We start from the raw sequence: 144,179 nt of genomic DNA on the forward strand, positions 1-144,179 counted from the left end.
TTCTCCACAGAGAGTGACCGGTTAGCATATGGCCTGAGCATTTTTTCTGACAGAGCGAAAGCCTCATCACCGACAAATATTAAAGGGAGAGAGGGTTCAGATGTTCCATGGAGTGGTCGTTCATTTGGGATGTCAAGTGTGTTCTCCTGAATCATTCTTCCGAAACTGGAGTGGGAAAAAATGCTGGAGTCAGAACTGCTCCCATAAGAACCAATATCTATGTAGGTGAACGAGTAGTTTGCATCAGCCACTGCCAGAAGAACAAAAGAAAAATATTTTTTATAATTAAAAAATGTTGTCCCACTACCGACTGGCCTCACAATTCTGATGTGCTTGCCGTCTATGGCACCAACACAGTTAGGGAAGTTGCAGCGCTCCCAAAACAACTCAGCTTTGGTGTTCCATTCCTCTTTGCTTGGTTTTCTCATGACCACATCTCTTAGGACCTCCCAGATGGCGATACAGGTGTCTCGCACAATTGTGCTCACCGTAGATTTTCCCAATTTGAACTCGTAGTGTAAGCTGGCAAATGAATTTCCAGTTGCTAGGTACCTGAAAAATAATATGAAATTACTTAGTTATTTTTATTTATTTTTTTATTACAGAAGGTCTCATACGCACTAGGTGGCGGAGCCTCAAGGACACACTTCAGAGACACCAGAGACTGCAGCGTGAAGCAAGGAGTGGGTCTGGTGCTGCCCCAAAGCGTCCCTATGCCTTCGCCAGATACATGGATTTTTTTAAGCCAGTTTTAGAATTGAGGAAGTAAGTTATCATACATGAATCGGTCACTCTACAATCTCTATCTAATTAACCTGTCCTACCCCTAACCTTTACTCCCCCTATCAGCTTTATACTTTTTCATTCATAACACAGATTCAATTTTTTTTTTTTTTGTATTTCAGCATGGAAGCAAGTTGGCAGGAGGAGGAGGAGGAGGAGCATGCTGCCAGTGTTGATGATGAAGAAGGAGTATCATTTGCTTGCACATATCAGGAAGAGTCATCTATGGAGCTCCAGGGTGAGCAGAGCGAGTTACATGAGTCCTCTGCTCATGAGCTGGACAATGAGGATAGCAACGTTTCAACACCTTCCATCAGAAGGCCAAGGCAAACCTCTACTTCCCGCAGGAAGAAAAGCAGCAGGGCAGTAGAACAGGTTGAAGAACAAGACCAGACCAAAAAATGACTACACATAGTGTCAGGGATTACTGAACAAATCGATGCCCAGCGATGCCCTCACACTTTGTTTGCCATTAGTTTGATGCCTCTTCTCAAAGAGGTATTGCCAGACCAGTACTTTAATATGAGGATTGCAGTGGAACATTGCATCCATTCATTCACTGTGCCACGCCATGTTTCTGTGCCAACACACGACTGTCCTAATACTCAAATAATTCCTCCCATTTCTTCTGCCTCAGACACCGTGCCAAACCCTTATCCCTCTAGTTTTGACAAACCCTCTAGTATGTATGAGACCCCAAGATCACGAATTCCATATCCCATTCCTTCACCAGTTGCCTCTGTAATTTCACCCCCAAGTAGAACCACAGATATTAGCAGACAAATTGATATGAGACCACTTGACTCAACATCTTACCATGTCCTGACACAAAACAGACCACCACAGCGATATGAGAAAATAACGTCCCTGCCAAAACAATTCCCTCCTGTAGCAAAACCAATGGAACAGCACAAACCGATAATTCCAAATCATTATCCATATCATAATCGATCTTTTGAATTTCCCTCAAACATGCCTAGACCCTATCGACACTATGGACCCCCAAGTGTACCACGGGATACCGAGATATCACCACCTGAGTCATGCAGGAAACATCCCTCAACACAAGATGAAGCCTTGCAGCAAACACCACCGAGCTGTTCAACAGCAACACTACAATGGCATGATGTAACCAAGCCTAATGAACATAGTTCGTCAAGTTATTTGAATTTGTAGATGACTATCTACCAATTCCGCTACCAACTTCATGTTATGCTTTTGTTAAATTATTTTTTGTCATTTTGATGGTTTGTTCAAAAATGCTATATTTTTTTTAAAGGCTCAGGGAAATAGAGATGGAGAGAAAAAAAAGATTAGGGGGAAAGTGGAGATGAAGATGCGAGGGAGGGAGGATGAGAGAGTGGGAGATGACAGTGAGGAGGAGGTGGAGAGGTAGAGTTTCAGTTACTAAAGTTTTGAAAGTTAGAATTAAAGTTCAGTGCAGGTAAAGACAGACAGTCAGAAGAATTTAGAGAGTCAGAGGAAGTTAGAGAGTCAGAGGAAGTTAGAGAGTCAGAACAAGTTAGAGAGTCAGAACAAGTTAGAGAGTCAGAACAAGTTAGAGAGTCAGAACAAGTCAGAGAGTCAGAGCAAGTCAGAGAGTCAGAGCAAGTAAGAGAGTCAGAGCAAGTAAGAGAGTCAGAGCAAGTAAGAGAGTCAGAGGAAGTTAGAGAGTCAGAGGAAGTTAGAGAGTCAGAGGAAGTTAGAGAGTCAGAGGAAGTTAGAGAGTCAGAGGAAGTAAGAGAGGGAGTTGGAGAGTCAGAGGAAGTTGGAGGAGTTAGATTTTTTTGACATTTCCTGCAAAATATGTAATTGCTAAATAATTACAAGTTTTTCTAAAAAAATTTAAAAATACTTTTTTGGAAGACACTTTTGTTGTGATATCTGTCTGCATTCTTTGCATTCATTACTAGAGCTTACTATGGTGTATAGCAAAAATTTGCACAAAGTATATCTAAGAAATTTACCTTAATGTAACAAGCAACCTTTCCGCTGGCCCCACACTATTCCGAAAGGTGATGTTCTGATACTCCAAACGTCTACCAAGCAGCTGAAGCAATTCGTCGAAACTAAGAATAAAACCACAATACCAATGTAAGTGACAGGATAAAGCACATACTCACAATCAAATAAAATGGTAAGAGGCAAGAGTTCTAGTAAAAGGAGAAAAGAGATAGCAAATGGGATTGGTGGTGAGTGGGATTGGTGGTCAGTGGGATGCATGCCCTTACATTGGTGGTGAGTGGGATTGGTGGTCAGTGGGATGCATTCCCTTACATTGGTGGTGAGTGGGATTGGTGGTCAGTGGGATGCATGCCCTTACATTGGTGGTCAGTGGGATTGGTGGTCAGTGGGATGCATGCCCTTACATTGGTGGTGAGTGGGATTGGTGGTCAGTGGGATGCATGCCCTTACATTGGTGGTCAGTGGGATTGGTGGTCAGTGGGATGCATGCCCTTACATTGGTGGTGAGTGGGATTGGTGGTCAGTGGAATGCCTGTCAGTGATAGAAAGGAGGGAGGAGGAGAAGGAAATGAGGTACAGTTACTAACCTATTTACTGACATCCGGGAATAGTTGAAGAACTTCTCCTCATGCTGCCTGAGATCATTATAGAGGACCCTGAACTGGCCTCTCTCTTCCCTATTTTGGATAATTGGATGGACCCAATATCTTCTTGTACTCATCAGTCTCTTCCTGCTCCTTTTCCTCCTGGCTTTGGTCATCATCACTGCAGCAGTAGCAGTAACAACTGCTGCCATGATTAACGGCATATGATGGAACATAATGGCCTAAAATCAAAATCCTCCCTCACCACACACAAAGAAACCACACTCCTCAACAACAATACTCTCCCCACAAAAGAAAAGCGGGAAGAGCACAGGAAATTAACACCCCTTTTTTTCTTGCCTTTTCGAATGGCCTGAGTCAGAGGAAGTTAGAGAGTCAGAGGAAGTTAGAGAGTCAGAGCAAGTAAGAGAGTCAGAGGAAGTTAGAGAGTCAGAGCAAGTAAGAGAGGGAGTTGGAGAGTCAGAGGAAGTTGGAGGAGTTAGATTTTTTTGACATTTCCTGCAAAATATGTAATTGCTAAATAATTACAAGTTTTTCTAAAAAAATTTAAAAATACTTTTTTGGAAGACACTTTTGTTGTGATATCTGTCTGCATTCTTTGCATTCATTACTAGAGCTTACTATGGTGTATAGCAAAAATTTGCACAAAGTATATCTAAGAAATTTACCTTAATGTAACAAGCAACCTTCCCACTGGCTCCACACTATTCCGAAAGGTGATGTTCTGATACTCCAAACTTCTACCAAGCAGCTGAAGCAATTCATCGAAACTAAGAATAAAACCACAATACCAATGTAACTGACAGGATAAAGCACATACTCACAATCAAATAAAATGGTAAGAGGCAAGAGTTCTAGTAAAAGGAGAAAAGAGATAGCAAATGGGATTGGTGGTGAGTGGGATTGGTGGTCAGTGGGATGCATGCCCTTACATTGGTGGTGAGTGGGATTGGTGGTCAGTGGGATGCATTCCCTTACATTGGTGGTGAGTGGGATTGGTGGTCAGTGGGATGCATGCCCTTACATTGGTGGTGAGTGGGATTGGTGGTCAGTGGGATGCATTCCCTTACATTGGTGGTGAGTGGGATTGGTGGTCAGTGGGATGCATGCCCTTACATTGGTGGTGAGTGGGATTGGTGGTCAGTGGGATGCATGCCCTTACATTGGTGGTGAGTGGGATTGGTGGTCAGTGGAATGCATGCCCTTACATTGGTGGTGAGTGGGATTGGTGGTCAGTGGGATGCATGCCCTTACTTTGGTGGTGAGTGGGATTGGTGGTCAGTGGGATGCATGCCCTTACATTGGTGGTGAGTGGGATTGGTGGTCAGTGGGATGCATGCCCTTACATTGGTGGTGAGTGGGATTGGTGGTCAGTGGAATGCATGCCCTTACATTGGTGGTGAGTGGGATTGGTGGTCAGTGGGATGCATGCCCTTACATTGGTGGTGAGTGGGATTGGTGGTCAGTGGGATGCATGCCATTACATTGGTGGTCAGTGGGATTGGTGGTCAGTGGGATGCATGCCCTTACATTGGTGGTGAGTGGGATTGGTGGTCAATGGGATTGGTGGTCAGTGGGATTGGTGGTCAGTGGGATTGGTGGTCAGTGGGATGCATGCCCTTACATTGGTGGTCAGTGGGATTGGTGGTCAATGGGATTGGTGGTCAGTGGGATGCATGCCCTTACATTGGTGGTCAGTGGGATTGGTGGTCAGTGGGATGCATGCCCTTACATTGGTGGTCAGTGGGATTGGTGGTCAGTGGGATGCCTGTCAGTGATAGAAAGGAGGAGAAGGAAATGAGGTACAGTTACTAACCTATTTACTGACATCCGGGAATAGTTGAAGAACTTCTCCTCATGCTGCCTGAGATCATTATAGAGGACCCTGAACTGGCCTCTCTCTTCCCTATTTTGGATAATTGGATGGACCCAATATCTTCTTGTACTCATCAGTCTCTTCCTGCTCCTTTTCCTCCTGGCTTTGGTCATCATCACTGCAGCAGTAGCAGTAACAACTGCTGCCATGATTAACGGCATATGATGGAACATAATGGCCTAAAATCAAAATCCTCCCTCACCACACACAAAGAAACCACACTCCTCAACAACAATACTCTCCCCACAAAAGAAAAGCGGGAAGAGCACAGGAAATTAACACCCCTTTTTTTCTTGCCTTTTCGATTGGCCTGAGTCAGAGGAAGTTAGAGAGTCAGAGGAAGTTAGAGAGTCAGAGCAAGTAAGAGAGTCAGAGGAAGTTAGAGAGTCAGAGCAAGTAAGAGAGGGAGTTGGAGAGTCAGAGGAAGTTGGAGGAGTTAGATTTTTTTGACATTTCCTGCAAAATATGTAATTGCTAAATAATTACAAGTTTTTCTAAAAAAAATTAAAAATACTTTTTTGGAAGACACTTTTGTTGTGATATCTGTCTGCATTCTTTGCATTCATTACTAGAGCTTACTATGGTGTATAGCAAAAATTTGCACAAAGTATATCTAAGAAATTTACCTTAATGTAACAAGCAACCTTTCCACTGGCTCCACACTATTCCGAAAGGTGATGTTCTGATACTCCAAACGTCTACCAAGCAGCTGAAGCAATTCATCGAAACTAAGAATAAAACCACAATACCAATGTAACTGACAGGATAAAGCACATACTCACAATCAAATAAAATGGTAAGAGGCAAGAGTTCTAGTAAAAGGAGAAAAGAGATAGCAAATGGGATTGGTGGTGAGTGGGATTGGTGGTCAGTGGGATGCATGCCCTTACATTGGTGGTGAGTGGGATTGGTGGTCAGTGGGATGCATTCCCTTACATTGGTGGTGAGTGGGATTGGTGGTCAGTGGGATGCATGCCCTTACATTGGTGGTGAGTGGGATTGGTGGTCAATGGGATTGGTGGTGAGTGGGATTGGTGGTCAGTGGGATGCATGCCCTTACATTGGTGGTGAGTGGGATTGGTGGTCAGTGGAATGCATGCCCTTACATTGGTGGTGAGTGGGATTGGTGGTCAGTGGGATGCATGCCCTTACTTTGGTGGTGAGTGGGATTGGTGGTCAGTGGGATGCATGCCCTTACATTGGTGGTGAGTGGGATTGGTGGTCAGTGGGATGCATGCCCTTACATTGGTGGTGAGTGGGATTGGTGGTCAGTGGAATGCATGCCCTTACATTGGTGGTGAGTGGGATTGGTGGTCAGTGGGATGCATGCCCTTACATTGGTGGTGAGTGGGATTGGTGGTCAGTGGGATGCATGCCATTACATTGGTGGTCAGTGGGATTGGTGGTCAGTGGGATGCATGCCCTTACATTGGTGGTGAGTGGGATTGGTGGTCAATGGGATTGGTGGTCAGTGGGATTGGTGGTCAGTGGGATTGGTGGTCAGTGGGATTGGTGGTCAGTGGGATGCATGCCCTTACATTGGTGGTCAGTGGGATTGGTGGTCAATGGGATTGGTGGTCAGTGGGATGCATGCCCTTACATTGGTGGTCAGTGGGATTGGTGGTCAGTGGGATGCATGCCCTTACATTGGTGGTCAGTGGGATTGGTGGTCAGTGGGATGCCTGTCAGTGATAGAAAGGAGGAGAAGGAAATGAGGTACAGTTACTAACCTATTTACTGACATCCGGGAATAGTTGAAGAACTTCTCCTCATGCTGCCTGAGATCATTATAGAGGACCCTGAACTGGCCTCTCTCTTCCCTATTTTGGATAATTGGATGGACCCAATATCTTCTTGTACTCATCAGTCTCTTCCTGCTCCTTTTCCTCCTGGCTTTGGTCATCATCACTGCAGCAGTAGCAGTAACAACTGCTGCCATGATTAACGGCATATGATGGAACATAATGGCCTAAAATCAAAATCCTCCCTCACCACACACAAAGAAACCACACTCCTCAACAACAATACTCTCCCCACAAAAGAAAAGCGGGAAGAGCACAGGAAATTAACACCCCTTTTTTTCTTGCCTTTTCGATTGGCCTGAGCACAAAACGCACCTGTACCTCATTTACATTCTAAGTGCATTGAATTCGCATTAAATTCACAATACAATCGCACTGGTAATAACCAAAAACGCAATGAAAAAATTACCGTCCCAATCGCATCACACAAGTGTGAACCGGCACTTAACCACTTAAGGATCCAGCCTCTTTCTGAGATTTGTTGTTTACAAGTTAAAAACAGAGTTTTTTGCTAGAAAATTACTTAGAACCCCCAAACATTATACATTTATTTTCTAACAACCTAGAGAATAAAATGGTGGTCGTTGCAATAGTTTCTGTCACATCGTATTTGTGCAGCGGTCTTACAAGCACAATTTTTTGGGAAAAATACACTTTTTTGAATTAAAAAATAAGACATCAGTAAACTTAGCCCATTTTTTTTATATTGCAAAAGATTATGTTACGCTGAGTAAATTGATACCCAACATGCCACACTTCAAAATTGCGCCCACTCGTGTAATGGCAACAAACTTTTACCCTTAAAAATCTCCATAGGCCACATTAAAAAAATTCTACAGGTTGCATGTTTTGCGTTACAGAGGAGGTCTAGGACTAGAATTATTGCTCTCACTCTACAGATCAAGGCAATACCTCACATGTGTGGTTTGAACATCATTTTCATATGTGGGCGCTACTCGCTTCTTCACGCAAGCTTGTCGGGACGGAGCACGTTTAAAACATTTTTTTTATTCATATTTTACTTTTTTATTTTTACACTGTTTAAAAAAAATAAAAAAATTGTGTCACTTTTATTCCTATCACAAACATCCCTTGTAATAGAAAAAAGCATGACAGGAACTGTTAAATATAAGATCTGGGGTCAAAAAGCCCTTGGATCCCATATTTACACTAAAATGCAATAATAAAAAAAAAAGGGTAATTTAAAAAAATGAAAAAAAAAAAAATGTCCCTTTAGGGCCGGTTCACACAGCGAGGCGCGGCGAGGCGTCTCCGACTTGCCTCGCCGCGACCTGCGGGGGACCTCAGCGGCGACTTGCAGAGGACTTCTGTATAGAAGTCAATGCAAGTCGCCCCCGAAGTCGCCCCGAAGTAGTACAGGAACCTTTTTTCTGAGTCGGAGCGACTCGAGTCGCTCCTCTCAGAACGGTTCCATTGTACAGAACGGGGGCGACTTGCGGGAGCGAGGCGAGGCGAGCCGTGTCGCCTTGCATCGCCTCGCTGTGTGAACCGGCCCTTAAGCTTCTGCCCTGCAATGATATGGAGATGGGTTGGGCCATCTTCCCCTCACTGGTCTCCATGTCAGTCCACAGGAAGGATCCGATCGCCTCCGCTGCTGCCAATGGCTCCGGTAAGCTGCGGAGGGCAGTGGTTAATGGAGAGAGGGGCACTCGATAAAAGTGATATTGCAGCGAATCCACCACAGAGACCACTTTTACCTTAAACCAGACTGCTCACTGAAGAAGAGGATCCTCCTTCAAAGTACCGACGTATGGCAACGGTGGGTGGTCCGGAAGTGGTTAAAACAAAGCGGCAATGACATCACTCATGCGTTCGCGTAGGAGGCAGTACCGCAGCACGGAGCAGTGGATCGGCATGGGTGCACTGTTGTTTAGAACACATATGCTGGTGACATCACCGGCTGCTGCTCACTAGAATGTCTCCTAACTATGCACGTTTAGGAGATAATTATTTAACCTACAGGTAAGCTTTATTATAAGCTTACCTATAGGTAAAAATAAAAATAGAGAGTTCAGCACTTTAAGTGGACTTATGAAACTGTCACATGAAAATAAGGGCTCATGCACACATGCAAAAGAACACAAAAAATCACAAGCTTCTTCAAGGTGCAATAAAAGCTTAAATGTCTGTAAAAGCAACTTTTTTTTGGAGCTGCAGTGTGCATGAGCCCTTATTGATGTAACAGTTCATTTGAAAAGCACTTGTTACTTTCAGTTGTTTCTTTTGTAGCAATTTTGTTTGCACAATATTTGTAGGTTCGTTTTTATACACATTGTTACACTTTATCACAGTATCAGAGCTAGCGCTGCTTCCACTTGTTTTACTTTAGATTTTGGGAGTTACTGCTTGCTACTTAGGCCTCATGCACACTGGATGTTATAAAAATGCCAGCAGCGTCAGCTGTAGAATACGTTTTTCAGTGTTTGCATTTTTTTTGCTTTTCTTTTAGTAAAACTGTGTTTACACACACAAATCGGCGTGCTGGCTCTCGTGCACGTGATTGCGTGTTGGTGCCTGTACCCAAAACAAGGGGTTAACTGTGTGTTCCCTCACTGTGTGGGGATGGGACTGACTAGGAGCTAGGAGAGATGACAGATCGCTGTTCCTACTTTATAGGAACACACGATCTGTCTTCTCTCCTCTCCTTCTCTCCGTGCTGGCACTCGTGCGTGGGCGGTGGCGATCATCGGGTCCCCCGCTGTGCAGTGGGCACATATGCCTCTGGCGGTGCTCACACACCCTCTGGTGGCTTTCCTGGGCAAAGCCGTATATATATATATATATATATATATATATATATATATATATATATATGGGATTTCGCCAAGGAGAGCCATTCTGTCACAGTATATCTGCGTGAGCCAGTTGGGAACCAGTTAAGGGGGAATGCTAGGAACTCCAAAGTAACTGGAAGCTTTGGTGAAACACCCTTACATCAGTGTTTCCCTTTACACCAGAGTCAACAGCATTTGCCTCCTCACCACCGCACTGCGCCAAGCAAAATCAGCAAAAAAGGAAAAAACACACCGCTACATTTTTTTTACTCAGCACTGCCATCCTGGAAATGCTAATGCCCTGTACACACGATGGGACATTGATCGGAGATTCCGAGAACAAAATCCACGGATTTATTCTGACGGATGTTGGCTGAAACTTGTCTTGCATACACACGGTCACACAAATCTTGTCGGAAATTCTGAACGTCAAAGAACACGGTGACGTACGACACGTACGACCAGCCAAGAAAAATGACGCTTAATCGCCAGTGGGGCTCTTTTGCTTGATTCCGAGCATGCGTTGAACTTTGTGCGTCAGAATTGTGTACACACGATCAGAATTTACGACAATGGATTTTGTTGTCTGAAAATTGGAGATCCAGATCTCAAATTTTGTGTCGGAAATTCCGATGGAAAATGTCCGATGAAGCCTACACACGGTCAAAATTTCCAAAAACAAGCTCCCATCGAACATTTTCTGTCGGAAAACAACACGTATAAGACGTACGACAAGCCAAGAAAAATTAAGTTCAATAGCCAGTGCGGCTCTTTTGCTTGATTCCAAGCAGGCGTGGAACTTTGTGCGTCGGAATTGTGTACATGCGATCGGAATTTACAACAATGGATTTTGTTGTCAGAGAATTTGAGATCCAGGTCTCAAATTTTGTGTGAAGGAAATTCCGATGGAAAATGTAGCCTAAACGCGGTTCGGAATTTCCAATAACAAGCTCCCATCGAACATTTTCTGTCTAAAAACAACACGTACAAGATTTATGACGAGTCGAGAAAAATGAAGTTCAATAGGCAGTGCGGGTCTTTTGCTTGATTCTGAGCATGTGTGGAACTTTGTGTGTCGGAAATTGTGTACACGCGATCGGAATTTACAACAACAGATTTTGTTGTCGGAAAAATTTGAGATCCAGATCTCAAATTTTGTGTGAAGGAAATTCCGATGGAGCCTATACACGGTTCAGAATTTCCGACAAGAGGCTCCTGTCGAACATTTGACCGTGTGTACGTGGCATAAGACTGGAATAATGAAAGAAAACCTCTATGAGTCCCCCATGGAGGATAGCACAGGCCCCTCCACTGTGTGCTGTGCTCCCCATGGATTGTATCTGGCAGACGTGGGCTCTACTATAGACAGGTGACAAGGTAATGGAAGCCTACACCTGAGACATGAATACAGCAGTCAGGCGCCATACAGTGCACACAGCTGATCCCCACAGCACGAGGAATAAACAAGCCTGCGCTCTGAGGACTCCGGAAGGCCTTCTTTCATTGGTGAAGGAGCTGGCAGAGCCGTTAGCACAGGCGCGTGCGCAGTACGGATTGGACGCTGGCTGGGCTTTACCAAGGTAACGGGCTCTGTTTACATCGTCCTGACAGCAGAGATCGAACCCTTGTTGCAGCACAAAGGAAGCCCGGGGAAAGGAGAGTCCGCAGCATGCCGGTCCGATTCAAGGTGCCTCGAGCTGCAGCTGTGTGTGTTTTTATAGGAGAGTGATGGAGATAGGAGAGAGAGAGAGAGAGAGAGAGAGGGTCCAGCAATGCACACTGTGACTTCTGGGGTTCCTTATTAGAATCTCGCTTTACTAATACAGGAGAAGTCCGTGTTTATCTTTTACCTGCAAACTGCCGTTTTTGTATAGGATAATAGAAATGGCAGCAGCAGAAATGGCAGTTAAAGGGTGCCATCCACATGCGATGTTGGATTGAGATGTCAGATGTGTAGCTGTGTGTTGTGTGTCACATTAATTTAATATCTGTACACAGATCAGGAAGAATGCTGTCCGAGTGTGACAAAGTGAAAGTGAAAATGTCTGTGATCTGTCCTTGTCTACCTGTGTGATTGTAGCATGTATGATGTACCATATCAGATCTCTAGAAAATCCGCACTTCATGGAACATAAGCGTTCCTGTGCTAAGGCTAGGTACACACTGCTGCGAATTCTATTGCGATCGCTCAAATTCGCAAGTCGTTTTAATAACATTGTTTTCCATGAGTGCCCTTCATATCAATGCGTTGCGAATCTAAGCTGCGTTAAAAAAAAGGGTCCTGTCTGAGTTTGATCCGTGTGCGTTGCGAATTCAGCTCTATAGACTGCAAAATTTGCAGTAGAATCGCAAGAACACATAAAGAATTTGCAATGCAAATTTGCAACGCAATCGGATCAAAATCGCCCTAAATTCACATTGCAGCAGTGAGAAACTAGAATAAAGTCTATCAAAAAATTAGGCTAGGTTCACACTTATGCGTTTTGCAGTGCGTTTTCGGATTTTCAGAAATGTACTACCCCACCTCCACTGTCAGACACCAGGACAGCGCTCCCCCGGTCTTTGAATTTGAAATCCCCGCAGCTTAGGCTGGGTTCACACTGGTGCAATGATAGACATCGCATGTGATTCGCACCGCACTGCTGTGCAGATCATACGCAATGTCTGTGCGATGCAAATTCAGCAATACAGATTGTATGGCTGAATTCTCATTGCATTGGCACCAAAATGGTGCGGGACCCTTTTTTTTGGTCCACACTGGAATCGGATCATATGGGCATTCACACCCATGCGATCTGATTCCTGCACCATTTGGCAGTTCGCACAGCGATTTGCGAACCGATCTGGGGTTGTCAATAACTGTGTGTTGACACCCACAGCTGTGAACTGCCTGACAGACATGCGATGCGGGAACCCGCACTTGCATCGCAATTGTGTGAACTGAGCCTAATCTCCTATCCGTACCTCTCAGCATGTACAGATAGGAGGTACGTGGTTGGCGCTGACCAATCAGAATCTGTCCTGTCAGCGCTGGAGGACGGGAGAGAAAGCCAGGAGGATTTAAAATTCCCAAACAAGTAAAACGACGTTCCAGTGCCTGGCAGGGGGCATGGTGAGGGGGTCAAGTGTAAGTTCACCTTACGGATTTTCTGTCCAGGTGAGCTTACCCTGTAACATTATTTTCTATGGGTCACATTCACTTCTGTGTGTTTTCAACTGGTGTGTGTTTTTGAAAGGGTTATGGACTTTTTTGCCCACAGCAGACTGTTTTTGGTACCATAAACTTCAATAAAAAATGTACATGCGTTTTTGGTGCGTTTCCTGCATGACAACAGCCATCTCCTCCTAGCAACATTAACACATCCCAAAAATGCAAAACGCATCAAAAACGTGTGGAAAAAAAAACACGAACCGCACTGCAAAAACGCGCCAACCACATCCTGCATAGGTGCGAACCAAGCCTTGAAGGATGACTAATCCCAAAAGCAAAAATCCAATAGAATACAGTTTACCAGTGCAGAATACAGTTTACCAGTGCTTGGATGTGGTGGCTGCATTTGTTTTCTCTAGGGTTGCACCGATACTAGTATTGGTAGCGGTGCCGATACCGAGTATTTGCACAAGTATCGGTACTCATGCAAATGCACTGATACCGCTATAACCCCCCCCCACGTTTGGGAGTCTGTAGCAGGAGGAGGATAGTCAAATGCAAATAAACAAAAAGAAGGGTGGCTGAACTCACGGGACTGCAATTTCCCATAAATACTACAGTACCAAGTGGCCTAGATTATGTGCAAGGGAGGGGTAAATAGAACCTCCCACCATGAACGGAAGTCTTCACAACATTCCAAACACAATTTCAGCACACTTGCTATCGACCTATTTATTGCCTCTAGGAAACTGTTTAAGGATAAGTGGCTGTTATAACATATGTTATGGTTTATATGATCACTACTTCTACTGTATGTTTCTCTGTTACCCATCTGTCCTTGTGGGCTTTGTCCCTGTGATAAATTAAAAATGTAAAAAAAAAAAAAATGCACAGATACCTGAAACAGATACTTTCAGGCTCGGCTATTTGAGCTGTCAGTGGGTCTCCACAGTCTTAAAGAGGAAGTAAACCCTGATGAGTTTACTTCCTCTTTCATTCCCTGCAAAGGTAAAGCATAATGGACTACTATGCATCGCATAGTAGCCCATTATGTGTCACTTACCTGACACAGGAGCCAGCGAAGTCGCCGCTGTCCCCTGTAGTCCGCCGCATCCATCTTGTTGGTGGGGTCTCGCAGCTCCGCCGCTGTCATTCGGAGAAGCCGCAATGACGTCACTCCCGCGCATGCGCACAGGAGCCAACACGCGCGGCAGCTCCGTCGCTGAGAATGCCGCGCTCAGTGCGCCTGCGCGCCGCTGTCTACGGCGCATGCGCCATAGACAGCGGTGCCCGTTTTCGGGCAAATATCTCCTAAACCATATAGGTTTAGGAGATATTGCTTGGACCTACAGGTAAGCCTTAATCTAGGCTTACCTGTAGGTCAAAGTGGTTTGTAAGGGTTTACAACCACTTTAAAGAAGTCTGGTAATTGGAGCTGTAAAAAAGAAAAAAAAAAAAAGAAAAAAAAGCAGCCGGTGTCTTGTGGAATAGTGTCCCCCGTCGGATAGTGTCCACCCTGTACTGCGCTTGCGCAGGAGGACAAGGAGATGCCGAAAGCCTCCGAAGATGAAAGTCTCCAAAGATGGTTCAGGCCCCACCATCCAAGTGGACATAGAGTTAGAATAAAAAATTGTGCCCGAAGCATGGCGAGGGGCCCTGTTACTAAGTGCACACCGTATGTCGACTTGCATGGTGGGGCTTGAACCTGGACTCAGGGCAGAAGGTACTATTAAGTGCACAGGCGCCATTCATCTTCAGAGACTTTCAGCGTCTCCTTGTCCTCCATATTGCGCAAGCACTGCGCCTGCGCAGTACAAGGCAGACACTATCCGACGGGGGGACAGGTCTCGGCAGAACACCGGCAATGTTTATTACCAACATTGCTCAGCCCTAAAACACTAAAATGAAAAGAAACATTGTTTCTTTTTGTATATTTCTGTTTCTTCAACTGAAGATGAAAGGGATGAACAAATATTCCTCTGTTTAACCCCTTAATAACCCTTAATTTACTCTAATCAGCTGCAATTAACGCCCTATTCTCCTCCATTTCATTATTATTTTCCTGCTTTTTTCTTTTGGTCACATCTATTTTATAAACGATAAAAAATTATAACTTTTTTTGTTAGCTTTGTTAGTGAATATTTTTACATATATACATTAACATATATTTACACATTTTACATTGAAAAAGTGCTAAATAAAAAAAAAAATAGATTTATTTCATTTGTAAATAACTTTTCAATGCTTTGTACCATTGCTGACAGCTGAAGTTAAAAAGTATTGGTACTTGTACTCATTGTATGAGGTGCATCGCTAGTTTTCTCTTTTCAGGCACAGGGCATGTTCCACAAGTACAGAAAATATCTAATATTAGCTCACAAAAGTGAGTACACCCCTCACATTTTTGTAAATATTTTATTATATCTTTTCATCACTGCTACAATGTAGTGAGTGTACAGCTTGTATAACACCATGGACACCATTATTTCCCAGCACTGCCTTGACCTTCATGGGCATGGAGTTCACCAGAGTTTCACAGGTTACCACTGGAGTCCTCTTCCACTCCTCCATGATGACATCACAGAGCTGGTGGATGTTAGAGATCTTGCGCTCTCCCACTATACTTTTTAGGATGCCCCACAGATGCTCAATAGGGTTTAGGTCTGGGGACATGCTTGGCCAGACCATCACCTTTACCCTCAGCTTCTTTAGCAAGGCAGTGGTCGTCTTGAAGGGGTGTTTGGGGTTCTTATCATGTTTGGATACTGCCCTGCGGCCCAGTCCCTGAAAGGAGGGGATCATGCTCTGCTTCAGTATGTCACAGTACATGATGGCATTCATGGTTCCCTCAAAGAACTGTTGCTCCCCAGTCCTGGCTGCACTCATGCAGCCCCAGACCATGACACTCCCACCACCATGCTTGACTGTAGGCAAGACACTTGTCTTTGTACTCCTCACATGGTTCCCTCCACACACTCTTGTTACCATCTGAACCAAATAAGTTTATCTTGGTCTCATCAGACTACAGGACATGGTTCCAGTAATCCATGTCCTTAGTCTGCTTGTCCTCAGCAAACTGTTTGCGGCCTTTCTTCTGCATCATCTTTAGAAGAGGCTTCCTTTTGGGATGACAGCCATACAGGCCAATTTAATGCAGTGTGCAGCGTATGGTCTGAGCACCGTCAGGCTGACCCCCCACCCCTTCAACCTCTGCAGCAATGCTGGCAGCACTCATAAGTCTTTTTCCCAAAGACAACTGGGATATCTGGATATGACGCTGAGCACGTGCACTCAACTTCTTTGGTTGACCATAATGAGGCCTGTTCTGAGTGGAACCTGCTCTGTTAAATTGCTGTATGGTTTTGGCCAGCGTGCTGCAGCTCAGTTTCAGGATCCTGCAAATCTTCTTATAGCCTAGGCCATCTTTATGTAGAGCAACAATTCTTTTTTTTAGATCCTCAGAGAGTTCTTTGCCATAAGGTGCCATGTTGAACTGCCAGTGACCAGTATGAGAGAGTGAGAGCGATAACACCAAATTTAACACACCCGCTCCACATTCACACCTGAGACCTTGTAACACTAATGAGTCACATGACACATGGGAGAAAAAATTGCTAATTGGGCCCAAATTGGACATTTTTACTTATTACACTATATTACCAAAAGTAATGGGACACCTGCCTTTACATGCACATGAAATTTAGTGGCATCCCGATCTTAGTCCGTAGGGTTTAATATTGAATTGGCCCACCCTTTGCATCTATAACAGCTTCATTTCTTCTTGGAAGGCTGTCCACAAGGTTTAAGAGTGTGTCTATGGGAATGTTTGGCCATTCTTCCAGAAGCTCATTTATGAGGTCAGGCACTGATGTAGGACAAGAAGTCCTGGCTCACAGTCTCCACTCTAATTCATCCCAAAGGTGTTCTATAGAGTTTAGGTTAAGACTCTGTGCAGGCCAGTCAAGTTCCTCCACCTCAAACTTGCTCATCTATGTCTTTATGGACCTTGCTTTGTGCACTGGTGCGCAGTCATGTTGGAACAGGAAGGGGCCCTCCCCAAGCTGTTCGCACAAAGTTGGTAGCATGACATTGTCCAAAATGTCCTTGTATGCTAACGCTTTAAGAGTTCCCTTCACTGGAATTAAGGGGCCAAGCCTAACCCCTAAAAAACAACCCAACACCATAATCCCCCCTCCATTATATGATTTGGACCAATGCAGGCATTACAGTACTTTTGACAATATAGTGTGGATTGAAATTCAACCGGTCACTTCTGAATCGGCTGAATTTCGATCCATGTATGGGAGGCTTTAAACCTAGAGCTGAACTTATGTAAACACTTTTAAGTTATTACAGCAACAATTTATTTTGTAGGAAGACGTCCCCACCAGGAGAAGACAGTGATTATTGCTAGCGGCTATAACAGCCGCTAGTGATAATCGCAAGAGAAACCTGGCAGGCTGGTCGTACCCAAGTTAATATGATCGACCAACTTGGCACATTTAGCCTGCCCATTAAAGAGGAAGTAAACTCTCCCACTCTGACGCTTATTTTCATTTAGTCCATTATAATAAGTAATTATCAAACTATAGCCACTATAATCCAGCCCAAATCACATATTACTTACGGTTTAAAGAAACTTTAAAAAACTTGTTTCCAGGGTTTAGGCAGCGCCATTTTAAGTATTGTTTTCTGAGTCCACAGTGGAGTGTATTTCCGTCCTTACATTGAGCACTTCCTGTACTGTTAACCAAGCCTCCTTCTCAATCCAATGTTTCTATGGCAACCCTTCTTCCCTGCTCATAGCTGACTTGTTTTATTTCATAGTATTTACTTGTGCCGATTATCTAGTGTTTGCCTATGTCAGTCTATCAGCTTCAGCTGATAAGACTGCAGTAATTCTGTCCAATGCCCAGGTTTACACTGCATGTGAGGTCACATGGTCACATGGTGTGTAGGAGGAAGCTCTGAGTGATTATGCAGTCTCGTGGGATTTCAGTGTTGTGCCGTAGGAAGTCCTGATAATAGATAGACAAGCACACAGAGTGTGCCGTAAATCATGTGAGATCTGGGCATGCTCAGTGATGTCATTCTAAAGAACAAAAAGGATTACAATACTAAGCAAGTAAGGAGATTTCTACAAGCAGTGTTCATTAGGGTTTTTTATGCTGATTTACATGGGACAAAGTTGCGGGGGAGAATTTACAACCACTTTAAAGGTTCGAATCTCGGCCAGTTCCTCCTGAACCAGCCGAGATTCGAACCGCGTGTGGCCGGCCTAAGTGTTAAAGTGGAACTAAACCCTTCAATCCCTTACAGCCAAGGAAGCTTCTATCTTAGCTTCTGTTTGATCTGCAATTGCCATGGTGCTGCACATGTGATCAGTTATTACTTTGGCAGTTATCACTGATGGCATTCCTTGAATGTACCTGTTTTGGGAAACCTTTAAATTGATGGGATTAGTTCCATTTTCAATTGTTTATCTCAACCCTCTAAATACCACTTTTGCTGGACAGCTTGGGCTGTAAAAGGAAGTTAAAAAATAACCGACAGGCAGGATAAACAGGTAATAAAATTATGTTACAGGTGGGACTGGAGTGTTAATGCTAGTGATAGACTGTATTATAAAGTATATGTAATTTGTTCCACTATAAATTATTGAGACAGTGAGCTTTGGTCAAAAAGAATTACCATATTTAAAGTGGTTGTAAACCCTCACATATACCCAGGACTATCCTTTGGCACACAAAGATACAACAAATCCTCCTCCAAGTTGTTCCTGTCTATCTGCAGTCTTCCCTCCTCTATATCTGTTCAAAGTGCTGAATTAATAAGCTTGTCTGAGAGTTCAGAAAAAAAGAGGCGGAGAGCTGTGCTGAGCAGAGAGCTGATTGGAGGGAAGGACACAGCTCACAGGAACAGAGCTGAGGCTGTCAATCAGCTGGAGGTCTGTCCCGTCACCTTTCTTCTCTTGGTGTCAGGATAACTTATCAGAAGTGATTCATGCTGATAGCAGAGGAACGAAGCAGCAGACAGAAATGACACTTAGTGCTTTTAACTGAGTCAAGTACACACTATAGAGGGATGTGCTTTGTTCATAATTCATGTCTGAGATTTACAACCACTTTAAGCTTTTCTCTGCTATTTTTTATTGAAATAAAAGCTGTATCTTAAATTTGAATTAATGTTCTATGTTGGCCCAGGCCTCATCAGAATATAACAGGAACTTCAAGGGGAACACATCCTATGATGCAAGTGAAGACGCCACCCAGATGTCCAGATGGGCCGGGCTTCCATCTGATGAGCTTGGTGAGAAAAAGTGCACTTGCATATGATTCTTTCTAAAAAATAATGAGCTGGCATAGATTGTAGATTGAAGGTGACCATGAACGTTCTAGATGTTCATTTCATAACTTAGAAGCATTGATGAATATGTCATTATCAAAACCAAAAGATCTTTGAACAGTCCTGTGGCTGACAGTATCACATCTGTGAGGACTGGGAAATGACATAATTTTCCCTTTATGCCTTTCCATGGTACTTGGACACTGTGAAGTTTGTCAAATCAAATAATAGAGAACAAATAACAGGAACACTGCATTAGAGAGTAGCGTTAGATCGACATTTACTAGAAATATTCCAGTACATTTAAACCACTTGACCCCCGGAAGATTTATCACCCTTTATGACCATGCCATTTTAAGCAATACGGCACTGCGTTACTTTAACTGACAATTGCGCGGTCCTGCAACACTATACATAAATGAAAATTATGTCCTTTTTTCACACAAATAGAGCTTTCTTTTGGTGGTATTTGATCACCGCTGCTGTTTTTTTTTTTTTGCGCTATCAACAAAAAAAGACCAAAATTTTTTAATTTAAAAAAAATATTTTTACTTTCTGCTATAAAACATATCCAATGAAAAAATAAAAACATTTAATTTTTTCATAAATTTAGGCCAACATGTATTCTGCTACATATTTTTGGTAAAAAAATTCTAATAAGTGTATATTGATTGGTTTGCGCAAAAAGTTATTGTGTCTACAAACCATGGTATTTATACTGGAATTTTTAATACTTTTTTTGTTACTAGTGGCAGCAGTGTTACTAGTGGAGTAGTAATCGACTTATAGTGGAACTGCAAAATTGTGGCAGACAATCGGACTTTAACTGACACTTTTGGGAACCAGTGACACTAATACAGGGATCAGTGCTAAAAATATGCGCCGACACTGTACTAATGACAATGGCTAGGAAGGGGTTAAACATCTAGGGTGATCAAAAGGTTAAATGTGTGCCTAACCAGTGTTTTTGTTGTCTGTATGTGCTGTTTTTACTAAGAGAAGTGATGAATTTTATTTCCTGCTTTGTTGGGAAAGAAAATCCATTACTTTTCCACTGACAGGACAGAGCTCTGCCTTGTTTACATAGGCAGAGCTCTGTCCTGCGTGTCTTGCCGACAAATGGCGCGTGGTCATTCAGCTAATTGTAATAAACCCTTATAGCGTGCTTATTTTATATACCGTATGTCTTGTTTTAAATAGCTGCCCTGACAACCCTAGCTATTTTCCAATAAACGACAGTGATTGATGTTGCTTTTGATTTTTTTTAAAATTAAAGTAAAGTGTATGGATAACGCAAGGAAAGGTTAAACCCCTATCAGGTTGCTTTTTGCTGTCTGTGTCCTACTGGAAAGATTTCTCTTCACTTTCTATCCTGTTGATGCAATGCGAGAGGAAATCTCCCTAAAGTGTTATGTCTTGATTCAAAGCGGAGTTCCACTGAAAAGTGGAATTTCTGCTCATTTCATTCCTCCCCCCCTCCGGTGCCACAGTTGGCACCTTTCAGGGGGGAGGGGAGTGCAGATACCTGTATAATACAGGTATCTGCACCCACTTCCGGGAATAGACTCCCGCGGGAGTCACGCCCCTTCCCGCACCCCCGCTGTCTCCTGGGAAACACACAGGTCCCAGGAGATAGCAGGGACCACTTACGACACGCAGCGCAACTCGTGCATGCGCACTAGGAAAACGGGAAGTGAAGTCACAACGCTTCACTTCCTGATTCCCTAAATGAGAATGGCGGCGGTAGCAGCCGAGAGCCGAGCGATTGCTCGGTTTTGGCTGCCAACATCGCTGGGCCCTGGGACAGGTAAGTGTCCATTTATTAAAAGTCAGCAGCTACAGTATTTGCATCTGCTGGCTTTTAATAATTTTAGGTGGACTCCCTCTTTAAGGCAGCCTATTCACTTTGAAAGGGCCTTTAACCACTTCAATACCAGGCACTTACACCCTCTTCCTGCCCAGGCCAATTTTCAGCTTTCAGCGCTGTTGCACTTTCAATGACAATTGTGCCGTCATGCAACACTACTCAAATTAAGATTTTTATCATTTCTTTGACACAAAAAGAGCTTTCATTTGGTGGTATTTAAAGGGGTTGTAAACCCTTGCATTTTTTCACCTCAATGCATTCTGTGCTTTGAGGTGAAAAACCTCTTGTAGTTCACCAGCCCCCCCCCCCCCCCCCGGCCCACCTTTTACTTACCTGAGCCTATAGCTGCACAATTAATCGTCAAGAATCATTATCGCAATCTTGAAGTATTTCACAATTCTTTCTATGCAAAGAATTCTCTCTGCTTTTCTGAAGCCACAGCCCATAAAAAAAGGAAGAGAAAAACTGGGCAGTCTGCCAAGAATCAAAACATTCTTTAACAGTTGCACTTAAGTATAAACATTGTAATAATTTGTCAATGGAATAGACTTTGTGTGTAAGCGAAAAAAGTTTAACCACTTGTAGACATGTCACTGGAGAAGTGGTTGAGGGGGTGTACATCTCACCTAGGTTGCTACACAGTGTGAGATGGTAAATCCAGGATGGATCAGTTTCTCAGCAGCGATATGCTGCTGAGTTATTTAATTTTGCCGGGCCTGGGTTTATATGGAATGGCAGGTAGGTTTGGTAGAGGGACCTGTCATTCCACATCCCCCGATCCAGTTCTGGGTTTGGGATCAGGTGAGCTTTGATCCTAATTAGCCTGGGAAGCTAAAGGCTCTGCAAGGTCTGCAGGTGATTGCTCTCAGCCAGGGAATGAACAATCTGTGTGTTGAAGGAAGCTGCAAGCACAGCCACTGCTGGAGCTAAAACTCACCCTGCGACATCCAGGCGAAAGACGCTGTGTTTGTAAGTGTCAGATAGGTGAGAAGAACCTGTTAGTAAGCGCCCAGCCGGGCTAGGACTTTTATTTTTGTTGTACTTAGAAAGCACGGTGTTGCTGTATATTTTGTTTGCTGGACTGTTTGTACCACGAATAAACGCCAAGATCTGCTTTATAAATTCCAAGTCTGCTGTGAACTGTGTCCAAACACACCCTACCCCGGGAAGATCCCTTACAATTGGTGGAGATAGCGGGCAACGCGGTTGCTAGGGGCAACGGTGTGGACAGACTTGGCTACAGCTGCTGATGTCCTGGGTGAAAGCTGCAACTACACTCCAAGAACAGTCCAGCAACATGGAGGAGATGCTGAAGCAGTTTATGCAAGTGAGTTTGCAACAACAGCAACGACATGAACAGTCCATGGCTGCACAACAGCAGATGCATAAGGAAGAGTTGCAAGCTTTGCGCCAAAGCCAACAACAACTTATCGAGCACCTGATAGTAAATCGAGAGGCGCCTGTGGTTGCTAATCCACCCACAATGGAGGGAGCCGCTCCAGAGATTTTTTTTGGGAGAAGGACTGTGCAGAAAGCGCTGCAAAAGATGACTGCTGAGGACGATGTTGAAGCCTATCTAACAGTATTTGAGCGCGTGGCTGAGCGAGAGAAGTTACCAGCCGCTGAGTGGGCAGAGGTAATTGCGCCCTATTTAACAGGTGAACCTCAAAAAGCCTACTATGACCTCAGTGAGCAAGAGGTTAAGGACTATACTCGGCTAAAAGAGGAGATACTTGCCCGACTAGGAGTTACTACTGCAGTCCGTGCCCGGAGGGTACGCAACTGGAGCTACAGTCTGGACAAATCAGCGAGGTCCCAGATGTATGACCTAATCCATTTGGCAAGAAAGTGGTTGGAGCCAGACACTTCTACTCCTGCACAAATCCTAGAGAAGGTCGTGATGGATCGCTACCTCCGAGCGCTTCCTACTGACTTGCAACGCTGGGTGGGACAAGGTGATCCTAAGAATGCAAACGAACTTGTCAACCTTGTGGAGAGGTTCCAGGCGACTGAGGACTACCTCCGTGATGTTCCTGCAGCATCTTCACCTCCCCGGAGCGCCAGATCTGTGCCGTCAGCTGGTAAGAGACTTCCATCTATTGGGGGAGTGTGGAGGGGTGCTGATGGGGGGAAAAGGGCTCAAGTGGTGTCTCAGGGACAAAAGACTGGTGATGGTCCAGGGTGGCTAAGGGGCTCTGAAAAGGACTCCTTGCCAAAGAGACCAGGCCCTATCCAGTGTTGGAGATGCCATGAGGCGGGACACGTGTCGGCCCATTGCCCTCTTACCTCTGAACCCATGGAATGTGACGCTAGCCGGCGTCAGTCGCTATTTGCGGAACCATCTTGTGCTGCAGTTCCTGGACTAGAGACTGAACCGCAAATCTGCAACATCACAATCAATGACTTTCCTGTTAAAGCGTTAATGGACTCAGGAAGCCTTGTAACCTTGGTGCATGCTAGCCTGGTGACTGGGGACTTAGAGTCTAAAAAGCATATGAGCGTTGTGTGTATACATGGTGATACAAAAGTGTACCCTATAGTGCTGGCTAAAGTCGGGACTGAACAAGGCACAGTACAATATGAAGTGGGTGTGGTTAAAAACCTCATGCATAATGTAATATTGGGGCGCGATTTTCCTTTATTCTGGGCTCTCTGGGAAAAAAGAAAAATCCCCAAAAGGAGTGAGGATATCTCTAAGGTGGTTGCTTGTCCACTGTGAATGATAAAAGTATGCAGGATGAAAATGATTGTTTTCCTTTACAGGTCCTGGCTGGGGAGGAGGAGGCTCCTCCCACTGAGCAAAATATACTAGACTTAGAGGTGTCTAGAGATAATTTTGGGGCTGCACAATTACAGGACCCCACTCTCAAAAATGCAAGAGAGCAGGTTGCTGTAATGAATGGGGTACCTCAGGAACCAGATGCTGAAAAAAGATTTCCACATTTTTCGGTGACTAATGATCTTTTCTATAGAGTCAATAAGATTAAGGATGAGATTGTGGAACAGCTTCTGGTACCTAAGCCGTACCGGCGTCAGGTGCTTGACATGGCACATAACCATGTTCTTGGGGGACACTTGGGGACTGACAAAACGCGAGAGAGGGTTCTCCAGAGGTTTTTTTGGCCGGCAATATATGATGACATTAAAAAATACTGCGAGTCGTGCCCCACATGTCAGGTTAGTGCCCCAGTGTCACATTTTCGCAGTCCTTTGGTTTCGCTCCCTATTATAGAGGTGCCTTTTGAGCGTATTGCCATGGATTTAGTGGGTCCCGTTGCAAAGTCAGCTAGAGGACACCAGTATATTTTGGTAGTCGTCGATTATGCGACCCGCTATCCTGAGGCTGTACCCTTAAGAAACACTGCATCTAAAACAATTGCACGTGAGTTGTTTTATATGTTCTCTAGGACTGGGATCCCCAAAGAAATCCTAACTGACCAAGGTACGCCATTTATGTCAAAACTGATGAAGGAATTATGTAAACTATTTAAAGTCTCACACATCCGTACCTCTGTATACCACCCCCAGACGGACGGATTGGTGGAGAGATTTAATAAAACTTTGAAACATATGTTGAAGAAAGTGGTGGCAAAAGATGGTCGTGACTGGGATCATTTATTACCCTACCTCATGTTTGCTATTAGGGAAGTGCCCCAAGCGTCCACAGGGTTCTCACCATTCGAGTTGGTCTATGGTCGTCACCCTAGGGGTCTACTGGACATTGCAAAAGAGACATGGGAGAGTGAGTCCACCCCATACAAGAGTGTTATTGAGCATGTAGCACAAATGCAGGACCGTATAGCCACGGTAATGCCCCTGGTAAGGGAACACCTCCAGAGAGCTCAAGAGGCCCAAAGTAGAATTTACAACCGGTCCGCAAGAATCAGGATATTCAACCCAGGCGATAGGGTTCTTGTACTAGTCCCCACTGTTGAGAGTAAATTCTTAGCGAAGTGGCAAGGTCCTTATGAAATTGTTGAAAAGATCAGTGAGGTGAACTACAAGGTGCACCAACCAGGTAGAAGGAAGCCTTTCCAAGTTTATCACATAAACTTGATCAAGCCCTGGAAAGACAGGGAATCCTTGGTGGCGACAAATACTGTTAATAATTTGTCACCACCAATCCCTCCAGTCAAGGTAGGTGATACTCTATCAGTGTCACAGAAACAGGAGGCTCAGGAATTTTTACAGAAAAACAAAAACAAGTTCTCTGACCTCCCAGGGCGTACACACCTCATCCATCATCACATTGAAACTGAGCCTAGAAGCAGAGTAAACCTTAAGCCCTATAGGATACCGGAGGCACGTAGGGAAGCCGTATCTGCCGAGGTAAAACGTATGCTTGCTCTGGGGGTAATTGAGGTGTCACAGAGTGAATGGTCCAGCCCAATTGTGCTAATCCCAAAGCCCAATGGAACTTGGAGGTTCTGTAACGATTTCAGAAAGTTGAATGAGATCTCCAAGTTCGATGCGTATCCTATGCCCAGGGTAGATGAGTTGATTGAGAAGTTGGGTAACGCCAGGTACATAACCACCCTCGATCTCACAAAGGGCTACTGGCAGATTCCACTTTCTGGTGAGGCTAAAGAGAAAACTGCATTCTCCACCCCTGATGGGCTATTCCAGTATGTAGTGATGCCATTCGGGTTACATGGAGCGCCTGCAACTTTCCAGAGGTTGATGGACTTGATTCTGCGACCACATCGTGATTACTCAGCTGCCTACCTCGATGATGTGGTCATTTTTAGCCCTGATTGGGAAAGTCACCTCTGTAAGGTACAGGCCGTGTTGGATGCCATAAGTGATGCGGGGTTGACCATAAATGCCGAGAAGTGTGCTCTAGCCCTAGAAGAGGCCAAATATCTAGGCTACATTATTGGGAGAGGGTTGATTAAGCCACAGCTAAATAAAATTGAGGCAATACAGAATTGGCCTAGACCCCTGACAAGGAAACAGGTTAGAGCTTTCCTGGGTATTACGGGGTATTACCGTAGATTTGTGCCGAACTTTGCCTCAGTTGCTGCTCCACTAACTGACTTGACAAAGGGCGGAAAGACAGCAATGGTCACGTGGACCCCAGAGGCCGAGAAGGCTTTCCAAAGCCTTAAGTCTGCCTTGTGCCAACCACCTGTCTTAGTTACCCCCGATTTCAGGCGAGAATTTCTGGTCCAGACAGATGCCTCTAACACAGGCTTAGGTGCAGTACTCTCACAAGTAGTGAATGGTGAGGAGCATCCAGTGACGTACTTGAGTAGAAAACTAACCCCGGCCGAGAAAAATTATGCCATTGTGGAGCGAGAATGTTTGGCAGTGAAGTGGGCCCTAGAATCGTTAAAGTATTACTTGCTAGGAAGGAAATTCAAGTTGGTGACAGACCATGCCCCCCTAACATGGATGAAGTCAAACAAGGAAAGAAATGCAAGAGTGACTAGATGGTTTCTCTCCCTACAAAACTTTAATTTCACTGTGGAACACAGGCCAGGGAAATTACAGGCAAATGCTGACGCATTGTCAAGGGTAAGTTGTCTGTGGGGACAAAAGGCTCAGCCCTCCGGTCTGAAAAAGAGGGGGGGGATATGTAGACATGTCACTGGAGAAGTGGTTGAGGGGGTGTACATCTCACCTAGGTTGCTACACAGTGTGAGATGGTAAATCCAGGATGGATCAGTTTCTCAGCAGCGATATGCTGCTGAGTTGTTATTTAATTTTGCCGGGCCTGGGTTTATATGGAATGGCAGGTAGGTTTGGTAGAGGGACCTGTCATTCCACATCCCCCGATCCAGTTCTGGGTTTGGGATCAGGTGAGCTTTGATCCTAATTAGCCTGGGAAGCTAAAGGCTCTGCAAGGTCTGCAGGTGATTGCTCTCAGCCAGGGAATGAACAATCTGTGTGTTGAAGGAAGCTGCAAGCACAGCCACTGCTGGAGCTAAAACTCACCCTGCGACATCCAGGTGAAAGACGCTGTGTTTGTAAGTGTCAGATAGGTGAGAAGAACCTGTTAGTAAGCGCCCAGCCGGGCTAGGACTTTTATTTTTGTTGTACTTAGAAAGCACGGTGTTGCTGTATATTTTGTTTGCTGGACTGTTTGTACCACGAATAAACGCCAAGATCTGCTTTATAAATTCCAAGTCTGCTGTGAACTGTGTCCAAACACACCCTACCCCGGGAAGATCCCTTACACACTTAAACACTAAACCTTTTTCTGACATTTGTCGGTTTAAAATAATTTTAAATATATATTCTTTTAGTAGACACCCTAGAGAATAAAATGGTGGTTGTTGCAATACTTTATGTCACACTGTATTTGCACAGCGGCGTTTCAAATGCAATTTAAAAAAAAAATGACTTTAATGAATTAAAAAAAAAAAAAAAGAAAAAAAATAAAGCTAACCAGTAAAGTTAGCCCATCTTTTTGTATAATGTGAACGATTTTACGTCGCGAGAATCGTGATCTTTTTATTCTAAGCAAAAAAATTGTGATTCTCATTTTGCCCAGAATTGTGAAGCTCTACCTGAGCCTGATCATTCCCAATTGTTCCTGCACTGGGGACGAGCAACACCGACTCCAGCCGGTGTTTTGGGTCCTGATTGAATAGATTGATATCTGCACAGCGATTGGCTCAAGCTGCTGTCAATCAAATCCAATCCAATCACAATCAGTCACAATTTGTTGGAAAAAGAAGAACTTAAAATGTAAATCCACCCTACCACTAAAATCCCTGCATCTACAGGCATCCACAATCTAACACTAACCCTGTAAAGAAGAATACACACCTTTTTTGAAGCTGATGCAGTCTCCAGCGGCAGAAGCTCTGCAGAGGACATGGCCGACAACGGCTGTGAAATTAATGAATGGAGAGTGACGTCACCAATAGACTTACTATGGGTCTTACGTTGTCGGCTGGCTCCTCTGCACCCACCTACCCAGAGAAGCCGCAGCTGATAGCTTAGCATTGGATCGGGTTGGATCAGCTTCAGAAAAGGTATGTATACTGATTTAATCTTTACAGGGCTAGATAGGCTAGTATTAGATTGTGGATGTCTGTAAATGCAGGGATTTTAGTGTTTATGAGTATGAGTGCCTATGGCTCTTAAAGGGACCAATGTATCTTTACGGTGGTTTGGGCAGCGGTGCCATTCTGCCGCCGTATATGTATTTGAGGCGGTTGGGAATCGGGAAGTGGTTAAAGCAAAATGTTTTTTTTTTCTAATTTTTAAAAAAAAAATTAAATACTGTCATTAGTGTAGTACAGCATCATCATATAACTGGTGTGGCGATGATCAGGGACATTGACTGGTGACAGCATGTTTTTACATACTATGAACAGAGTAATACAGTGTACTACTCTGGGGAGGTGATCAGGATTTTTTTTTTTTTACACACAATGATTGCTTATAACAGAGAATTGCACTGTTATAAGCAACCACTTCTTCTGAATGAAATCCATTCATTCAGTGTTTACTATTGTGATTAGCTTTGATTGGCCATGGCTAATCATATGGTACAGGTGGACTGTGTTTGGCCCCATCTGTATCATGCAATCACTGTGACCAATCACAGGGATCAACACAATAGTACAAAATGATTGTCATGAATGGAAGCTATCCATTGTGTACAATTGTCATGTGATCTGCTGTGATAGAGTATAGCGATCACAGCAGCAGGCTGGTACACTGATCTGTCATCTGGTGGACACAGTAAGCATCAGATAACGCTACAGCGTCACCCCTGGGGCATGAACGAGGTATGTTTTGGGGAGGACATCATAAGATGCCCACCCATAATGGCGAATGTCCCAGCCAGCCAGCATTTTACTATAGGAACTATAGGCCACGCTATGGAAATTCAAATATTTACAGGCCTGTGAAAAGTACACCAAATTAATTTTGAACATATCTGAACAGGCAAACTTTATATCTTCATTCAAACAGTGCCCACGTATAAAGAGGATATACTTAAACTAATGTCACATAAAATCGACATGGTGTATTAATTCTCATCATTTAAATTAAGAAAAATGTGGAGCTGTCACATAGAAAGAAAGTAAGTAGATCCCTACAATTACCACCTCTTCCATAAATCCATTGTTCTAGATTAGGTGCCAATAATTAGAACCTTATTAGACATCTAGGGTCTGGTGTTCTCTTTGGTATTTGTATGTGTTATGTCATCATGCCCAGATCAATTGGCTATGGGTCTGTCAAGGGATTTATTAAGACTAGTATATTAGCAATAAATCATTCTATTGTAAAGAAAACAATCTACAAGTAGTGCAGTCAAATGACTGATAATTTGTCCAGGACTGGTAGGGCCAGCAAAAAAAGCCCAGCAAAAAAAACAAAACACAAACATCTTGAAACTGAAAAAAATGTACATGAAGGAGAGCTCAAAAATGTCTCAGAGTTGAAAAAAGGCTGCTTTCACACTGAAAGCGCTGGCCATTAGCGCTAAAGCGCCGCTCGTTTTAGTGGCACTTTAGTGCTGTTTAAGCAGCACTTTTTGCGCAGCTTTTAGTCTCCCGTTTTGCATCGCTTTTAAGGTGCTGCCCATTCATTCCAATGGGCAGAACGTTTTGGGAGTGCTAAATACAGCGCTCCCAACCCGCCCAAAACGTGCTGCTTGCAGGACTTTTCAGAACGTCAAGCAAGCGCACCGCCCCAGTGTGAAAAGACACACTAGAGTGAATGGGCGCTTAGCAGAGGCTATTTCTAGCGCTAAAGCACTTGAAAACCACCCAGTGTGAAAGGGGTTTCAGACTGTGGGGTAGTTATGCAAATTACCTACAAGAAGTCATCTCTGCTTAAGGGGGCAGTACCAGCTTCTGAGACTGAGGTGATACGATCGAAAAGGCAATTTTTCATAATCTTCTGATTAAAGTTTTATATATATATGTATATATTAAACAGGCACTGTTTAAATGAAACATCTAATGTTTATCTTGTTCAAGTATGTTCAAAAGGTCAACAATTTCCATGGAGTGTACATATTTTTTTTTTTTACATGGCTGTACAACTTTTTAGCCAGCAAGAAGGCTGTTAGGAAATTCCCTTGTGATCAGTAAAAAAAACATCAGGTGTTCTGAGAAGCAGGAAAATTTATTTCTGATGTGGCCCACAACAGGGAGACATGCTTACAGCACGAAAGCTGAAGAAAAAGTCCCCACAAAAGAAAGTGTTCCGCCCTCACATATCCCACAAGAATAACATCTCTGTGCTTCTATTGGTTGAAAGAACATAAATAACGTGTCATGGCACAGGCTTGCACTTTATAAGCTATACATATTCCCGTACATTCTTAGGCTATCATATTTAGTTAAATCTAATCATCCTACTTACTATGGAGTTAATTAGGACAAAACAATACAATGAGTTAATACAATAATGTGCTCAGAAGTAAGCTTTTTAACAAATCAGTCTCAGGACTATTGTTTTTCTAATAGTCACACAATAAACATTTAAAACTTTTCTAACATTCCCTCCTCTTTGTGTGACTATTTTATCTCCACACATTTCGATGAAAGTCCCTGTGTTATACACTTTCGGACTGTATGTCATTAAGTTGAGCTTCAATGTCCACATAGGTCTCCTCAGAGGTAGAGAGGGTTTGATACATTGTTCTTGAGACTGCAGTTTCAATGAGTTTTTGTGAAAGTCCTCGAATACAGGGAATGCAGCAGCATCCGCAAGTGACCAAAACGGCCAAAGCCACAGCGATTGAGATCAAACATGATATGATAAATCCAGTCCATTTACCGAACCATCCTTCAAGCCAAGTTGTGAATGGATCATTAATACCTGAGTTTTCCGCCAATTCATTCGATAGCGCAGTCAGTCCTTCCAAGGCTCTGGTCACGGTCCCTCCAGGAGCTGTATTGTAGGGATAAATGTACAACACATGCTACCAAACATTTTGCATACCCTCCTCTTTCAGCTAAGACCATATCTAAAGCCATTCGGTTCTGCCAGGCCATTAGAGATGTGGGGGCCAACTGTTCTGCTAGGCCCTTCACAGCATCCCTAGTATAATTTACAAATCGTTGTTGGTTATAATATATATAATTAATCCAGTCAACATTTTTATCTATAGTCACCCACCAGAGAAGAGACTCAAACCCAGCTGTCACCTGATTCCTGGCTTTAAACTCGTCCGGCACCCCGCGAGGAACCCCAACCTCATCTATGTAGATCTGAGAGTCAAATGACCCCAAGGGAGAGGTGTCCCTATGATACTGTCGGTGACTCTTAGTCCACGGGTATTCTGACAGGATTCTCAGGGGCATAGCCAGCTGGACCATAGCGCAATCCCCTTGGGCATTGGCCGGTAGTCTAGCTCGCAGTTTCTTATCCCCAAACATCCACCAGACATCAGCTCTCTGAATGTCATGTCCAACCCAGTCACCGTTGTCCGTGTTAATCCTCTCCACACAGTAGTCATCAGGTAGTGACCCAAGATCCACCGCGCTACGGTTCCCTGGGAGTGCAAAACAAGTAAAGTTGCCCGGATAAGCGGTAACCGCTGGGGGTATCTGAGGTCTCTGTACTGGGGGAAACAACAAACTCAATGTGTGACCAGTAGAATTTGTTTCAGGTTTATAGCTCTTATTATACAATTGCAACATACATTTTAAACCTTCTGGATCTGTATTGTGATCTAGAGGAAAAGGAACTGTTGCTAAATGTGGTCTGGCTCCGGCACAAACTAAACAGTTTTCCTTTTTCAGAGTTCTAACCGTGTACCTCAACCATTCTAACCACTCATTTTTTTTCTTGGTAGCCCGTCTCCAAAGCTATGGCATCTTCTATTGTTAGGTTAGTGAATCTTATAGTTTTACTCAGAACTTCTATTTTAGTATGGCCTTCTTCTTTCCCTTCTGAGTCTACTTTTTCCTGTTGTTTAATTTTATTAGGAGGTAATACCTCAAGGAAAAATGTTCCTGAGGGGTCAGTTCCTGACACCCATGCTCCCATGGAATACAACCGCTGATCTTCCTTCCTCGGCTCCTTTTAATGTTATTAATAGTTGGTTACAGTTCTTACTATTTGTGCAGGGGGAGTTGGCCGCTTTTGTGATTATGAGTCTCTCCTTTATACCACTCTTTTTAGCCCCTGGTTGATTATACCCCCAATCTTGATGCGCTGTAGTCAACAGGGCCTGATCCCATGCTTGACATCCTGCCTTATTCCAGAGCCAGCAGATATATTTATCTGCCCATAGAAGTCCTCTAGCCCCAGTTGTATCCCCACAATCTGCAATCTGACAGAAGTCTACCAGTATAGTGCTAGTTATTCCCTCTATAAAGGTTAGATTTAATGCTTTTCCTGTTCTTTCCCAATCCAAAAGTTCCTCTACTCTTCCATAGCGCCTACCCCCTCTTATGGATGCCTCTCCTAGAGTCACCAGTTACCCAAGGATAATTACTGTCCCTTTCATCCTAACCAGCTACAGAGTTCCAGCGGATAGGATAGGGGAGTTGGAAGGGGAGGGAGACTTCACCGGTTTGAGACAAGTCCCACCTTGTGTGAGACCTCCCTTTGTAGCCGGACTTTCTGGACCTCTTGTAGCCAACTGGCCCTACTCTGCCTGTAAAACGTTTTTACAATGGGACTGGTGAATCCAGGTAGACCTCTCTACAATCCTTATCACAGTAGGGGTAGTTAAAAGGACTTTGAAAGGACCATCCCACCTTGGGGAGTACCACTGCTTTTTTCTTATTACTTTTTATTGAGACCCCAATCTCCCACATACACCTTTTCATCTTCTTTTGGGGGTGTGATATACATACTGGTCACAGCTACTAGTAGGCAATACATCCAATTATTTTTACCTATTTCTTCCATAACTTTTCTCAGTTTGCTTTTTAGAATGCCATTATGTCTTTCTACCAATCCAGCTGATTGGGGATGATAGGCACAATGGTATTTCCCTTTAATTCTCATCACTTCTATCAAATGTTGTATATTTTTTAATTACAAAATGGGGTCCATTATCACTGTAAATCCTTTCAGGGATTCCAAATCTAGGAATAATATCTCTTAGTAATGCTTTGGCTACAGTCTGTGCATCTGCACTTCCTGTCGGGAATATCTCCACCCACCCATTTGGTCAGGGTGCCTGGGTACCAAACAATATTTCTTCTTTTCACATTTGTCTAATTCAATAAAATCCATGCAAATGTGTTGGAATGGATATTGTGGTGTAGGGAACTCCCCTTTCTGTGGTCTTATACCTCCCTGAGCATTGTGTCTTGCACATATAAGACATTGAGAGCAAAAAGTTTTTGAGTAGTTTGTGAATCCATAGGCTGTACATACTTTATTTAACATCTCAGTCATCCCCCTGTTTGACACATGCGTTACTCCATGTGTCAATACTGCTGCATACCTAAATAAAGATTTTGGTAATACCGGTTTCCCTTCAGGTGATGTGTAAATATCATCAATTATTGTGCAACCCTTTGTTTTCCCCAGGGGGGGCATTTTGCTGCATATCAGTAAGGACTGTATGATCTATCACTATGATTTCTCGTCATTATTTTATGTGCAGCTTCATCTGCCCTTTTATTTCCCTTTGAGATGGGGTCCGTATATTTTGTGTGTGCTTGACATTTACAGATTGCAAGCTTTTTTGGTAACTGTATTGCATCTAGGAGTTCTAAAATGAAGTCCGTATGTGAAATTGGTTTACCACTGGAGGTGACCATCCCCCTGTTTTTCCATTGTTGTGCAAAAACATGCACTGTTGAAAAGGCATATTGACTGTCAGTGTATATGGTTACAGATTTCCTTCTGACAGTATACATGCTCTTGTCAGTGCTACAAGTTCTGCAACTTGTGCTGAATAATGTTTTGGTAGTGGCCCCGCTTCCAAAATCTCATCCTGTGTCACTACTGCATATCCTGTTGCATTTGTGCCATCTGGATTTTTCTTACTAGAACCATCAACAAAAAGTGTCATGTCAGGGTTAGATAATGGTACATCTTTCAGATCACTTCGTGGCAGTACCTTTTCAGCGATGGCAACAGTGCAGTCATATTTATACCCGTCAGTAGGAAGTAGTAGTAACGTGGATGGGTTTAATGTAGTACACCTCTGTATTGTTAAGTGAGGTTGTGTCAAGAGTATTGTCATACAGGAAAGGTGTCGTGCTGGGCTCAAATGTGATATTCTTTTGCTGTAACAGGATAACAAACACTGCATGTGGTACCTTTTCAGTTAGTAAAGTTGAATAAAGACACCAGTCCATCCGGTTCAGCCTGAGTGAGTGTCTAGCCTCTACCCCTGTACACCCACATCGTTCTCCACCCCCAAGGATCCAACGTCCCCATTCATATACCAGGGCCAAACCGGGACAGAAGCCAATCAACCCACCTGCATGTCCCCGGAGTGCGGGAGGAAACCAGAGCACCCGGAGGAAATCCACACAGGCACAGGGAGTACATGCAAACTCCAGGCAGGCAGCATCATGATTAGGATTCGAACCAGTGACCCCTTCACTGCTAGGCGAGAGTGCTAACCACTACACCGCTGATGCTACCAGTGCTTGTACACAGGGTGGAAGTACTCTCGTTGCACTGTCTATTTCTGTAGAGTAATCCTTCCTCTATGAGACCCCTCTAGTTCTGCCTCAGCAGTGTACTCTTCTGCATCCTCCTCCCTTTCATCACCTTGCATAAGAACCTTTAATTTCACATTCTTTTTTGCTTTTGCTTTCAAATACTTCTCAGAATGCTTAGCATATTGTAAAACATCTAAAACTGATGCAGTTCGGTAAGTAACCATGTTTTAAACAATGTAATCCTTATGATCCTGTTTCAATCCATTTAAAAAAAACAATCTTTAGCTGTTGCTAATATGCACTATTCACATCCTCAGCTTCGGGGAGCCCGGAGAGCACTCTAAAAATCTCTCGTAATTTATTTAGGTAGTCACTGACACTTTCTTTGTCTTCTTGTACTGTCATATTTATTTATTTTTTATTTTTTGCCAATCAGTCCGTTGTACCCATCTAAGCTGGCATCTGTTCAGTAGGGCAGTCAACCTGTTTCCTAAGTCTGGGCTTTCTGGAGGCAATGGATCCCCCCATCCATGTGCATTTGCTGGGGCGCAGGGGTCCCAATCCCCCTTTACCGAAGCCCAATCTGACCCTAATACTCTCCTCAGGGCTCTCTCTACTTCCACCCCATTCAATTTATAACTGTTCCGTAATCCCTCTATGTTTTCAATGAATTCAGCTGGACCTAATTTTGGATGTTTTATGTGTTCTGTAGCCTTTTGTATATCACTGTCAGTCCATGGTCGAAAAACAGTCATAGTCAAGGGATATGGCTGGCCCAGTGCATCATTCTGTCCTCCCCTTGGGTTTGGGACCTCTATCAAGGGGCATTCCTCACCATCCTCCACACCATACCTAATAGGAGGTTTACTTAGTCTCTTGGCTCCTGCTGGGGCACCTAGTACATGAGTTATGGCGTCAGTTAATGTTTCAAGGATCGATCTGTTCATCTCCAAGACTGAACTACTGTCTGGAGAGATTGAGGAAGTGGGGTTTTGTTCAGAGGCGGTTCCTTTGATGGGTGGATGTCACAGGGAAGGTGTTACTCTGGGCAGTTACTTGCACCTGAGGGGGAGGACCATCATAGGGAGGTGGTCTCTGGGTACAGCAGATGAGATCATCCTCTTTGTCCACTAGGGGCAATTGGGCTTGGCATTTTTCCTTTGTCCTTTTTCCTTCTACCCTAATTTTAGCATGCTGAAGCCAATACGCCGCCATTTTTAACCCATACTTTTTTTGAACTTTGCCTTTTGACTTTATAAATGTACCCAAATATAAACAGCATTGCATCATTAACACTTCACAGTTAAAAGTCTATGAATTCTAAAAATAACTCCAATCCAATATAAATATTTACTTTAAGACTATTTTTCAAACTCTTTTTCCCACCAAAAGTCCTAATATTTTCACAGATGCACAAATTAACCTCTGTCAGGCAATCTGCATTTTCTTGTTTCTGAGAAACAGCTTCTTGCAATGAAAACATCCTCAGCCTTTTTTTTTTTTTTTTTTTCATTTCTTTTCACATTCATCAAGCCACCTGATAATTCTACAACATTCATTCTATTTACTCCAAAATGCCATCTACCTTTTTTCTTTTATGCTAAGTTTCAATATATACAATATAACCCTTCTGTATTGTCATAGCTAATCAAGGGTTAACTTTACCACTTCTTAAAGAAAACATCCTTCCATGAGGGGAGGGGGAGGGGGAGTGCAGTGCTTAGGGGAAGAATGTTTTCTTATCTGCTTAGAAATATGCAGCACAAAAACCATGTCAATACAAGAGAAAAAAAAAACATCAACAAAGATAAAGTAAACACACACAGAAGAAAATTAGCCTTGCGATCTTTAAAAGATCACTTAACTAAACAGCGCTTTAAATAGTCAGGCAATAAACCTCTGACATTCGGTATACCTCAAATCTTTTTGTTATCTGTCCGGACAGCGGGCGACGTAATTTTTTACCTTAGACAACGTCCCCAAGTGTCTCTGTCTACGAGCACTGGATCATCTAGATATTATACGATCAATACCAATTAATTTCACACTGGGGCTGTGCCGCGTCAATGGTAAATCTCTGCTAGTTTTAGCCGAGCTTTACCGTTGCTTTAGCAGCGCTTTTAGGTGCTAACGGGGCGTTTTTACCTTGCTAGCGGCCGAAGAAAGTGTTAAAACTGCCCCTGTTGAGAGGCTTTCTAAATGCTTTTCGGGCACCGTTTTGGAAACGCTGACCATGCATTTCAATGAGCTGGGGCGTGTAAGGATCGCTGTATACAGCGCTCCCAAGCTACCACAAAGATGCTGCTTGCAGGACTTTTTGTAACGTCCTGCAATCGCACCGTCGCACTTGGGCTTTCACACTGGGGTGGGATGGGAGGCGGTTTTCAGGAGCTTAAAATGCGCTATTTTTAGCGCTAAAACTCCTGAAAAATGCCTTCAGTGTGAAAGTAGCCTAAATAAGCTTAAAAGTTATCACTCACTAACCTCTGAAGTTGCAGCCACCGCTGAGCAAAAATATATATATTTTTTTATTTGCTGTATTTCATTGTTCCCTAATGGTTTGTTCTCTTAATTTTGAAGGGATCACTAAAGAGCCAAGCTTTTCTTCAAAACGAAAAGTTCCATATTACCACCCACAGATTTCAAAATCATTTCAATGGAAGGAAAAGGACTATGCAGCAGACGGTATGAAGATAGATCGAGGTATTGGAAAGGACTTCGTAGATAAAGAGAAAATCGTTACTCCAGATGCGCCAAGGTCAAAGACGAAAGCTAGGTCCAAGTCAGCAGTGCCTAGAATAGAGACTGATAATGGGCACTCAGCAGCTCCCAGAATGCAGGCAGCTGAAGGCCACTCAAAGGTGGTAGAAACACGGCCTGCCAAGGGTAGTACACCTGCAACAGAAATAAAAAATAACCAAGATGACTCTAAAAATGTGCCAGTGCCGAAGATATCAATTCATAGCAAAGAAGCCAATGGGGTAAGCAACGGACTGTACCTTGTTGGTACCACACAGATTATGCATATAAAAGCACTAAATAATGATGAACATAATAAATCCACAAGCAAAAAAAGTGTAGAATAAAACATAATGGGGTTGATTTACTAAACCTGGAGCGTGCAAAATCTGGTGCAGCTTTTTCAGACAAAAAAAAAATGGAAGCTGATTGGTTTCTGTGCAGAGCTGCACCAGATTTTACATACTCCAGTTTTAGTAAATCAACTCCAATATTTTACTTTGACAGCCTCTTTTGCCTTCTGTTATAAAATAAATGTGTACTGTCCCAGGGTTTGATGTGCACTATTGTCTTATGTCTGTTGTAATAACAGAGATCATAGCTGTTGAAAATATGGGCCTATACTTTTCAGCATGCTTATAGTGATTCCAGAGTACAGTGGTAACTTTATTCAGTTCTGATTATTTTACATAGATAGATTATTGCACCATTGCATTGGGATCATTTGTATCTTTTAGGCCTTGTTCACACATACTGCGTTTTATTGCACTGCAGGTCACCGCAAGGACACAGTGGAGTTGATTTACTTGTAAGGGGAAAATCTGGTGCATAGAAACCAATTAGCTTCTAGTTTTTATTTTTTTATTTTTGTCAAAGCTTAAAGAGGTTGTAAACCCTGGGGGGAAAAGAAAAGAAATAACCCGTAAGACAAAGGCATGATGAGTCTTACATTAACCTGTAACACAAAGGCATAATGAGCTAGTATGTATCGCATACTAGCTCATAATGAAATACCTTAGAACAAAGCCCTCCTGCTGCGCTCGCACACCGCTGAGACAGGTGACATATTCCCCGGTGTTTCTTCCAGGTTTGATGGCTTTGGCGCTGTGATTGACCGGAGCCACGATGATGTCACTCCCGCACATGCATGTGGTAGCCACCATTAATTGGCACGGGCTCTGAAGTTTTGGCACGGTAAGCCGGACCTTCAGAGTGCATGCGCTGATGACGCAAGTGTAGGAGGTGTTCACAGTACCTGCAGGTAAGCCTTATTATAAGCTTACCTGTAGGTACAAGTAAAACATAAGAGTTTACTTCCTCTTTAACTGAACAAGCTGAAGTTAGAAGCTGATTGGCTAACATGTAGAGCTGCACGAGATTTTGTAGTTTCCAGTTTTAGTAAATCAACACCAATTTGTTTCCAATGTTTCCTGTCCACACCACAATGCTGGTGTCATGTGCAGTGCAGTGCACATCAACACATCGCAAGTTTATTGAGGGAAAAAAAGCTTTTTAATGTTCTTTCCCTTATGTAGACCATACATTATGCCATTTTATTTCTTTTAACCACAGGGGGAAGGAAAGAAAATAGCTTGATTCACCCATCAACACAGTCAGTGTTGATGGGGGAATCCCTCCTGCAGCGCTACTGTGTTCTGCTGGCGGGGAGCCTTCCCTGTCGGCATTACACAATGATTAGTGTTGCCGGCTATAGCTGCTGACACAAATCGTTTTGGGGAAAACCCAACAGGCTGGTTGTACACAAGTCGATTGATAGATCGACATTGTGTACAACCAGGGTGCCCATATATGGATCAAAATTCGTCCAATTCGTCCGTCTCTGCTCACTGAGCAGGGAAGGGCCTGTCAGAGAGCCGCTGATTCCTATGGAAAGATTGGACGAAAACGGACAGCATGTCAGTCTTCATCAGATCTCATCCGATCCGATCGCCATGCGTCTGATTTTAGCGGATCGGATGGCAGATGGGTGTCAGCAGACACATCTCCACTGACATCTGTCTCCCATAGGAGTCAATGGATGGCCCGCTCGGATCCACCTTTAAAACGGACAGGCAGATCCAAGCGGGCTTGTCGCGTGAAAGGAGCCTAACTGCAAAGGTGCATTTTTACTGACATTTGTTTTCTGCAGAGACTGTGGGTCTGCATGAATCATTTCCTGATATGTCACAACATACAGCAACTATCCTTAAAGTGTACTAAACCCAGGACCCTGCATTCATTATATCTGCATTCACTATACTGGGTCTCCCACAGTACACAGAACATGGAAATGTAATTATTTAAGTAAATATAAACTGCTAAATACCTTTTCTCATCAGCAGTATATAGCAGTCTTGTGAGTTCTATCAGTGTCTAGTTAAAGCTTGTAGGAGGAGTTCTCATTCTACTCTGACTGTTCTTTGAGGCTGCAAGACCCCTGACCCTCTGTCTGGACAGTGCTGATTGCCTGGCCCTGTGCTGATCACATGCACCCTCCCAAGAAAATAAAACTCTCTAGCAATATATACCAAACTGAGCATGTGCATAGCAACTCCAAAAAAAAAAAGGGTTTGGGACTTTAAATGAGGTAGATCTAGCATGGCTAAAAGATGAGTCAATGTGTAACAAGACATGTTTTAGTCATTAAAAAACATGACATGGCAATATGAGTACATAGTAAATAAGCATAGCAATCACATATTATTGACTAGATATTCATAAAAACAATCATAGCAGCTTGGAGATGACATATTGAGGTATCAGAGATTGATTTGGGACAGTGGAAGAAGGGGAGGATCAGAGAAGACAGGATCAAACAGCCTTTTTACACACTGCAGAGGATTAACCCCTTAGGTTCCACAGTGAGTATAGCATGCTTTACTGCACATACAGACTGATTTTACTGTTGTGGGTTTAGTAACTCTTTAATGCCCATCTCTTGGCTCAGCCCCCGCTCCCCAATGACTCCCACTCTCTCACTCTTGGTAGTCTTCTGATGATGCAGAGAGTCGTTTTAATGGTAATGCTAATGCTGCTCTCTACATTAATACACTTTGAATGATGGGGAAAAATAGATCCTGATTGGTGTTATCCAATGCTTAGCGGTGCAATCTGGTAGAATGTTGCCATCAATTTGCTGTAGGCTGTAGGCATGCTGTAGGCATGAGGATTCCACAGTGATTACTGTGGCACTGTAACCTTGTAGCAAGTCTGAGATGAAAGTAGTAGATCTGTGTCATGCATGTGTGCACCTAGCCAGGAACATACATGCTGTTGCTCAGCCACCCGGATTTAAATGATTGTGACACCAAGGGGAAATACTTTAGTCTAGGAAGTAAATACAGAACCTGGAAGATACATGAAAAAAGTTTACTGCAGGCTTTCAAGGTTAGGCCCCTTTCACACTGGGGCAGTGCGAGCGCCGGCGGTAAAATGGCACTATTTTTAGCGCCGCTTAACTGTTGTTTTAGCGGTGCCGGTAAAACCGCCCTGCTAGCGGCTGAGAAACGGTTAAAACCACCTCAAAGCGCTGCTGCAGCGGCGCTTTGCTGGTGGTATAGCCGCGCTGCCCCATTCATTTCAATGGGTAGGAGCGGTGAAGGAGCTGTGTATACACACGGCTCCTTCACTGCTCCAAAGATACTGCTAGCAGGACTTTTTTTTACCGTCCTGCCAGCGTACTGCCCCAGTGGGAAGGCCCTCAGGCTTTCACACTGGAGTGTGAGGAGCGGCTCTTTCAGGGTGATATTTTTAGCACTATAGCGCCTGCAAAGTGCCCCAGTGTGAAAGGGGCCTTATAGATAAAACAAGGGCATTGGCAGTGTTCTCTTTGAAAGGTAATAATTACCTGAAATTTGAACTGCTTTTCTTTAACGTGGACCATCAGACCTTTTTCAACTTTCCATATATTAAATCTGCTGATCTTGCTGTTTTTACTTTTGATAGTAAAACATTTTTTTTCTGCCAGTAAATACCTTCTACAGACCACTTCCTGTTTCTTGTCTGGTAAAAAGCCTCCCACATCATGCACAGCTCTCTCTCTGTCACTCTCTGAAAGTTTGCCAGGAAGGGAGGGGGGGGATGAGTCATAACAGGGCCAATGAAAGCTGCAGAGCTGGAGGTGTGTCTCTGTGTGTCTGTATAAATCCAGGAAGTGAACAGGTAGCTGTGTGAGCTGCCCCCAGTTAAAATGGATGCAGCCAGACTCAGTAGAGGGAGATTTCTGCAGCATATTTGTCAAGTACAGAATCCCAGTATATATATATATATATATATATATATAAATATAAATATAAATATATAAATAAATATATATATATATATATATATATATATATATATATATATATATATATATATATATATATATATATATATATATATATGGAAAGGGAAACTTCAGAATGGCAAAGATGTTTTTATTACAAATTATGTGAGCAGACTGCAGTTCCTGCTTAAGATAACCAACAACATGTAATTTGTCTAGGGTGCTAATACCTTTAAATATAAAGTGTCCACTAAGTAATTTTTTCAAGTAAACAATATGATACTAATAAACACTTTATTAAAAGGTTCACAGAGTTCTGCAGAAGAAAGCTGGCATGAATGTAGCCCCGTCACATCACCCTCTGAGGACATCTGAATATCAAAGGCAGTTTGAAAAAAAAGCCTTCACAGACAATTCTCCTTTGCTTGCTGCAGAGCAGGTATATGTATAAATCTCACACCTTGAACGTATTCATCTTTCACTTTATCCATTTATTAACAATTTATTAAGCATTTCTGGTCATGGAGAATGTTTGTTGTTCTGTGATGCTGTGATGATGACATAATATAAATCCCTGGTTTAGCTGAGAAGGAAGGGATTTCTTCACAAATTAGAATTCCAGGGACTGTCAGATTGCATGAAATCTGTAGAAATTCTGTCACTAAATCTAAAACGGCAATGCTTACCTCTCTGGCTGCCGGTAATGTCGATCTCCTCTGCTCTGCAGTACTAAGGGCAAAGTAGTGATGTAGGTATCAGCAGGAGGACCTACATGAAATTACCAATTTTGGAAGTGTCCCTTACTGCAGACTTATTTCTATTTTTTTTATAAGTAAAGCCGAACTTATGGATGCCACAAGTGCAGTTCGTTCTGCACTCCTGTGATCTGTTTTCAGCAGACAGCGTGCTGAAGTCCGCTGTCTGCTGATGTCACAGAGCCAGTCCAGGCTCAGGCAAGATCACGACAATGAAGAAGTTGGGATACGCCCACATGCCTGGACCCTGCCTCCTCCACAGCTCAGCGCTCCAGTGAGCAAGGAGGGGGTAGAGCAGAGAGTGGTGACTGACAGTCTCCAGCTCTCTGCACATTGAGCTGCGAGGACCGAGTGATCGTCGGTCTTAGATCACTTGCTTCTCAGTGTTAGAGACCACAAGGGACAGATGCAGTATCGGACCTAGGTAAGTATTATTGTGAAAAAAATCCCATACATTGCTTTTAAAATTTTGCTTAGACCTACCCCTACTTTCCGAGCATCCCTATTGGCTGCCCAGCTGGTCAATGGGGTGGAGTGGAACCATGCTTGCTTTTTACATAACTTCAGGTGCCTGTATGTCTGCATCTACTGGTCATTGTGGCATCCTGTTATCACTGAATGTAACATTTGCTTATGCATTTATGCATCCTATGCTTAATTTGAATGTCCTAGGTGTGTGACAGGTTTACTGGGAGTGACAAAAGCTTCTAATGATTGTTTTAGTTACAGAATTGCATTTTGCTCTGACACTAAGGCTCATTCACTGCATTTGTGTTGGGCTGCTTTGCCCAGTACCATACCAACGCAAAGACAAATTGCCATTGTCAGTTCACATCACAGTGCTGCAATTAATTAAAATACGGCATTCAGTACTTTTCTTCAGAACAGCGTGTTGTGACATGTTGGAGTTTATTTACTAAAACTGGAGCGTGCAGAATCTGGTGTAGCTGTGCATTGTAGCAAATCAGCTTCGAACATCAGCTTGTTCAATCAAGCTTTGACAAAAAATCTGGAAGCTGATCATCTTCTCCGCAGAGTTGCACTAGATTTTGCAATCTCCAGTTTTAGTAAATCAACCAATTGAATGGATCTTAATGAAATGTCACTTGTGACATATTTAAAGCGGAGTTCCACCCTCAAGTGGAAGTTTCGCTCATCGGAACCCTCCCCCCCTCCAGTGCCACAGTCGGCACCTTTCAGGGGGGAGGGGGGTGCAGATACCTGCATAATCACGCATGGGCAGTAGGGAACCGGGCAGTGAAGCCACAACCCTTCACTTCCCAATTCCCTGACAGAGGATGGCGGCGGGGGCAGCCGAGAGACAAGTGATTGCTCATCATCTGCTGCCGACATCGCTGGACCCTGGAACAGTTAAGTGTCCATTTATTAAAAGTCAGCAGCTACAGTATTTGTAGCTGCTGGCTTTTAATAATTTTTTTCAGGTGGCACAAGAAAATGAAAAAGTAATTTGCTGGGAATGGCACACTGTCACTGTTTCCTACCAGTAGCTGCTGGAGTGACAGTCCTAATTCATTATATGTAAACCCCCATCTTGTAAAACAACCCATTTACTTTAAAATAGAAATGAAAGGCAAAACATTTGTGTATACATATAAAAAACATTATAAATACCTTTTTCGCCTTTTTTATTAGTGATCACATAATCTTTGTTCTCAGCTGCATAAGGATCTTAGAGAGCTGGGGAAGGAGAAATAGCAACACACTGGTCTTCCCAATGAATGGCTGTGCAGAGGAGAGGGGGGGGATGTCAGCACCAGTCTGATCATTGGAGGAGAACAGGCTGAGTTCCCAGCACTGACCACGCTGTGCTCTCATGCCTAGCGTGGTATGTTTTAATACGAAAGCAGAGGTACTGGCAGGAACAGCAGGTATTGAATTCACACCTAAGAAGCAATAGAAAGAGAACAGGATATATTTTCATACAAGTACATTGTCCATCGGGCACATATTAGGATATTCTGGGTTGACATATTCTTTAACTAAAGCTATTTTTAAACAGTTGTGAATATTTTCTCTTTCAGGTAATACACAACAAGAATCAATCAGTGCCACCATTTAAATTAAATCTCAACACAGAGACAGAATATAAGAGTCAGTTTAAAGGATCTCCACCGGCTAAAGGTCCAAAGTTAAGAAAGGACTGGGAAGACAAACATTACACAGAATATGACAAAGATAATCATTCTCCTAAAAGAAAGGTATATTTTCCCCCAACCCTTAAAGGATAAGTTCACCTTTTAAAAAAATACTAAATGCACATTTTTTGCAGGTTACTGAATGACAGAAAGGATCAATGAAAAACCTAAAACGCTCATCAGCACCATGGTAGTTCATTGAGAAATACAAGCCGCAACGGTTGACGGTGGTTGTAGTTCTCCCATTCACAGTACTCTGTGAATGAGTTATGTGGCCGGGTGGGCAGAGTCCCACACGACTATGTTTTTTTTTTAATTGTGACAGCGGGTGTGGGGAGAAGGTCCCCGGCCTGCTGTCACAGGCGTGTCAAAAGCGTGGGGCCCCCCTAATCCATACCCAACCCTTCAGGTCTGGTATGGATTCTAAGGGGAAGCCACACCAAAATTTAAAAAGAAAAACGGTGTGTGGTCCCCCCAAGATTCATACCAGACCCTTATCTGAGCATGTAGCCTGGCAGGTCAAGAAAAGGGGGAGACAAGCATGTGCCCCCCCTCCTGAATTATACCAGGCCACAAGCTCTCAACATGGGGGGGATGCTGGGGAAGCAAAGAAAGGACTCTTCCCGAGAACCCTGGGCAATGGTTGTGGGGGTCTGCAGGCAGTGGGTTTATAGGAATCTGGAAGCCTCCTTTAATGTGAATGTGTATGGGGTACCCATTCACCAAAAAAGTGTAAAAAGTAAATAAAGACAGTATGAGTTTTTTTTTTTACAATTCCTTTATTAGAAAATAAAATGTCCCCCCGATGTAGATCCATCATCAATCATGCTGCCCGCTGCACCGCCAGACCCAAGAAAAGAAAAAAATGAAATCTCCGGCCTCGTCAAAGGCTCCCCGCCAACTGCCTGCTCCACCATCTGACGATCTCTTAAATGTCAGACAGAGGAGCAGGCAGTTGGCGGGGAGCCTTTGACAAGAGCGGAGATTTTTGTTTTTTTTTGGTCTGGTGGTGCAGCAAGCGGTGTGATTGAGGATGAAACTATATCGAGGGACATTGTTTTTTTTTCTTTTTATTTTTATTTTTTAATAAAGGAATTGTCAAAAACTTGTGTACTGTCTTCATTCACTTTGTACACTTTTTTGGTGAATGCTTAGGGTACTATGTACCCCACACTCATTCACATGGGGGGGGATCTGGGGGCCCCCTTCTTAAAGGGGGCTTCCAGATTCTGATAAGCCCCCCTGCCCGCAGACCTCCACAACCACCGCCCAGGGTTGTGGGGAAGAGGCCCTTGTGCCCATAAACATGGGGACAAGGTGCTTTGGGATGGAGGGGGCAGAGCCCCCATCCGAATACATCCGAATCTCTGAATAACCAAAAATTTGCCTGAATTTACATTTGGACCAAAACCATTTGCACATGTCTAGCTACTGTCCGAAGGTGCCCTTGTGCTCATTCAGTCAGAGTAGGCACCATAATACATAAGATATGCTACTGGCCAAGATTACCAGGTAAAAAACTGTGGGAGAAAAAGCCTGAACAAAACAAAACTAATGCAGCCACCACATTTAAGGATAGGTAAGCTGTGGGCTCTTACTTTTTTGGTTTTGGGTTTAAATACTGTTTTAACAACGTATTTAAAAATATTCTCGTTCAAGAAACCAGTATGTAGCGACCTGATAATTTTTCATTTAGGAAGTGCTTTTGCTGGTAAAAAATAAATAAATAAATAAAATATATCAGATTCCTGCACACAAGCAAGATCCTTACTTCATGCTGCGTATTAATGCAAATGTGTTTTTCTAGGATAAAAAGAAGACGGTTGGTGAGATGAAATCTGGTTCTGCCAAAGTGAACACATCTGACATAGAACAGAAAGAAACTGACCAACAAAATGTTCTAATAGAAAAAAATCTGAAGGAAAAAATTCTTAAACAACTTTACACTCCCACAAAATATTACAGGTAGGCAATCTTTTCATGCTACCTTATTGAACAGAATACTTACATGTATTACACAAGTTTTACTGGATGAAATGGTAGCATAACAAACAGATCGATTCACATATAACTGACATATGAAGCACAAAGTGAGTAAAATAAAAATATGAAATATATGATGCAGTCTTCCAATTGCAATATCACAGTGGTTGTTGTTTTACTTCATGTAACATAGTTGTATTACCTGTTGAACCTACTAGTATATACATTATTTTCCACTTTCTCTAACAGGCTAACAAAACTGTTTATTTTAAGTTTAACATTTTTATTTTTTATATTTTTTCATCATTTTTGCAGTTTTTCTGCACTTAAATCGTGCACTGGGGCTTATTTACTAAAGGCAAAAAGACTGTGCACTTTGCAACCTGCAGCTTCTGCAGACCTTAGTAAATGAACAGAAGCTCTGCTGACTTCCATCATCCAATCATGTGCAAGCAAAAGATGCTGTTTTTTTTCCTTGCACATGATTGGGCACTCCTTGCAAAGTGAAGCCTTACCTCATTTACTAAGCTCTGGAGCAACTTCACTTGCAGAGGGCAACTGCACTGTCTATTTGCCCTTAGTAAATCAATGCCAAAGTGTTATACCCCTGTGGACAGGATATCCTTGAATGGACATGTAGTTTCAAAATTACTTTAATCTCCCTGGCGGTATGATTCATTCTGGTTTTAGGTGCTGAAAGTGGTACAGTTATTTTGCATGGAAATTTGGCGTTTTATATTGTAGTCCTGTAATTCTTAGGAATAACTCTCTTAAATCTGTTCAAACCAGAGTCTAGCAGATATCCCGGGTATGATAAAGTTTATAATATAATAAATAATAATAAAAAACTTTCTGGTTGCTATGGACAATCTCCAAATTCCAGGCAGAAAAAACAGTATTTATAATATAAAAGTGCATGCAGGGCACTGCACAGACCACTAGGGACAAAGGGGGTGTGTATTTTTTTATATAGTACTGTAATCTGTAAGATTACAGTACTGTGTGTGTTTTGTGTGTTTTTACTTTTTTGAATTTGGCGCCGATCTCCGCTCCCGTGCGCCGTAACGTCGCAGGGAACGGAGCTCGGCGGCATTCGGTCACTGTGTGAATCGAGCGGAGGACAGCTCGATCACACAGCGCAGAGGACATCGCTGGATCCAGGGGACAAGGTAAGTAACTTCTCCGTGTCCTCCCTGTATCCAGCGATGCAATCCCAAGTCTGGCTCGGGGTTACCGCTTGTGATAGTAAAATCCCAACCCGAGCCAGACTCGGGATTACCGCTAGGGAGGTTAAGTAAAGGACAAAAAAATAAATAAAAAAACCTGCCAGAAAGAAACCTTTACTGCACCAATGCCACAAAAAAAGTCCAGTTACAATATGCCCAACTATACCTTGACATGCCTCACTGTTCTTTTTTTGTGGCATTGACGCAATAAAGGCTTCTTTCTGGCAACTCGACCATGCATCTAATTTTTGGTATAGTATCATCGTATTTTGCTCCTTGAAACAACCACACCATCTTTTTCCAGAGCAGCCTGTATTTTTCCTGAGGCTACCTGTGGGTTTTTCTTTGTATCCTGAACAATTCTTTTGGCAGTTGTGGCTGAAATCTTTCTTGGTCTACCTGACCTAGCTTGGTATCAAGAGATCCCTGCATTTCCCACTTCTTAATAAGTAATTGAACACTACTGACTGGCATATTTAAGGCTTTGGATATATATTTATATCCTTTTTCATCTTTATAAAATGTCATTACCTTGTTATACAGACCTTTTGTCCGTTCTTTTCTGCTCTCCATGGCTCAGTATTTAGCCTACTCAGTGCATCCATGTGAGAGCTATTTATACACAGACACTAATTGTAAATTGAAAAGCCACATATGTGGAAAATTAAACTTTAATTGCCATTTTAACCCGTGTGTGGCACACTGTGTGTCTGTACTAAGGCCATATATTCCAGGATATGTAAATCTTTGATCAGGGTCATTTGGGGGATTTCTGTGATCATTATGATTTAAAAAAGGAGCCAAACAACTATGTGATAATAAATGGTTTCATATGATCACTATCCTTAAATTAAAAAAATGTTTTTTTGGCATGATCAGTTTTATTTTCAAATCAATGCCAAAATGTAATGATTTCTGTGACTTTTGAGCACAACTGTATATCTGAAAGTCAATCAGTTTTAATGTACCGACGGCCTATCTCATTTCTTGAGGCCTGAAAATGACAGAACAGTACAAATATCCCCCAAGTTATCCCTTTTTGGAAAGTATACAGTCCAAGGTATTTAATAAGAGGCATGGCGAGTTTTTTGAAGTTTTTTTGTATCTTTTTTTGGAAAATGAAGATTTTTTTTTTTTTTACATACTGTGACTAGTGCAATGCAGCGTCATCATATAACTGGTGTGGTGGTGATCAGGGACTGGTAACAGTATGTAAAAAAATAAATAAAAAATAATAATAATTGCCATGGCAACACTGTACTACTCTGGGGAGGTGATCAGGATTTTTTTTTGCACACTATGATTGCTTATAACAGTGATTATCACTGTTATAAACAACCATTTTTACTGAATAAAATCCATTCCAGGGGCGGACTGACCATTCGGTCACTCGGTCACGGACCGAGGGCCCGGCCACTAGGGGGCCCCATCAGGGTTGTCAGCCATAATAAAAACCAGGGACAGTATGTAAAAAATCTGTGTTTTTTTTACTTCTGTCCCTGAAATGTCCCTTACCGACATACTTTTAATGTAAAAATCCCGAGATTGTAGTTGCCCCGCCTCTCCACTGCCTCCTCAGCCAATGGAAAAACAGTGTACCCGCCCCCGTCTTCAGCGCGGCTTATTTGAGATATGAGCAGGAGATGCCGACAGCTGGAGGAGAGAAGAAGAAGAAGGAGGGGACAGCCTGCAGCCTGATAGAAGGTAAGCTAACTGAGCTGCATGTATTATTATGAGTGGTTTACCCTTGTCAGCAAGGGGGAGGGGGGAGGCTGTGTTTGCTCAAGCAGGGCTCTTCCTGTCTCTGAAGTAGTTAGATCGTTTGTCTGAGGAGAAGTGAACTGCTTCTGGAGGATGTGCTGAATGTTTCCCCCCCCCCCATCTGTGCTACACCTCCCTACTCATTACCTGCCTACCAGTACACAGGCACAATCCCCTCCCATGCATTACTATTCCTGTGTCTGTGAGCTGCTGGGGTACTACAAGTCCCAGCATGCCAGGAGATGGAGGCAGCAGTGTGTTCCATCAGACTTTTTTGGGTAAAAAGTGCTGGTGTGTGTACTGTGTATATGTATACTGTATGTGTACTGTGCATGCATGTGTATACTGTGTGTGTGTGTATATGTGTATACATACTGTGCAGGCATGTGTCTGTGTCTATACTGTGCACTACTGTGTGTGTGTGTGTATCTACTGTGTGTCTATATATACTGTGTGTGTGTGCGCGTGTGTGCGTGTATATATAATACTGTGCACTAGTGTGTGTGTGTGTGTGTGTGTGTGTGTATACTGTGCAGGCATGTGTCTGTGTCTATACTGCGTGTGTGTGTATACTGTGCAGGCGTATGTGTGTGTGTGTGTGTGTGTGTGTGTGTGTGTGTGTGTCTGTAAGTATACTGTGTCTGTGTGTTACTGTGCATGCGTGTATGTATACTGTGCATGCATGTGTTTGTGTATATACTGTGCATCTGTGTGTACTGTGCATGCGTGTGTGTATACTGTATGATCCATGTGTGCTCACTGCCGCTCAACAGAATTTGATCCAACAATCCTGTGCCCGTGAAAAATGCCCTTGTTGCCATTCGGAGCCATCTGATTGGTGCACTGCTGAGCTCAACCTCGGATCAGGCAGCAAGGCAGGTCCGGGTGCACACCTGTGCAGTAATAACATGGTGCACAGCTTTTATTCATATGCCCCACTGCCCGATCTGAGGCCAACCACTGCAGTTCACTATTCCGCTGGCTCTACGACAGCACATGTGCAGTTCAGAGCCTGCAACATGTGGCTTTATTTTTTTTCTAAAGGCCTTGCCCGCCAGCTGCCTACCTCACCAAGCACCAAGGTGCAAAGGTGTGTGTGTGTGTGTGTGTGTGTGTGTGTGTGTGTAAGGGGATATTCATGGAAGGTGGCACTCTGGGGGCTCTGCCGTAGGGCATGTCAAAAGTGTCCAATCTGTCTGCCATAATGTCGCAGTCCCGCCGTCATTACTAGCAAAAAAAAAAAATTTATAATAAAAATGCCATAAATCTATCCCCTATTTTGTAGAAGCTATAACTTTTGCGCAAACCAATCAATATACGTTTATTGTGATTTTATTTTTTAACAAAAATATGTAGAAGAATACATATTGGCCTAAACTCTGGAAAAAAAAAATGTATGTGTGTGTGTGTGTGTGTGTGTATATATCTATCCATCTCTCTATCTATCTTACTTTTTTTTTATAGTAAAGTAAAAAATATTGCTTTTTAAAAAAAAGTGTCTGCCTTTTTTCGTTTATAGCGCAAAAACTAAAAATCCCACAAAAAAAAGCTCTATTTGTGGGAACAAAAGGACATCAATTTTGTTTGGGTACAACCTCGCACGACTGCGCAATTGTCAGCTAAAGTGACGCAGTGCCGAATCGCAAAAAGTGCTCTGATCAGGGAGGGGGTAAATACTTCCGGGGCTGAAGTGGTTAAGACTCTCCCATTGACCATGCCCATTGTTCGCCTGGTTCACTATGCATGCCACAGATCATCATCTCCCTGGTAGGGGTCCCAGTGCAGTATTTTGCCCAGGGGCCCATGATGTTAAGGTGGCACTGCCCATGAGAGGCTCGTGGTGCCTTTACTGGGTCACCAGCTCTAGGTCTCCTGCCACCCTGCATGTCGCCGAGCTTGGTGCCCCTCCTCTCTTGGCGGCCATCTGTAAGCCTGGGGGCCCCATAATCTCTTATTGCCCGGGGGCCCCATAAGTTGTCAGTCCGCCCCTGATTCATTCATTCAGTTTCTACTGTTGTGATTAGCCACAGCTACATGGTACAGATGGACTATGATTGGCCCTGTCTGTACCATGAGATCACTGTGACCAATCACACAGATCAACTCAATAGTATACAATGAATTGCATGAATGAAAGCCATCCATTGTGTACAATTGTCATGTGATCTGCTGTGATTGGTCACAGAGATCATATGACACTGCCATGTCTGGTGAACACAGTGGGTGACAGATTGCGCTGCAGCACAGCCTGTGTGGTGCATTCTGGGGGGTGGGTGAATGTCTAGTTCTGAGTGGACATCATATGACATTCACCCACCCCCCCAGAACTTGCCTCGCGCACGCCCCATGGGTCAAATACAGTTAAATGTGTTAAAAATTACATTTATTTATTGCATTACGAATTAAACTCTTTTATAAGATTTACCAAAAAAATAAAAAACAATACTCAGGGATAATGTACATATCCAAGTGATGACACAAATTGTTAAATGAAACCCAGATCTATTAATACTGTAAACTTCTATCATTTAATAATGCTTTATACAGAACACATTTAGGCTGCTTAATTAAAGAAGTGGAGACGTTTGTTCATCTGCATATGAATGGATACTTGAAGCGAGTCTCAATATCACAATTATTATAAAAAAGAAAAGGCAATACCTAGAATCTTGATAAATAATCATGCAGTAGTAATATGCACAACTCCTGTGCAGAACTAAGGGTGTACTGGTTAAAGGGAAACCAATTGGGTTTTCTTGACACAAAAGGAAACTGTGCACCTATATTTTTATTTATTTTTTTGAGTAAAAAGGAGTTATGAACCTTTCAGATCGATCTATTTCAGAGTTTGCACGGGCAGGGCTAGAGCCTTTTCAGTCCCTAAAGAGAGAGTGGGCTGTTTTCGTAATGACGGTATAAGCCATATTCAAGAGAGCATGATTTCAAAACATGGAACCTATTTACAGGCATACCCTGCTTTTAAGTACACAATGGGGTTTATTTACTAAAGCTGGAAAGTGCAAAATCAGGCTCACTTCTGCATAGAAACCAATGAGCTTCCATGTTTTATTACCAAAGCTTAATTGAACAATCTGGGGTTAGAAGCTCATTGGTTTCTATGCAGAAGTGAGCCTGATTTTGCACTTTCCAGCTTTAGTAAATAAACCCCATTGTGTACCTAAAAGTGGGGTATGCCTGTAAACAAGAAATGTCACCAGCAGATAGGAAAAAAATCCCCCAGGGGACCATATGCACATAAAATGCCTGTTTTATTTTTGTCAGTCTGAAATTATAAAGTTCCATGCTAAATAATAAATAATAAAGTGTTACACGAATGCAAAACTGTACAAATGTGCTAATAAAAACATGAAAAATACCTTAATACAGTAAATATTAACAACAATATTAAAACAATGTGATAACTTCTTAATAATAAATGGTAAAGTCCCAAGTGCATAATATGTGCTCAAATGTTCATTATAGATACATTTCCAGATTGATGCAGACTGGAATAGATGCTTGTGATGGCGCTCCAAACCTTATAATAAGTGCCAACACACTCGTGCTCCTCCCTTTGTAATTATTCCTCACCTCAGGTGACTGCACACTTAAGTTTGGTCAATGCACACACGTTGAACCACCCTTGGGCTCTGTGTTATGTAGACTGTGCAGGCTTCTGAACCATTCAGAAAATGTATCCTCAGTGCATATAAAAAAAAAAAAAAAAAAAACAATCTGGATGGTGTTTTATCGTTTAAAAAATAAAACTATTAAATCCCAATGAAAGCCGTAGGTCCATTGTATAGACACAGCAGTTTGTTCTAACGCTGCTGCTACTGTCTAAACCATCTTGTCTCCTCCCCAACGCGTGTCGACACAGGAAATCACATGTCTTCCTCAGGGGGAATGCTGACTGTTGTCCTCCCAAAGACCAAAATATGGACATTCCTATGAGGGAGTTACAGTCCGCACTGAGCAACTAACCCTCTCCATTCTGCAATGATGTGTCTCCTCATCTCTCACAGGGACTGTTCAGACAAGGACACTGTTCTTTCTGCAATCTCCTACATGCAGCATTCTCCTTGCATAGACAGCAATTGTTTACCTTCCAGAGTAGTGTAGACCAAGACTGGATATAAATCTCTGAAATATCCCTGTCTGACAGTGGATAATAAAGACATTTCATAAAAGTCAAAATTGTTAACGCACATTCTTGTTTCCGATAAAAAAACATGGCTGTAGCTTTTGTGGTGTTTCATTGGTTAACCGAATATTGTTTATTACTCGTGATCTGCAAGCACTTATTGTGGTTCCAAAAGGTGAAAAATTCTTGTGCTGGGTGAGAATGAGAGTGCTATCGTCATGTGTTGGTGGCAGCACAGTGAGATCTAGCCTGCAGTATTTCACATATTGGAGGCAGTGGCTGGGATCTGGCACCGTTCTCATCTCAAGTAGGAGTTATGTAGGCTCTGTATGCACTGCATGTCATGCTCCCTCTCCTCTTGCTCTGTTTGTCAAAACTTCATCTTATTTGTTCAGCCTTGTTGGATAGCGGTGGCAGGATGCGGGATGGCTCAGCAACCCTTCACAGATTTGAGCTATGTACACAGGGACCCCTGGGGGATTTAAAAAGCTTTTTTTAACTCCTGGCAATACTTCTTGAGCTAAGTTGTTAGCATAAAAATAACCTTTCTTAAAGTGGAACTTCACTCTCCCAATCAACATTATTTATTTTTTATCCTCAACCCTCTAGCATTAGTAATTAGATAAGAAAGTATATCTTATTTACTTGTATTAAACTTTTTTTTTAACATTTCTTCAGTTACTTCCTGGTTTCTTGCCTAGGCAAATGATGTCATACATCCCAGGAGTCTTCGGGAGGAGAGGAGGAGGGCTTTTCTCAGCTAAGCACACCTTCAAGCATGCTTGAGCTAAGGGCAGATGGATTCCAGGAAGAAAATACTACATGAATCATTTACCCTTACTCAAGATGGCCACGGCCAGTAATACTAGGGTGGTGTTTTTCAAAGTGATTTCTCAACAAAATAAAGGAAGAGTTGGGAGCCTGATTCCCAGTTAGGCTACCTCAAATTTGCTAATTGCTAAGATAGTAAACAGAATTTTAGATATTTTTTTTTTTTTTTTTTTTTTTTTACTATTTATATTATTTCTACTTTACAAATAAACATCTGATACAGGGTGCACCCATGACACTGGTCTTCCAGAACATTTTGTTTTTTTTAAGGGGAGAGCATAGAAGAAGCTGTTTGCTTTCAGACTGTCTCTTTAACTAGAACGTAATGCAGAGAAAAGGGAAGGGAGGATCCCTCATCTAAAAAGCTATGTGTGTAATCAGGGCTTGAGATTTCTTAACAAGTTTTTTTTTGGAAAATAATTGATATTAGCCTGGTTAAATGTGAAAAGCAGCCTAGAGAGCTTCTAAATGCAGTAATATAAATGACTATAAAAATCAGAAAATATTTTTTGCCTTGAACAATAAAATAAACAGATCATAAATGCAAGTATGGTATATCAGTGAAAAATGATCTTTATTTACTTCCTAGCGGAGTGCATTTAGAACTGAAATCTACTGTAGTATGTTAGCTTTTAGGTACAGGTCCAGGCCGTGTGGTGGCAGTTTGTGGGTTGCTAGTTTCATACTAATTCTACTTTCATAGCGATTACACAGCCTTTGATGGTTAATGTTAATATGCATCACAGCTTATCTGTTTATAGTCTCTTGAGTTTAAGGAGACTTCAGAGTGACATTAGCACTTCCAACTGAATGGCTATCCCCCGTCTCTTGGCTCTTGCTTAGATAAGGAATGTATGAAGTCCACCAAATGCCACACATTTCCAGCAAAACTAGAGTTTACTAGCAATTGAACTCACCAAGTATAGTAGCTGCTAAAGATACCAAATGCAGTATATAAAACATGTCATATCTAACAATCTATTACGTTATTGCTGTTTATTGTTACGGCCTAGTCCCACTTTGTATGTGTCTGGCTCTGAGATCTGCACAGCATCCAGTGAACAAATGTATTCAGCTGCATTCCAGCTCCTGGGAGATATATTGCTTAAGAACAGACACTTTGCCTTGTGTTTCATATCTTAGTGATCAGGTTGAGGGGCTACTATTTCAAAACCTTCAGATCAAGCAATGTAATGCAGAGGTCAGAGTTTGATAAGTTGGCAGACAAGCAGTACTTTATAATCAAGACCGATAACCGCTAATGAACCGTTAATTCAAATAAACTGTGAATATTAGGATACAAGGCTGGATGAGTGAAGATCCAGTGATACAAATAAAATACAAAGTCCATAAACCAGCCGATGGGTATCACGAATCCAAAACTAGATACCGATATAGAAAAGTAATTATAGAGTTGTTAGAGTTCTTGCATTTTAGAAATGTACAGGCATGGCCAAAAGTTTTTGAGAATGACACAAATATTAATTTTGACAAAGTCTGCTGCCTCTGTTTTTCTTTTATGGCAATTTGCTTATACTCCAGAATGTTACAAAGAGTGATCAGATGAATTGCAATTAATTGCAAAGTCCCTCTGCGATGAAAATTAAATTAATTACATAAAAAACATTTATACTGCATTTGTGAAGAAGGCTTCAGGGCGCCCAAGAAAGTCCAGCAAGCGCAAGGACCGTCTTCTAGAGTTGATTCAGCTGCGGGATCGCGGCACCACCAGTACAGAGTTTGCTCAGAAATAGCAGCAGGCAGGTGTGAGTGAATCTGCATGCACAGTGAGGTGAATACTTTTGGAGGATGGCTTGGTGTCAAGAAGGGCAGCAAAGAAGCCACTTCTCTCCAGGAAAAACACGAGGGACAGACTGGTATACTGCAAAAGGTACAGGGATTGGATTGTTGAGGACTGGGGTAAAGTCATTTTCTCTGATAAATTCCCCATTCCAATTGTTTAGGGCATCCAGAAAAAAACCTTATCCAGAAAAGAAAAAGTGAACGCTACCATCAGTCCTGTGTCATGCCAATAGTAAATCATCCTGAGACCATTCATGTGTGGGATAGCTTCTCAGCCAAGGGAGTGGGCTCACTCACAATTTTGCCTAAGAACACAGCCATGAATGAACAATGGTACAAAAACATCCTCCAAGAGCAACTTTTTCGAACCATCCAAGAACAGTTTGTTGAGGAAACAATCCTTTTTCCAGCATGATGGAGCACATTGCCATAAGGCAAAAGTGATAACTAAGTGGCTCTTGGAACAAAACATCGATTTTGGATCCATGGCCAGGAAACTCCCCAAACCCCACAAATTCAGAAAATTCCAAGCATTAATTATGTAAGAATGGGCTGGGATGTGGCCCAGAAGTTGATTGACAGCATGCCAGGGCGAATTGCAGAGGTCTTGAAAAAGAAGGGTCAATGATTCATTTCCCTCATATGCTGCTAAATGGTCGCATGAATTGAATCGCACATTAGATGAAGATGATTGGTCCAATATTTGGTTGGCCACCAAAACTTCTTCTAAAAATTGTTATGCAGTTGAAACCAACTTCAAAGTTATGGCACGTTGGTATTTGGTACCAGCAAGGATAGCAGAATTTGTCCCAGCATACCCAGAAAATTGTTTTCTTGGATGATCTTCACCAGGTACACATTTTCATATTTGGTGGCAATGTCCAGTAACCCAAGATTTCTGGGGAAAGATATTTGACCCATCTGTGGCCCTTCTAAATCTTAAACCAATTTCTCTCACTCGTACTCAATTTCAACTTCTCATTAATCTTACAACCGCAGCCACTATAGCAAAGGCATGGAAATCTCCCACCTTAACTGTGGCTGAAGCCAAACATAGGATGTTGAAGGCCCTCCTATTTGCCAAAATGACGGCAGTAGAAGATGATAATATTGGTAAATTCAACAAAATCTGGAAACCTTGGGTTAAACATCATTTACCCCACGACTTTGATTATTCATTGTTGTTGCCGCAATAATTCCTCCATTTTGTTTTATTATTACCTATAAGCTTTTCCTGGGCATGGGCTGCGCTACCACCATGGGAGACCCTCCTTTTTCTTTCTTTCCCCTTTCCCTCTTCTTCTTCCTATTTTTATCTATATGGATAAGGGAATCTTTATACTTACTCATATAGTTCCATATTTTGAGATTGACAAGCACTGTCTTTTTTTTTCTCTGATATTTTTCTTAATCTTATCTTTTTGATCTAATGTAATTGGCATTTGTAATTTATGATTTGAATACCTAGACCCCTTTTTTTTTTTTTTTTACAAAATATAATATAATTTTGGCATTAATATTCCTGGTTTATACAGTTGTGCCCCTACCCATCCACAGTTTGCGCCCATTAGGGTTGGATGGGTGGTCTGGAGGGATGTTTCATTAAATATGCCAACACTTTAAGAGTTCCAACTCTGACTCTTTAAAGCGGGGTTCCACTCTAAAGTGGAACTTCCGCTCATCGGAACCCTCCCCCCCTCCGGTGTCACAATTGGCATCTTTCAGGGGGGAGAGGGGTGCAGATACCTATAAAAGACAGGTATTTACACCCACTTCCGGGCATAGACTCCCACGGGAGTCTATGCCTCTTCCTGTCCCTGCGCGCTGTCTGCCACGGTCCGATAAGACTCATTCCGACAGATTCTCCGACCGTGTGTACAAGGGCTAACACCCTCTGCACAATGCATCTCCAAACCAGTGTGATTACCTACGGTATAAAGACCCAGCAGATTGCTGGTGAGAAACCAAAAGGGAAAGTGTATAATTAAAACCTTGTTATCAAAAAGTGGTGTGTTATAACCTCATCCAGTGTGAAGTGCACACTGTGATATATACCACACGAAATAATAAAAAAAATATATAAAAAAACTTCCTGCTAGGTGTGATGTTCTATATCGCTACTGCCAAAATAATCTTATAGGCGTGTTACACCTTCTGCAAAATGTGGTGCTAAAGTGCTAGTGCTATTGTGGTGGATTCAAACATGGAAAATACTTTTTAAATGTGTTATACCCTCTGGTGGATGTAGTCACCAAAATTATGTTCCCAACCTATAGTGTCCAGTAACCTGCAAAATGATAGAACCCAGAGGGGTTAGATGCCCTGTGGTATTAATATAGTTAATAATAGCTTTATAACATGAAAATAAATAAATAAATTAGATATGACAAAATTAAATCAATTGCAGTCTCTACATGTGCAAAACCAGAAAACAAACAAAGTGACTTGTGCTCAAAAAAGTGTTCAGTGCTTTCTGAAAAAATAGTACTGTTGTTTCAGTGACCTCTGGTGTTGATGATTCTTATCCGCACTCCTATTGCACATGCACTGACCAAATGGCCTCAACCCCCCCAGGGGTACTGGGGGGTTGAGGTTAATTATTTCATTTTTTTTCCAGAGCCAGCAATTATGCCACTCACCTCACTGTCTTGCAGCTCCGCTCGGGCTGAGGAACGGAGCTGCCGACGTCACTTCCGGGTTTTGTGAAGCAGCCCGAAGTGACCTGCCTGTCTTTGAATGACAATGCTCGCGCCTGTAGAAGCTAGTCGGCGTTCTACATTACGCCGCAAGGCGGGTTTTTAACCCACAAATGAAGCGCCGTGGATGCAATCTTGTGATTGCATCGGCGCCACAGTGCACTATGTTAAATTACTTTTTATTTATTTTTATGTCTGAAAGGGCCCGTTTTATTTTTTTTACTTTTATTTTTTCTTTTCTTTTTTTCTTTTTCTTTTTTTACACTACAAGAGGGGGGGGGGGGGGGGCGGCGCCCGGGCGCCCCCTATAGACGGGCAGCCACTGCTTAAGAGACACCGGGGTTGATTTACTAAAACATGAGAGTGCAAAATCTGGTGCAGCTCTCCATAGAGACCAATCAGCTTCCAGTTTTTTTGTCAAAGCTTTATTGAATAAGCTGAAGTTAGAAGCTGATTGGCTGCCATGCATAGCTGCACCAGATTTTGCCCTCTCCAGTCTTTGTAAATCAACCTCACCATGCCTAATTTGTGATAACATCATTTTCAGTTTATAATTACAGTGTTAAGACTGTAGAAAGAACATGTTTCAATGGTAGAGCATAATGCAAATCTAATTACAATACTAATAGTACAAGCCAGGATCAGCACCAATATGTGAGCGTCGGATCTTAATGCTATTCATGAAAATATCCTTGACAAAAAGTCAGAGATCAAAGAAAACTTATGATCATAATGAGCCAATATCTGCAACACAAATATACACAATGTACATGGGCCTTAGCAAATCTCATTCAATATTATTTGTTTTGCAGGAAAGCAAAAACAGAATATTCTGCAAATTATTTATCTCCTTCAGAATATAACTACAAAGATGGAGCTTGGATAAAAGCAAAACGTCAAGTAAATGATCAGGTAAGTGAAATGTATTTGTTTTGTTTTTTGTTTTTTTATTGCTCCACTTAGAGGCAAAGATGGGTTGGCATGAATTAAAAGAGAAGTATTACCAAATCTTTTTTGACTGTACTTCTTTTTAGGGCCACAGGAGTACATTTACTTTTGTTCCCCTGTGACCTAGGCAGAGTTGTGCCGGGCTTGGAAAGTATCTCAACAGTATTGTCAGGATCCACCAGGCTGCTGGGTTGACAGGTGTCTCAGCATAGGGCTGAGAGCCTGAGCCAGCTGCGCTCGCCTCCTCCCCAGCCTCATGCTGTAGTGAGTACTGGAGGAACAGAGCAGACGGCAGTGACTGATAGTCACTGCTCTCTGCTGGGAGCAAACTGAGAGCTGAGCGATCAGCAGTTAGGTGATCGCTCAGTTCTCAGTTTTAGAGCTGGCATGGGATAGCTGCAGTGCCACACAGATCCTTCAGCACGGTGGTATGTATGTTTTTTTTTCTTTTGTAGTCCCATATTTCTCATATAAGTTGTTTTTTATTGCACTGTGTGCAACGTATGCTAGGGAATGTTTATGAAATTTGTATCAGGGCAAAATATAGGCATTACCCATAAAACATCACATCTCCTCTATTTAGTTTTTACATGAATACACATACAGTATAATGCCAATATAATTGGATGCTATGTTTAACCTTTTTTCCTAAAAAACTTCGTATGGGGATAATTTATAAAGCAGCAGCATGGGTATACTGCTGCTATCATAGATTTCATTATATATGAAGGTAAAAAAGTCTGGCGATGTCCTCTCTTTGTTAGTCCCTTTTTATTAATAAGGCTTCCAGCAGTGATCAAATTGTGCTAACAGTGTTTTTTTTGTTAGATTCAGCCATGAAATATGGAGAATTCCCACACTGCACGGAAGATCCTAAAGGATAAATCATAAGGCATTTGCTAAGGCCAATTTACTAAACCCATATTTAGGGTTTATTAATGTGTTACATGCTCCAGCAGTGTCTTCTTAAAGAGGAGCTCCAGTAATTTTTGTGTTTATTAAAAGCAGCTACAAAAACCTGTAGCTGTTGACTTTTAATAATCAGACACTCATCTGTCCTATGATCTGGTGATGTGCTCATCCGACCCGTCCCTTCCCTTTGTCTTCTGTCTCAGGCGCCAGCATCCCAACTGTGGGCACCCGGCTGTGACAGCTTGCGGCTTCAAACACGGGTGCCCACAGCACATGCGTGAGCTGTGCTACGCCTTGTGAATGGTCCCACAATCTTCTGAGACCTGTGACATGTCCCAGATGACTGCGGAGAGGGAGGGGAGAACCTCCGGTCAGATCACCCAGGTGATCCGAATGGAAGTGAGAGCAGGTATCTGTCAAAACTAGGTATCCGCTCTTCCTTCCCCTAAAAAAGTGCCATTTGGGGAAGAGGAGGGGGGAAGGAGGCCTTAAAGCGGCACTTCCCCTTTTGGATGGAGCTCAACTTTAATTAACTTTAACTAAAGGCAAAACATATTTTTAGTTTTAGATAGAGTGGAGAGGGATTAGAACGATTGCCAATTTTTTTTGGTGTCTGTGAAGGTCCGGCACTGTAAGCCGGGCCTTTACAGCATGATGATTAAGGTGATTCACCATCTCTATTTGTTCTGTTTACCAATATCATTGAAAGCGAAAGTAAAAGAAAATCACAAATTTTGGGTTGTCCCCATAAAAGTAATAGAGAGGAAAGCTTCCAATAGGAACACTAGTTCTGGTGACCTGAGGGTCCCAAAGAAATTCTCTTAAAGTGCTAGTAAACTCTGTACTACCAACTTGTAAGTATAATACGGCTTATCTGTAGGTACTGTGAATATCTCTTAAACTTTCACAGTTTAGGAGATATTCAGAGTGCATGCAGCCAATGCCATCATCGGCACACATGCTGTAAAGGCCTGGCTTACAGTGCTGGACCTTCAGAGCCCATGCCGGAAACAATGACTCCCGCGCCTATGCGCCAGAGTGATGTCATCGTGGCTTCGGAGTTATAGCCCTCCCTTGCTCCATCCAAAATAAAAAAAATAAAAAAAGTTTTGCCTATCGTTCTACTTTAAAATCTTTTGGCTGGCAGTAAATGTGAGTTTCTATGGGGTGCCTATTGAGGAGGATGGAAAAAATTGTTATTCTTAGTGCAGAAACACTAGTAATTGATGAGTTAAAATACTGATTTATGAGGAAACAAAACCGTCTATGGCAAAATAACCGTTTTGTGAAAAAATAACTGAGAATTTTTATTTGAAAATTAAGAATGTACTTACAAAACACTTATGCTGTAACTTCATATGAAATTATAAGCAAGAACACAAAACTACGTATTTTTGATAAGTAGTAATCAAAGCTCAAGTCTATTTTTATTAATTTGAGCGTGGCATTGTGCTTTAATGACATTTCTTCCAAGAGCTGTTGATTATGTTTGTTGAACTTGAAAAGTACACAAGGTTTCTGACTTTTCAAGCTGTGATAGTGCTCATGGCTTGTTTGAAGTGATCTCTTTGAGTGATTTTTCATATGATAAAGAGGCCACTTTAGCGACATATAAGTATTATCACAGCTTGATGATGCAGAGCCATTGTGATCATTTCAGTTACAGCATTGTGGTTTCATCAATGGCTGTAAGAGAAGTATTATTTATTTATTTATTTCTGCATAATTGTAGTCCTGCCATGAGTTTTTACTGCAGTTTAATTATCCAGTATCAGTAACTAGAATGCTTGGCTAGGTGGCAGCAACGAGCTGTGCTTTGCTTTTTCCAGTTGATGCTAATGATATAGTTATAATAAATTATGATTTGTTCTGTGTTCCTTCCTTTAGGACTCTCCTCTCAGTGTAGGCTCCATGTGGGTCGCTGAGGTTGGTTTGTTCTCTCCTAAAACTACTTTACTTTTCCATAGTTACAGTAGATAAGCACTTTCAGTGCAGACTACTCTATAAGGGCAGTTTTTTTGCTTGTTTCATAGGTACATTAACACTGGAAACAATGGGTAGACCGGGTAGAAAGATTTTATTTTGCGTTGCAGGAGAGTATAAAAAGTGGGAATGTTAAATTCATATTTTAGAACAATCTCAGGGAAAGTTTTTTTTGGGGAGAAGTTTATATAATGGGGGAGATTTACTAAAACTGATGCATGCAGAATCTGGTGCAGCTGTGCATGGTAACCAATCAGCTTTTAACTTCCGCTTGTTCAATTAAAGTAGACATAAAGGCAAAAACTAACTCTAAACCAATTCTCAGCCACATTCTAAGCCTAATCTATCTAACCATGTAAAAAAAAGATCGCTATATTTACCTATTCTAAAGCTGCTCCGGTCCTGCATAAAGCGGCACCTTCTGTGTGCAGGAGAAAGCATGACAATGGCTGGGAAACATCTGGGAAGTGACTTCACTCATAGATTTACTAAGGGGCTGTCACCTGCCTGCTGTCCTCTCTTGCTTTACAACGTTATCCCAACCACATAGTTTTTGCGCATACTTTATTTGGGTACACACACTGCACCAAAATTGGGGTGCTTGTATTAGAGATGGAGTGATTATAAGCTTTTAACCATTTATATTTTTATGATGAGTTAAGCAAACTGTTTCTGTGCTGTTGAGCAGGTAAAGGAACTGCGAGAAAAGGCTGAATATTATAGACGCCGAGCTCAAGGAACTCATTTCTCCCGGGACCACCTTAATCAGATAATGTCTACTAACAATAAATTTTGGGATGTGTCTTCTACCGTGAGCAGCGAGGAGGATATAAGCAACAATATTAAAGCTTTAGATTTGGCTGGGTATGTCTGGCACTTTCCTTTGTAGTTTTACCCAAGTGTGTTGTGTACTGTGTAATGTGTATTGCACTTTGGGCATATATGTTCCGTCACTATAGTATACGTTTCCTTTCATACAAGTGGGAGGTCATGTGGATAGGCTGTATATAAAATGTAACTTACTTAGAGCCTTACATCCAGTGTCATAAATTTACTGTAATGATCTTTTCCAAAAACCGCCTTAAATCTTCCTTCACATTATATTATTATTTTTTTTTCTATTCATACTTACCTAGGTGGATGCTGCATCAAACCGATGCTGCATCTGTCCACCGCTCCCTCTTCACTGAGAACCGTGCCACCGAACACCGCCCATGGCTCGGTTCTCACTCCTTCCCGTGCGGAGAGCTGCTGCCTCTCAGTCAGCATCTCTCCTCTCTGCTCCTCCACGCTCATCGGAGAGTTGAGCTGTGAAGGGGTGGGGAGCTGCCGTCTCAACGGCTTGCTGAGACTGCCATCAGTCAAGGCAGCTGGCAGATCCAGACTTCGGAAGTTGGGATGACGCACTGTCTCCACTGATTCCAGTGACGTCAGTGGAGAGCAGACTTCAGACCGCTCTCCACTGAAAACGTAACAGGAGTGCAAAATGGATTGCACTCTTGTGACCCTTAGGAGAAGCCCAGCCTAAAAATATCAGCCCAGACTTCTCCTTTAATGCATTTTATATGCTATATATGATCCCCTGCACAGCAAAAATCAGAATAGGAGTGGGGAGCTCTGCAATGTAAGCCATTCAGTCTCAATATCATTGGGCACTGCTGCCATTATAACATACTTTCAGGCACTTAAGGTGGAAGAGGGAGCTGTTTAGGTAGCCTACAAGAGGGGGATCACAGGGTGATGTGTTAATGCTACACACCAAACTTAAAGCACACAGATAATTAATAATAGTTCAAATGGATCAGAAGGGAGATCTAGGGGCTGTCAGCGTGAGCAGCTCTTGAAAGCTCTGGATCTGGTTCTGAAGGCCATTTAATAGACCTGGGCTGGTCGTAGCAGGCACTCAATAGAAAACAACAGACAGGAGCGTGGGATCTGATTAGAAAGCTGAATATCTTTATTGGATAAAAGCAAATGCAGACTTGCATCACAGCAGCCAGGAATTAGCTTGGGACAGCTTGAAATCAAGGCACCACAGTCCTGGCAGAGAGGGTGATGTATAAACTCATCAATGCCGGCTGGAATTCACTAGATCAGAAAAGAAGGGAGGCGGTAACGCGTTTCAAGGATGTGTTAATACTTATTCTTGAATAGTGGTATTAATCTGGCTATGCAGTGTGGTAGAGGTATACACTGGCTAGGCTGAATTACAAATATTTAGATAGGTAAAATAGTTCACTAATGGTTTGTGACTTTCATCTACATGATTAGCTGCTTACTTGGATTCTGATTTAAAGTAGATGTAAAACCTAGCAGAATGATGTTTAGTTTGCTTAAAACAGAACTTCAGGAAGATTGTTCTCCTCCCCTCCCTACTATGTTTGTATTAGATGTTTTTTTCTTTTATCTGGCAGCGGGTACTTCATTTTGCCAGGTACCTGCTCCCACTGCCACTCAGATCAGCTAGGCGATCCGAGCTGATGTTTTCCCCCTCATCTTTTGCAACCTGCTGAGACACATCACAGGTCCCAGAAGGCTGCAGGACCATTCACAGAATGCATGCATAGCAGGAAATGGGCTGTGAAGCCTCAGGGAGTCACACCGGCTTCCCACAGTCAACTTTGGGGTGCCGGGGACCTGAAGACTGGTGAACAACTGACCTGGGTGAAAACAGCGCTGGATCCTTAAACAGGTAAGTGTCTTTTTATTTATTAAATCAGCAGCTACAGTATTGGAGTACCAAATATACACTGCATGCTTGTACTATACAAAATATAAACTTTATTCAGACAAAACTAAACAGAACAAAAATCGAATAAAATCCACATGACATCATGATGTACAGTAGGTATAGGAAATAATCACCCCCCCCCCCCCCACCTTTAAAATAATCACATTTTGTGGCTTTGCAGCTGAAATGGAGACTGGCTCATTTTTTGTTTTATCCAGCTGTATTTACACAGTGCAACTTAACATCCAAGTGAAAGATATAACACCAACAAGTCAGAAAAAAAATAATTAAAAAACAGAATCACTGAGTTGCAAAAAGGATCACCCCCTTGTATCAGTATTTTGTTGAACCACCTTTTGCTTTAATTGCAGCCTTTAGTCTGTTGGGATATGTTTCTACTAACTGTGCACATCTAGACTTTGCAATATTTGACCACTCTTCTTTGCAGAACTGCTCGTGTTCAGCTAAATTTAATGGTAACCGTTTGTGGACCGAAGTCTTCTAGTCATTACATAGATTTTCAGTGTGGTTTAGGTCTGATCTCTGACTAGGCCATGCAAGCACATTCACCTCTTTCTCCTTTAACCAATGTGTGGTAAATTTTGCTGTGTGCTTTGGGTAATTTTCACGTTGGAATCTAAGCCTTCTTCCCATTGACGACTTTCTGGCAGAGGGCAGCAGATTTTCCTCAAGAGCATGACAGTATTTTGTCCCATCCATTTCTCCTTCTAGCCTGACAAGTGCTCCAGTTCCTGCTGCAGAGAAACACCCCCATGACAGGATATTGCCACATCCATGCTTAACTGTAGAAATGGTGCTATTTATATGTTGAACTGTATTGGATTTCCGCCAGACATATCGTTTGTTGTTGAGGCCAAATAATTCAATTTTAGTCTCATCTGACCATAATACCTTTTTCAATGTGGCCTCTGAATCTTAAAGGTGTGCTTTGAGAAAGCTCAGTCATGACTGCATGTGGACTTACTTGAGAAGTGGCTTTTTTATTTTCAACCCTGCCATTCAAGCCACATTTGTGGAGAATTTGTGATATTGTTGTCACATGCACACAGTGACCACTCTTTGTCAGGGCTGCTGTTAGAAATTACAGGGCCCCATACAGCCTACCTGACAGGGTCCCCCCCCCCCCCCCAAAAAAAAATTATCAAATAAAATTTTTGCTAAAATGCGATGGTAGCAATGCCGTTTTGCAGCCATGGCAGAAATTATACCCTTGCTACTACTGCCTCCTGACATCTGTATTTTTTTTATAATTTTTTTAAATTGCTGAATGGTAATTTTTCTTTGTGAGACTGGCTGCAACTGTGAGCAACTCTTGGCTGCAACTGTGAGCCAAGTGTTTGGCTTGCAGTTGCAAAGTGGCCCCATTGAATTCAATGGGAAGTTTGATAGGTGGTGCTGCCTGTCAAACTCTGCAGCCTGTGTTAAAATGCCGCAGCTGTGTAGTAAAACATTGCAACTACATAATGTGTACAGCCCTGTCTGACGGTATTGTTAGGATTTGGATGTGCAGCTAGGGGTGGTGATAAATCCACGGCTCAGCCAACCATGTGAAAGAGTTCTTAGGCTGCATTTCCACTTTGTATTTCCTGACCGTGTGACAAAGGGTAAGGGAAACGCATGCTTTGCATGCATTTTAGAAATGCACTGCAATCTCGCATAGTGCTTGTGGTGCCGTTAATTGTTAATGGCACCCCAAAAACAGCTTGCATTTTGTCATGTGACAAACTTGCAAAGCTGCATGCCTGAAAATGTTCTAGAACTTTTATGGTGCGTTTGTCAAATATAGGGTGCCCATTCAAGTGAATGGGCTGCCCTATGTATAAACAATCTAAAAAACAAAACAAAAAAAAGTCAAAATAAATGCAGGAACATGTGTTCTCGCTATGCTAAGTGTGAATGGGGCCTCAGGAGTGGCATATAGAAATAGCTGGTGCATTGTGGCTGGTGGAGATATTTGTCAGCTGGAATTCTGAACTTTCTGCAGCTTCACCCCCCCCCCCCCCTTCCTCAGTCACCCCTTTCCATTAGAAGCACTATAACATTAAAACCCTACAGCCACAATTCACAGAGCACGGAGTAGAGGTCAGGAGAGCAGAGCTCAGGACTCATCAGGCAGAGAACTTCTTACCTTCAATCTTTCTTCTTTGCAAGATGACGCTGCTAATCACAGGGGGAGGGGAGGGGGAGTTTAAGGACCCACAGAACACGGGCAGTGTAATGATTTCAAGGTAGAAGCAGAGAGACAGTGTGCAGCTGTCCCTGCTGCACTAAAATCAGGATGCAGCCCGAGAATAAAGCCAGCATGGGACAGCTTGCTAAACAAAGGCACTGTAGGCAAGTAAGTAGAACATAGGGATAAAGCACAGGAGTCACAAGGCAGAACAGCCAGCTCTCCTCTCCTGCAGTTGTCCGGGCCCCCTTTTGGACTGATGAGGCTCGGGCCCCCTACTGGAGGGCTGGCTGTACTGCCTTATCAGCGGCCCTGCTCTTTGTCATAAATTCCTGCAGCTGAATCAGAGTTGCTGTAGGCCTCTTGGTAGCCTCATTGACATGTTTCCCCTTGGCTCTTTCATCCAGTTTGTAGCAACGTCCTGAACCAGGGAGGGTCTGTGTTGTACCAAATACCTTTGACTTCTTAATTATAGACTTCACTATCCTTCTAGACATTGATAAAGCTTTTGAAATGTTTTTGTATCCATTTCCTGACTTGTGCATGTCCACGACTTTATTATGGAGATCTTTTGACAGTGCCTTGCCACCCATAGTTGACTGTTTGCTTCAGTTGCACTACCAGGGAATGATATGCTCCAGGGAAGCTCTTTTCATGCTGAGCTAATAAAAATGACCACATCTGATCACAGTTGAAAGTCAAATGGCTTTGTGTGCCATTGAGAAGGTGATTAGCAACACCTGATTGAGTTTAAATGTATTTTTTAGGAAGGGATGATCCTTTTTGCAACTCAGTGATTCTGTTTTTGATTTTTTTTTCTGACATGGCGGTGTTATATCTTTCACTTGGATGTTATAAGTTACAGCTGGATAAAACAAAAACAGTGTTTGGCTTCATTTCAAGCTAAAAAGCAACAAAATGTGATTATTTTAAAGAGGGTTATTCTTTTCACTGTATATAAAATCAAAATCAAGACCAACAAATAAATTGAAATTATCCCTGGTAGCTTATGGCCTGGTGTATCATTACTTGCTTAATCAGTTGCTTCACATCATTATTACTATGGGAAGAGGAAACCTCTTATAGAAATACACTAGTGTTTTATACATCATTTGCATACACTGATTACATAGTGACAATACCAGGAGGATAGCTGTATTTAAGTATGTCACAGTTAGCTTCTTTAGAATACAATGAAACAAAATAGGCTGCAATGTAACTATAACATGTTAATTTGGAAGTACTTCAAAAACTGTGTTTATATAGCGTTTATTTTCACTTTAAGCTTTAATGACTGTTGAACTATTTATGGCCAATGACCTCTGTTCCATAATTGAAATAATATAGTATACCTATATGTACAGCTGCTTAAGAAATTACCTGTCTGATCATGAAATGTAAATTATGTATGTTACAGTTATTAAAAAGTATGTATACATTTATTTATATATATATATATTATATGGATAGAAAGAGCTGGCTAGTATTATGAAGAATTACTTACAGATGTTAATTTTGTGTCATTTTTTTTATTGGTTGTATAGTCTACATAGTTCTTCAAGGAATGAAAACAGACACCAGTCACCAACCAAAGTTAAAGCTGCCTCCAATACTGGTAATCTTGGGGTTTCAGATGTTTCCACCCACCCAGTTAGAAGAAAACTAGTTTGGGATGAATGTGAGGAGGACACAGAAGAGGTAACACCGCTGAGAGCAGAGGGTGACCCCGAAGAAGCTGCTGATGCAGAAGATGAAGACCAGCCCCAGGAAAACTCTAAAGAATGCCATGCAGATATTACCGAAACAAGGTAATCAAGTTACCCATGATAAACACTTTTTTATATACATGATGTAGCCATTATATAACATTTTTTTAGTATTACATTCTTTATTGTATATTGAGGGACACAAGAAGTCTCAAACCTTCGGTTATATTTCCGCATACAGGAGAAATGTATATTGTAAAACAAAATGTTACCAGCACAGGATAACCTCACCCACAACCAGAATGCCTCGGTTTTTTTCTGGTGTCCTCAGCTCTGGTATTTTCTGTTTGTTTGGGAGATTTATTTGCTATAAACAGCTGCTGGTTAATTCACAATGGATACAGAAATCCTGGGATTATAGGTTTACCTAGTTCAACTAGTATGCAAGTGTTCTCTGTGCGATGGCCCTGAATTTTTGGAAGTTTCTCCAGTCATCAATAGCTACTGGTAAATTCAGGCCAAATATTGGACATCCTGGAAGTTTACCCAATTAACCAATGAGCGTAGGTTTTCCCAATTCATCAAATATACTGATGTTTTGTGACAGTCCAGCAGTCAGCAATGACTACCCATCTTTGTTCCAGTTCACACAGGACTCTACTTTCAGGTCAGGCCATTATGTTCGGGAACTCGATTTATCAGTCGAGGGCTGAGTCAATTTTACTGTAACTGTAACTCGCTTTTGTAAATACCTAGCAAGCCTGTGCTGGGTTGTACTTTTCCCTGTTTGGTACCAAGGCTACGTATGTGGTATAAGCTACAAAAGCAACTGTAGCTGACTGGCCATTTTCTGAGGGATTTAAAGTTCTCCTTTTACTTCTAGGCTTGCATTATACTGTATGTACTTTTTATATTGGCCTCATGGACAAGGTGTCCAAGGTGTCCCTTTTTTCTGCTTAGGCCATACAAGGTAAAGGTTATTTTTTTTCCTCTAGCTGAACTTGGTGACGCAGCTGTAAAAAAGAGGCGAGCACACAGCACAGTGACATAGTGTTTAGCACTTCTGTCTAGCAGCACTGGAATCATTGACTTGAATCCCACTATGACTCTACCTGCACTGAGTTTGCATGTTCTTGTGCTTGCGTGGGTTTCCTTCAAGTATTCTGGTTTCCTCCCATGCTCCAAAGACATGCTGGTAGGTTATTATAAATAGTAAATAAATAACCTCCAGTAGATATCTGCTAATTTGTGGTTACTTTATGTGGTCAGCTTCAGTCCTTCCATGTGTTCCTTTCTATGAAGGCCAGTTATAGATGGGGGCAGGGGCCATTTTGTTGTTACTGATGTAATATTTGTGAGGGGACATGATGGACATCTTTGCTGCCATTGTGCTATGTGCTGGGTGTCCAGTGTGCCCCTGTGCCTTTAGAGAGGATTGGGCTACCTCCAGGCCCACCTGCCCCCTATATATCCATTAGAATGCATATGCTTCCACTGTGGAGACTCATAAATTTACAGGCGGTAATACAGCGTATCGTGAAGTGGCCTTGCAGATTACGCATGCATTTGCAAATGTGTGCTAACTAAACACCTGTTTTTAACACATACTGTTAAACAGTTAATTCAGGTGGTAAGCAGACTGGCTGGTGAGTTGAGCTGGGAATTTCTCTAGCTTTGTCTTGCTAACAATTTTTTGTTTCCAGTGTAAATTTCTCCTGTAAGCAGCAGGATAAACTAGGTTTAAGGCCCATTTCACACGGGCGGATAGAATTCAGCTTTTAGCTGCAGATAGATCAAGTTATCTACCGCAGCTAAACTCAGACGATGTTTTGCTATGGCCCCATTCACACACTGCATTTAGCAACGGTTTCATTACATGGTGTGGTTAGAAAAAAATAATTTGACTGTGTCCAGGACCGATTTATTGCAGCTATCGGCACATAACTGCAGGTAATCACGGTATACTATTTTGCCTGTGGATAGCGGCAACAAGGAAAGAAAAACAACAGAAAGCACATCAGAAATGGCAAGAATGTTCCAACGCAGTTAATCACAATGTACAACCGCAAGCAATCGCTGTGCCTGGAATCTTGGAATTTCAAACTAACAAAACGTGCTTTTAACAGTGGCAGCGGCAGAACAGCGTGTGTACAAGGGCCTTAGCCCTTGTACACACGGTCGGATATTCTAACAACCAAATCCGATCTTGTCCGTTGGATTTTGTCCGACGGATCTTGTCCGAAACTGTTGCATACACACGGTCAGACAAAGTTGTCGGAAAATCCGATCTTTCAGAACGTGATGACATAATTTCGTTACGATGGGACTACGTTCAGGCTAGTAGCCAATAGCTTTGATGTAGGAATTTGATCTGAGCATGCGTGGCACTTTGTCCGATCGGAATTCTGTACACATGATCAGAGTATGTCCGATCGGAGCAGTTTGTCGGAAAATATTTCCAGCAATTTGGAAAATTTGGTCCGACGGATATTCCGACGGATACAGTCCGATGCATACCACACACAGTCGGAATATCCGACAAAACGGTCCGATAGGACACATTCCGTCGGAATCTCCGACCGTGTGTACAAGGGCTTAGGCTTCCTGTGTTCTTTAATGGAATCAATGAAAAGTGTTAATAGGATTTAAATACAAACAGCCTATGATTTTATTTATTTTAGTTCTTTAGGTATTTATCTTATGTTTACTATGTTTTAATAAGAGGAATAAGAGGCAAATGTTCAATTAAAATTTCATGTAGAGTCTAGCTGTGCCTTACATTCCTGAAGAAGATATTTGTAAAAGCACACACTGTTAAAAATGTAAAACTAAACTTTAGGCAACAAATGGCCTAAAGACTTCCTCAAATATCACCATGCAAGATTCACATTAAAAAAGTTCTACCACATACCGTATTTATCAGGGTATAACACGCACCGGCGTATAACACGCACCGGCGTATAACACGCACCCCAAGTTTAGGAGGGCATTTTAAGGAAAAAAGTTTTAGAAGGGAAGTTTAAGGAAAAAAAAACTTACATTTAAATGCCCGTCACTGCAGCCTTATCAGTGTGCATCTGCAGCCTTGTCCATCATTGCAGAATGATCAGTGTCATTTGCAGCTTGCCCAGCATCATTTGCAGCTTGCCCAGCGCTGTTTGCAGCTTTGCAGTGTCATTTGCAACTTGACCAGCACCGTTTGCAGCCTTGCCCATGTTTAAATTTCCCGCCGCCGAGACAGACCGAGCGAGCGCCGCCGAAAAAGACAGAGCGCCGCCGAAAAATACCGAGCGCCGCCGAACAAGACAGAGCCGATTGCTCGGCTCTGCTCGTAGTCCCACCTCCCTGCTGTTTCTGGAGCGAGCGCTGCCGAAAAAGACTGAGCCGTCTGTACTGTGTATTCGGCTGGGCTCCTTTCGCAGTCCCGCCCAGTATGGGCGGGACTGCAAGCCGAGCCGAGCCGAGCCGAGTGCACAGTACAGTCGGCTCAGTCTTTTTCGGCAGCGCTCGCTCCAGAAACCGCAGGGAGGCGGGATTTTTCGGCGGCGCTCAGTATTTTAGACTCGCAGACAGTGGGGATCGGCGTATAACACGCACCCACGACTTTCCCCCGATTTTAAGGGGGGAAAAAGTGCGTGTTATACGCCGATAAATACGGTACATAAATGAATGTCCTAAAACTCCTTCCCATGTTGCTTTGCAGCAATTCACTTTTTTAAATACAAGTGGCTTTGTGAGATTTATGACTTGATGCTCTAATGTCCCAAGACAGTAGTTATCAAGCAGGAAACTATATTCATGTGTGCACTTCATTGTGGTATGCATGACATCATTAATGATGCTATGGGCAGTGATGGGGGCATTATTAGGGATCACAAAGGTGGTTGTGTCAGGTTTCAGGTAGGGCGTGAGAAGGCAGACACAAAACTCCAGACCTCCACTACCAGCCACGACTGTACACACCTTTACCTTAAAAGACACTGCATACAATAGTCAACTAGCTAACTAATCTGCCAGTTCTGTAGCAATGGGTAAAAGATGAGTCAGTAGACAGGAACCACATAAATGTGAATAGTTAGGAGATAAAACTCTAAATGTAATGTGGCAATTATATTCCTTATACAGTATATAACAAACTCTTTATGCCGCGTACACACAATCAGAATTTTGACCAGCAAAAGACCGATGAGAGCTTTTCATCAGAAAATGCGACCATGTGTATGTTCCATTGGAATTTAGCTGGCCGATATCCCACCAGCAAAAATTTGAGAGCATGTTCTCAATTTTTCCAACGGAAAAACTTTCTATTGGAAATTCCGATCGTGGGTATGCAATTCCGATGTGCAAAAACGCACGCATGCTCAGATTCAACTAGGAGATGGAAGCTATTGGCTACTAGGTGTTGAACTTCCTTTTTCTAGTCCCGTTGTATGTGTTGTACATCACCACGTTCTTGACGGTCGGAATTTGGTGTGACCGTGTGTATGCAAGACAGCTTGAGCAAAATCCCCTCTGAATTCCATCGGAAAAACCATCAGAGCTTTTTCCGACCAAAATTCAGATCGTGTGTACGCACAGATTCATACATAAAATTATAGTGGGAAAGGATAATGTGAATATTTCTGTATCTGCAATTCATTTTTAAGGCCTTTTACATCTTGTATGACTCTAAGCCCTTGTACACACGGTCGGAGATTCCGACTTCATGTGTCCCATCAGACCGTTTTGTCGGATATTCCGACTGTGTGTGGTCTGCATCGGACTGTTTCCGTCGGAATATCCGACGGACCAAGTTTTCCAACTTGCCGGTAAAATTTTCCAACAAAATGCTCCTATCGGACATACTCCGATCATGTGCAGCCTACTCCGACGGACAAAGTGCCACGCATGCTCAGATCAAATTCCTAGACCAAAGCTATTGGCTACTAGCCTCAACGTAGTCCCGTCGTAACGAAATAACGTCATCACGTTATGTACAATCGGATTTTCCGACAACTTAGTCCGACCGTGTGTATGCAGCATCACTTCCGGACCTCTTCCGGAATTAATCCGTCGGAATTACTCAGACGAATTTGGTTGTCGCAATCTCCGACCGTGTGTACAAGGGCTAAGTAAACACCTCAGGAAAAATGTCCAAATTGGGTCCAAAGTGTCAATATTTTGTGTGCCCACTGGTATTTTCCAGCACTGCCTTAACCCTCTTGGGCATGGAGTTCACCAGAGCTTCACAGGTTGCCACTGGAATCCTCTTCCACTCCTCCATGATGACATCACAGAGCTGGTGGATGTTAGAGACCTTGTGCTTTTCCACCTTCCATTTGAGGATAACCCACAGATGCTCAATAGGTTTTAGGTCTGGAGACATGCTTGGCCAGTCCATCACCTTTACCATCAGCTTCTTTAGCAAGGCAGTGGTCGTCTTTGAGGTGTGTTTGGGGTCGTTATCATGTTTGAATACTGCCCTGCGGCCCAGTCCTTGAAGGGAGGGGATCATGCTCTGCTTCAGTATGTCACAGTACATGTTGGCATTCATGGTTCTCTCAATGAACTGTAGCTCCCCAGTGCCGGCAGCACTCATACTGCCTCAGACCATGACACTCCCACCACCATGCTTGATTGTAGACAAGACACACTTATCTTTCTACTCCTCACCTGATTGCCGCCACACACGCTTGACACTATGTTAACCAAATAAGTTTATCTTGGTCTCATCAGACCACAGGACGTGGTTCCAGTAATCCATGTCCTTTGTCTGCTTGTCTTCAGAAAACTGTTTGCGGGCTTTCTTGTGCATCACCTTTAGAAAAGGCTTCCTTCTGGGACGACAGCCATGAAAACCAATTTGATGCAGTGTGTGACCTATGGTCTGAGCACTGACAGGCTGACCCCCCACCCCTTCAACCTCTGCAGCAATGCTGGCAGCACTCATACGTCTATATCCCAAAGACAAACTTCTGGATATGCCCCCGAACACGTGCGCTCAATTTTTTCGGTCGACCATGGCAAAGGCCTGATCTTTATGTAGAGCAACAATTCTTTTTTTCAGATCCTGAGAGAGTTCTTTGCCATGAGGTGCCATGCTGAACTTCCAGTGACCAGTATGAGAGAGTGAAAGTGATAACACCAAATTTAACGCACCTGCTCCCCATTCACACCTGAGACCCTGAGTAGGAAAAATGGCTAATTGGGCCCAATTTGGACATTTTCACTTAGGGGTGTACTCACTTTTGTTGCCAGCAGTTTAGACATTAATGGCTGTGTGTTGAAGTATTTTGAGAGAACAGCAAATTTACACTGTTATACAAGCTGTACACTCACTACTTTACATTGTAGCAAAGTATAATTTCTTCAGTGTTCTCCCATGAAAAGATATAATAAAATATTTACAAAAATGTGAGGGGCGATCTCACTATATATACACCTTTTTATTTTTGAGGGGGGGGTGGGATCTTGGATGAGCTCCCACACTTTTTTTCCCTAGGACCCTCTGCCCATTGGTGGTGTCAGTGGGAGGAATAGTGTCTAAATACTGGTGTCAGTGGGAGGAATATTGTCATATTATTGGTATTAGTGGGAGGAATAATGCCTCATGGTTGGTGTCAGTGGGAGGAATTATGTCCCATTGTTAATGCCAGTGGGAGGAAAAGTGCCCCAAAGGCTGGATAAAGGACAGCAAAGGGCCACGAGCCGCAGTTTGGAGACCACTGATATAGATGAAGAACTAAATACTTTCTAAACCTTACTCCTTCAACATGTAGATGTAGGAGGATCAATGAATGTTTATCAATCATTAGTTGGCTTTGATCATATTTAGATATTGTATGAAAGCTATATATGTTTGTTTTTTGGGGGTTTCTGTATGGTTTAGTTCATAAAAAACGCACCCGATTCATAAAATAGATTGTAAATTGTAACTTTGTGAGTGTGTAGACCTTGTCGTTCCTTAGTCCCCTAGTAATACCTTAATCAATGGCCATGTGGTTTGCCACATCACTTGATGCAGAGCCACTGTTGCAGTGCTCACAGGAGAATGTAGCCTGGAGTTTGCATCTGAGGTCTTTTATGGTAATTTATGGTACTTTTAATGAGAGGAAAGGGGGCATAGGGACACTTCATTGAAAGCTCAGTTATCCTTTATAGTGCTACTAAAGTCTCATTTTGTTTAGTTGAAAATAAGAAACATGTTATACTTACATCCTTTGTGCAGTGGTTTTGCACAGAGCAGCCCCGATCCTCCTTTTCTCGGTCCCTCTTCGCTGCTCCTGACCCCTCCCTCCTGTTGAGGGCCCTCACAAGAAGCAACTTGCTATGGGGGCACCCGAGCCCTGTCGCAGCTCCCTGTGTCCATTCAGACACGGGTCGCGCCCCCTTTCTCTCCTCATTGGCTAACTAACTTTGATTGACAGCAGTGGGAGCCAATGGCCAAATATTGGAACAACAGAGCTGTCACCTGAAGCTGAAGAAGAAATAGGTATTAGCAAGTTCCCCAAAAGAGGCATTGAAATATTTAAAAGTCAGAAAAGAACAGCAGTTGCAAAAACTGTTCTTTTGCTTGAAAGTATCATAAAGGGAACTCCCAGTGAGTCTGTGGAAATGACCTGTAAGAAATGCCACTACACCTTTATTTCCGTCTTGATGAGTGAATCATATGTGAATGTGGATGCATCAGCGACTAGTGAAAAAGTATCAGTTCTTATATACTGTATGCACCTTTATACATATGTAGTACATGACCACCCAATTTCCACATATTTTGTCATTTTAACCACTTCAATACAGGGCACTTAAACACCTTCCTGCCCAGACCAATTTTGAGCTTTCAGCGCTGTCGCACTTTGACAATTGCGCGGTCATGCTACACTGTACCCAAATGAAATTTTTATCATTTTTTTCCCACAAATAGAGCTTTCTTTTGGTGGTATTTGATCACCTCTACGGTTTTTATTTTTTGCGCTACAAATAAAAAAATACCGAAAATTTTGAAAAAAAAATGTTTTTTTTTTGTTTCAGTTTTAAAACTTTGTAAATAAGTACGTTTTCTCCTTCACTGATGGGCACTGATAAGGCGGCACTGATGGGCACCAATGTGGCACCAATGAAGTGGCACTGATGAGGTGGCATTGATGGACACTGATATGTGGCACTGATAGGCGGCACTGATGGGCGACACGGATGGGCGACATGGACGGACACTGATAGGTGGCACAAATTGGCACTGATAGCTGGCACGGATTGGCATGGATGGGCGGCACAGATGGGCATGGATAGGCGGCACAGATGGGCATGGATAGGCGGCACAGATGGGCATGGGTGGGCATGGATAGGCGGCACAGGTGGGCACTGATAGGCGGCACAGGTGGGCACTGATAGGTGGCACAGGTGGGCACTCATAGGCGGCACAGGTAGGCACTCATAGGCGGCACAGGTGGGCACTCATAGGCGGCATTGGTGTTATACTATAGTAATGGATGCCAATCAGTGCCAAACAACAATGCATGCCAATCAGTGATGCCCATTGTGGGCACTGATTGGCATCCATTATGGGCACTGATTGGCATCCATTGTGCTGACTGGCATCCCTGGTGGTCTATGGAGGATTACCTTTTCCCTGGTGGTCTGGTGGCGTCCCTGGTGGTCCAGTGTAAGCATCCTCGGGGGGGCTGTGCTGATAATCGATCAGCACAGACCCCCCCTGTCAGAGGAGCAGCCAATCGTCTCTCCTCTACTCGCGTCTGACAGACGCGAGTGAGGGAAAGCCGATCACCGGCTCTTCCCATTTACACTGTGATTAGCCGTGATTGGACACGGATGATCACGTGGTAAAGAGTCTCCGACGGAGACTCTTTACCAAGATCGTAGTTGCCGGGTGTCAGACTGACACCCCGCAACAACGATCGCCGCGATGCGCGCCCCCGGGGGCGCGCAGCGGCTCATAATCCTGATCACGTCATATGACGTCCGGTCAGGATTATGCAACCACTTTGCAGCCGTCAATTGCCTATAGGGCGGGCAGCAAGTGGTTAAATAAATAATTCAATTGTAATAGCATAATTTTTTTTGTAATTTATTGTGATAAAGTATTTTTTCAGAATTTGCATACTGAAATGTCATCTTAGCGCCAAAATTTCTTTAACGTTTCTTCTGTCGTGAATTGACAGTGCTCTATGATCATTTACAGGATTTATCATAACAGGACAAATACATTTTTTTATCGAAGTTTCACTTATTAAGACAGAGATGACAGAAACCTGAGGGCATTACATATTCTCTCTATTTTCCACCAGTTACCTTAGTTATAACCTTTATTTTGCCAGTTTCAGTGTTAGTGTGTTCGTATAGTACCATTGTCTTCTTGGAGAGGTAGCAGTTGTGTGACTCAGCAGGAAGAGGTAAGCTCAGCATTCACCATAACACGTAGCGGAACAGCTCTCTAAACCACAAAATTCTGCTCTTATGTCATAAGGATCTGCTAGTTTCTTTTTATTTTTGGTTCCTAGTTTTTCTGGGTGCTAGATCCTTCGAATGGAAATTCCACTTCAAAGGAAGTTTTCCATAGCATGGAATCCATTAGTCATTGCAGCTGGTTTTCTCAGCTTGTGCACAATTCTCTTGTTGGAGAAATAAGGCATCATATCCAGTGACATTATGGTAAGGTTTGCCGAAACTAACAGAAAATTTAGAGACCATTTGCACTTTTTGGTTTTCAGTCACAAGAAAATAGTCTGCTTTTTCAATGAAAGTAGAACATCATAAAACTATGAAGAATGGCCGTTGGTCCTGTTACTGTATATAGTAAAACCTTGGATTGCAAGCATAATTAATTCAAGAAACATGCTTGTAATGCTTGTAATCCAAAGCACTTGTATATCAAAGCGAATTTCCCAAATTCCCCACATGTCAGTCACTCAGGTGATACCACATTTTTGGACAGATCGTGCCACTGTCAGGGAAGTGGAAAGCTGTACTGAAGCTGCTATGAGGGAGACATCAGAGTGAGATGGGGAGACAGCTGACAATACAAAGTATGGCCCATACTTTACATTAAATGCTGTCCTCAGGAACAGATCCGATCCAGAGATCCCAGTGTATGGTGATCTCTGAATCAAATCTGTCCATGGGGACAGCAGACAATGGCATCATTGGCATTGATGATTTGATTTGGATTTTGGAACTGACCTGCTGACAAGGTGTGTTGCTTGCTGGACAGTGGACGGGATCTGATGGCCACAGGGAAGATGGCAAGATGCTGCTGTGACCTGCTGCTTGCTGGACAGATCTGATGGTTGCAAGATGTGAGTGTAGGTCAATGTCTGTCTACACCTGAGCTGCAGACACCCTCCCTCCCCCCCATCAGACCAGCTCATCTATTCTATACCTGCACTACTCTAAAGAGCAAATAGCAAAATCTGTGCAAAGTAGAGGCCCCTGTGGTGCTGTTCTGGCAGGATAAGGGCCTGCTCTCCCAGGGGCTTGTACATACTGTAGTGATATATATTTATATATATTATATATATATATATATATATATATATATATATATATATATATATATATATTTTTTTTTTGGAAGTATTGTTTTTTGTTTTTTTTAACCAAAGGGAAGTTTATTGAGCATATATATATATATATATATATATATATATATATATATATATATATATATATGTATATGCTGATGGGAAGAACTACTGAATGTGGCGGGGGTTGCAGAACATCACACACCCAGAAGTGTAGAACAGTAATGATGGGTGGGCAGCAGTGAAGTAACATTTTAAGACCTGGCATACAGGAAAGGTCGATACAGTGCCTCTTTTTTCTGGAAGTATTGTTTTTTTTTTTTAACCAAAGTGAAGTTTATTGAGCATATAAGTCAATACAGTATTTTACACTTTCAACAACCGGTGCAACAAGCACCAACCAGCATGAGAGAAAATATACACACTTCGTCTGACATAGTTAGCAAAAATGTACAATCTACACAATACAGTCTCAATATACAAGAAAGCGAGTAAATAAGTACTCCTGGGGATCCCATGCCCTCGATGCCAACGGTAGTGGGAAGAAGACCCCACACCTTCATCCAAATAGAACAGCTGCCCTAGCCCGTACAACTATGGGAGTTCTCTATCCACCTATCCCAAATTCTATGAAATTTGTCCGGGCACCTACGGTTAGAATAAATGACCTTTTTGTACGGTAGTACAATGTTCACAGCCCTCTTCCATTGCTGGATCGTGGGGGACACAGGTCTAAGCCATAATTGAGCTATCTGCATCCTGGCAGTGAAGAGAGTCTCCTGCAAGAACATCACAAGGTACTTCTCCTCCTCTGGAAGAGGGAGAAGACCAAGGATGCACTGACGTGGGCACAGTGTAAGGGGAGAACCCATGTGATCGTGTAGGAACTTAATGACCTGCACCCAGTATCGCTTAATAGGTGGGCAGGACCAGATAAGGTGGTAAAAGGTACTGTTAGTGTCCCCACATCTGGGGCATGCGGGATCGGAGTCCGGTTTGTATTTGGAGAGGCGACTAGGTGTGATATATGAGCGGTGGAGGATATAAAGGTGGGTTAGTCTGTCCGAGAGCTTGGGTGATACTTTCGTAGACACTGCTAATATGTCTCCCCACTGACCATCCTCTATGCCCCTGAGATCCACCTCCCACCTTTTTTTCAACTGATAGGCACGAGCTGTAGCTCTGGGGGTAAATAGGTGCATATATAGAAGAGAGATCAGTTTCCTGGGATCGACCCCGAGTACTAAGTTTGCTAGGGCCGTGGGTTCTAGAGCTGGGGGTGAGTTCCCAAACTGAGTCTAGACAGCGTGTCGGACCTGCAAGTAGCGGAATAGCGCATGGTTAGGAAGACCATACTCCTCCTTGAGTGTCTGAAATGTCTTAATAGTGAGGTTGGTGTAAAGTTGAGACAGGTATATGATCCCCTTGAATATCCACACCTTATGATCCGGGACGCTCAGCAATTCCAGGAGACAAGGGTTCTCCCATAGGGGTGTATGGGCATCCGGGGGGGGGGGGCCCAGTCTTTGACTGCGCCATCCGCCAGATCCTGCTGTGGTGTGTAAGCATGTGTCGCTTGTCCCCCAAACATGAAAGCCCTCGATGGTTACAAAATATAATCTGGTAAGGGTGTGCCACGACATCCGTGGTCGCTGTGCACAATAGAGTGGAGTACCTCAGTTTGTCATGGTTATTAATGTAGTAGAGGTGGGACAGTTGGGAGGCTAGGTAGTATGTTGCCAGGTCAGGTAGAGCTGTGCCTCCCAAGTGAACAGGGCACTTGAGTGTCTGCCAGGCTAATTTATGCCTAGAGGAGCCCCAGACAAACGAGTTAAGGATCAATTCCATATTCCGAAATATGTGGGCTGGGATGTAGAGCGGGGCATGCCAAAAAAGGTGGAGCAGTTTGGGGAGAAGAATCATTTTTACGAGCCCGAGGTGGCCCATCATCCCAAGGGGGAGCCTGGACCAGACCTGGGTCTTCCGTTTCAGAAGGGCAAAAAGTGTTTCCAAATTTAGGCGGATAAAATTCCACGAGGGAGCGGGAACACTGTATGCCTAAGTACTTGATCTGGTCGGTGAGCACGAGGGGTAATGTCGCCTGCATTTTCGTGGGAGCGGTGATATTGATAGGGAGAATTTGGGATTTAGACCAGTTTATCTGGAGACCTGAGAAGGTGCCGAAGCTTTGAATCAATTCCAGAGCCGCCGTCAGCGAGGGGCCTGCATCCACTAAATAAAGCAGCATGTCATCTGCGTACAGGCTAATGACTTCCGACAGTTGTCCCATGCGGAGGCCCCGAATATCCGGGTGTGCTCTGATAGCGATAGCCAGGGGCTCCACAGCCAACGCATACAACAAAGGCGAGATTGGGCAACCCTGGCGCGTACCACGTGACATAGGGAAGGGGCTAGATGTCTGGCCGATCACCTGGACTCGTGCAGTGGGGGCCTGATAGGAGTTGGATCCAGCGCACAAACCTAGGACCAAGCCGAATCTACGTAGGCACTTCCACAGGTAGCCCCACTCCACCGAATCGAACGCCTTGGCGGCGTCTAGGCTGACCACCACCCTGGCACCGGTGTTGTCGTGGGGGGCCTGCAGGTTCATAAACAACCTCCTAAGATTAAAAGCTGTGGTTTTTTTTTGGGCATAAAGCCAGTTTGATCTGCGTAAATAAGGTGGAGGATTACCTTGTTAAGTCTAAGGGCAAGGATCTTGGCCAATAATTTGACGTCCAATCGCAATAGGGAAATAGGATGGTAGGACTTGGGACGCAGGGGATCTTTGCCTGGCTTTGGGATGAGGATGATCAGGGCCTCACTTATAGTGCGGGGGAGTATGCCAGTGTCAAATATATGGGAGTATAGCGCGTGAAGTTTGGATAGTAGAACTTCCTGGAACTGAGAGTAAAACTCCAGGGGGAGGCCGTCAGAGCCCGGGGCCTTGGATGGCATCAGACATGCTATGGCATCTGCTATGCATTTCTCCGTTATAGGAGCCTCAAGGAGCTCTATCTGGGGGCCTTTGAGAGCAGGGAAGTCCACAGTCTGTAGCAGGGCCTGCAATTCCCCCAGGGAGCTATTGGCCCCTGAGCTGTGGAGATCGGCATAAAAGAGCCTGAATTCCTGGGCCACCTCCACCGGATCCGACAATGCGGTCCCAGTGTCTGACAATAACTGGACCACCACCGGGGGGCTATGGTCCAAGTGAGCCATGTAAGCCAGTAGCTTCCCCGCCCTCTCCCCGTACTCATATGTTTAGAGTGTAAGTGTAGCTTGGTAGAGTTGGAAGGCGTGGGGTGTGTGAGGAATCCCTTTCCACTACCTCCAGCGTCTCTTCAGCCTGCTGTATAGCGAACTTTGAGGATGCCCTGTGTCTGTTAATACGGGTTGTCAATATCATACGGGCATGCACTTTACAGGCCTCCCACACCATGCCAAACGAGGCTGAGCCCGCATTTGTTAGGAAGTAGTGAACCCACACCCGCTGAACGACCTCCAAGTCAGTGAGGACCGTCAGCCAGAATGGGTTCAGCCTCCACAGACGAGACGCTGGAGTAGAGGGTAAGCGAATTTTGGCCCAGTATGGTGAATGATCTGACAGGATCCTGGCACCAAACCCCACGTCCTGCAAATACGGGAGCAGCGTGGGGGAGAGCAGAATCATGTCTATACTAGACATGTGCAAAAGAAAAAAATTTGTTTAGTTTCGTTTCGTTTTAATTTGTTAATTCATTAATTTCGTTGAGTTATATTCATTAACTTCCTTAAATTAGTTTTCGGATTTCGTTGGGTCCGTGTGGTGTGCCGCTAAAGGAGGCAAAATCAGTCCATAAGGATAAAACACAGGATAAAATGCAGCTGGAGCTCTCTCTCCTACGTCCTATGCCAGCATTTTTTTTTTTTAAACAAAGGCTGCCAGCATCCTTAGCAACTGGTGAATAGCAGGTTGTTAAGGAGCAGGCTGGCCAAAAAGTTTCCAAAAGTAAATAAAAGTGCACACACAGTTTTTGACAAGTCCTTTATTAAAAAAAACAAAAAACAATCTCCCCTGGTGTAGATCTATCGTCAATCACGATGAACACCAGCCACCTGAGAAAAAAAAAAGTAGATCTGCAACCGACAAAGGCTCCCACCATCTGACAGCTCCACAGCCTCCCACCATGAAATAATCTAAGGGACATTGACATCACCAACGGGGATCATGCTGGGTCAATGATGTCACAAAGGGTGGGGTCACCTGGTGGCATCACCGGGTGGCTCCATCCCTTAGTTTATGTAGCAGTGGAGCTGTCAGACGACGGGAGATTTCATTGGGTCGGTGGCTGATGTTCATCATGATTGACGATGGATCTACACCTACACCTTGTCAAAAACTGTGTGTGTGTTTTTATTTCTTTTTTGACACTTTTTTTGGTGAATGAATAGGGGTATCCCATACCCCATGTACACCAGAGTACTGGGCCAGGGTTGTGGGGAAGAGACCCTTGTCCTCATCAAAATGGGGAACCCCCTGCCACCCCAAATCATCCCCCTCATGTTGAGGGCATGTCACCTGGTATGGCTCAGAAGGAGGGGTGCTCACTTGCCCTCCCTTTTCTGGCCTGCCAGGCTCTATGTTCAGATAAGGGTCCGAAGGGATTTTGGGGGGACTCCCATGCTGTTTTTTTATTTTTTTAATTTTGGCATGCGGTTTCCCTTTAAAATCCATACCAGACCTTAAGTCCCTGGTATGGCTTGGGGGGCACGCTTTTTTTTCTCTCAATTTCTTACTGCTGGCAATTTGTTTAGTTTACTGGCAGTCTCTGAGTTACAAACATCTGACACCCCCCCTGCCTTCACCTTCTGGCACACCCCCTGCCTGCTAATAGGCCTCTTGCACAACCGATGCAAGCCGCACTTTGCCATATGTTAATAAAGTGACACTGCTGCGCATACCTAATAAACAGCTGATATAACAAAAAGTAAAGACACCTTAAAAATGTTATATACGTTAAACTTCACAATGACATAATACCAAATGTATTATGTGTAAAAGGCAAACTAAAAAAGTGCACTGAATGTACTAAAATATCACAAACATTTTTAAAATTTCAATCACTGACTTCCAATTACATATATATCATAGACGTGTAAAAAAGCAATACAATTTTAACTTTCACCGGTGCATAAATATAAATAAGTGTCTCATAATCTTTTAATGAAGAACATACACATCTAGTAGGTTCTTGACTTCCCCAAAAGGATCTTATTACATATATAGTGTTAGTTAAACCAAGACAGTGATTCCCACCACCGTTCACTCATGCTCTCACCTCAAATGGTGGACTCTGCAAAGTGCTAGGTCAAATATTGCTTCTCCCTTATTTAGGGGCTTCCCTGAGGTTCCAGTCAGTTAAGATTTCTCTTGAAAAACTCCTCTTATATAGTGTGTGTATGGCCCTTTAAAAGATCGTTCATACTTTTTGCAATGGACTCACATAACAGAAGGAATCACCTATAGTGTAGTATGCTTCAAGAAACATATTTTATTAATAAAAAATACACTTGCATTTGGCATAGACAGTCAGTTTCTTTTTCATTCAGGGTGTAAAAAACAAACAAATATTTCTCTATCCACAGAAGCAGTGTGGATGGAATTCCTCCCACTGGGACATTGTATTCTGACAGTGGCTCCCGCTGCTGTCAGACTACACTGATCCGTGGCTGCAGTCGAAGGGTTCTGGATGCTGATCAACAAAAGTTTTTCAGGGAGGGCCACACACAGACAAAAATTTGACAAATTCGTGCTTAACTGGCCATATTTTGATCCATCTATACTCAGATTTAGTATAGGTATAACAGTCAGGCAAAGAGCATTTTTAGAAGAATTTTAGCACTGAAAGATGTCTTATTTCTCTCATGACACATTTCTTTTCAAAAAAGATTTGATCAGATGTAGATATAGATAAACCAAGGACAAAAGTATCTGATCAGGAGCATACACAGCGAAACGCCTCCATCCCTAATTGTAGCAAACAAGAGAGAAGTTATGGTCTTGGACTTTGAGTGAGGCAATCACTAGATATCATGAAATAAAAATAAATTCATGATCAACACAAGCACCCACATCCAGATGTCAGGCATAGATAAAAAGATTAACAAAAAAACAAAACAAAACATACACATAATAGTACAATTCATATTATATCATAATCCCATAAAAGGGAGCATCGTAGATGCTTGACGCAACAGACTAGCTGAAAAACGTGAACCTTGTGTTTATATATATATATATATATATATATATATATATATATATATATATATAATTTTTTTTTTTCAATATTAACACGAGGTCCACGTTTTTCAGATAGTCTGCTGCGTCAAGCCCCTGATGATTGGACAGGCACCCATGAAACACGTCCGGCTCCATAGATGCTAAGATATACCATTTAGAGATCTACTATGCACCTTTTTATGGAATTACAATATATTATGAATTGTACTATTATGTGTATGTTTTGTTTTTTGTTGTTAATCTTTTTATCTATGCCTAACATCTGGATGTGGATGCTTGTGTTGAGCATGAATTTATTGTATATATAAGAAATTATTATATTTCTCATATTTCATGATATCTAGTGATTGCCTCACTCAAATCGCCTCACTCAAAGTCCCAAGACCATAATTTCTCTCTTGTTTGATATAGTTAAACCACTCTTTGCCAGTCTGGCTTAGGCAAAATGGCAAGCGTAAAAGAGAAAGTGCATTATCAAGATTAAGGCATAGACTGTGAGAATTGTACTGGCAAACTGTGAAAGTTTCAATGCAAACCTGCTGACACCAACCATTAGTGAATTGGTCTTATGACTCTGCTAAAACAAAACTCAAAAAGTTGCAGAATACACACTGAGAAAAAACTTGAATGTTTAGTTTTCAATGAGACAATTGCTGACAGTGAAACTATATGAAAAGTTTGTTGTAACTTGAGGGAAACCACAATCTTTCTTTTTTTGAAATGGGACACTTTTTACTGAAATTGTATCCTCAAATGTTAATCACTATTTAACGCTTCTGCACTTCCTTCCATGCATTGATCATATGCAGACAACTAAATAAAATCATGCTTTTATCTACTATGCACCAGTGAGTTACTAACAAGATAGTAGAATGTACAATCCATAGTGTACGCTCCACCATCTGAATATAAAAATTCATATACAAACTAACATATACTGTGCAATGACCACAAAAAAAAACTGAAAAGTGTTGTGAAATTCACACCCAAACTAAAGTCCATGTGCCATTATGTAATGCTTTTTTAAACAAAACAACAAATATACAGTCCTAGTATAAACAGTGAAAACATATTATGTAGCCAGAAGTGGAAGTCCACGTGACATCAGAGTTGAAGTAAAGTCACAGACAATAGAACCACCACCGGTTAGTGAGGAGGCTTACCGGAGCAAGAGGAATCAAATGGGCATATGCTCAGTGAGTCAACAAGGCATATAGTGTAAACACCAAAGTATGGGACCAAGGGATCTTTAGCTAGCTCTATGGCCTTCCACTATTAGAATCACAGTGTAGGAAGCCAGTCTCTTGCAGTTCGTAAACAGAAGTGCCCAGAGAAGAGGGAAGAAAATCAGCACAAAGAGCCAGCCAGGTCATGCTACTTTGAACAATTGAGAGGATTTGGTCTAACAAGTTGGCTGCTTCTGAGGACTGCTTCTCTGTGACATCTCTTGACCAATTGGACTATCTTCCATCTTGATCTGGAGCCCAGACGTGTAGGTCCCATACTTTGGTGTTTACACCATATGCATTGTTGACTCATTGAGCATATGCCCATTTGAATCCTCTTACTCCGGTAAGCCTCCTCACTAACCAGTGGTGGTTCTATTTTCTTCACTCATTCAACACTGATGTCACATGGAATTCCACCTCTGGCTACATAACCTGTTTTCACTGTTTATCCAAGCACTGTTATATTTATTGTTTAAAAAACTTTACATGATGGCACATGGACTTTAGTTTGGTTCATCACTTTTCACAGTTTTTTTTGTGGTCATTGCACAATATATATTAGTTTGTATATGGATTTTTATCATCATGAGTTTTTGAGCGCTGCACAAAATGTTATGTTTCACATATCTCTTGCTTTACACTTGTCTTAGTGTTGTGCTGGCTGCTATTTGATATATGTCAGGGTGATATACACCAATTTTTCCATTTATACACCATCTGAATATACTGTATATTAGCTAAGTAGAATCATGCCTAAAATACCAATATGATTTTCTCTAATGTTTTGGATCTTAGGGATTTTACATGCTCATCTCCTGCAAGAACAAAACTGCATGAACTGTGAACTTATATAAATAAAGATGACTGTAAAAAAACAAAAACAAAAAAAACATTAAAAGCAAATAAGACATACCATGCATTGTGTAGGCAGTATGAAAGTTCACATGTACTGCACAGTTGCTGTGGTCACAGCACATGTGTGTCTAAAATTTGATGTGCTGCTGCTTGGAGTGAAGGTTCTGATTAATTTCTGTATGTATGCTAGCTTTTCTGCTCCGACAGCAAGAGCGCATGGATTTTTCTGACTTGCTGCTTTGCTTGGCATGTGCACATAAAATTGTATAGTGAAAAACAATGGTGAAGATTTACTAAAACTCAAGCACTCAGAATCAAATTCAGCTCTGCATGGTAACCAATCAGCTTCTAACTTCTTGCTCAATTAAACTTTCCCAATAAAACCTGGAAAATGATTGGTTTCTATGCAGAACTGCATCGGATTTTGCACTCTCCAGTTTTAGTAAATGCCCCCTCAGTATTAGTTTTTTTTTTCTTTTTCATCGAGGGACACAACAATTCAGGAATTGTAAAAAAAATCAGGTTATACTGCTGCCTACAGGAGGGACAAAGAATGTTAAAGACCAACCCCATCTTTAACCACCATGCCCCTGTTTAGAAGCTATCTGGATCAGAGTTTCTTCAGCATCAGCTTTAGAGACCCTACCTGGAACCCATATGACTGGAAGATTGCAGGGGAAATGTAACCTTCGAGCACTGGGCTCTGCATTGTGGCGCTTTGCAGACCTTCATGTACTACCCTGTTTCCCCTAAAATAAGACCTAGCGTGATTGTCGGTGTTGGCTGCAATATAAGCCCTACCACCCAAATAATCCCTACTCTGTTTCCTCAAAAATAAGCCCTACCCTGAAAAGAAGACCTACAAGGACTTTAACTAGGGCTTATTTGGGGGGTAGGGCTTTTATTGCAGCTATCACCGATAATCACACTAGGTCTTATTTTAGGGGAAACAGGGTATGTTAGCTGCAGAGTACATTCTTGGTCTAGAGCCATGGCACAGCCTCTGATGTGACCCTGTCTCTAAAAGGCTTGCTTAGTGAGTAAAGGCTGGTTAGGCTGAAGAAGTGGCATCTCCTGTTCTGTGCCAGTTCCCACTTACACTGACTCAGTCACCTCTGACTGTCTGAAACCTTATTAGCACCAGCTGGCCAGATTCTTGTGTACTTGAGGCCTAACTTTACATTAGGCCTAGTTGCTGACCACAAGACATAAGCTGTCATCTCAGAGACCTACAGAGGTCAGTCCTACGGTTTTGGGAACATTTACCCTGCATCCCCAGATGGAACCAATATTTGTAAGCTGAAATCTAAGGCCCCTATTGTTATAGGGTCTTCTTCTGTCTAATTGGTTGAGGTCTATTGCGTGAGGCCGGGGTCTCTCTCATGTCCATAGGGACTTCCATGTCCACTAGGGACTTTCTTACTGTTTGTGTCTAGCTACTGGATCAGTCTGTCTGTGGGGGCTCTAAGCACACTTTGGGGCCATTCCTGGCAGAATATGTCTGTGATCCACCTGTGACTGAGTCAAACTGAATCTGCAGCCCCTGTTGTCATTTCTGATTCAAATTCAGAGTTTCAACAGTTGGGAGAGGCTGTTTTGGAGTCACTGCTCACTCCTTCAGTTGACTAGGTTATACCAGGGTTCTTGGAAACCTTATTGGTATGGTGCACCTGCATTTGGAGGTCAGCCTGCTGGTATAGGCCTCGGGTCTTGGCAGTGCATACTCCCATACTCCTGATTAGACTGTAGATCCCGAAGTGAGAGATTTGCTAACACCTCTGTCAAGCCTTCATCGTGAAGGGGCACCCCCCCACACTTCTATATGTGGGGTGCTGTTTGCAAAACTGGATGGGTCCCTGTGCATTAGAACTCCTTGACTTTCCCATGCTCATGATATCCCCTCTAGCTCTTAGGCTGCAATAGTTGGCAATGGCACCTATTTCATTGCATTATTTCTTCTGGGACCTTCTAAGCTATAGTCAGATGGGACCAGTAATCACTGCTACCCATCCTTGGAAAGGTCCTGTCCAGTCAGTGTCCTTTAAGGGCACTTGTAGTTGTTTACAGCACTGAACTTTATATCTGTCTTATTACCCTTTCTTAGCATCCCCATCGTGGGATGCTTAGGACACTCTGCTTCAAAAGGGTCAGTCTCCTGGACTCTGATAGAATTTTCTCACAGGGCCCAGCTCCTGCAGGTTTCCATTGGTTAGAGCCTTACAGATGTCTAGTGTTGGTAGCTATTGGTTACCAATGAGCAAGGCTGACAAGCTCAGATCCTCCCTGAAATATGCTGCACCTTCTGGGTTAGCGGAATCTTCCCATATAGGGGCTACTGGGGTGCCAGAAACACACCTGATTTACATCTCTACCTCTTGTTGAGTTTCAGCCTTCCTTTTTCTCTCTCCCCTGAAATCTGGGTTTTTGGACTAGAGGTGAGATGTGTAGACAGATCCTATGGAGCTAATGATCTTAAAATTTTCACCCATAGTCTCTTGGGGGATTATGGGGTGGTTCCCCCATCCACCCTTTGTCTTTTTCTTATGCACGTCCTCATGACTGGGAACTGGGTCATTTTTCCTGGAGCAGTCAGTGCCTGCTTCCTCGGGTATCCTGTTATGAGTAGGTTCTTTGATCTGGACCTTGTTGGACATCACTTTGGTGCTGTAAGACCTTCACCTACGGGAAATATTTCCTGAGACAGAGCAAGTGACCTCATCCCTATGCTGGCCAACTTTGAGGAAGTGCTCTCAAATTCACAGATCCCTTTGCCTCCTGCAGTCTTTATTCTGGTAACAAAGATTTGTGCACTTGGATGTGGTTGTTTACAGCAGGAAAAAGCCATTGATGGAGGGTTTGGTGTGCTGCTGGATTGTCAACAGACAGTTTATGCAACCCAGCTATAGGCACTCCCTGTGGGAGATAGAATGTGTCCGGGGTTCCAGATCTGCAATGGTTAATAGTTTTGGATTTTCAGGCAGAACAGCAGTACAATCAGGGACATGCTCCCTCTTCTCTCCTAATCTGAGAGAAGTTATTTTATTGTTTACACTGCTTGTAACACCACCTGTGAATGGGGGAGATACTGTGATCAGACTCTCCTCCCTCATTCACAGATTGTGTTACAAGCAGCGTAACTAATGTATGAACCTTTCTCAGTGGATGGGGAGGAGGGTGTGTGTCCCTGTTGGACCATCTGTTCTGCTGTTCTGCCGGAAGATCTAAACCAATAAGCAATAGAGTTAGCTTTATTTATTTTGTTTTTTAAATACAAATTTAGCTAATGCTACCTTATTAGTGCTGATTTTTTATAAATTTTTTTACTGTATATGAAAGTTAGCAAACGGGTGTTCCAGAATCTTGTTCAGGTATCTATCTTAAGATAATATTGCTGAAAGAGAGGTGGACTGCTGGTTTACAGAAATGCCTGGAGGAAAAACTATAGTACCGAGTAGGTAGGTTCCTCGCTGTTTGTTTCTCAGTGCTTAATTTTCAGCTTTGACTGGAGTAAACATTTAAGTAGATCTACTGGCCTGGTGTCAAAGTATTCTCTGCCCAGAGTTAAAATAAATATGTATTTTGCTTGTTGAATCAACAAATATAGCGGTATTATACATCTTTCATAGCCTAATGCTGGTTACTATATTTTTTTTCCTTAAAGAATCAATGGCACAAAATCCAGTTTCCCAGATGATGAATCTGAACGTACCTCGATAACTTTAGGAGTTGAAGGAAGACTTCCTACTCCAAAATTGAAAACCTTTGGACTGGCCCAGAGGACCCACCATGATCTAACAACTCCAGCCACAGGTAATATTTTTGAAAGGACAGATCTATAAAATGTACTTTGGATTAATAAGATTTGTAATCTTCTACGTCTTCATTTTTTTACCCCCCTTCCTGCCCAAGCCATTTTTCAGCTTCCAGTGCTGTCGCACTTTGAATGACAATTGCGTGGTCGTGCTACACTGTACCCAAACAAACTTTCTTTTTTTTTTACAAAAAAAAAGAGCAAAAATTTTGAAAAAAAACGTTTTTTTATTTACTTTTTTTCTGGCAGGAAGTCATTTTTCGCCTTCACTGATGTGCGCTCATGAGGCGTCACCGATGGGCACTGATAGGCTGAACTAGTGGGCACTGATGAGGTGGCACTTATGAGCACTGATGAGCACTGATGGCAGCACTGGGCACTGTTAGGTGGCACTGATGGTCACTATTAGGCGGCACTGGTGGGCACTGATAGGCAGCAGTGGCTGGCACTGATAGGTGTCACTGGTGGGCACGGATAGGTGGCATGGATAGGTTGTACAGATAGGCACTGATGGGTGACACTGATGGGCATTGATGGACAGCAGTGATGGGCATTAATGGGCAGCACTGATAGGTGGCACTGATTGCCAGCACTGACTGGCATGGCTAATGGGCACTGATTTGTGGCACTTGTGGACAGTGATGGGCACTGATTGTTGTCACTGGTGGGCACTGTATGCTGGCATTGGTGGGCACTGTATTGTTACACTATATTTCTTTCTTGTAATCAGGGCACTAATGATCAGTGCCCTGATTACATCCCTAGATGTCCCCCCATGAAGAGATGCCGCTGATCGGCTCTACTCATCTCGCACTCTGTCAGTGTGAGGCAAGGAGAGCCGATTACCGGCATCTCCGTGTTTACATGTGACCGGCTGTGATTGGGCACAACCGATCACATGTTTAAAGAGCCGTGGACACGGCTCTTTACACAGATCGGGTTTGTGCCCTGTCCTAGCAACGCGGCGCGGCCCAGAACAAGAGCATCCCAGAACAAACGCCACACCGCCCAGCCGTCATTTGACAGTGGGCGGGCGGCAACAAGTTAAACATGTTGCACTATTATTATTTATTTGTTTTAAGAAAAAAAAATGTATACTTCACATCAAGAGTATGTTTTCTAGAAAATATATGTTTATAACATTTATATTGTAAAGTAATTTGTGTAGATTGCTGTCGTGGAAAGCAGGATCAGATTGGCCGCTGAAACGTCCTAAAAATAATAGTCCGCAAGTGGGCCTTAAGCAAGAGCATGTGGCTTTATTATTCTTTTATACCTTCTATTGCCATAAATAGTGTAGTATTTATGCAATTGAAGTAAACACTATATTGCATTTCTAAAACATTTTTAAAAAAAATATGGCTTGAAAAGTGTGTTTTCATTTTTTGCTTCCCAGACGTTTGCTCAAGTCCCACTAACAATTCATGTATTGCAGATACTCACACAGGTAACTACATTGCTGAGCTAAAAATTACTTTCTTAGGTGAGATACCTGCAAAACATCCACTGCTGGAAGGGCTTAGAAAGAACTTAACTATTATAATGTACATTACACATTTTTATATACTGTATAAATGAACCAGCATCCACAACATATTACATGTCACCCCTCCACTGCTCAAGTAGTTGCTACTGCCCCTTCCATACATGTAGGCTGTGTGCAGCAAGTAGGAAAAAAACATATTAATAGCTGATCCCCTACACACCAGTAGGCCTGATGTTAGACGTTAACCCCCACTGGCCACTATGACTTATTCAAGTAGTTCACTACCTAGAGTAGAGGAGAGCTGCTTGGAGTGCATTTCTAATGTCTGGCTTGCCCTGCCATTAAGGTAGGATGGAGGGGGATCAGCTACTAAGGAGTTTTTTCAGACAGGCTGTGCCAGGCCCATATATGGGGGGTACAGAAGCAACTATTTGAACAGCAAAAGAATGACATGTAATGTGTTGGGGATGCTGGAATGCATTGCTTTTTTTTGCAAAATAGCCATTAAAGCTGATATTCACCCTCAGTGGGTTGCCTCCCCTCCACCCTCCCTCTGCTATGCTAATTGTTTTTGACTTTTTTTTTTACCTCTCTCCCCCCCCATGCATGTCATTCACCTAGGTCTTATGTGTGTATAATTGTAGAAAAAAATTCAATAGTGTATTTTTTTTTAAAGGGGGAGCCCTGTTAGTTTCACCTTCAAAAAATCACCAGCAAATGCCAGACGATAAGCATAAGGGATCTTCTAAAAAACACAGCTCCCCAAAGAAGACTGTCTCCCAAGGTGTAAATGAAACAAATTCAAAAAGGGTAAGGAAAATGTTTTATTCTAGAAATCACAAAACTGCGAGTATTCAATATGGAGTAGACTTAGTAATTTGATGATTACAGTGCATGATTAATATTTCATGACACAATAATCTGTTCCAGTTCAAATACCAGCTACACAAAGTTACATGACCATAAATATGTCATAGGAGACAAATGCCTAGAAATTAAGTGACCACTAAACTAGAAGACTTACATCAAACTGAAAGTAAATTATGGAAATTCTTAGTGATTTAGGCTGGCTTAGCAATCACCCCAGACTTGCTGTATGGAAAATGAGTGTCATCATATGAACTCTAATTCAAGGAATTTGTACTGACACATTTTTAGGCTAGTATTGCTGACCTGCTCTATTGAAAATTCCAGTTGACTGTTAACTCTAATTTAATTTTTGTCTGGGCTGCTGGAGGCAACAGAAAAGACTGCCTTACAGCTTAACACTTCTTTCTGACACTTATACAGGGAGCATACAAGTAAATAAAAAAAAATAAGCTTTATCTATGGAAGGTAAAGCTGCACTACTTCAACAGATCATGTGTGGATATTAGAATTAATACAACTGCATATTGGTGACTAGCTCAACTTTAAGTTCAATTTGGGCTCGGCACTGCACCTACCCCCTTCCCCACACACGCAGTTTTTAATTCTATATTTTTTTACAAGAACTTTTCTGAAGTCTTAGGTCAATCACACGATGCTGCAAGGTCCTCTTCCTCTTTGCTTCTCCATGCTGGGCAGTCTACAATGATGCAGACAGGGGTGCTTATATGATGCCCTTAACACTGTTCTATGCACTATTACACAGTTATTGCATGGTGCTCTGGTGACACTCACTTAGGGATACAGGCCCATGATGCCCACACAAATTGTCCCCGGTCTTCCATCTTTAATGACACTGGATGTCAATCAACCTGGAAGACTGTGGGTATTTTGTGGCAGAAAAGATTGTACTGCGAGGAACTGCTCTGTATTATAGATAAGCATTGCAGTTGGACCATTTCTTTTTTTGTTTGTTTGTTTTAGGATGTGTGCCCAATTAAAAAATTCCTGGAGTTGGGCTTTATCTGAATAACAAAGTGGACAATATTGTTGATTTGTTCAGTAGTTAATGCTAGCACATTTTTAAAATGTATTGTCTTCATAGAAGCATAGAGTGTACGTAGAGTGTCCTCCGCTCATATCTTTAGTTAAATGACTAAAACTTGATTGTAGATACTGGAGCTGGGGATTCAAGATTTGTATGATCCACTTCCCATGTTGTCATTCTTAAAGCCCATCCAGAACCAGAACCCCCAAACATAATTTTTTTTTAAAGCAGAGGCTCTATAGAATAAATTGGTAGGTTTTAGGTTTTTATGTCACATGGTATTTGCGCATGCTCTGAATCAAGCAGAAAGAGCCGCACTGATAATTGAACTTCCTTTTTTTTGGCTTGTATGTGTTGTACATCACCGCGTTCTCACGTTTGGAGTTTTGGGCCAACATTTGTGTGACTGTGTGTATGCAAGACAAGTTTGAGCCAACATCCTTCGGAAAAAAATCCACGGTTTTGTTGTCGGAAAATCTGATCGTGTGTACAGGGCATTACCCTTCCTTCTGCTTCAGGGGGTCCTGAGAGGCTGGTAAAATGTTCCACATTTGGTGGTTCTGCCTGAAGGCCTGATGTTTGTAAGGGTCTGCACAATTATTGATCCAATCTCACAGATTAACCTCCAAAAAGACCCATGGCAGGCCCTTCTTCATAAACCCATTGACAATGTCCCTCGTCATAGCAAACATTTATTACACATATCATTGCATAAAAATCCCCATGCCTCGACTTTGAGGAGGCTAAGTTTAGGGTTCAGGGTACACTTATCAATAAAAAATTGACCACCATATTAGAAGACACTCTAATTATTTCAATGTGGCAACCATGGCTTAGAAACTTCCCCTTCTCTCAACAAACTTCATGCCTCCTTCAACTCTGAAATGTAGGGACTAACTTTTCCTCTTTTTCTTTAAGCACCCTAGCAACCTCTGTGGTCTCCTGCCTCTTCCTTCCCTTTTTTTCTTTTCTTTTTTCCTTTTCCAACACTTCTTTTTCTGCTTCTCACCTATACCCTGTAAGCCAACCTTTTCTCTTCTCTTTTTCCTTCCTTTCTCTTCCACTCTACCCCACTTTATTTTTTTCAGCACATAGCTCTACCATTTTAATTCTAGTAGGAGGACTATTAAACTCAGGCTCAAATAGGCTGAATATTGTGTGACGTGCTTAAGAAAAAGCCATTTGTGGGTTTTTGTAGTATACTCAGATCTAACATTTTGTTCTTGTTTACAAAAATATGATTGTTTACAGAACATCTATGTATTTGGTATTTAACCTGTCTTTATAATTTTGTAGGCATTCAAATATGCAACAATGTAACTGTTACTGTATTCTCTGAGCTAATATTCCTTACCATTGTCTGCATCTCAATAAAAATATTTTTGGTGCCTGAAAATGCAAAAAAAACTTTTTGGTACTGTTTTATGGGAATTGCTATTACTTTCTATTGTATGAAAAAGGAATCCCTAAAATGTTTGTATGCATCTTTGGGTTTCTGGATCGAACAAAGTTAATATTATTATACTAGGGACACTATCGATCATAATTTTTTTCGTAATTTCAACATGTAATACATGTACTAAAATAGCAAGGAATATTTCTTTTTCTTGAGACACCGTCATCTTAATAATATTTGTATCTGCATGTCAGGATTATCACCAATCTGCACAGTCTCCACCAATTGCTGGTCTGAGGACAGTAGATCCATTGCCACTTCGAGAGGATCCCTGGCCAAGTTCACGTATTTCCAATAAGCCTTTTCCAGCAACAATTGCATATCCTGTCAGCAGACCTGTAGAGGAACCTTATTCACCACTACCTCGGCAGTGGAGTCCATCATGCCGAATACAGGGAGCACTGCGAGATCCAGAGTTCCAGCATAATGGTAAAAGGAATGGTTATATGCATGTTAAAAGAGTACTAGACATTACTAATCATTATGCCAGAATATAAAAAAAAAAAAACGGGCAAACTATAATCCTTTAGGTCATAAGCCTAAATATAATATAATGTTTGCATATGCACATTTAAGATTCCTGTTATAGTGTAGTGTTATGTGTCCTTGCATACAAGAGAAGTTTAGGAATAATTTTAGGGCCATCAATTTTACTACAGAACTAACAAAAATGAAGTATTAAATCTATGTAGTAAAGGTTCCTTGTTTTACAGGTTTTTGAACCTTTGATGTTCATATTACTGGAAAAATATATATTTTTTATCTACAGTATCTCACAAAGGTGAGTACACCCCTCACATTTTTGTAAATATTTTATTATATCTTTTCATGTTACAACACTAAAAAAATTGCACTTTGCTCCAATGTAAAGTAGTGACTGTACAGCTTGTTTAACAGTGTAAATTTGCTTTCACCTCAAAATAACTCAACACACAGCCATTCATTTCTAAACTGCTGGCAACAAAAGTGAGTATACCCCTAAGTAAAAATGTCCAAATTGGGCCTGATTAGCCATTTTCCCTCCCCGGTGTCATGTGACTCATTAGTCTTACAAGGTCTTAGGTGTGAATGAGGAGCAGGTGTGTTAAATTTGGTGTTATTGCTCATACTCTCTCATACTGGTCACTGGAAGTTTAACATGGCACCTCATGGCAAAGAACTCTCTGAGGATCTGAAAAAAGTATGGTTGCTCTGAAGATTGCAAAGACCCTGAAACTGAGCTACAGCACCGTGGCCAAGACCATACAGTGGTTTAACAGGACAAGATCCACTCAGAACAGGCCTCGCCATGGTCGACCAAAGAAGTTGAGTCCACATGCTCATATCCAGAGGTTGTCTTTGGGAAATAGACGTATGAGTGCCGCCAGCATTGCTGCAGAGGTTGAAGTGGTGGGGGGTCAGCCTGTCAGTGCTCAGACCGTACACCGAACACTGCATCAAATTTGTCTGCATGACTGTCATCCCAGAAAGAAGCCTCTTCTCAAGATGATGCACAAGAAAGCCCACAAACAGTTTGCTGAAGACAAGCAGACTTAGGACATGGATTACTGGAACCATGTCCTGTGGTCTGATGAGAAACTTATTTGGTTCAGATGGTGTCAAGACTGTGTGGTGGCAACCAGGTGAGGAGTACAAAGACAAATGTGTCTTTCCTACAGTCAAGCATGGTGGTGGGAGTGTCATGGTCTGGGGCAGCATGAGTGTTGCAGTCACTGGGGAGCTACAGTTCATTGAGAGAACCATGAATTCCAACATATACTGTGACATATTGAAGCAGAGCATGATCCCGAGTAGGCCGCAGGGCAATATTCTAACATGATAATGACCCCAAACACACCTCCAAGATGATCACTGCCTTGCTAAAGAAGCTGAGGGTAAAGGTGATGGACTGGACAAGCATGTCTCCAGACCTAAACCCTATTGAGCATCTGTGGGGCATCCTCAAAAGGAAGGTGGAGGAGCCCAAGGTCTCTAACCTCTACCAGCTCTGTGATATTCATAGTTTCATAGTTAGTAAGGCTGAATAAAGGCACCAGTCCATCCAGTTCAACCTGAGTGAGTGTCTACAATTGTCCCTATCCCTGTACATTGCACACTCACATCTGTCCCTACCCTCAAGGAGCCCACAATCCAAGGTCCCCATTCATATACTAGGGCCAATTTTTGGACAGAAGCCAATTTAACCTACCTACATGTCTTTGGAGTGTGGGAGGAAACCGGAGTACCCGGAGGAAACCCACGCAGGCACAGGGAGAACATGCAAACTTCAGGCAGGTAGTGTCATGGTTGGATATCTTCATGGAGGAGTGGAAGAGGACTCCAGTGGCAATCTGCAAAGCTCTGGTGAACTCCATGCCCAAGAGGGTTAAGACAGTGCTGGAAAATAATGGTGACCACACAAAATATTGACACTTTGGGCCCAATTTGGACATTTTCACTTAGGGGTGTACTCACTTTTGTTGCCAGCAGTTTAGACATTAATGGCTGTGTGTTGAGTTATTTTGAGGGGGCAGCAAATTTACATGTGATACAAGCTTTACACTCACTACTTTACATTGTAGCAAAGTGTAATTTCTTCAGTGTTGTCACATGAAAAGATAGAATCAAATATTTTAAAAATGTGAGGGGTTTACTTACTTTTGTGAGATACTACATATCCTTTATACTTAGTACAAATGTTTGAGATTATGTTGTGTTTATATATGCTAATGATATATTTTTTTTTTATTTTCATACTGGAAATATCGCTTTGAAAAATGTTTATTGCAACAAAATCAACATTACTGTCCTAATTCTGTTGTTCCTTTCAGAAAATATATGGTTACAGACTTTAAAGTCTGTAATTTTTATGTACCAAATAACAAAATTAGTTTAGCCATATAAAATGGTAGCACCAAGTAAAATAGAATTAATACATAAGGGAATACAGATAATTTCCAGCTATTCTGAAAATCACCTTTAAGTTTTATCTTTGCTATGTAATGAGACTGAAATGCCATTTTTCTTTTTTTAAGAATTCTAAAAAAAAACTGTGTATGCCAATAATATTGGCCAAGAACGCATGATTATGAAGCGTAAAAGTGAAAAAACTTCTATCAGTCAGATAAATATTGTGTCCATATCCTGTAACAAATCATTTGGATTTAAATGGTATTCTTTTTTAATGCTTTATTTTACAGGGAACTTTAACAGTATCGGCTTCTACAGTTCAGCTATAAATGATGACGATAGCATTGAAGGTATGGATATATAAGATGAATATCTTTATTTTGCCATATATACGGTAACATTTCTTATAGGAAGAAAGTGCTTTTTTTCCTGCTGATATCAAAATAATGTAGTTTTTTTATTTCATAAAAATAATTTAGATTTAAGAGAAAATCGAATAGTTTTACCACTTGTTTTCCTAAAAAATACCTGCTATTTGTCTGGCTGTCACGCAGATTTTCTGGCTTCAATATTTGAGTCATTACCTTGAACAAGTATGCAGATGATGAACATTGACATTCCTGATTTGCATACTTGTTCAGGATCAGAAGCAATTTAGAAGGAGGTTAGCAGTAGCAGCCCCGTATTTTTCTTAGAAAAGGTTTACTTTAAACACTCAGCCATATTTAGGGTAGACTGAAAGTAATAATTAACTGCTTTTATCCCAAAGTTAGATTTGCAGTAGAGCTGTGTAATTAATATAATGAGAGACAAACAAAGCCCAACTGAACATGCAGTTTAAATCAGCTAAACACATTCTAAGAGCAAAAAAAGGTGTACAAAGTTGGCTTTATTTAGAAACAGCCACGGCCTGAGTAGAAAAGCCTATTGCACATCAGCATGATGTAGAATGGACCCCTTGCTCTCTGTGGTAAAGCAGTGATCTCTTTGTAGAAGTTCAACACTGCTAAGTCCCCCTGAGACCTCCTGCTGAGTCAGAGCTCTCCAATCAACCAATAGCATGAGCTTTGCTGATTGCAGAGCTACAGGTCTTATTCAGTAGAGCATGTGTCAGTATTCTACAGAGAGACCACTGCTTCCACGCAGAGAGCAAGAGTCCTATGCTGCAGCTGCAAAGAGCCAGGTGAAACAGTTGAATGAGGGCCTCACTTAGAGTTGCCATGGAGCATGGGAAGCATCAGGAGCCAAAAAGACCTCTAATGTCTTCAAGAAAAATGCCTATCACTTTTCAGCCCCCCTTGTGTAAGGATAACATATGTGCATTCATGCTTTTGCTTAGTGTGAATGAGGCCTCAAAGTATTTAACCCCCTTTGCTACATTTAGGTATTTAACCCTTTCATTTGCATTTTTGCACACGTTGGATACATATTTTAGCCCTGAACACCTCCAAAACATTGTATATAAGTATATAAAGGAACCCTTTTCTTCCATGACTGATAGCATCTGAGGATATGTCCTCTTTACCTGTTTGTTTTTGTAAATACATTTACTGTCATTTTGTTTTTTAGATGATCGACTCTCCCAGATCTCTGCTAGGTCAGCAGCTTCTAGCTCTTTGGCCTCACAAGTTCTAGAGCGCGCTCAGAAAAGAAAAGAAAATTTCTGGGGAAACAAATGATCAGTTGACCCATCAACTTCTACTTATAAAATATGTTTTACAGAATTTGATACGCAAGAAGGAATAATGTTTAGTAATTTTGTAAATGATTTTTGTATTTTTCTTCTGAAATCCTGGATCGATTTGTACATTTTTGTATTGATGAATACATTATCTGTGTATTATGATTATAGTTTTTTAGTATTTTAAATCCCACATGTGTGCAATCCCCACTGAAAACATGTATATGGATAAACCAAACATTTTTATGAATGATTTTAACTGTGAACATGCCTATTCTGTTTAAAGCTGAACTCTAGACAGATACAATAGACACAAATTAATGCTGTTCTGTAATCATGAATATATCATTATAGGAAGAGGGTCAAAATGATGCTGGCCATTAGACTAGGGTGGTAAAAAAGAAATACTGTGGAAGAATGCTCTGTGAATATTTCAACAGAAGCATTTTTTTTTAATGTTATCGTTTAACCCTTTTATGACTAAGCCTATTTTTGGCATTTGGTGTTTACAAGTTAAAATCCATATTTTTTGCTAGAAAATTACTTGGAACCCCCAAACATTATATATATTTTTTTAGCAGAGACTCTTGAGAATAAAACGGCGATTGTTGCAATATTTTATGTCACACGGTATTTGCGCAGCGGTGTTTTAAACGCAACTTTTTGGGAAAAGGGACACTTTCATGCATTAAAAAAAAAAAAAACAGTAAAATTAGCCCAATTTTGCATAATGTGAAAGATAATGTTACGCCGAGTAAATAGATACCAAACATGTCACACTTTAGAATTGCATGCACTCGTGGATTGACGACAAAGTACGGTACCTAAAAATCTCAATAGGCGACGCTTTAAAAAATTTTTACGGTTACCAGGTTAGGGTTACAGAGGAAGTCTAGTGCTAGAATTATTGCTCTCGCTCTGACGATCGCGGCGATACCTCACATGTGTGATTTGAACACTGTTTACATATGCAGTACTTCCGTATGCGTTTTCTTTGCTTTGCGAGCTCGCGGGGACGGCGGGCGCTTTAAAAAAATTAAATTTTTTATTTATTTTATTTATTTTAAAATGAATAAATTGTTTAAAAAAAAAATTTGATCACTTTTATTGCTGTCACAAGGAAGGCAAACATCCCTTGTGACAGTAATAGGTGGTGACAGGTACTCTTTATGGAGGGATGGGGGGTCTAAAAGACCCCCCATCCCTCCTTTACACTTCAATGTATTCAGATCGCCGAAAACGGCGATTCTGAATACTGTATATTTTTTTTAAACCAGGGCCATTGGCAGCCGAGTAAACGGGAAGTGACGTCGCTTCCGTGTTTACTATTAGGATACGGCTTCGTTCCAGTTCCTCCCCAGCAGCCGGAGGCATCGGATGTTGAATTGGTACTCCCGATCGAGCGGGAGCACCGGTAACAGCAGCGGGAGGCGGCGGGAGGGGGGACGTCCTCTCCCGCTCTTCCGGCATAACAGCCGAGCGGCTTTTAGCCGCTATGGTTGTTATGGCTGGATAGCCAATCGCCCGCTGGAAAAAACGGTACTGGGATGATGCCTGCAGGTGCGGGCATCCTCCCGGTCTAACCCCCGGAAGTCGAGTACGCAGATTTGCGTACGCTCGGTGGGAAGGGGTTAATGAGCTATTAATTTTTATTTTATTTATAGCTAGAGTAATGTTGTAAGGTATACCAATTGCTAAACATTTTTTAATAAGTTTGAATAAAGTGTGGCTTGGTTAGAAACTTCTTCAATTTTTAATGTCACGGCCAAAAACTTTTTCTGATGACCCAATAACTCTCCTGAAATCATGAAATACTTTTCAACACTAACATTGATCTCAAATCAAAGACATGGATGTAACTAAACTTCTGCATGTTTGATGCAAGAAATAGAATGAATCACTTTGCAAGATGTCATTAATTATATTACTTTCTTTACACACAAATATTTCACGTAATATAATACAGGCATACCCCACTTTTAAGTACACAATGGGGTTTATTTACTAAAGCTGGAAAGTGCAAAATCAGGCTCACTTCTGCATAGAAAGCGATGAGCTTGGTGCCTGTAGTCTCTGCTAGCCAGTAAATACATCAAGATGGGAACAGATATAACAAAATGATTTTATTATTATTATGACACTGCAACCACTGTGATGGTGACGCCATTATGGGGCTGAACTCACAGCAAAAGTGGCACACAGTTACACATACACTAAAATACAGTGGGGTTGATTTACTAAAACTAAAGAGTGCAGCTCTGCACAGAAACCAATCCCCTTTCAGGGTTTTTTTTTTTTTTGTCAAAGCTTAATTGAACAAGCTGAAGTTAGAAGCTGATTTGCTACCACGCAGAGCTGCACCAGATTAAGCACAACGGCAGTATTAAAAAAAAAAAAAAATCCCTGTGGACCATTTTTAAGCCAGCAGTACCCACCAGTATAATATCTCACATATGTACAACCAGGTCTGTATTTACCATATTGACACTTGTGGGGCAGTTCTTAAATAAGCTGGGTAAGAGGGCCAGCACAAGGCTCACAATGTACAAATTATGATAATACATTTTTGTCTTGTTTTTCTCTTCTGTACAACAGCCCTACCAATCATACACATTTTATATTGTTTCGTAGTGCTTTCCTAATGGATATTCTATCATGCAAAATTAATTTCTGCTTCAGTCCTGCTTTAAAAGATTGACATCTCTGTTTTAGCTTTCAGTGTGTTGCATCAATCCACTGGTGCCTACAAACAACTAAAGTATTATTTTGGGTGGAGATTACTTTTAAAGGGTTAGGTTACCTTTAACGAAAAAAAAGGTGAGCTAACGGTGGACACCCTTCCCACCACCACCCCATACTAGCTCTACTTATCTTAGGGGTTTCAGAGCTGTCAGCACCCCCACATCCGCTCCAGTGGTATAGGGATTTGAAATCCCAGCTGCTCTCCATCAACGCTTCTAGGATGTACCAGATGGATTCTGTTTGATCAGTGCCATTACACTGACGTAAGTAGAATGGATACCAGGAAGATGGGGCCTGGTGGAGGTTGTCTGCTGTTAGTTCACCATTACATTTTTTTCTAAAATAATTTTTATACATCCTATACTTTCATCAGTTTTTAAAATTCTACTTCAGGTTTTTTTTCTGTGCATTGCAAGTATTATAATAATCTAAGAAGTTATATAAACGAGCATGCTATATGGTCAGCCCAAACCCCTACTTTACCATGGTCACCACTGGACAAAAAATCCCCTAGGCTGTGACAGTTATATTGTTTTCACCATTTACTGGATGCCTTGCCTGCAAATATCTACCTTTACCAAGAAGACAGGAATGTCAGGTTTCCTGTTGAAACCATAACAGTTTATAAGCCAGAATGAAACTATATACATCTTTTAAGTGAAACAGCAAAAAAAAAAAAAAAAAACCGTGGCTGTTTGTGCTGAGTGTTTAGCTTTTTCTTGTGACTAAGAGCATTTTTCAACTATATTTGCAATTTGCTCTGTTTTATTTTTGTAAATGTGATTGAATAAATGAAACAACTGTTTGAATATATTGTTCTTTATACTGTGTTTATATTTAAGTATTGCTGTTATATTGTAATTATGTGGATTTGTTCAGTTTGAATTTTTCATGATCTTAAAGAAAATAAAATAGTTTTTAATTAAAGCTAATTTATTCAAAGAAACGTTACCTCATTATAATAATGCCAGTTACACCATGACATTGAAACTTAAAAGGCTTTGTAAAATGTTTTGAAAGCATGTTAAGACAGCATTTTGAATAACATTGGGGTTGATTTACTAAAGGCAAGTAAACTGTGCACTTTGCAAGTGCAGTTGCTCCAGAGCTTAGTAAATGAGTTAACACTTTACTTTGCAAAGAATACCCAATCAAATGCAAGGAAAATAAAAAACAGCATTGTTTGCTTGCACATGATTGGATGATGGAACGCAGATGATCTTCCCCTTATTTACTAAGCTCTGGAGCAACTGCACTTGCAAAGTGCACAGTCTATTTGCCTTTAGTAAATAAACTCCATTATGTTTTTGCCATCAAGTTAACCCTAATAAAGAATACTTGGATACTTTGTTAAGGGAGAGAACAGAGTTGGGACTTTAAATGAAGCACACATCAGTAAAAGAGTAAGTCAAGTGACTATAATGTTTATTTTATAAAGTCCATGATATGTTATACAAACATTTTGGGCATCAACCGCTAAAATGCTCTGGGCATACAGCCTCCACACAATAACTCATGGACTAATATTACACGGTAAATTACAATCCAATACACAATCACATAAAACACAAAAAGCAGTAAATGCATGTATAAACGTATCCTACTGTGGTTGAACCCAAAATGGCCATGATAACCATGGTAAGTGAATAATAGATTAAAAAATTGATTAACAATGCCTAAGTAATAAATTATAAAACTGAGAGGATCATATAAATCCTGATATTCCATGGTTGAGATAAAGGATAATGGCTAACGGCTCTACGCGTTTCGCAGTATTCCAACCGCTCATCAGGAGCATGCAACATGGAATAATTCTGCAAATTTTATATAAAAATAAAGAAATGATGAATTGAATTATTAGAAGAAAATTGACAAGGTAATTTGATTATTATAATTAATTTCAAGGCTGGGCGTCCAACTCACGTCTGCATACTATATTGGATACTTTATACAGTTATGGCCCATGCATTATGGGCGCCACCCCCCTATCCATGCGCCCGGCCCCTTTCAGGACACCGGATGCATGGACTCCTATGGCAGGGGCAGGAGGGGGTGTATTTTTTTGAAGCATCTCATTAGAGCCAGAGGCTCCAATAGGCTTCAAAAAAGTATGGGCTCGGGTCGCAGAGCATGCACCCTGATCGCACCCAATTGTATGACCATAGCGAATTAATTTTTGCTATTTTTACACTGCATTGCCTCCCCGTCAATCTGGAGGCAGGTCAGTGAGACCTGTTTCCTGATTGGCCAAAGCGGGAGGCGCCCCTGTTGGATGCCCAGCGCTTTGACAGAAGTGGGACAGAGCGCAGGACGCTGACTGGAGAGGAGATGCTGGAGAAGAGGACACCCAGTAAGCGCTGGACCACTTGCCTGGGAAACTTTGCTTTAATTGTGCTGCGACCCACCTGTGCTGTGAGTGGAGTGTCCCGAGACCCATCCGTGGGGGGGTTGTGCTGTGAGCGGATTGTCCCACAATCCATCCATGGGGGGGTTGTGCTGTGAGCGAGGTGTCCCTTGATCCATCTGTGGGGGGCAGGGTGCTGTGAGCGGGGTGACCCGCGATCCCTCCGTGGGGAGTTGGTTGTGCTGTGAGCAGAGTGTCCCACGATCCATCCGTGGGGGAGGGGTGCTGTGAGTGGAGTATCAGGGGGGTATTATCATGCTGTCAGTGTCTGTGGTATTGAACTGTATACCGTATCTGTGGTGCTGATCTATATATCGTATCTGTGGTGCTGATCTGTATATGGTATCTGTGGTGCTGATCTGTATACCGTATATGTGGTGCTGATCTGTATACTGTATCTTTGGTTCTGATCTATATACCGTATTGGTAGTGCTAATCTGTATACGGTATCTGTGGTACTGATCTATATACTATATCTTTGGTGCTGATCTGTATACCTTATCTATGGTGCTGATCTATATATTATATACCGTATCTGTGGTGCTGATCTATATACCGTATCTGTGGTGCTGATCTATATACCGTATCTGTAGTACTGATCTATATACTGTATCTGTGGTGCTGAGCTATATACTGTATCTGTAATGCTGAGCTGTATACTCTGCTCTGTGATTCCGGGGTTGTATACTGCTAACACTATGGGTGGAAGCAAGTGGAATACAAGGGATGGAGTGGCTGGATTGTATAAGGGGTGGAGCTTTTGGGAAGTGGGGGGGTCAAAAATGAAGGGCGGGGTCTGGCCCCCATCCTAAAATTTCACCAGCCGCCACTGATTCTATATATAACATTTTCCAACCCTGAAAGTTTTGTATTGATGTGGGATTTGCTGTGTTAAAAAACGTATACCATGCTGTGATTTATTTGTTGATTTGAAAGAGAAATTCACTTGCTGGCTGCATACAGCTAATCTGGTCTACACTGAATCCCATGGAAAAGAAACAGATAATGGGCCAAATTATTTTGATCATGATTTGTTTTTTATTTCAACTTTTCTTAGAGATTATAACTACTGTCCTCAGTAGGAAATACTATTACTCCCCATACCTTATTAGTAAAATAATATCATCACTGTTATGTTATTTAACATCGCTACCATTGCTACCATTGCTAATGCCGCGTGCACACGATCGGACTTTCCGGCAGACTTGGTCGCACGGACCAGAATCCGCTGAACAATTCGATCGTTTGTGGGCTCCGTCTGACTTTTTCTTTCCAAAAGTCTGACGGACCTAGAAATAGAACATGTTTTAAATCTTGAGCTGCCGGACCAAGTTCCTATCGGGAAGCCCGTTCGTCTGTATGCTGGTCCGAAGGAGCAAATACGATGCAAAGGCAGCTACAGCACCTGCCCGCGAGAATGTTTCCAGCGCGATCCTATCGTGCTGGTTCTCGGCTGCAGGATACTGTACATCTCGCACTCGCTGCAATAGGAAAAACACATTTTCCTATCGCAGCGAGCGCGAGAGGGAATGCCCCTCCAGGGGCATACCAGGCCCTTAGGTCTGGTATGGATTTTAAGGGTAAACCCCTAAAAAACGGCATGGACCCCCCAAAATCCATACCAGACCCTTATCCGAGCACGCAGCCCGGCCTGTCAGGAAAGGGGGTAGGGACGAGAGAGCGCCCCCCCTCCTAAGCCGTTCCAGGCTGCATGCTCATAACATGAGGGGGCGTCTGCTTTACGGAAAGAGGGTACCCTGCGGCCCCCCACGCCAAAGCACCTTGTCCCCATGTTAATGAGGACAAGGGCCTCTTCCCGACAATCCTGGCCATTGGTTGTGGGGGTCTGCGAGGCCCCCAGATCCTGGCCCACCACCCTATGTGAATAAGTATGGTGTATATCGTACCCCTACCTATTCACCTGGGAGGAAAAGTGTCAATAAAAAAACACACTACACAGGTTTTTAAAGTAGTTTATTAGGCAGCTCCAAGCAGGGCTGGACTAGAACAAAAATTTGGCCCTGGACTTCATCATGACTGGCCCACTTTAATTTTGAGTGTCCCCACCAGCAGCCCCCTTCACATCAGAGTCCCCAACAGAAGCCCCCTTCACATCAGAGTCCCCATCAGAACCCCCTTCACATCAGAGTCCACATCAGGCACCCCCTTCACATCAGAGTCCCCACCAGCAGCCCTCTTCACATCAGAGTCCCCATCAGAAGCTCCCTTCACATCACAGTACCCACAGGCAGCCCCCTTCATATCAGAGTCCCCACTAGCAGCCCCCTTTACATCAGAGTCCCCATAAAAAGCCCCCTTCACATCAGAGTCCCTTACAGAAGTCCCCTTCACATCAGAGTCCCCATCAGAAGCCCCCTTCACATCAGAGTCCCCGTCAGAAGCCCCCTTCACATCAGATTCCCCACTAGCAGCCCCTTCACATCAGTCCCCATCAGAAGCCCTCTTCACATTCGAGTCCCTTACAGAAGCCCCCTTCACATCAGAGTCCCCATCAGAAGCCCCCTTCACATCAGAGTCCCCATCAGAAGCCCCCTTCACATCAGAGTCCCCTCCAGAAGCCCCCTTCACATCAGAGTCCCCACCAGCAGCACTCTTCTCATAAGAGTCCCCATCAGAAGCTCCCTTCACATCAGAGTCCCCCCCAGAAGCCCCCTTCAAATCAGAGTACCCACCAGCAGCCCCCTTCACATCAGTCCCCATCAGCAGCCCCCTTTACATCAGAGTCCCCATCAGAAGCCCCCTTCACATCAGTCCCCATCAGCAGCATCCTTCACGTCAGAGTCCACTAAAGAAGCCCCCCTTGATATTTCTTCAACCATTTTTCAGTAGTGCAGACAGATTATTGTTCTAGTTTATCGTCTAATTTGGTTCCACCTTTTCCCATCAAGGCATGGTCTACTTTATCTACAAGTGCTTCTTGGGCCTTTCAGCATCAGGCAACTGTTTCTTGGATTTGCAAGACTGCCACCTGGTCTGTTCACACATTCTTTTCGTTTTGTCAGGTAGATATTCAGGCTTCTTCTGAGCACAGCTTTGGGCTTTAGATCTTGTTTGTTTATAATTGGAACTATTGGTGCTTTGCTTACTGTGCTGTCCTCCTCTCATTCGGACTGTTTTAAGACATTCCACATGTTTCTGAATCCCGTATCCCTCAATGTACTTCCAGGTTTTTGACCCTGACTTTCAGGCCCTCACCTGCACCTTGTGTGTTGTCTAGTCCAAAGTCTAAAGTTTTAGCCTAGTATTAACTCTACTGTGCTCTCATGGAATCCATGTTGTAGGATATTAGATCACCTACTACTGTTGGTCGAACAGTTGATGCAGATTTCTGTCAGACAACGTGGCCTTGACTGTCCAGAAATAATAGTGATTCTGTAGGAACCTCAACCTCTTCAAAGCTTTGGTGGAACAAACTTTTTTAGTTTAGTTTGGAGTATTTAGGTTTAATCCTGTACACAGCTGAGACCAGAGTGTTTCTTACACATCAAACTTCAAACTTTGCAGTCTAAGATTTGAGCTTTCCAGTCCAAGAGTTGTCCACTTATGCACGAGAGTCCTGGGCTCATTTTGATTTGCCCAATTTTTACTACAGACCTCTACAACAGATGTTCTGTTGTCATGAGACAAGTTAGTCAGAGAGACCATTTGGTTTGGCAGGTTGTACCTGGCCTGGTGACTCAGGTAGCCATCTCTCGAATTGGGGAATTCATTCATTTCCATACTTTGGCAGATACCTCATGACAGATACAAGTCTGCTGGGGTAGGGAGTAAGTCCTGAACTCTTTGTCAATGCCGGAGACATGATCTTCAAAGGATTCAAACTTCAGGGGACTTGGCTCTCTCTACAGCTTGGGGCCACCTTGCTCGAAGTTCATCCGGTCTGTATTTAGTCAAAAAACTCCACAATGGTGGCATACATCAACCATCAGGAAGGAGTAAAAAGTTTCACCATAGCAAGACAGGTATTTCACATCCTGTCCTTGATATAACCTCTTGTGATGTAGGAGGGGGTTCCTTTCATCTAACAGTATGCAGTCTCCCCCAAATTCCATCTATGGGGAACCCTACACAGGCAAAGAAGAAAAAAGTATGAGGTCCCTCCAAAATCCACACCAGACCCTTTATAATCATGCAGCCTGCCAGGCCAGGAAAGAGGGGGTTGCACCCTACCTTCCTGCCATCCACATGGGGGGTACCTTGTCCCCATATTGATGAGGACAAGGGCCTCTTCCCCACAATCCTAGCCCTGTGTGTGATTTTGAGGGTCTGCAGGTGGGGGGGGGGGGGGGGGGTATTGGAATCTAGAACCTTTCAAATAACCAAATAAGGGGGGCACAGATACCACGCCCCTATGTGAATGGATAAAGGATACATAGTACCCCTGTTAATTCACAAAATAAAAAATAGTAAATAAAAACACCACACTGTTTGACAAGTCTGTTTGAAAATAACAAAAAACAAACAACCTACCCAAAAAATCCATTGACAATCACAATGAATGATGCCTGCTGACTTGCCAAAAGAAACACCCAACCACATTTGATCTTGCCAACTGCTTGCTCTGAATGCCAGCTTCCTGATCTATCATTTGCAATGTAAACAGTGGTGGTGGGGGTATACCCAGTGACGTCATTAACCAACTATGGCCACATTCTGAAAATTATATCAGTGCTATCTCTACCCCTTTTGTTCACATGGCTAGGGTTTTTAAGCCAGCAAACCAAATATAGTAGTGGTAGAAAAACTCCAACTATACATATACTGTTTGACTCCAGCCATATGGGTATATGCAAAGCAAAGTTCAGTGCAAAACAGTGTTTATACTAAACAGTGAACTCAATAGTATTGGAAATGTGGAAATTAGAATTGAACAGTGTAAAACACAGGGCACATATATGGTGATGTATGAGTGATACATGAATATATCTTTGCTGTTGCCAGTGTTGCTAAGGCGATTAAATTAAGCTTTAAATGTGTATTAATAAAATGTTTGTTTTAAAAAAAATTATACTGGCTTGCTTAAAGGGTAACACCACTTTTGTGGGGGGGAAAAAAACAAAAAAACAAAAAAAAAGCATATATGTAAGAAAAGCTAAATTGTAATTTATGTTTTTTATTGAAAATACCCAGGAGAACAATACAAAAGATAAAAAAAACATACAGCATGGTTAAATATAAATCATACATAAACATATCTCTGTGTCACAGATACTAATAGAGGAGGCATCAAGACAATGCCATAACTTGGTTACAGTCAGATAATACAAAAGGTCAAGCATTAACTTTGAAAATGGGCCAACGCCCTACAGTACATACATGGTATCAATCAGGCACATAAAGTTGTTATACCATATCTCAAAAGCACAAAGATCATGCATAGATAGTGTTAGAAATTCTGTATATATCCGTGCAGAACAGACAGTCCTCAGTCCACATGGACTTTTCTGCTTAACTGCAAACAGGAAGCAGAATTTTTTTTATAAAGAAACAAGATATAGGGTTTACCATAGATCAGCTACAAACTTATAAACATTGCCATCTATTGGCTGAAGAATATACCTTTAGTTGTACAAAAATACATGAACAATGTATTCCAACCTGCCAACTCAGCAACTACTCCTTACATAGTCCCATTTTGGATCTCAGTTCTATAAATATGTTTCTTGTAATCAGTTTTGTGAGAGCATCTACAATCTTCATCAGCAGCTCTGATACACTTTTGTTTCTTGTAAGTGGGACGCTCTGGTTTTGCTAAGTGAGCAACATAGGACAGCCATTTGGCTGGGATGCCTTTATTGATTCTGGTGGATTTCCTAATTGAAGCTTTTTGTGGCCTGTTTTTTACTTTTACAGAATTTGTATTGTCTGTGTTCATTTCTGAGTCACTTTGTTGCTTATTTTCATGTGATGTGGAATTTCCTTCAGTTTCAAGTGTTTGTGTTCATGAAATTTTGAACAGACTGAATTTTCATCGACAATTACACTTCTACTGATGGTTGCCTTGTTTTGTCTTGATGTAGAATTCTGTATTCCTTTTGAGATTCACTGTGCCCCACAAGTACAGTTTCCTTTGCTTAAGCATCCCATTTTGTACGTTTTTCTTTTGGGATGTGCACATAGGCTTTGCTTACAACATTGTTTAGATGGTTCAAATTCAGGGCTTTTCCATTCCACAGTTCATATGAAGTTTTCTCATTTGATTTCCCTGGTAGTCGATTCTGGTGATAACATGCGGTTATAATTGCCTCCCCACAGTATGTGGTTGGCATAAGTGCATCAAACAGCACTCTCACATAAAGTATGGCTTAATCTTTCTGCAACCCCATTTTGTTCTGGGTTGTATGGTTGTTTTGTCATATTTTTGGTGTTGTGTTTAATATGCGCAAAGAGAGATTACACAAATACTTAAATGTATAACATTTTCTTAAAAGTAATGACAGATACAGATAATATTAGAAAATATAACAAGAATACTTAACTAAAGATTCTGTTTCACCACGGAGTCCCCCCATAATGGTGTGGCCAGGTAATAAGACCTGAGGCTTGCATGTTGCATGATGCAGCTCTGGATGAGACTAACTTATTCCAGTTTGGGCAGTGGTATTTAGACTTGAGTATGAGGAATCGACAACCCCCAAGCCACTTCCCTTTGCAATATGACTTCTCAATGACTTGGAAAGTTTACAATCACACATTCCTTTAACATGACTTAACTAAAAGTAACTAGACTTTGTCCTGTGTAATCCTTAGCCAAAGCTTGGAGGCATTCTTAAATATTTGTGAGACCACTAGACAACTTTAACTAATATGTAATATGTTATTTACATATATATAAAAAAAGAACTAACACCGAACTTTTCATTTCGAAAGCACAGGAGTGGGTATAAACATCAAACGTTCCTTTCCAAGAGCTTAAAAGTGTAGAAGCTTGTCAAAGTCCCCCATATCTTGTGATGGACAGCAGAGTCTTAGACATCCGGTTACCAGATCACAGCAACAGCACAGCAATTGCAATGTTGTAGAACTGAAAGTACTGTAGAATACAAAGTCCATATCATCCTTCAGATGATTGCAGCTCACAAGTCATAGACGTGCAGGTACATAACCATGACGGTAGATGGAACTTTTGCTTATTTATACAAACAGTTCAGACTTCACCATCAGAGCAGATAAAACAGTTCAGGTACTTGGCCATCAGAACATATAGAACAATTCAGGTACTTGACCATGATAGTGGATAGAACAGTTCATGTAAATTACCACCAGAGCAGGTGGAACTTGCACCAACAGTTCAGCTGCTGATGTGCTGATCAGTGGCAAAGTGGTTATAGATGGTTGCTGCTGTCAAAAGCATTTGTCTCCTTTCTCCAATATGCTTGCGGTTGACATCAAGGCAAATGTGTTATCAAGATTAACAGTAGAACATTCCATATATATCAACAATGCCCATATAGCGCATCATAGATTTCTGAACAGTTAAATCCATGATCCTTAGTGACCTGGCCTAACACTAAAAGAAAAACTCAGCTTTTTTATTCAGGGTGAATGATTGGTACAGGAACACCACCACCCATCTCCCACTTGAACTCTACCTTATGCTGTATCTAAACTAAACAATGTCCAAACATAGGCCTAACTTCAAACCACTTAATGTGTGCATTTCCTCTATGTACTCCGGTCTCCTACCACACTATAAAGACATTCTGGCAGGCTAACTGGCTTTTGTCTACACTGACCCCAGTATGTGTGTACATATTACCCATACATATATGTGTCGCTATACTCTACATGCCAGTCCCACATCCATACGATTGGGGAGTATTGAGAACTACCAAACCTGGGAACCTATCTCATTTCATATTTATTTACCAAGAAAACTCAATCAAGTCTATTAAACGTGATGGCCAAAGGATTGCTGAGTGTCAAGTATATCAATATTTAGAGCACCTTACTTTGAATGACTTGTTTTAAAATTTGCAACCATTGCAGTAATCATGGTTATCTTTGAGCACAACAATTATGAGTGGACATAAAATTACCTTTTCCATAATAAATGATACGATTGGCTTAAATTCAAACTGTCATTCATGTAATGAGGAAATGTACTTCAAATCAAACACCAGTTATGTGTAGGGTTGCCACCTGTACGGGAATGACCCGGACAGTCCGGATTTTGACAGCTGTGCCCGGGTTTCTCTGCTCTTGAAACCCGGACACAGCAGCATAGGCTCCAGCCAGTGTGGGAGGTGAGAGTTTATCATACCTCCAGTCCACCAACAGCATAGCCCCCCACTCCTGTAGCTGCGCTCCACCCTGTATCCCTCCAGCAGCGCGACCTCCGTCACTGGATATACACTCTAAAATAGCACCTGCCCCCCTGACAGCTCCTGTCCTGTGTGGCTTTAGTGGTGAGCGTTCTCCTCCGCCCACCTCAGGCACCTCTCCCCCAGTAAAAGTGTGGCTGTGCCGATCGGCAAATGCAGCCTGCTCTTCATGCGCTCTCTCTCCCGCAAGCAGCGCGCTTCCCGGGCCCCCCTCCTTCCCCTGCTCCAGCAAGGCTAATGATTTTTGGCAGTCTCACTGCCAATGGTGAATGGCGACAGCGGTGAGTCAGTCCCCCGATCCATTCGCCCCTGTCAATGCAGCGCTAGGCTAATGAATCATAAACGCTGCAAGTCACAGTGGCTCTCTTCTCCCAGCACCATGCCAGCCCCACTCCTCTGTTAGTCCCCCCTTTGTCAGCCCCCCCTGTCAGCCCCACTCCTCTGTCAGTCCCCTCTCCTCTGTCAGCCCCCCTCTGTCAGACCCCTCCTCTGTCAGACCCCTCTCCTCTGTAAACCCCCCCTGTCAGTCCTCTCTCCTCTGTCAGCCCCCCCTCTGTCAGCCCCCCCTGTCAGCCCCACTTCTCTGTCAGTCCCCTCTCCTCTGTCAGTCCCCCCTCTGTCACCCCCCCCCCTCTGTCAGCCCCCTCCTCTGTTAGCCCCCTCCTCTGTCAGAACCCTCTCCTCTGTAAACCCCCCCTGTCAGTCCCCTCTCCTTTGTCAGCCCCCCTCTGTCAGCCCGCCTCTGTCAGTCCCCTCTCCTCTGTAAACCCCCCTCTTCTGTCAGTCCCCTCTCCTCTGTCAACCCCCCCTCTGTCAGCCCCCTCCTCTGTCAGCCCCCCTCTGTCAGTCCCCTCTCCTCTGTCAGTTCCTCCTCTGTCAGTCCCCTCTCCTCTGTCAGCCCCCCTCTGTCAGTCCCTTCTCCTCTGTAAACCCCCCGTCAGTCCCCTCTCCTCTGTTACCCCCTCCTCTGTCAGCCCCCCTCTGTCAGTCCCCAGTCCCCTCTCCTCTGTCGCCCCCTCCTCTGTCAGCCCCCCTCTGTCAGTCCCCTCTCCTCTTTCAGCCCCTCCTCTGTCAGTCCCCTCTCCTCAGTAAGCCCCCCCTCTGTCAGCCCCCTTCTCTGTCAACCCTCCTCTTCTGTCAGTCCCCTCTCCTCTGTCAGCCCCCCCTCCTCTGTAAACCCCCCCCATCAGTCGCCTCTCCTCTGTCAGCCCCCCTCTGTCAGTCCCCTCTCGATTGAAAACCCCCCCATCAGTCCCTTCTCCTCTGTCAGCCCCCCTCTGTAAGTCCCCTCTCCTCTGTAAACCCCCCTCTTCTGTCAGTCCCCTCTCCTCTGTAAACCCCCCTCTTCTGACAGTCCCCTCTCCTCTGTCAACCCCCCCTCTGTCAGCCCCCTCCTCTGTCAGCCCCCCTCTGTCAGTCCCCTCTCGTCTGTAAACCCCCCCATCAGTCCCTTCTCCTCTGTCAGCCCCCCTCTGTCAGTCCCCTCTCCTCTGTAAACCCCCCTCTTCTGTCAGTCCCCTCTCCTCTGTCAACCCCCCCTCTGCCAGCCCCCTCCTCTGTCAACCCCCCTCTTCTGTCAGTCCCCTCTCCTCTGTCAACCCCCCCTCTGTCAGCCCCCTCCTCTGTCAGCCCCCCTCTGTCAGTCCCCTCTCCTCTGTCTGTTCCTCCTCTGTCAGTCCCCTCTCCTCTGTCAGCCCCCACTCTGTCAGTCCCCTCTCCTCTGTCAACCCCCCCTCTGTCAGTCCCCTCTCCTCTGTCAGCCCCTCCTCTGTCAGTCCCCCCCTCTGTCAGCCCCCCCTCTGTCAGCCCCCACCCTCTGTCAACCCCCCTCTTCTGTCAGTCCCCTCTCCTCTGTCAGCCCCCCCTCTGTCAGCCCCCCTCTGTCAGTCCCCTCTCCTCTGTAAACCCCCCCATCAGTCCCCTCTCCTCTGTCAGCCCCCCTCCTCTGTCAGCCCCCCCTCTGTCAGTCCCCTCTCCTCTGTAAACCCCCCCTCTGTCAGTCCCCTCTCCTCTGTCAGCCCCCCTGTCAGCCCCCTCCTCCATCAGTCGCCCCTTTGTCAGCACCCCCCTGTCAGCCCCCTCCTCTGTCAGCCCCCCTCGGTCAGTCCCCTCTCCTCTGTCAATCCCCCTCTGTCAGTCCCCTCTCCTCTGTCAACCCCCCTCTTCTGTCAGTCCCCTCTCCTCTGGCAGCCTCCACTCCTCTGTCAGCACCCCTCTGTCAGCCCCCCTCCTCTGTCAGCCCCTCTCCTCTTTCAGTCCCTTCTCCTCTGTCAGCCTCCCTCCTCTGTCAGCCCCCCTCCTCTCTGTCAGCCCCCTCCTCTCTGTCAGCCCCTTCCTCTCTGTCAGCCCCCCTCCTCTCTCAGCTCCCCTCCTCTCTCAGCCCCCTCCTCTGTCAGCTCCCCTCCTCTCTGTAAGCTCCCCTCCTCCCTGTCAGCCCCCCTCCTCCCTGTCAGCCCCCTCCTCCCTGTCAGCCCCCTCTTCTGTCAGCCCCCCTCTCCTCTGTCAGCCCCCCTCCTCACTGTCAGCCCCCCTCCTCTGTCAGCCCCCCTCCTGTGAACTCCCCTCTTCTCTGTCAGCTCCCCTCCTCTCTGTCATTTCCCCTCCTCTCTGTCAGCCCCCCTCCTCTCTGTCAGCCCCCCCTCCTCCTCTGTCAGCCCTCCTCTTCTCTGTCATCTCCCCTCCTCTGTTGGCCCCCCTCCTCTCTTTCAGCCCCCCTTCTCTCTGTCGACCCCCCTCCTCTTTCAGCCACCCCTCTGTCAGTCCCCCCTCCTCTGTCAGTCCCCTCTCCTCTGTCAGTCCCCTCTCCTCTGTCAGTCCCCTCTCCTCTGTCAGCTCCCCTCCTCTGTCAGCTCCCCTCCTCTGCCAGCCCTCCTCTCTGTCAGCTTCCCTCCTCTCTGTCAGCCCCCCTCCTCCGTCAGCTCCCCTCCTCTCTGTCAGCTCCCCTCCTCTCTGTCAACTCCCCTCCTCACTGTCAGCCCCCCTCCTCTCTGTCAGCCACCCTTCTCTCTCAACCACCCTCCTGTGAGCTCCCCTCCTCTCTGTCAGCTCCCCTCCTCTGTCAGCCCTCCTCCTTCTCTGTCAGCTCCCCTTCTCTGTCAGCTCCCCTCCTCTGTCGGCCCCCCTCCTCTCTTTCAGCCCCCCTCTCTGTCCACCCCCCTCCTCTCTGTTTGCCCCCCTCCTCTGTCAGCTAGCCCCCTCTGTCAGCTACCCCCTGCTCCTCTGTCAGCTACCCCCAAACAGCACGCACCTCCTCCCTTCTTCCCCTGCTCCAGCGGGGCTAATGTCCTGCAGCCAGGTCACACTGCACTGTCTGTGCACTCTCTTTCTCCCACCCAGCCGCCAGCAACGATGCCGCCAGAGACAGTGAATGGAGGGCCACTAGACTGGTGTCCTAGCAACCAGGGACGCTTTTGCAGGAGAAGGCATGGTATTACAGAGTCCGCCCCCTAACAGGTTCACACACACACATCTTTGCAGCGGCTCCTGGAAGGTAAGGTTTTTTTTGTCTCGCTGTAATGGAGGTCTCTATTGGGGGGGCACAGGCACTGTCTGATATATAATCTGTTACTTTCCACGGCCCTTCTGACACCATCCACTGCCCTTCTGACACTGTCCACTGCCCTACTGACACCGTCCACTGCCCTACTGACACCATTTACTCTGCTGACACTGTCCACTGCCCTACTGACACTGTCCACTGCCCTACTGACACCGTCCACTTCCCTACTGACACTGTCCACTGCCCTACTGACACCGTCCACTGCCCTACTGACATCATTTACTCTACTGACACTGTCCTCTGCCCTACTGACACTGCCCTGCTGACACTGTCCACTGCCCTGCTGACACTGTCCTCTGCCCTACTGACACTGCCCTGCTGACACTGTCCACTTCCCTGCTGACACCGTCGTCTTCACTACTGACACTGCCCTGCTGACACTGCCCTCTGCCCTGCTGACTCCATCCACTGCTCTACTGACACTGCCCTGATGACACTGTCCTCTGCCCTACTGACACCGTCCTCTGCTCTACTGACACCATCCTCTGCTCTACTGGCTGACAGTGTCCACTTTTAAGGTAGGCTATTTTCACTGACATTTCTTTTATTAATCAAATCATTTTTTATGGGTACACTAAATGCTTTTGTTTTATTTAATCATGCCCCTTTAAGTCCCCCCACTGTTAATGCAGTTTGGCTATAGCCACAGTTCACTGTAGCACACTTCATTACTACTCTTTTTGGGTAACCCAAGGTATTTTACAATCCTATAGCATGTACTACAAAAAAATTGCCATGCGCCGTGAAAATGTTCGGGTTTGGCTTGAAGAAAAGGTGGCAACCCTAGTTATGTGTAAAACCTCAAGTTTAAACCTTTTATGCAGTATCACCCTTTCTTTTCCTGTGCTTTACTTGTCCTCTGGATTAAATTTTTCACTCCGCTAGTGGTTCTGCCTTACTGTTTCACTATAATGATTATGGCAGAATATACCAAAGTACATGCTACTATAATTAAGCCTAAATGCAAACAGGAAGGGACAATACAAAAAGACGTACAACCATATTTTTAGTGAAAATGTTTAGATATTCTTACACCCTCCAAATGATTAAAAATATGTAAACCATTCCAAATGTGATACAATATTACTATTAATCAAAGACTAGTTTTCTCTTGTTTCAGATTCAACTTAATTGGAGGAAAAAAACTTTTTTACAGTCAGTTCTAACAAAAACCGTCATTACTATCACATAAACATTAACAAAATATCAACAGCAATATGACAATGCAAGTTATCCATGGAGGCTGTAATCTTCGTCCTTAGTTCTTAAGACATCAAACCGTATTAGACAGATTGATTGATGCTGTTTAGTACTATCTAGGAACGAAAAAAAAAATTTAAAGGTCTTAGTGAGTTATTACATTTCTCTCCTAGAAATAAACGAATTGGTTAGCAACAAACACACATATATAAAACGCTTTCTAGACACAAAATATGGCGATTAGAATTCATGAGTTCACTCTTTATTACCCATATTAAATGAGCTCATATTAATTCATTATTACCACATGGATTTTAAATAAAGGATGTCCATTAAAAGTTGTCAACAATTTACAATGGTTAAAATTACATTTACAGTAACATTTATAGTGTGTTCATCACATTGTGCACTAAGATTTTACATCACCAAATCCACATTGGTTTTTCTATTTCAACCTCCTGTTTAATCCCATACAGATTTCAAAAACCTCTAGGAACAGATCCGGTTACTTCTGTAGTTAGTGTTGTATTCTAGTTCAAAGTGTCACACTTCATTACAATCACCAATAAGGACAGTACCAAGTAGACATACATACAGTGCCTTGAAATAATATTCATACCCCTTGAAATTTTCCACATTTTGTCATGTTACAACCAAAAACATAAATGTATTATTTATTGGGATTTTATGTGATAGCCCAACACAAAGTGGCACATGATTGTGCAGTGGAAGAAAATGAAAAATGGTTTTCAAATTTTATTTTTTGAAATATTGTAAACATGTGAAAAGTGTGGCATGCATTGTATTCAGCCCCCCTGACTCAATACTTTGTAGAGCAAGTCTTTTATGTCTATACCAGCTTTTCACATCTAGAGAGTGAAATTGTTACCCATTTTTCTTTGCAAAATAGCTCAAGCTCTGTCAAATTGGATGGAGAGCATCTGTGAACAGCAATTTTCAAGTCTTATTACAGATTCTCAATTGGATTTAGGTCTGGACTTTGACTGGGCCATTCTAACACATTAATATGCTTTGATCTAAAATATTCTATTGTAGCTCTGCCTGTATATTTAGGGTTGTTGTCCTGCTGGAAGGTAAAACTCCGCCTCAGTCTCAAGTCTTTTGCAGACTCTAACAGGTTTTCTTCTAAGATTGCCCTGTATTTGACTCCATCCATCTTCCTATCAATTCTGACCATCTTCCCTGTCCCTGCTAAAGAAAAACATCCCCACCAGTGGACCTCCCTCCCCCCTACCCCACCCCCATCCTTCCCTTCCCTCCCCTCCTACCCCCCAAACTTGGGGGATGGGGCCACCACAAGGTAGATGCTTCTTTGTACTCTCAACAATCTCCTCTTTGTTTTTATTGAATGATTCTAACGGCTGTGCTCTCTTCTATATGCTGCCTGACCTCACTATGTTCAACCATATACCAAGTTTTACCATATGACATGTAATGATGTGCAAATCTCTACTTAGTAATCTGTCATCACTAGTTTGTACTTTTATTTCTTAAATAACAATAAAAACGTAAAAAAAAAAGAGAAACATCCGCACAACATGATGCTTCCACCACCATGTTTTCCAAGGGGAATGATACGTTCAGGGGGATGTGGAGTGTTGCGTTTTGCTTTTAGGCCAAAAAGTTTAATTTTGGTCTCATTTGACAAGAGCACCTTCTTCCACATGTTTTCTGTGTCTCCCACATGGCTTCTCACAAACCACAAATGGGACTTCTTATGGCTTTCTTTCAACAGCGGCTTTCTTCTAGCTAATTTTCTGTAAAGGCCAGATTTGTGGAGGGGTTTTACCAAGCATTCTGTGTCCAAGCAATATTTCACACTGCATAATAGAGACCCAAGTAATACCATCTTTTGGGGCATAGACAAATATAGGCCACAGTGGAGGGGAAGTTGTCTGGTTAGGAGTATCTTTAAATTGGAGATGCCCTGGGTAAATAAAATCAAATGTTATACCCCTTATGGATTAAATATCAATTTTGACATCAATTCCTTTATCAATAACCCTTATCTTGTGAATTTGTTTTTATTTTATTTTATCTATATATTTTTATAACCATAGGGTTAAATTTATTCTTATTTTTTTTTGCTATTAATATTGATGGTGTAATTGCTATATACTTTTTATTTTCATTTTTATTTTTACTCATATATTTTTTCTCATTTTTAATTCTAACTCTAGAAAATATATATATATTATTTATGCATACATATTTCCTTCTTCCTAGTAAAACTAAGTCAATTTCAAGCCCTTTCCTCATCCTCCTTTTTCACCCACTAAGGCAGATAGGCCCAATCACTTTAATAGTTGCTGGTGGTTTATGGATTTTCTGGGCCAATCAGATTTTAATCATGATTTTATAAAAAAAAAAAATCAGGTCTACTATTTAATGTAGCCTGATTCTATTATTTGATTTTTTTTATATTAAATAATTTTATATTTTCATATATTCATATATTAACATTAAAATGTATTTTATTTTATTATAATATATATTATTGTCAATATTGGTATCATGTTATATGCAATCGGATGAGTGGTGTACAGCTGCGGTAACGCCACTTAAATTAGCGCCGTTATCCTTAGGCTGATAAATATAATTTGTGAGAATGATAACATCGGCTTTATTAGCATTCTGGTCTTTAGGTCTGATGTTGTTGGCACATATGACATTTTTTTTCACCCATTGGCAGTAGCTATTATGTAGTGGCTAAAGGGTCTGGACTTCGATCCTCAAAAACACCAACAAAATGGATGTTGCCATTTTCACGCAGGCGCAGTGAAGTCTCTGCGTACTATGTAAACAAAGGAAGTGTAGCAGTATGGACGTTCCAGTCGACGTCTGATGACGAAACGCATAGAACAGCATTGCGTCACTTCCAGTTTGATGATACAGCGTGTATGCTCGATTTTGTTTGTTTATGTTCACTGAAATGTGAGTAGATTATTTATTACAATAAATCTCAGTTTAAAATGGAACTATACTATGGGCATTCCCTTCTTTTTTATGTGGTGACCAAACGAGATATTAGTATAATTAGCGCCATTATACTGAAGCCCAGGAGCCACCGATTGCTACACAGTGGCACATACTGTGACCGCAAAATACCCCTGGAGGGGTGAGGCGCTCTGGTAAGTGTATTGGCAATAGGAGCACGGATAATAATCACAGCACCACGCACAATCTGTACAAGAAGGAATTTTTCCCCAAAAAGTTGTCTGATCACGGAACTACCTTAGAGCACAAAGTCACTTTGCTTGTTTATTATATTGAGCACTAGTCACTTTTTGTGTATGGTATATGTGTACGGAGTATATCATATTAAGCATCAGTCACTTTTTCTTTCCTATGGAATGCACAGTCCCATTGTTCACTATATTAAGCACTAGTAACTTTATGTATATGGAGAAAAGGTTGTACTGGAGATATATATAGGTGTATACACCTGTCTACCTCTTGTACACACATGCGTATATAGCATTATTGTAAGCACTCTGATTAATTAGTATTGTTGCAATTATTTTAATTTATTTTAATTAATTTTGTCTCAGTAAATTTGGTTTATGTTGTTTTTTTTTTTCTCTGGAGGTATTTGGAATTCCGGGAGCATAAATCACTTAATTGGCACAATATTTCACCTCCACTAGAACACAGGAAATAATTATTAATTTAGCTTCATATTGTTGTATTATTATTTTTTTCACTAACTTGCCCCCCCCCCCAAAAAAAAACCCAGAGGGTCTAACACAGGTCAATTTCAAATTTCAAATATTCATTTCAAATATTTTTTATATACCTGAGTGAAAAATCTTGTCGGCACCAGGAAAATACTCCAGAGGGCCATAAAAAGCTCACAGACAGTAGTTAAGCACAGGCTGAGTTTCAAACACGCAAAAGTATTTAGGCCAAAGTGTATCTCACCACAGGGTGGGGCAGGTAAAAGGGATATATATCCCGAGCCCCATTAGGGTTGTTCAAGTGAACTTGTCTTAATCATCTTCTGAGCTTCTTCCACATATAAGGTTATACAGTGGTGTGAAAAAGTGTTTGCCCCCTTCCTCATTTCCTGTTCCTTTGCATGTTTGTCACACTTAAGTGTTTCGGAACATCAAACCAATTTAAACAATAGTCAAGGACAACACAAGTAAACACAAAATGCAATTTGTAAATGAAGGTGTTTATTATTAAAGGTGAAAAAAAATCCAAACCATCATGGCCCTGTGTGAAAAAGTGATTGCCCCCTAAACCTAATAACTGGTTGGGTCACCCTTAGCAGCAACAACTGCAACCAAGCGTTTGCGATAACGTGCAATGAGGCTTTTACAGCGTCCTGGAGGAATTTTGGCCCACTCATCTTTGCAGAATTGTCCTAATTCAGTTACATTAGAGGGTTTTCGAGCATGAACGGCCTTTTTAAGGTCATACCACAACATCTCAATAGGATTCAGGTCAGGACTTTGGCTAGGCCACTCCAAAGTCTTCATTTTGTTTTTCTTCAGCCATTCGGTGGTGGACTTGCTGGTGTGTTTAGGATCATTGTCCTGCTGCAGAACCCAAGTTCGTTTCAGCTTGAGTACACGAACAGATGGTCGGACATTCTCCTTCAGGATCTCTTGGTAGACAGCAGAATTCATAGTTCCTTTTATCACGGCAAGTCTTCCAGGTCCTGAAGCAGCAAAACAGCCCCAGACCATCACACTACCACCACCATATTTTACTGTTGGTATAATGTTCTTTTTATGAAATGCAGTGTTCCTTCTACGCCAGATATACTTGGACACACACCTTCCAAAGAGTTCCACTTTTGTCTCATCGGTCCACAGAATGTTGTCCCAAAAGTCTTGGGGATCATCAAGATGTGTTGTGGAGAAATTGAGATGAGCTTTGATGTTCTTTTTGCTCAGCAGTGGTTTTCTCCTTGGAACTCTGCCATGCAGGCCATTTTTGCCCAGTCTTTTCCTGATGGTGGAGGCATGAACACTGACCTTAACTGAGGCAAGTGAGGCCTGCAGTTCCTTGGACGTTGTTGTGGGGTCTTTTGTGACCTCTTGGATGAGTTGTCGCTGCGCTCTTGGGGTAATTTTGGGCGGCCGGCCACTCCTGGGAAGGTTCACCACTGTTCCATGTCTTCACCATTTGTGGATAATGGCTCTCACTGTGGTTCGCTGGATTCCCTAAGCTTTGGAAATGGCTTTAAAACCCTTTCCAGACTGATAGATCTCAATTACTTTCTTTCTCAATTGTTCCTGAATTTCTTTGGGTCTCGGCATGATATGTAGCTTTTAAGGATCTTCTGGTGGACCTTACTGTGTCAAGCAGCTCCTATTTAAGTGATGCCTTGATTGTGAACAGGTGTGGCAATAATCAGGCCTGGGTGTGGCTAGAGAAATTGAACTCAGGTGTGGACAACCACAGTTATAGTATGTTTTAACAAGGGGGGCAATCACTTTTTCACACAGGGCCATGATGGTTTGGATTTTTTTTCACCTTTAATAATAAACACCTTAATTTACAAATTGCATTTTGTGTTTACTTGTGTTGTCCTTGACTATTGTTTAAATTGGTTTGATGTTCCGAAACACTTAAGTGTGACAAACATGCAAAGGAACAGGAAATGAGGAAGGGGGCAAACACTTTTTCACACCACTGTAACCTGTAGCGGGTATAACACAGTATTATTGGCCATAGGAACAGCGCCAAAACCTACTGCAACACTCCTTTTCTATAAGCAACACTGACCAATCAATTATAAAAAAAATAAAGTATCTTTATTCAAAGTATTACACAATTTCTTAAAACAGGTTTGTTTTTCAAATACAAGTTCTCAAACAGATTATTCAGGGTGATGTTGTCCTGGATTTAGGATCTGACTTTTATAGCCTTTTTTTTTTCGCGGGACCGGTTAACCCGCTTAGTGAGGGCTTCAGATCCGGTAAAAATACTGTAAGAGTATACAGAAGAAATCACATATGAAACTATAAATATTTTGTATAACAACAAATATATTATATATAATGTGGTATCAAGTCTCAAAAATATTTAACAAATGATAACTCAAAAGATTCTATCCATTACAAAGATTCACAAGAAAGATTACAGAAAATTATGTAAAAAAGGATATAAACAATCACTTGTAGAATGTTATATTGTGGTTGGTGATACAGTGCCTTTAAAAAGTATTCATACCCATTTAAATTTTCCACATTTTGTCATGTTACACCCAAAAACATAAATGTATTTTATTTGAATTGTATTTGATAGACCAACACAAAGCGGAACATAATTGGGAAGTGGAAGGAAAATGATAAATGGTTTACAATTTTGTTCACAAATCAATATATGAAAGGTATGGGGTGCATTTGTAGTCAGCCCCTTTACTCTGATGGTGTAAGAGGGACTGGTGACATTTGAAGGAGTGCGGGAGTGGTTTCCATTCTTTATGCTGGATGTTGTTTTATCTATATGCTGTAAAAACTTCACCAAAAATGTGAGTGTAATTTTATTGGAGTTTTACATTAAAGAAAGATCGATTTTTTAATGGTATTTGCGCAATGAAATTATTTTTGTCATTTCTGCATGTGGCCATGAGTTTCTATTGAGGATACATCTGATGAAATATAGAGGAATATAATTCTGCTCTCTGAGGATATATTCCGGATTGAGTTGCTGAGTTGGGACAAGGAAGAGCTGGGGGATTCGATCACTAAGGATCAGACCTTATGTGCATTTATCATATGCACTGACGGTAAGAGTCAGTTAGGAGCTTCACTGCTGAAGAGCTATGTGCAATCTGCTGCTAGTGGACATTGCAGGAAGCCTGGTTGGTCAACTGTAAAGGTATTGTGCTGTCTGAAGCTGCACAACAGTATGAAGGTCCTTATCCCTTGTAGTATACTGTGCACTAACCCTTTCACCTTAAGTTTATAGTCTTATAATAAACTCTTTAGACATACTAAAGTCACTGGTGCTTCGTTTCTTATTCCTCACACATGGTCAAGGATTGCACCCTAAGGTTTTAAATACTATCCCACTGTACTGCTTGGAGGTCCACATCCATCTCCCAGGAGTAAGAGGTTGCTACAACTATTTAAAATCTTTCAGAGGAGTATAAATATAAATTCACATGTATGATGTAGGCTGCCCATAACAATGAGATCAGGCTCCCTGTTTTTCCTGTATACCGGTTGATTTTGCCAGTAGATGCGCACTTAATTTGATACTCTGATAGGTAGTATGTTACGGGCTGAATCACCAGATAAAATAAAGGAAAAAAAGCTTTCAAAAAGAAAACTAATGCAGCCATCACATTAAAGATTGGTAAGCTGCAATATTTTACATTTTGGTTCTGGGGCTTGATATTGCTTTAAAGGGTCTGAAGCAGTGGTCAACCTTTTTAACATGGAAATCACCTTTAAATTCAGAGGCAGACCAAAAAATCTGTAACTGATGAGAATAACAACCACCATTGGTTTTTTCATAAACATGGGAACTCCCCGATTAACGCACATCTTTACAAAGATACATCTTCAATAACCAATAATGTTTCTATTTTTTTTATTGTTCTAAAAGTTTTGCTATGATTATCAAATGTATAAACCATCACCTGCAGTTTGTTTTATCATCTATTTCTATATGAGTCAAATACATTGCATACAGTCTTATCTCAGCTAGAGATGAGTCAACCTCTAAAAACAGCTTCAACTGAATTTTTTGTTAGGTGTATTGTAGTGCATACTGCAATGGGTTCTGGGCTGCATGCTGCAGTGTGTCATTTATTGGGGAACACGCTGCAGTGGGATGAGTGTACTGGAGTGCATGCTGCAGTGTGCTAAGTGTATAGGGGTGCATATTGCAGTGTGCTAAGTGTATTGGGGTACACAGGGCAATATGCTGAGTGTCCTAGGGTGCATGCTGCAGTGTGTGAAGTATATTGGGGTGCATTCTGCAGTGTATGGCATGTACATGATGTGATGTGCTGAGTGTATCGGGGTGCATGCTGAAGTATGATAAGTGTATTGGGGTGCACACTGAAGTATGCTGAGTGTACTGGTGTATACACTGCAGTGTGCTGAGTGCCCTGGGGTGCATGCTGCAGTGTGCTAAGTGTATTGAGGTGCATGATGCAGTGGGATGAGTGTACTGGTGTGAATGCTGCAGTGTGCCAAGTGTACTGGTGTGCATGCAGCTGTAGCAGTATGCTAAGTTCATTGGGGGGGGGGGGGGGGGATCCTCAGTGTGCTAAGTGCATTGAGGTACACATTACAGTGTGTTGAGTGCCCTCGGGTGCATGTTGCAGTGTGCTGAGTGTATTGGGGTGCATGCTGCAGTGTGATTAGTGTCCTGTGTGCATGCTGCACTGGGCTGAGTGTATTGGTGCGCATGCTGCAGTGTTCTGAGTGTACTTAATTTCTTCCTGCAGTGAGCTGAGTGTATCGGAGTACATGATGTGATGTGCTGAGTATACTGGGGTACATGCTGCTGTGTTTTGAATCTTTTAGTGTGCACCCAATTATGTGCTGAGTGTATTGGATTTCAAGGTCTTGTATACATTCTTTGGGATGTAAATGCGTATATTGTGTGTTGTGTTTCGTGGTCCTTTTTTGCGGCATGTGGGTGCACTGAGAGCACTGGGTTGATACTGCAAGGGTGTAAGTGTACTGGTATTCATGCTGAAATATGCCCAGTGTGCTGAGTTGCATACTGTAGTGTTCTTAGTGCCCTGGGGTGCATGCAGTGGTGTGCTTGGTGTATTGGGCATAATGCTGGAATGTGCCAAACGTACTGTGGTACATGTTACAGTGTTCTGATTATATTGGGTGCATGCCATAGTGTGCAAAGTGGAGTGGGGTTGATACTGAGGTGTAGGGAGTGTACTGGGAATCATGCTGCAGTGTGTGGGTGTACTGGGGCACTTGCAGCTGTGTGCTAAGTTTATTGGAGAACATGCTGGATTGAGCTAAATGTATTGTAGAGCATATTGGTGTGAGCTCAGTGTACTGTGGTGTATACTGCAGCATTCTAAGTGTATTGGGGTGCATGCTGCATTGTTTTTAGTGTACTTGGGTGCATGTTGCAGTGTGCTATGTGTACTAGGATGCATTCTGCAATGTGCTGGATGCATGCTGCATTGTGCTGCTGAATATATAAGTATATAATGCTATGCAGTGGGGGAGCACGCTACAGTCTTCTGAGTGCACTGAATTGTATGCAGCTTGCGGTGTGCTGAATGTACTATGGTGCATGCTGTGGTGTGCTGAGTTTACTAGGGTGTATGCTGTGGTGTTTTAATGGGACTGAGGTGCAAGCTACGCTATGATGTTGGTTAATAAAAATAAAAAAATAATTGTGTTACTGTATATAAAATGTTAACATTTTATTCTATAACTCACCCTGCTTAACTTGACACAAAAATTATGATTCTGGTACAAAGCCTTGCAAAGTTGCTCACAAAATACAAACCAGTTTTTTTTTTTATGTTGTGCTTTTTAAATGCTATACTAAAAAAATAACAAGGAAAATAAATAAAAATGTAAAAAGTGATATCAATAAGGCCTCCTTCACACGACTGTTTACCTGCAGCCACCGCATTCCAGCAGCAAGAATCAGCAAATTTTTTCAGCTGGAATGACCGGGGTGTGCGAATAGCAGTGGCCCTTCAGCCTATTTAAACTATTGACAGGCTGACAGTGGCCATTGCTGTTCACATGTAGAGGAGCAGAATGGAGAGCAGTGACTGAGAGTCACTGTTCTCTGCTCTAAGCAGACTGAGAACTGAACAATCAGCGGTAATGTGGGAGCTCAAGTGCACCCCAAAATACAGTTTGCTACTTCTCCCGAGTGTGGGGATTAGGGATGAGCCGAACACCCCCCGGTTCGGTTCGCACCAGAACTTGCGAACGACCCCCGCGTTCGGCACGAACGTTAGAACCCCATTGAAGTCTATGGGACTCGAACGTTCGAATTGGAAAGTGCTAATTTTAACGGCTAATATGCAAGATAGTGTGCTAAAAAGGGTTTGGCGATCTGCCTCCTGCCTCAGGGGACATGGGTCACTGCAAAAAAAAGTTTTAAAAACTACCGTTTTGGCGGGAGCACTGATTTTAATGACGATTAAAGTGAAAAAAAAAAAGTGAAATATTCCTTTAAATATGGTGCCTGGGGGGTGTCTGTAGTATGCCTGTGAAGTGCCACGTGTTTCCCGTGTTTAGAACAGTCCCTGCACAAAATGACATTAAACGGAAATAACACCATTTAAAACTGCTTGCGGTTTTAATGTTATATCTGGTTCCTGTAATATGGTTGAAAATCATTCAGAAAAATGGCATGGGTAGCCCTCCCTGCCCATTACCAGCCTATTTGGGTCTTGTACGCATATTAAGGGGAACCCCGTACCCATATTAAAAAAAGGAAATGCGTGTGGCCCCCAGGCCCTATATACTCAGAACAGCAGTATACAGGCGGTGCAAACAAGACAGGGACTGTGTAGGTTTGTTGTGTTAAGTTGAATCTGTTTGTCATTTTCAAGCGGTACATTTTTAAAGTGTAGCTCCAGTCAAAAAAAATATCTTTAAGCTTTTTGGAAAACATAGGGAAGGGTTATCACCCCTGTATAATTTGTTTTGTCGTCCATCTTTTTTCATCTCACTTGCTGTTGTCTCCTTCCGTTTGCAAGTAGGAGATGTTTGTAAATTGGATGTTTGAAAGTAGGGGCCTGCCCTATATGCTCTGCAGAAATGGCGGAACAAGGTGTTGGTTTTGCAACAACATTGTAAGCCCTCAAAGTGACTCTTGGTGGCCGCTGGAGCGCCCTGCTGTGAACGATTATATCAAGAATTGTAATTACATGCCATTGTTGAACAGTGGTAGAAAAATTGACCTTTGGTGGTTGTGGTGCTGGTGCCACAACACTATAAGTCCTCACAGTTACTCTGGGTGGGCACAGGAAGGGGCCCTCCTGTGAAATATTATATCAAGAATTGTAATTACATGTCCCTGTTAAACAGGGGCAGAAAAATTGGGCCTTAGGCACTGGTGCCATCACACTGCAACCTCTGCCATACACTCTAGTTTTATTGCAGGAATTAGCCCTGCTGCAAAGCATTGCATCAAAAATTGTACTTAAACGCCCCTGTTAAACAGGGGCAGAAAAATTGGGCCTTAGGCACTGGTGCCATCACACTGCAACCTCTGCCATACACTCTAGTTTTATTGCAGGAATTAGCCCTGCTGCAAAGCATTGCATCAAAAATTGTACTTAAACGCCCCTGTTAAACAGGGGCAGAAAAATTGGGCCTTAGGCACTGGTGCCATCACACTGCAACCTCTGCCATACACTCTAGTTTTATTGCAGGAATTAGCCCTGCTGCAAAGCATTGCATCAAAAATTGTACTTAAACGCCCCTGTTAAACAGGGGCAGAAAAATTGGGCCTTAGGCACTGGTGCCATCACACTGCAACCTCTGCCATACACTCTAGTTTTTTTGCAGGAATTAGCCCTGCTGCAAAGCATTGCATCAAAAATTGTACTTAAACGCCCCTGTTAAACAGGGGCAGAAAAATTGGGCCTTAGGCACTGGTGCCATCACACTGCAACCTCTGCCATACACTCTAGTTTTTTTGCAGGAATTAGCCCTGCTGCAAAGCATTGCATCAAAAATTGTACTTAAACACCCCTGTTAAACAGGGGCAGAAAAATTGGGCTGCTGGCATCACCCAGAACCAAAAATGTTCTTCCAACATATCAGCGGAGGAGGAAGAGGATAGACAATCAACATAACAGGACAGTCACTCAGCATCAGCATAGGCAGTCTTGAAGGGATGTGGTATTTCAAAAAAAATTATTCGGTTACATCAGCTTCAGGTGCTTGGTAGCTGTGGGTGATCCAAGACTGATTCATCTTGATGAAGGTCAGTCGATCAACTGATTCGGTGGACAGGCGCACCCTGTGATCGGTAACGAAGCCACCAGCAGCACTGAAGGTGCGTTCCGAAAGAACGCTGGATGCAGGACAGGCCAGGAGCTCAATTGCATACTGTGCAAGCTCTGGCCAGTGATCCATCCTCAAGACCCAGTAAGCCAGAGGATTTTCAGTGGGAAAGGTGTCCAAGTCTGACCTTGCCCCTAGGTATTCCTGCACCATGTAAATTAGACGCTGGCGATGGGTGCTGGAACCAATCATACCTTGGGGCTGCGGACTAAAAAATTGTCTGAACGCATCAGTCAGACGGCCACCTTCTCCACCGCTCCTTCTGACTGATGCCTCAGCAACACGTTGTCCAGGACCAGGAGTTTGTGACCTCCCAGTCTCTGGGAACGCGTTGCACAGAGCTTTCTGCAAGGCCTCCCGGAGATGTCTCATCCTCTGCTCCCTCTGCGATGGCAAGATAAGGTCGGCAACCTTACCCTTGTACCGTGGATCAAGGAGAGTGGCCAGCCAGTAATGGTCCCTCTCCTTGATCCGAAGAATACGAGGATCCTTCCGCAGGCTTTGCAGGATCAGGGAGGCCATGCAGCGTAGGTTAGCTGAGGCATTCGGTCCGGAGTCCTCTGGGTCACTAAGGACAACATGATCCGCAGCTACCTCCTCCCAGCCACGTACAAGTCCACGTGTTTCTTGGGACTGTAAATCATCCCTATAAGACTGCTGCTGCTGATGCTGAGTGCCAGCCTCCACCTCCATGCTGACACAATCATCCTCCTCCTCCTCCTCACCCTCTTCCTGTGTGATGGGTGGCACAGCAGGAACACTGTCTGGATAAAGGGGGCCTTCAGAGGCAAGGAAGTCCTCCTCTTCCTGCCTCTGTTCTGCCTCAAGTGCCCTGTCCATTATTCCACGCAGCGTATGCTCCAAGAGGTGGACAAGAGGTATAGTGTCACTGATGCATGCACTGTCACTGCTCACCATCCTTGTGGCCTCCTCAAACGGTGACAGGACAGTGCATGCATCCCTGATCATGCCCCACTGGCGTGGTGAGAAAAAACCAAGCTCTCCTGACCCTGTCCTGGTGCCGTAGTCGCACAGGTACTCATTGATGGCCCTCTGCTGCGTGTGCAGCCGCTGCAGCATGGCCAATGTTGAGTTCCATCTGGTGGGCATGTCACATATAAGGCGGTTCTTGGGCAGGTTCAACTCCTTTTGGAGCTCAGCCAGCCGAGCACAGGCATTAAATGATCGGCGGAAATGCACACAGACTCTCCTGGCCTGTTTCAGGACATCCTGTAAGCCGGGGTACCTGCCCAAGAACCGCTGCACCACCAGGTTAAGGACGTGAGCTACACAGGGCACATGGGTCAGTTGTCCCTGTCGGAGGGCGGAGAGGAGGTTGGTGCCATTGTCGCAAACCACCATTCCTGGCTTAAGCTGGCGTGGCGTCAACCACCTCTCGGCCTGCCCCTGCAGAGCTGACAAAACATCCGCCCCAGTGTGGCTCCTGTCCCCCAAACAAACCAGCGCAAGCACGGCATGGCATCGTTTTGCCTGCGTACTTGCGTAGCCCCTGCAACGCCTACGGAGCACCGCTGGTTCTGAGGACAGAGCACTGGAAGAGGCCGTGGAGGAAGAAGAAGAGGAGGGGGTGGAGGAGAGAGGTGTGTCACAACCAATAGTAGCATTTTGGAGGCGTGGTGGCGGAACAACCTCCAATACTACTGCACCTTGTCCTGCATCCTTCCCAGCAGCCAGAAGAGTGACCCAATGGGCCGTGAAAGACAGGTAACGTCCCTGTCCATGCCTGCTGGACCATGAGTCAGCGGTAATATGCACCTTACCGCTGACCGCCCTGTCCAGCGAGGCAAGGACATTGCCTTGCACATGCCGGTAGAGAGCCGGAATTGCCTTCCGTGAGAAAAAGTGGCGTTTGGGGACCTGCCACTGAGGAACCGCACATTGTACAAACTCACGGAAGGGGGCCGAATCTACCAACTGAAAAGGCAGCAGTTGAAGTGCTAGCAATTTAGCCAAGCTAGCATTCAACCGCTGGGCATGTGGATGGCTGGGAGTAAATTTCTTCCGCCGGTCCAGCAGCTGGGGCAGGGACATTTGTCTGCTATAATCGGACGTGGATGTACCACTAGCAGAGTTCCCGGAAGCACTTGGCTGTGACACACCTAATTCTACACCTTCATTCCTCTCAGAGCAGGTTTCAGAGAGGACTGAAGGTCTAGTGGGGTTGGAGATGCCAGCTGATGAGGAGCAAGGAGAGGTCCACTTTGTTCTTTGGTGTGGGTCTTTGAGGTATGCTTGCCAACGAGCTGCATGGCAGGTCAACATATGTCTGGTCAAGCATGTGGTGCCCAAGCGGCTGATGTTTTGGCCACGTGAGATACGCTTGAGACATATGTTGCAAATAGCAGCGGTGCGATCTGATGCACTCGTCTCAAAAAAGGCCCACACCAAAGAACTTTTAGAATAACGCGCAGAGGAAGCGCTCTGCGCAGAGGAAGCGCTCTGCGCAGGCGGAGCTCTGCGGTGTGATTCAGTCGGTGTGCTGCCCCTAAGCTGGCCCCCGGAGGGCATCCTGCCTCGTTGGACATGTGCCTCCTCCTCCTCCTCCTCCTCCTCCTCCTCCTCCCTCCTTCCAGGCACCCACGTGGAGTCAGTGCCCTCATCATCCCCTCCCTCTTCATCGCTGTAGCAAACCTGGCAGTATGCTGCAGCTTGTGGAACAATACTGCCAGATTGCTGTCCTTCTTGAGCATCCCCTCTCTCTGTGCTCACGCTACTGCCTTCCTCTAGCTGAGTGTCATCATCAGAGCCCACCAAACACTGGGCATCCTCCTGGAGCATGTACCCAACACTGTGCTCAAAGAGTTCAGGAGACTCCTCAGGAGGACGTGGTGGGTCTAGGGAAGGAGTCACTGATGATGACATTGAGAGGAGGGACGACGATGTGTTGGCAGCTGCTTTTCTACTACCCTGAGACTGGGTGAGAGAGGATGAGGAGGATGAAGAGGGCTTGGTCATCCACTCTACCAAGTCGTTGGCATGTTGCGGTTCAACATGTCCAGCTGCAGAAAAGAAGGACAAGCATGTCCCATGGCCACGTGCTGTTGACAATGCACCGCGTCCCCGACCAGCACTGTTGTCTCTAGACACAGAGCCTGCTTGCCCTCTTTTATCGGCTCGCGCCTGTCTGCCTCTCCTTGCTGGCCTTCCAGACATGGTAATGGCCTGAAGGGAGTTGGGTAAAACAGTAGTTGGGTAGTTTATATTGTGCTGGAGGCACACAACACCCACTAACTCCTGCAGATGCCTTTTTTATAGAACAGCAGAGTTAAAGGGGTATATACAGATGTATACTGTGCTGTGCTGGAAGCACACACAACTTCCAATAACTCCAGCAGATGCCAATCGGGCCCAAATACAGAACAGCTATGTAGGTGGATAATAGCGGTATGTACTGGGTACAGAGCAGGCACACAGCACGCACTATCTCCTGAGTGACACTGCTGACTGCAAGCTCTATTGTTAAAGATGGACCACTAGCTATATAGGTGAGGTGAATATCACGGTGTATACTGCGGTCAGGGCACGCAGACAATAACAAGAAAACAGCAGAGTTAAAGGGGTATATACAGCTGTATACTGTGCTGTGCTGGAGGCACACACAACTTCCAATAACTCCAGCAGATGTCAATCGGGCCCAAATAGAGAACAGCTATGTAGGTGGATAATAGCGGTATGTACTGGGTACAGAGCAGGCACACAGCACGCACTATCTCCTGAGTGACACTGCTGACTGCAAGCTCTATTGTTAAAGATGGACCACTAGCTATATAGGTGAGGTGAATATCACGGTGTATACTGCGGTCAGGGCACGCAGACAATAACAAGAAAACAGCAGAGTTAAAGGGGCATATACAGCTGTATACTGTGCTGTGCTGGAGGCACACACAACTTCCAATAACTCCAGCAAATGACAATCGGGCTCAAATAGAGAACAGCTATGTAGGTGTATATAGTGGTATGTACTGGGTACAGAGCACGCAGACAGCACGCACTAACACTACTGACTGCAAGCTCTATTATTAAAGCTAGATCACTAGCTATATAGGTGAGGTGAATATAGTGGTGTATACTGCGGTCAGGGCACAGACAGTAACCACTACACAAGAGCAAAATAGTAAATCAGCCAAAAACGATTGGTGTGTAACTGTGTTGAAGGTACACAGAACACCCACTGCTTCAGATGCTAACAAACACTACACGAGGCCGCCTGAAAGGCAGCTTTATATAGTGTGGGGCGTGCACTACACTGTCTGAGCTATGATTGGCCACAGGCAGGATGCCTGTGACCAACCATTGCTCTTCCCGCTACTGGCGCTGCGATTGGCCAAGCATGCGGGGTCACAGTGCATGCTTGGCCAATCGTGAGACAGCAATGCATTGCGCCATCGCAGTGCATTGTGGGCCACACGAATTTTGCCGCGAACGGCCCAAACGTTCGGAATTCGGCGAACGCACGAATGACCGATGTTCGAGTCGAACATGTGTTCGACTCGAACACGAAGCTCATCCCTAGTGGGGATACCTCATGTGTGGGACTGTTTGGGAGCCTAGCTGCGTACGGGGCCCCCAAAACCAAGCACCGCCTTAAGGATTTCTAAGAGCATACATTTTTGATCTCACTCCTCACTACCTATCACAGTTTTGAAGACCATAAAATGCCAAGATGGCACAACCCCCCCCCCCCCCCAAATGACTGCATTTTGGAAAGTAGACACCCAAAGCTAATTGTTGAGAGGCATGGTGAGTATTTTGCAGCTCTCATTTGTTTTTGAAAATGAAGAAAGAAAAAAAAATGTTTTTATTCTTTTTTAAATTTTCAAAACTTTGTGACAAAAAGCGCGATCTGCAAATCACTCACCATACCTCTCAGCAACAAATAGCTTGGGTGTCTACTTTCCAAAACGGGGTCATGGGGGGGGGGGGGCTTGTGCCATCTGGGCATTCCATGGCCTCTGAAACTGTGATAGGCAGTGAGGAGTGAAATCAAAAATGTACACCCTTAGAAAGCCTGAAGGCGGTGCTTGGTTTTCGGGGTCCTGTACACGGCTAAGCTCCCAAAAAGTCTCACACATGTGGTATCCCCGTACTCAGGAGAAGCAGCAGAATGTATTTTGGGGTGTAATTCCACATATGTCCATGGCATGTCTGAGCAATATATCATTTAGTGACAACTTTGTGCAATAAAAGAAAAAATTATCTTTTTCTTGTGTCAAAATATAAAATATTCCATGGACTCGACATGCCTCTCAGTAAATAGTTTGGGGTCTACTTTCCAAAATGGGGTCATGGGGGGGGGTTGAACCGTCCTGGCATTTTATGCACAACATTTATAAGCTTATGTCACTAATCACCCACTCTTCTAACCAACTGAAGACAAAGCCTTTTCTAGTCTGGCGGACAATTCGCCGGACTTTCAAGCGGAGGTCCGCCAGGCTTTCCGAAAGAGCGGACCTGCCCACACACGACCGGACTATGGCGGGAGTCCGCCGGACTTTTGAAATTAATGGACTTGCCCACACACGGAGGAAAGTCAGTTCATTTTGAACGCGGCTCCAGGTAGACGGGACTAGCGAAGGAAGTCAATGTCGCCGCCTTTGGCGGCGAGATTGACACCTCGCTGTCCCCGTCACCTGGTATGGACTTAAAGGGGAAGCCCTACGCCGAAAAAACGGTGTGGGGGTCCTTCCAAAGTCCATATCAGACCCTTATCCGAGCACGCAGCTCGGCCGGTCAGGAAAGGGGGTGGGGACGAGCGAGCGCCCCCCCTCCTGAGCCGTACCAGGCCGCGTGCCTTCATCATGGGGGGTTCATCCCTGCGGCCCCCTCCACCCCAAAGCACCTTGTCCCCATGTTGATGAGGACAAGGACCTCTTCCCGACAACCCTGGCCGTTGGTTGTCAGGGTCTGCGGGTGGGGAGGCTTATCGGAATCCGGGAGCCCCCTTTAATAAGGGGGCCCCCAGATACCGACCCCCACCCTATGTGAATGAGTATGGGGTACAATGTACCCCTACCCATTCACCTGGTGAAAAAAAGTGTAAAGAAAAAAACACAACACATGTTTTTAAAATAATTTATTGCACAGCTCCGGGGGTCTTCTTCCGTCTTGGGGGGTCTTCTCGCCGGACTCCTCCGCTATCTTCTGTTAGCTCTTTTACTAGCGGAGGAGCCCGGGTTTCTTCTTTGTCGCCACCGTCCGGGGGTCTTCTTCCGATTTGGGGGGTCTTGTCCCCCTCTCCGGGTCTTCTTGCCGGGCCCTCCGCTTTCTTCTTCCAGCTCTTTTACTAGCGGTGGCCCGGTCTTTGTCTGTCGCCGCTGTCGCTGCCTTCTCTTCTTCTTCCTTGAGATGTTGACTCAATGCTCTCTCTGGCCGCAATGACAGGGACGCGTTGTGCGGTGACTTATATAGGGACAATGGGCGGCATCACCGGGTGATGTCACATGATGACCCCGCCCCCTTATGATGTCACAGTCCCGGCATCCTCTGGGAACATCACCCAGTGACTCCGCCCATTGTCCCTATATAAGTTGCCGCACAACGCGTGCCTGTCATTGCGGCCAGAGAGAGCGTTGAGTCAACATCTCAAGGAAGAAGAAGAGAAGGCGGCGACAGCGGTGACAGAAGACCAGGCCACCGCTAGTAAAAGAGCTGGAAGAAGAAAGCGGAGGCCCGGCAAGAAGAACCAAAGAGGGGGACAAGACCCCCGAAGAGGGGGACAAGACCCCCGAGGTCAGAAGAAGACCTCTGGACGGCGGTGGCGACGAAGAAGAAAGTCAGGCTCCTCCGCCAGTAAAAGAGCTAGCAGAAGATAGCGGAGGAGTCCGGCGAGAAGACCCCCCAAGACGGAAGAAGACGCGGAGCTGTGCAATAAATTATTTTAAAAACATGTGTTGTGTTTTTTTCTTTACACTTTTTTTCACCAGGTGAATAGGTAGGGGTACATGGTACCCCAATACTCATTCACATAGGGTGGGGGGCCGGTATCTGGGGCCCCCTTATTAAATTTTGCAAACAGGTAATTTTTCCCCTTCATTGATGTACGCTGATGAGGCTACACTGATGGGCACCGATAGGCTGCACTGATGGGCACTGATAAGGGGACACTGATGGGCACTGATAAGGTGGTACTGATGGGCACTGATAAGGCGGCACTGATGGGCACTAATAGGTGGCACTAGTGGGCACTGAGGAGGTGCCACTGGTGGGCACTGATAGGTGGAATTGGTGGACACTGATGGATGGGACGGCACTGATGGGCGGCACTGATGGGCATTGATAGGTTGCACTTAAGGGCACCAATAGGTGGCACTGATAGCTGGCACTAATGGGCACTGATGGGTGGCAATGATGAGCACTGATTGGCCCCACTGGTGGGCATTGATAGATGGCACTCATGGGCATTTATAGGTGGTACTGATTGCTGGCACTTATGTACTGGTGGGCTCTGTGGGCACTGATTCATGGCACTGGCAGGCAGTACTGGTGGGCACATATGAGGCGGCTTCACATCTTCCTCTTCGGGACCAATGTCCCTTCAACGAAAGCCGGCAATCAGCTTTTTTTTTCTCCTCATGCTGTCAGGGTGAGAAGAAAAAAAAACTATTACCGATCTTCTGTTTACATCACGTGATAGCTGTCATTGGCTAACAGCTGATCATTTGGTAAAGAGTCAGGATCGACACCTTACTCTGATCTGTGATCCCCCGAGTCTCATTGACTCGGGGGATCACAGGTCACTCCGCGCACACCCTTCAAGGGGGGGGGGGGTCACGATCGTGCAAAGAGGATGATGTCTGTTGACGGCCTCCGGGCAAAGCAGATCTGCGCTGTAGCCGTCATTAGGCTATAGCGTGGATCTGAAGCAGTTAACATGTAGGAAAGATGGGAAAGGGAAAACTAGCGGGAAAAGAAATTACTGTTAACCAAAAGATATTGAAAAATTTGGCAAAGGCATTGTTATTGTTTCAGTACACATCAAACAGTAATATTCAGAAACCTTTAAGTACTCACATTGCTGACTAATTTGAAGCTCCTGACCCACTTACAGTAGTTTCCTTATTTCTACATTTCGCTTCACTAAATGTTTAAAATAGTTTAATACTGTATAACCACAAAACCAGCAGACACCAGTTGAAGGTTTACAATGAGCAACTTTAGAAAACATTGGTATAGGTGAGCATGATAAGATGGTTACCTTATTTAAGTAGAAGAAAACAAGCTTCTTTCAAAAAATCAGTATTCTGATTCTGTTTTCTGTTAATATTTTATTTTTCACGTTACAATATTACTGCTTGCATGAGTGCATATAATGGGTGCATTCTCCTCACTCATTTTGCCTAACAAGGAGTAACTGTGGTTGTCCATGGGGTTACAAGATATTCCATAAGAGCTTGCCTAAGTAGTAAATACAGAAAGTACAGTTGTCTCTGGGGCCACAAGATCATGCAGCCAAAGCAAAACCTCTGTTCACTTTTGTTTGACAGCACACCACATTCCACAGTAAATTTTGTAGACACGTGCATGACAAAAAAAATTTTTTTGTTTTTTATCGATTCGTTAATCTAGTTATTTTGTTTTGTTAAATTTGGTTGATTCGTTAAATTTGTATTTGGAATTCATAGTTGGAATTCGAATTTGGAATTGTTTGAATCTACCATTTTTTTTATTTTTTTATTCAAAACTTTTGAATAGATACATTTTAAATCAGTTTGAAATGAAAACTTTAATTTTTTTTTCTATTCCAATCTGGCAAAGTCAACAAAGAAAAGAAAAATCTTCATCAAATGGTTACAATGAGTCTTTAAATCACCTTTGGCTTAACTAAAACAGAATTATTTCGAAATGGTAGTCTTTGAATGTCAGTCCGAATTTCCAAAATTCTGCCAAATTTTGTTTTTCATTATTCAGAGCATTCGGTAAAATGTGTTTATATAGTAATCTGGGTATTCGGCTATATCTGAATCACCTAATAATGAAAATTCGTCCGAATATTAATTAGACTGAAATTAACCGATCATGTCTAACATTTTGCACAGTGTAAACCACCACCACATTCTATACAAAGTAAAGTAGCATTCATCTTTTATTTGCATTTGTTTTTTGATATTTTGACAAGTCTTTTTGAAAAAGAAAAATACTATAATTTTTTTAAACTAAAATTTGCAGTCAGATATTTAAATGTGTTGTTGCTGGATTTAAAAAAGAAGATTGCTAATTCTCTAAAAGCCAAGGTCCTGCTCAAGCCACAAAGGCACTGAAATGGAATTAAATATTTTTGGCCTCCCTGGACCTTTTACCATAATGTGAAAATACTGTATATATAGCATATTTTCACATAATGGCACACTTACCTTGCAAGATATTTTACTCAAGTGTTGTGAAGTCAATGTTTCCCTCTGTCACTCTGTTGTTGTAATTTTCTATCTTCTCCCCATTTGGTCTGGGTTTAGGAGTCAACAGCAGTCTTGATTGTCGCTGCCTGTGTGACGTGGACATCTCTTATTGTTGGATTTGACACTTCCAGCAGCCTATATGGCTCCAGATGCAGGAGAATTCATGGGGACAGTAAGGTGACCAGTGCCCAGGAAGATAACGATCAGAAAGAAATGCCTGGTTCCCGAGGCAGGAGATTAGCTTGGCTCATAGAGGAAACTAAGACTTTCATCCATTACACTGCTGGATGGCCTAGGAAGAGGTTTTGGAAACAAGACCAATGCCGCGTACACACAACCATTTTTTCCGTCAGAATAAACTCTGACAGTTTTTACAAAAGAGTTCCGATGGAGTTCCGCTGAAACGGTCTTGCCTACACACGATCACACCAAAGTCCGATCGTCTGGAACGCAGTGACATACAACACGTAGGACAGGACTCGAAAAAGGAAGTTCAATAGCCAGTAGCCAATAGCGTTTTTGGTCCGTTGAAACAGCATACAGACTAACAGTTTTCCCGATAGGAATTGATTCGGTTGGAAAGATTGAAAACGTGTTCTCTTTCTAGGTCCCTCAGAATTTTCGAAAAAAAAAAAGTCAGATGAAGCTCACACACGATCAGAATATCTGATGAAATTATTCCGTCTGACTTTTTCTGCCGGAAAGTCCGACAGTGTGTACACGGCATGAGGAGTAAACTAATTGATGCACAATGCACTATTTAATTAAACATTTTACCTGGAGTTGGGCTTTAAGAATTTCATTGGTAGATACCAGGGAAGGGTGAACCTTCGGGTGACATCTTGATGAAATTCTGGCCATTTCCAAGTATAATAGGCAAGCTTTTGTCAAAAGAGTGCATTGGGATCTGGGCACTGCCATGAGGGACATCTACTAAAGCAAAAAAAAATGTATAATACTGTAAAGTGCAAGTGGGTCTTTTTAACCACTTGCCGACCGCCTTCCGCACATTTACTGCGGCAAGTTGGCTCTATTGCGCGAAATCACGTACCTGTATGTGGTTTTATGCAATAGCCACTGGGGGCGTGTGTGCAGCGCTGGAGGCGCGATTATGCATTGATTGGACACAGGGGGAGCCAATAAGTGGGTCAAGGGGACACCTTATAGCAGAAACTAAAAAATAAAAACCGTAGATGTGATAAAATACCACCAAAAGAAATCTCTATATGTGGGAAAAAAGGGACATCAATTTTATTTGAGTACAGTGTCTCACAACTGCAAAATTGCCAGTTAAAGTAACGCAGGGCTGTATCGCAAAAAATGGCCTGGTCAGGAAGGAAGTAAAACCTTCTGGGGCTGAAGTTGTTAATGGAACCTCAAGGATGACAAAGTAAAAATACAAATTCTTTAAATTATATGCTTGGGAAGTGCCTTTAAGTGGTATACAGTGTTACAGAATAGTAAGATTTTCATGAACAGTATCAGTAATACCATATATTGATATCACATATTTTAGCCATGTAATTGTTTTTTTTCACTTTTAACCACTTGCTTACTGGGCACTTAAACCTCCTTCCTGCCCATGCATGTGGTCATGTAACACTGTACCCATAAGACAGTTTTATCATTTTTTTTCACACAAATATAACTTTTTTTTTTTTTTTTTATGTAGAAACATACGTAAAATTTAATACAATATTAATAACAGCCAGACACAGAAATTAAAATTGCCTCCCTAGTGGAGCGGAAGGATCCACATATTCTCATGAATATATACACACACACACTTAGATACAGAAGTGTAACAATTGGTGTGCAGCTCACGGGCCACCAATGGGTAAAATGAAGGCATTTCATGTTGTATTGCTTCAGAGATCGGGACCCTGTCTTGGTAAAGTTCATGGTAATTGAGACAGGGTAATCTATTTAAAATGGGTGGCTTTGAAGGCCTTTAGGTAAGAAAAAAAAGCTGTTATCCCAGTCCTTCCTGTGTTCCTCGAATCCCCCGAGCGAGCTGCATGTCCTGGACAAAGAGGGTGACCCTTTTGGCATGCAGACAGCAGAGGTAAGAGTCTTCAAAGAGTCGCACCAGGAAAGCTTCAGCTGCCTCTTGTAATGCCATGATTGCGAAACTTTGAAACATGAATGGCACGCCACGAGTATAATCCATGCACACTTCTCTCACCAGTCTGGCGAAGGGGGCTTTTCTTATTAACAGGTCCGTTGACTTTTGATATTTTCTTATCTCCATGAGCGCTCGTGTCCCAGGCCGATAACGACGCGTATGTTTCTGTCTGAGGAAAGTACCTTCTGTTTGGGAGGTACCTGCTCTGCTTAGCACCAGTTTTGGGGATGGTGGGGGTGGCGTCACTCTCTTTGGAGGCCTGGACTTCCGCCGGGATGGCGGGCTTCTACCGACCGGTCTCATTCTGACTCGACACAACTCATTTAAAAAAGCAAGACCCTATTCCCGAGACATTTCTTCAAGGCTTGGATTCCACATTTACAGCAGTCAGATCACCGTATGTTAAGATTCCTTTGTATGTAAAATGACACCGTGCAGGGCGGGCTCTGTGCTCGTACACCCGCCCGGTGCTCCCCCTCCTCCAGCCTGGTACACGCCGCTCCTCCTGTAAGCTCCTATATTTGAGCTCGTTTCTCCCGCACTCAAATATAACTTTTTTTATGATATTTAATCACTGCTGGGTTTTTTATTTTTTGCTAAACAAATGACTAAAGACAGAAAATGTTGGAAAAAAACTGTATATTTTCTCCTTCACTGATATGTGCTGATGAGGCTACACTGATG

General features: G+C 43.1%; 1 protein-coding gene and 1 pseudogene across 3 annotated transcripts; one reads left to right on the forward strand and one right to left on the reverse strand.

Moving 5' to 3' along the window:
- The first annotated feature begins 11,350 nt into the window (after positions 1-11,350).
- MDM1 (Mdm1 nuclear protein) lies at positions 11,351-105,368 on the forward strand. Of its 3 annotated transcripts, XM_077469259.1 has the most exons (15): positions 11,351-11,513; positions 19,181-19,286; positions 37,326-37,726; positions 42,056-42,190; positions 44,549-44,725; positions 46,470-46,627; positions 59,919-60,018; positions 62,854-62,892; positions 63,638-63,813; positions 69,416-69,679; positions 92,123-92,271; positions 94,435-94,568; positions 97,324-97,558; positions 100,309-100,368; positions 101,588-105,368. In XM_077469259.1, exons 1-15 carry the CDS (start codon positions 11,496-11,498, stop codon positions 101,695-101,697), a joined length of 2,262 nt encoding a protein of 753 aa, XP_077325385.1. In that variant the 5' UTR covers positions 11,351-11,495; the 3' UTR covers positions 101,698-105,368. The 3 variants fall into 3 exon arrangements, with proteins under 3 accessions (XP_077325385.1, XP_077325386.1, XP_077325387.1); XM_077469260.1 differs by lacking the exon at positions 62,854-62,892; XM_077469261.1 differs by lacking the exon at positions 19,181-19,286 and having other exon boundaries at positions 11,372-11,513.
- A 37,668-nt stretch (positions 105,369-143,036) lies between these two features.
- Positions 143,037-144,032, reverse strand: LOC143960548 (histone H3-like centromeric protein A pseudogene; annotated as a pseudogene).
- Between the last annotated feature and the right edge of the window lie 147 nt (positions 144,033-144,179).

This window comes from Lithobates pipiens, unplaced genomic scaffold (assembly GCF_037356315.1).
Source record: "Lithobates pipiens isolate NorthernLeopardFrog02 unplaced genomic scaffold, aLitPip1_a1.2 Scaffold_8, whole genome shotgun sequence".
Classification (NCBI taxonomy): Eukaryota; Metazoa; Chordata; class Amphibia; order Anura; family Ranidae; genus Lithobates; species Lithobates pipiens.

Coding starts and splice junctions, on each gene's coding strand:
- MDM1 (XM_077469259.1), top strand. Junction 44,726..46,469: donor ATCATTCTCCTAAAAGAAAG/GTATATTTTCCC, acceptor GTGTTTTTCTAG/GATAAAAAGAAGACGGTTGG. Junction 63,814..69,415: donor AAAGCTTTAGATTTGGCTGG/GTATGTCTGGCA, acceptor TTGGTTGTATAG/TCTACATAGTTCTTCAAGGA.